At 40.3% G+C, this 144,179-nt stretch overlaps 1 protein-coding gene across 1 annotated transcript; it reads left to right on the top strand.

The window, feature by feature from the left end:
- The first annotated feature begins 26,460 nt into the window (after positions 1–26,460).
- On the top strand, positions 26,461–126,794 carry Vopp1 (VOPP1 WW domain binding protein). Its single transcript, XM_047562068.1, has 5 exons — positions 26,461–26,831; positions 77,291–77,349; positions 98,514–98,591; positions 104,415–104,551; positions 124,270–126,794. The coding sequence occupies exons 1-5, from the start codon at positions 26,778–26,780 to the stop codon at positions 124,458–124,460; spliced, it is 519 nt and encodes a 172-aa protein (XP_047418024.1). The 5' UTR covers positions 26,461–26,777; the 3' UTR covers positions 124,461–126,794.
- Positions 126,795–144,179: the final 17,385 nt, after the last annotated feature.

Here is a 144,179-nt window from a genome sequence, read left to right as displayed (position 1 = left end):
TGACTTCCCTCATATTGCCTTTGGGAGCTATGCGGTAAGTTGCTGCAAGGGAAGCTCCCAGGGTCAGGGATTTGGTCTGTTATTTCCCCAGGTGTCTTTTATGAAGGGGAATTTCAGGCATTAATGAATCAATGTGTTTCTAGGACTGTATCCCACTATTCTCCACAGGGCACTGTGGGAAGAGGGAGTAGGTCCTTTACTGGTTCTGCTTTATGGGTTTTTTGGTGGTTGTTGTAGTTGTTTGGGGTTTTTTGGTTTTGTCTTTGTGGTTTTTAGCTTCTCAAGAGGGATTTTTGAGCACTGAACTCAGTCGCTCTACCCCATTCAGTTTCTCCCTGCTGCTGGTTCTGTGCGCTGTTGGTTGCAGGTTCAGTGGAAGTGGAGAGAGGAGAGGGGGAGAGTTCTCTGGCCTCTCTGATCCATTTTACTTCCAGGTAAAGCTGTATGTAAGCACTGAGCTCTGTCTGTCTCTCTGCCCCATTCAGTTCCTCACCTGCTGGTCCTGCTTGCTGCTGATTCAGAGGAGTGGGGTAGTGGGTGCGCAGGCTTTCTCTGGCCTCTCTGATCTGTATTGCCCCCGGGTAAAATGGTCTCTGTGCCAGAAAATCTCCATGTCAGAGATTCTCTTGATTTGCTAGATTTACTTTACATCTGGAGGTTGGTGTCTGCTGGATTCCTGTGTTGGTTTCAGCCTGGAATTCTCAGACCTAAGCTCGCAGTCTGAGTTCACACCACTTTTTCATGGAGGTAGTTAAGTCTATGCTCCCTGTGAGCGGCTGGCAGACTGTGACTTTTGTGTACTAGTTTATTGGACCAAATAGACTCTGGGTCTGTCCAGGGCAGGCTGCCCTTCTGATCCTGGGGTTCCTCACACCAAGATATTCCAGCACTTACAGATCTTTTCAGACCTTGTATTTTCCTTCCTCAACCCCAGCTCCTGCCTGGACTTCAGCTGCAATTCTGCTCCTTAGCCTAGTCTGATGTACCCCAACTTTTCCAGTGTTCAAGGCTTTCTGTCCAATATTGGATATCAGTGGAGTGTTTTTTTCCATTTGCTCACCTCCCAGAGTCCCAAGTCACAGAGCTGTGAGGAGAACTCTGTCTCTTGAAACAGGCAATCTGAACTCTACATTGACTTATTAACAGTGTTAAACCACTGACTGGATATGTTTACTACACTAGAATGCATGTAAATATGTGCTTAAAGATGTTAACCTTTTTTTTTTAAGTTAAGATTTTCCTCATCAATTTTTATAGCCGTTCAATTCACAATAGCTAAGCTATGGAACCAACTTAGGTACCCTACAACAGATGAATGAATATATGTGGTATATCTACACAGTGGAATATTACTTAGCTGTAAAAAAAGAGTGACTTCATGACATTTGCTGGTAAATGGATGGATCTGGAGACTATCATGCTAAGTGAAATAAGCCAATCCCAGAAACCAAAAGCAGAGTGTTCTCTCTGATATGGGAATGTTAACACACAACAAGGTGGGGCAGGGTGGCATATAGAAATTTAGAGGATTAGACAAAGGGAAATGAAGGCAAGGAATGAATACACCACAGTGAATCTCCACATTATGTACAACCACAAGACTGGGATCCCAATTAGAATAAGATATACTCCACGTTTTTATAAAATGTCAAAATACTGTAATATATATTCAAAAAGTACAAATTTTTAAAAAGATTTTTCTGTTGCAACAATTTGTGAAAACTGGTATTTCAATTAATGAATCTTATACATGAATGTGTTTGTAGATGCACTTAAAAGATGTTTAATTGACTGTATTCTGTCTTTTTAACCACATTAATTTTGTAAGTAAAAATGTGTAGCACAGTGTGATTAATGTAAAGAAGCATTTAAAAATATATGATTAAAATGTTTCTTAGAATATTAGTTACACACTATGTTGCAAACTGTAATTTCAGAGATTAGATATTAGTATGATTTAAGAGTCTTAAACACGTTTAAAATATGTTTTTAAAAATGTTTCTCGGACATTGTCTTTTAACTCTGTTAATTCAATAAATCTAAGTGCTTACCATACTGGTATGCATTTAAAGAGGCAATTAAAGATATTTGTTTAAAAGTGGGTTCTTTTTTAGAGTGTTGTCTCAGTAATGTTTGTACTGTGTTTTGTGATGTATTTGTAGCACACATTAAAAGATGTTTCTAAAAATGTTAATTGTACACTGTTAAGAGTTGTAATTTAGTGGATAGAAATGCTTATTTCAGTAAAATGCATGCAAGATGTTGAAAGATACTAGCTTAAGAGTTATTTTTCTTGAATGCTAGTTTAAGAACAAAATTCAGTAAATGGATGTTATAATATGCAGTGAACTGTTTGTATATACATGTTTGAAAGATATCTAAGAATATTACTTTTACTCTGATTGTTAGTACACTTAATTCAGTGAAGCTGTTTACAACACTGGAATTCATGTGAATAAATATTCAAAGAACGTTTATTTATGTTCAGAACATATTTTCTTGGAAGCTATTTATAGTCTATGAAGTAAATGTATATTATGAATGTTATGTATGTAGTAAGGTATTTGTAGATACAAGCTAAGTGATATTTTAAGAATATTACTTTGCATAGTCTAGTTAACACTGTTATTTCATGAAAGGAAGTGATTACCACACAAGAATGAATGGAAAGAAATGTTTAAAGATACAAGGTTCTTGTAATTCTAGGAAAATACTATGTTGTGAATAGTGTTATTTAAATAAATGTATTTTGCATATATGTGTGTGCATAGCAAATTGCTTATGGACATGTTTAAGTGTCCTTCCTTAAGCTATTGCTTGTCTACTATCTTGAAAAGAGTTTTAACTCAGTAAATGGGAATGTTTACAATACCATAATTATTGTTGAGATCTGAGTAAAAATATTTATTGAAAAATGCTTGCTTCAATGCCTGTTACCTACTCTGTAGTAAACAGTTCTTGTTCAGTAAATGGGTGTTATACATGTAGTAAAAGGTTTGTAGACATCTAAAAGTGGTTTCTAAGCATGTTATTTGTACGCTGTGTTATTCACCATGTTAATAATACACAGAAGTGCTTACTACTCTGAAATGTATGTAGAAACTATGAAGCAGGTGGCCCCGGGCTGCAGCCCCAGCAACCATGCGTGTGAGGGAGGATGCGCCCGCCTGCTGGCGCGAGGCCTCCTCCCCTGCCCTTGCGGAGCAAGCGGCCGGAGAAACCTCTGCGTGAAGCTCCGGAGGAGGAAAACGTGGAAACGCCGGGCTCCTGGGGGCGCCCATGGGAGACCGGCACTTCACCCTGCACTTCAGCCCACAAGACCTGCAAAGAGAAGCATGCAAGAAAGCATCCCCCAAAAGTAGAATAAAGAAGTTGGTCATTCCCAGTCCCCCTCTGATTCTTTCCCGCAGTGTCATTGCTGCAGGCGGCAACAAATGGTGGCCCATATGGGGAATTCCGCTTGGTGGGTAAGTACTGAGGAACCTCGCAGGAGTCTCTGGCCAGAGTGGTTAAGGGCGAGGGAAATTAAGAGAAAAATAGGAAGGAAGGAGAAAAATAAAAAGTTTGTTCATTTCCAGTCCGCCTCCGTCATCGGCTCGCAGGTAGACTGAGGAACCTCTCGGGAGTCTGGCCAGAGCGGTATAGGGCGAGGGAAGGAAAAGAATTCATAATGGGGTCGGAAATCTCAAAGAATGAGATGACCAAAGTCATAAAAGATTTATTAATGAGTAATGGTACAGCTGTAAAAAAATCTACTGTAAAGTCATATGTTCAAATCTTAGCAACAGTGAGCCTGTGGTTTATAGAGGAAGGCTTACTTAATGTGTCACAAGGGGATCTTCATAAACAGGATTTAATAGTGACAGAAAAACAGGGGGCTCCTCTTCCTAAAGGCATGTTTCCTATGTGGCAATTAATTTGGGAATGTTTAACTTCATATAAACCTAGCGTCCAGAAAAGTGTCGCTCAAAGTGTGGAAGCCTTAGGAAACAAGGAGAACAAGGTGAGGAAGAATTGAGTGGTAGTGACTTAGAAAGTAATTACTCAGATAATTTAAGAAAAACAAAGGAAAAAGGTAGGGGAAAGCTAAATTCTATTCAGCCTTCTGCACCACCATGGGAAGATGATGAGGGACATCAAGGAGACTTCAGCCTTATGTTTTGTCTTGTTTGCCAGTTACCTTATGGGGAAGGGATGTATTATGTTTCTCCATTTCTTAATAGTTCCATTTCTGGATATAATTTTTGTTTTCAAAATCCTTTAATGGTAGATACAGCCAATTCTTTTGATGCCTGGTCATTGTGCAGAGATGGTCTCTAATGCCTCCTCCATTAATCATATGTTAGAGTGCACTCCCTCCTCATGTTTTTTTTAACTCAATGTTGGAATAGTACTAGTTTTCCTTTAATGATTGTTGCTGTAGTTCGTAGGTACCTCCCAATGCCAGTTTTAGCCAATGTGGAAGACCTGCCTGTGGTGTTGTCTCAACTCAACCAACGTGTTGATCTTCTCCAAGAACAAGTGGATATTTTGATGGACCTTGCTGCATCAGGATGTCTTGGACATTATTCAGGACTATGTCTTACAGGGGTTCAATACCATAATTATAGCAGGGCTGCCAGTTTATCAAGACTTAGTGCTGTGCTTAATGGATCTTGGAACTATCAGTTGATAATCTCACCAGATCACTACGAGCCCAAACAATCTTAGTAAGTTCTACTAAGGTCAATGTGCCTTCTGTTGCTGATGTAATTACGTTTTTTAAGGATATTGTATAATGGGGTCAAAATTGGGCAGGCATTATGGGGTTCTGCTTAATACTTCTGTTGTTCATTGTGTTAGCATTTTATTGTATGTGTAAGATGCGCCTACGCCAACAAAGGGATAAGATCATTGTAAAAAATGCACTTGCGCCTTAGAAGCCGGAACTTCTCCTCAGACTTGGCTGTCTCAAATAGATGGCGGTAGTGAAAGACAGGAAAGTCTTGTGTGACTGACATATCAACCTAAGACAGGAGCCCAGATGATATCAAGCTTCTTGGTAATCCGATGGCGGGTAAGAACGTCAGTAAGACATGTGGACACCTAAGATAGGCACAGTCAATCCAGATGTAGTGATAGCTTTCACGCATCCATTAAAGTTTTCTTCACCTTTTAAAACAAAAAGGGGGAGATGTAGGAGGCCTCACGCAAGCGCGCTGCCTCCTCCCCCAATGTGCGCAGGCGGCCTTGCGGCAGCCCCAGCAACCTCGTGCATGAGGTGGTGCAGCGGGGACTTTTCCAGGCGGTGGCAGTGGCAGCTGCCGGCTCTTCCCCGTCCTCCTGCCATGGGGCTGACTGGGGAGTAGGAACATGCCCGGTGCCCCTGAGTGGCCAGTGGCAGCGGTGCACCGCGGGGTGAATGACTGATTCACAGCCCGGCTGCGCTTGTGCATCGGCCTGAGAAACCTCGGGAGTGAGGCATCGGAGGAGAAAGATGCTGAAATGCCGGGCTCCTGGGGGCGCCGATGGGAGACCGGCACTTCACCCTGCACTTCAGCCCGTAAGACCTGCAAAGAGAAGCATGCAAGGAAGCATCCCCCAAAAGTAGAATAAAGAAGTTGGTCATTCCCAGTCCGCCTCCGATTCTTTCCCGCAGTGTCGTGGCTGCAGGCAGCGACAAATGGGTGTTATACGTGTAGTAAAAGATTTGTAGACATCTAAAAGTGGTTTCTAAGCATGTTATTTGTACGCTGTGTTATTTACCATGTTAATAATACACAGAAGTGCTTACTACTCTGAAATGGATGTAAAAAATATAAATATATATACACACATGTATGTATGTCCTACAATGCTAGATGTTATGTTGTAAACGGTGTTATTACAATGAGTGGATGTAATAAACTGAAGTATTTAGAGACACACATTTAACAAATGCTTCTAATAATGTTACTTGAAAAATACCTAATTAAGGCTTTGAATTCAGTGAATAGAAGTGCTTACAACTCTAGAATACATGTTAATAAGTGTTGAGAGAGACTTGTTTAAGGAGAAACCATCAGGAAGATGGCTGAATAGATTTTCTTCAGTTCCAGCGAGTTAGCAACCATCCAGACAAGAATACCTGAATGAATATCCCCAAGCACAAGCATGAAGTTGAGAAAGCCCCTTGGATGACGGCTTGAGAATAGCAAGTTGGAAGGGTCAGAAAAACAGTTCCTCTGTGACTGTGTCGCCCCTCCCTTCACCCCTGCAGGGTACACTTCTTCCTCTCCATTCTGCACAGACAATTCCCCAGAATAGATTTTTTTTCTACAGTGAGAGAAGAGAGCCCAGGTGGAATTCAGCTTTCCCATCTGGGACATCTTGTAGGAGGACCACTTCTAATTTCCTCATTGGACAAGCAAGCCTATACCACCTGGGGCTAGTTAGAAATAAAGAAGTGGGTTATGACTCACAGCACAGAGATCTATGGGGTGATTTTGCATTCCAACCAATGAAGATAATCCCCCAGAAAAGTTAAGCACCAGCATCGCTTGTAGGAAGCATAGCCAACAGGTCTACCAGGCTTGGGTCCCTAGTCTGCTTCCCACCCAGCTTGGGTGCTCTTCCTAAGGCTTCCCTAGGTTGAAAGGCAGGGGCATTTGTGGAGGGAAGCCTCTGACCCTGCCTGATCCTGATAACCAAGCCATCAACCCTCAGTGCTCTGCTTATGCTTCCCCTGTTTGGAATGCATGTGATGCCCATGAATATTTGCAGAGGGGAGTATCTGGCCCTGATTGATCACAGTAGAATAGCAGTGAATTTATCCAGATCTTGTGTTCTGCTTAAGAATTCCCCAAGCTAGGAGGCAAATCTGCACATGTCTGTGGAGGAGAATATTTGTCTTTGTCCAATCCCAGCATATTAACAGAGACTCCACCCAAGTTTGTGGCTCTGCATAAGACTTTTGCAGACCATGAGGAAATTGCCCATCTGCCTGTGTCTGTAGAGGAGAGCACATGGCCTCATTTGGCCTCGGGGATAAGCAGTGAATCCACCCAGTGTCATTATTCTGCATATTGCTTCACCAGGTTGAAAAGACATTCTGCATCACAGGTATCTGAAGAGCATCTCCTCAAGCCCTGTCCATCCTGAACTGCTAAGCAGTGATCCTAGAGGTCTCAACTAGCATCCAGCTTGGGAGTTCAACCTTTGACCCCACCATAGGCCCCTCCACTGTTAAGGCCTCCTGTTTCATGCAGTGATACTATGAATGCCCACCAGGGGGCAGGGTTCACATACACCTGAACTGGTACAGGCTCTCAAAAACAGGGCAAGGAGACATGGGAGAAGGTTTTCTTGCCCAGCCCTTTCTAGGACAATAGAGAGAAGAAATTGTCAGATCAGAAGGTGCTTCCTGAACTTGGAGCATCCAGCTTTGCTCCTGTGCGCATGGCAACCACCTGAGGGGCACACTTTGTCAAACTTGGCTAAACCCTCCTGCAGCTCTGCATTTAGGCAGCTGTATAACATCATCAGGTAGGAGGGAATGCTGCCCAAGCACAGAGGATGGGCCCTGAGGCTCTCACAAGTGCCGAGAGTCCAGAAGTCAGCAAGGAGCTATCTCCTCTTGGGCCTCAGAATCTGGACCCCCAATTCAAGTCTCCCACCCCTTATCCAAGTCCTGTGTTCACTCACATACAAATAGTTCTTCATGACAATATTTAATCTCAACAGGTCATTGAGGAGCATGCTCTTGTAGAGGAAACTGAGCTTGATGACACCCTGTGGCATTGGGTGGAGGTGATAAACCAGGCCCAGGACCCATTCCCTGGAGACTTCTCAGGTTAAGCCTAGCCCCACCTGGACTTCCCATTCTGAGAAACCTGGAGACACTTAGCTGCCTCTGTCCCAAGTTCTCTTCCTGCCACCCGTAGCCCCAAACTGACTCCTTTCACCCTCTGCCATTGGCAGATTCCAAAGTTAAGGAACCCCCACCTAAGAGTGCTGCCATGCTTTGATCTGGTGATGGTACCACATCCCCCAAAAGTGCTAACTGGTCGGGTGTGGCCCTGCCAGAGTCCAGAGGAAGCCACATCTAATGCATCATTTCAGGCAGAGGAATAATAGGATGCAAGGATTAGGGTAACCCCCACCCTTCTAGCTCCAGGCAGCCCCACCTTTCCCTGGGCTGGGTCTTGGTCACTCAATATCTCTTTCATTCGACTCTTGTCTCTCTTGGGGCTAATATTCAGGATAGCAAACTTGGAAGTTCCCTCCTGCCAGTGTTGAGGATGGAGATAGTGAGCTAATTCCATTCACCCCTGGTATGTGAGGTTTTTTTATGGGACACATAAACTGGATTCTCCAGCCCATGGATGAAACAGTGGGAAGGAATTCCTAAAATCAGCACATTTTGCTGACCAAAAACATTTCCTAAACCAAACCCTAACCCTATAAGGAGGGGGGCAAGAATGGAGGAAGGAAGGACTGTATAGAGGGAAAAGAGGGGTGGGACGGGTGGGGGGGAAGGGAAAAAAATAACAGAATGAATCAAACAACATCACCCTATGTAAATTTATGATTACACAAATGGTATGCCTTGACTCATGTACAAATAGAGAAACAACATGTATCCCATTTGTTTACAATAAAAAAATAAAATAAAATAAAATCATAGCAAAATTAAAATAAATAAATAAATAAATAAATAATATTTCCTAAGCATAGTGCCTGCTCCAGTCATCAGATGGGCCTCTATCAAAAATAAATGGACTGAATTTATCTTTGATCATGCTATTTGAGCTCATGCCTTTTTTTTCCTCTGGAGAATCCCCCTTTTGATTCTGCATGTATAAATTATCTACCTTTATTTTCTATATGTATCTGAATAATTTTCTCTGTCTCTGAAAAGGAAACTATCCAAGTTTTGCTAACCTTAGTCTTCAAAGTATTAATTTCTAACCTGGCCTCAAGTTTGGAAATGCAAATATAAGACTTAACAAACTCAGGTAAAAGTCTGGCTTTTGAATGATAATCTATGCTTTAATTTTTCTTTTATGCACCTATATGTTTATATGCTTATATATTGTCTGTTTGCATGGTACTAAATTGACTTATAATTATCCCAAATGCCTTTTTATTCACACCACGTTAGTTAATCTATAATAAGTAATTTTAATTGCTCATAATAAAAATACCTTTAAATTTTTTAGTAACTCATTTTTCTAACCTAATAATTGGACTATTTGTCTCTAGATATTTGAAATAAAAGTGTTCAATGTTTTATATACAGAAAACTCTTCAGACCATTTTGTTAAGAAAATAACAAAATGTTACGCTTGATTTCCATGAACAACCTAAAGCTAGCTATTAAAATAAATAAATCAAATCAATATATAGGACAGGCATTTTTGATTCTTAGAAATGTAGTTTTAAATCATTTTGTTTTTATGACAAATTAATTCAAAGCTAAAAATTTCAGGTTTAGGTTTCTGATTTCTGAATGACATCATTTTATAATGAGGTAAAAATTGTGAAGCTTTTTTTGATTTTGTTGTAGTTACTAATTGATCATAAATGTATCAATCATAAATCCTATCAGTATTTTCAAAAGTTAACTCTTAGTCTGTCTATATCTGAATGAAGATTTAGTGACCTAAATGTTGTTAAGATGTTAAATGGATTTTGCACTATATCTGATATCCAAAAGTCAGTAATGCTTAAATTTGCCAATGCTCAAATCTTAGAAAAATTAAAAGTGACTTTTAAAAAGCATTATTAAGCAGGTTACAACAGTCTGGCAATGATTGACCTGCTTTTAGCAAAGTTTACAAGAGAACTACCTTAAAGAACAAAGATTTTATGTTTAGTCAGATAATTTATGTTGTCTGCTGATTTTATTATTTTTAATTGCTTAGAAGAAATGAGTTAAGATTTATCCAAATCTTCATTTGTTCTAAAATCTTTTTTGTTTTGTGCCTCTAGTTAAATAAACTAATTTTACAATGATATTATATGATTCACTGATACAAATGCTCTAAAACTTTAATACTGACAGTCTAAATACAGCAGTGTTAATCATGATTGTGGTCTTTTACTTAGAGATAACAAAATCGTTTTGCTAAGATGCTAAGTTCTCTAAGTAATCATAATGCTTTTTATTTTGTTTGTAGCCATTTTTACATAACATAAGCTATGTTTCTGTAATACTGGTTATTTTAAAGGGGATTTTTTTCTATTGGACTTTTTACATTGTGTTGTGACTTATTTTGCAAGTACATTTCACTGTATATGTATGTTATTAATTGATGAAATCATATTCTTTTTTTATTTGTTTTTATTAGTTATACATGACATTAGAATATATTTTGACATAGTATACATATATGGAGTATAACTTCCCATTCTTCTGGTTGTACATGATATAGAATTACATTGGTCATGTATTCATATATGCATAAATGAAAGTAACGTCTGATTCATTCTACTATCTTCCCCATTCCCATTCCCTCTCCTTTCCCTTCATTTCTCTTTGTCTAATCCAAAGTACTTCTGTTTTTCCCTTACCCCCACCCCATTGAGTTAGCATCCACATTTTGGAGCGAGCATTTGGCTTTTGATTTTGGGGGATTGGCTTATTTCACTTAGCACATTCTCCAGCTCCATCCATTTACCTACAAATGCCATAATTTCATTTCTCTTTATGACTGAGTAGTATTCCAGTAGTCCATTGTGTATACACACTACATTTTTTTTTTTTATCCATTTATCTGTCGAAGGGCACCTAGTCTTGTTCCCTAATTTAGCTACTATAAATTGAGCTGCTGTGAACATTGATGTGGCTACAGCACTGTAGTATGTTGATTTTAAATCCTTTGGGTACAAACTGAGGAGTGGGATAGCTGGGTCAAACGGTGGTTCCATTCCACATTTTCTGAGAAATTTCCATACTGCTTTCCAGAGTGGTTGCACCAGTTTGAAGTCCCACTTGCAATGTATAAGCATACCTTTATCACCACATCCTTGCCAACATTTACTGTTACTTGTATTCTTGATAATTGCCATTCTGATTGGAGTGAAATAGAACCTCAGTGTAGTTTTAATTTTCATAGAATGACATTCTTATAATCTGCAATCAAAGTTTTTACAGTTCTGGAGAATGTACCTAAATTCTAAAGGCACTTTCTCCCATTTGGTGTTTAATCTTGCTTTATATAAAAAGAACTCTGTAATGCAGATCTGGCAGAAGTGTTTTCACAGACAAGTTGCTTTCTTTGGGTGTGTTTATTCATTCAAGTCTCTTACACAGGCTACATTCCTTTGCCTTTATTACTAGTCTTTATTTTTCTGCCCTAGCAGCTAATCTTCCAAAAATCTTCCATTGTTTAAAACTGGCTAAATAGGGGTCTTATGATACTGTCTCAAACTGCCTTGTAACTTCCCCTCCAAGATGGACAACTGAGATGAAAAATGGAGGCAAAATGCTTGTGATGTGGAGGCCAAGATGCTTTGGCAAACTCTCAGCAGTTTTCAGAGAAAATTATTCAGAGACAGGGGAAATTCATTCAGTCACTTGTCAAACTCCACCAGAGAGAAAAAAGCTGTGAGGTCATAGAAAGAGAGTTCTAATGTTGAAGTCCTTCCCCTAGGCAGAGCTTTTAAATATGTCAGAACTTACCTTCTTCACGAATTAGAATCTGATCTCTCATGTTCACATTCTGCACATCAACCAGTTCAACCATGGATTATCAGTCAGATGTCATGGAAGCCATAACTCCCTCAATATTGAAGGTATACACTAAACCAGGGGAATTTGAGACAGACTGAATTTTGGAGCACTCCCCAACTGAAATTAGAAATGATTTCCTCCAACTAAAAATGAAAACTAAAGGAGATGGAACCACCACCCTGTCAGGCACCAAAAACGATGGGAGCAGAGATTGCCCACTCAGGTCTGTCTAACAGGACAGCTAAATCTGCATATGTGCACTTCCTGACCTTTTGTGCCACCTCACCGCCTCTTCTTTAAAGCTTCTGCTCAACTTCAGGAATTTCAGAAATGGAATCTTTAAAACAACTAAGTTTCTTCTATCTTCCTTGAAAGTTGACTTAGAATAAAGCCTATTTTCCCTATCAATTTAACTTCATGTAGCTCTGGAGCAGAGAACATTGTAGTCTAGCCTCTTCTTCCCTAGGCAAATATTAGAGCAACTTAGTAACAATGTCATTTCTATAGTGAAATAGTCATAGAAACGCAATAAAAAATATGACTCCAAGGATCTTGTTTATACAGTATATTGTTAATAGTGTTGATTCATTGAATATAAGTGATTATGACACTTTAATACATGAAGTGTGTCAAGAGGATTTTCAAGTGATGTTTCTTAATATGTTATTAATCATGTTGTATATTGTGTCATTTCAGTAAATAGACATGGTGTATCTAGTGAAATGTGTGCAGACACATATTAAAAGACAATTCTAAGAATGTTACTTGGGTGTCGAGGCCATAGCTCAGTGGTAGAATTCTTGTCTATAATGTATGAGGCCCTGGATTCAACAACCAGCACTACCAAAAACAAAAAATGAAAAGCTTATACACTGTCCTGTTAACAATGTTAATCAAGTAAATTGAAGTGTTTACCATACTAGAATACATGTTTCTAAGTATTTAAATATACTTGCTTAGAGATGTTTCTTAGAATACCAGTTACAGCCTATGTTGTAAATAGTGTTATATCTGTGAATTAAGGTCATGGATAAATTTAATTCTTTGTAGACAGATTTTAAGAATGTTTCTTAGAATGTTATTATATAATGCAGTTTTTTAAAAAGTGTTCATTCAAGATACAGTGTTATCTACCTAGGAGTATGTTTAATAAATGTTTAAATTTATTTGAGATGTTTCTTACTTTATTAATCATTGTGTTGTTAACAGTGTTGTTTCAAGAGATTAGGTGTTATGTATGTAGTAGAGTACTGTAGACACATATTCAAAAGATGTTTCTAAGAAAGTTAACTTTGTTCATATAGTGAGGAAAATGTTTAATATACTGGAATGCACATAAAGTGGTATTTAAAGGTGTTAATTTAAAATATTTTTCTAGGGCTGGGCCCTATGGCATATGCCTATAATCCCAGTGGCTAGGGAAACTAAGACAGGAGGATTGTGAGTTCAAAGCAAGCCTCAGCAATTTAACGAGGCCTTAAGCAACTAAGCAAGATCCTGTCTCTAAATAAAATATAAAAAAGGACTGGGGATGTGACTCAGTGCTTAAGTGCCTCTGGGTTCAATCTCTGATACCAAAAAATAAATTAGTTAAATGAAATATGTTTCTAGGGATGGGGATACAACTCAGTGGTAAAGTGCTTACCCAGCATGCATGAATGAGGCCCCAGGTTTAATACCCAACACTGTAAAAAGTAAAAGTTAAAAAGTAAAATCAAATGTGTTTCTTAAAATATCACTTAATCACTTGTTGTGAACAGATTTCAGTAAATCGATATTACCATAATTCACTGCATAGACACCACAGATATTATGCCAAACTTGTTAACAAAAAAGTGGGATGTGACCATTATATGTGAGGCTTTTTAAAAAGTTGTGCCAGTATTACCCCAAAATTATTTATTACTGAAGAATCTTTGATGCAAGATTAGCATGCACAGAATACTAATGAATACACATTAAAATTAAATAGTACAGTCAATGCACATTGTTTTCTTGTGACAGATTAGCAAATAATTTTCCAGTCTGAGATAAAAAATGTAATGCATTAGTTGCTATTCATTTGTGCATTATAGACAAAATATTACACTTGGGAAAATTTACTATAGTATTGTGAAGTATGGTCTTACAAAATTTAATCTTCTGTATTCAAAGTTTCTCTGCCACTATCATTGGGTTTTGTTGTTTGTTCCACCATCCTGCACATTCACATATGTTTATTGTTAGAACTGCAATGCTCTACATAAACCATAAAAGTCAGCGTTTGGAAATATATGGATCATGTATGAGTACTGAGTATTCTAGTCTTATGGCTGGCACTGTACAAGAAGACAACTGCTCATCCATATGCCCCTGGTGAATTCATTGCTACTTTGTTTACATTTAAAGCAGCATGACAACCAGTATCACTCCGTGGGACGGGTACATAGTGAAAGGTTATAAACCAAATTTGGGACTGAAAAAACATGGCACAACAATTATGTGGTGGTGGCAATTATGTGGGGTAATATGGTAAATATACAGTAAAGTAATTATTATTTAAATATATTAAATAATATAGATTAATTAAATAATATAGTAATTAAATATATAAGTAATTAAATAATATAGTAGATATATTAAAGGATCTGGCATACACTTACTGGTGCATTGTATAGCTAACGTTTATTTAGTGATTGGAAGTATATAACACATGGAATGCATGCAGAGAAGTATTTAAAGATACTTTTTTCAGAGGATTTTTTCAAAAATATAACCTTGTGTTTTGTAAATAGTGTTATTCTGTGAATAGACATTATATATTTAGAAATGGGTTTGTATGTACATGTGAAAATATCTTTCAGTCTTAGTCTCTGCTAACATAATGAAATGCCACAGATGGACATATTATAAATTATAGAAATAAGAGACTTACATCAAGACATATCATTTTCAAATTATCAAAATTTTAAGCAAAGGAAAAGAAAATTGCCAAGCACAAGAAATTCTCCTAACATTATCAATAGATTTATTAGAAGGAACCTTGGGATTGAGATGATATATTCAAAATCCTGAAGGAAAAAAAATGTGCCAAACAAAGATACTATACCCAGAAAACCTGTCTTTCAAAAACAGGGATAGGCAACTGGCATAGCATGCACCTGTAATTCTGGTGATTTGGGAGACTGAGTCAAGATTACAGGATTTTCAACCCCTGTGTCAGCAAGATTCTCAGCAACATAGCAAGACTCTGTCTCAAAATAAACAAATTAAAAGGACAGGGGATGTAACTCAATGGTAAAATGTTCCTTGGGTTCAATCCACACTACAAAAAACAAACAAAAAGGTAGGAATGACTTTCTCAGACAAACAAAAACTAAGATACCACTAGATATGTCTTAAGAGAAATAGTAAAGGGATTTATTTAGGTTGAATGAAGAGTATGATACTTAGCAACATGAAAATGTTGAAAGTATAAAATGCATATTGTCACATTTAAAAACACTCCAATATTGTAATGGTGGTGAGTAAATCAATTATTTCTGTACAATAAATGGGTAAAAAGCAAAGCTATTAAAAATGGAGTTGTAATAATTTGGTAAATTATAAAAATATAATATAAATTATAAAAATATGAGGTGTGGCATCAAAAACAATGTGAGGGAAAAGGGAGTAAGACTGTAGAGTTTTTTATAATAAAAATAAAGTAGGAACATACCTCAACATCATAAAAGCCACGTATTTTAAACCCAAGATCAAAATAATTCTAAACAGAGAAAAATTGAAAGCATTCCCTCTAAAAACTGGAACATGACAAGGATGCCCTCTTTCACCACTTTTATTCAACATTGTCCTTGAAACTCTAGCCAGAACAATTAGAAGAAATTAAAGGTATACAAATAAATAAAGAAGAACTCAAACTTATCACTACTTGCTGATGATATGATTCTATAGGTACAAGGTCCAAAAAATTCCAAGTAAACTTCTAGAACTAATAAATGAATTCAGCAAAGTAGCAGGATATAAAATAAATACCCATATGTCAAACACATTCCTATACATCAGTAATGAATCCACTGAAAGAGAAATAAACAATACTACCCCATTCACAATAGCCTCAAAAAAAATGAAATACTTGGGAATCAATCTAACAAAAGAGGTGGAAGACCTCTACAATGAAAACTACAGAACACTAAAGAAAGAAATTGAAGAAGACCTTAGAAGATGGAAAGATCTCCCATGATCCTGGATAGGCACAATTAATATTGTCAAAATGGCCATACTACCAAAAGTGCTATACAGATTCAATGCAATTCCAATTAAAATCCCAATGACGTTTTTCATAGAACTAGAAAAAGCAATCATGAAATTCATTTGAAAAAATAAGAGAGCCAGAATAGCCAAAGCAATCCTTAGCAAGAAAAGTGAAGCAGGAGGCATCACAATACCAGACCTCAAACCATACTACAGAGCTATAGTAATAAAAATAGCATGGTATTGGCACCAAAGCAGACATGGAGACCAATGGTACTGAATAGAAGACACAGGGACAAACCCACATATATACAGGTATCTTATACTGGACAAGGGTGCCAAAAACATTCACTGGAGAAAAGATAGCTTATTTAACAAATGGTGCTGGGAAAAATGGAAAACCACATGTAACAAAATGAAATTCGGCCCTTATCTCTCACCCTGCATGAAACCCAACTCACTGTGGATCAAAGACTTAGGCACTAGAACAGAGATTCTGTGACTACTAGAAGAAAAAGTAGGCCCAAATCCACACCATGTCAGCCTATGTCCTAACTTCCTTAACAAGACCCCTGAAGTGCAACAAGTTAAATCGAGAATCAATAAATGGGATCGACTGAAACTAAAAAGCTTCTTTTTAGCAAAAGAAACAATGATGTGAAGAGAGAGTCTACAAATTGGGAGAAAATCTTTACCACATGCACCTCAGATAAAGCATTAACCTCTAAGATATATAAAGAACTCAAAAAACTTAACATCAAAAAAAAAACAAATAACCCAATCAATAAATGGGCTAAGGAACTGAACAGATACTTTGCAGAAAATACACAATTGATCAACAAATATATGACAAAAATGTTCAACATCTCTAGCAATTAAGAGAAATGCAAACCAAAACAACTCTATGATTTCATCTCACTCCAGTCAGAATGGCAATTATCACGAACACAACCAACAATAAATGTTCACAAGGATGTGGGGAAAAAGTTCCACTCATACATTGCTGGTGGGAATGCAAATTGGTACAACCATTATGGAAAGCAGTATGGAGATTTCTCAGAAAACTTGGAATGGAACCACCATTTGACCCAGCTATCCTACTCCTCAGTTTATACGCAAAGGACTTAAAATCAGCATACTACAGTGACACAGCCATATCAATGTTTATAGCAGAACAATTCACAATAGCTAAACTATGGAACCAACCTAGATGCCCTTCAACAGATGAATGGATAAAGAAAATGTGATACACACACACAGACACAGACACACACACACACACACACATACACACACACACATATGATGGAATATTATTCATCTTTAAAGAAGAATGAAATTCTGGCATTTGCTGGTAAATGGATGGAGTTAGAGAATATCATACTAAGTGAAATAAGCCAAACCCAAAAAACTAAAGGCCTAATGTTTTCTGTGATATCTGGAAGTTAATTCACAGTAAGTGGAGTGGGAGGAGATAGGGAAGAATAGAGTTACTTTATATTAGGTGGAGGGGAGTGAAGGGAGGGGAAGGGGATGGGGGAAAGAAAGATTGTAGAGAGAAACAGACATTATTACGTCATATACACGTAAGACTGCATGACCAATGGGATACTGCAATATGTATAATCAGAAAAATGAGAGATTACACTCTATTTATGTATGAGCTACCAAAATGTATAAATGCATTCTACTGTTATGTACAACTAATTAGAACAAATAAAATAAAATATTTTAAAAAAGAAGTGATAGCAGAGATAGAGTCAAAATTTTGTACACTATTGAAATTCAGTTGGTATTAATACAAACTAGTTTTTTAAAAATGCATTTATATTGTAAAGAAAACAAGGAAATTAAAATGGTAAATTAGAAAATATCTATGTAGAAAAAGAAGAAGAAGAAGAAGAAGAAGAAGAAGAAGAAGAAGAAGAAGAAGAAGACGACGACGACGACGACGACAGTAATGGAATAGAGAGAGGAACCAAAAAAGAATGATATCTAAGAAATAAAAAAGTAAAATATCTAATGTAAATTCTACCATGTCAGTAATCACATTATATGGGAAGAAATAAAATTCTCTGACTAAAAAGCAGATATTTTCTGGGTGTGGTAGCCCAAAATTCCAACCACTACAGAAGCTGAGGCAGGTGGATCACTTGAGCCCAAGAGTTCCAGGCAGCCTAGATAACATAGCAAGACACAGTGTCCAAAAAAAAGCAAAGATTTATAGAATGTATTAATAATTCTATCCAATTATATGCTGTCTAAAAGGCTTTAGATTCAGCATAAAATAGTCAAAAGTAAAAGGATAGGAAAAAAAACATTATGTAAGCTACAACCAAAAGAGAGCTAGAATGGCTATACTAATATTAGATAAAATGGACTTAAAGAAATTTTACTAGAAAATTTTATATAATTACTATAAATTTTACTGACAAATTTTACTAGAGACAAAACAGACATGATTATAAAAGGACTCTCCTTTCAGACTATATAACAGTTATAAACATGTGTAAACTCAACAACAGAGACTCAAACTGGGTTTGCAGATAATTATATGCAGTAATTATAAGTCTGTGAACAAGCAGATTTCAGAACATGCAATTAATGAGAATTTTTACAATTTTGGTTTTCCTTTGATGGTAACCTAAAAATTATTAGTTTTCACTCTAAAGACAGAGCTTAGGTTTTGTGATAATAATTCATAATTGGCCTTGAACTCCAGGGTTCCAGCAATCCTCCTTCCTCAGCTTCTGGAATAGCTAGGACTGCAGGCTACCACACTCAGCAAATTTCTGCCTTTTAGTCAGAGAGTTTAATTTCTTAACTTGATGTAAGGATAGGTTTGGCTTCAAGAAATGGAGACATAAAATGCCAGTGGGGTTTAAATAAGATGGGAGTTTCTCAATTAAATTACAAGTCACATGTAGGCAACAAAGGGCCAGGAAGCAGTTCTTTATCCACAAAATGAACGGGAATCCAGGCTCCTGCAGTTTTGCTGCTTCCATCTTTCCTAGAGTGAGAAACCTCATGTTTGTGGTCCCAGATGTCAGTGTCTGCACTCCAGGCTGCAGTTGAATGAAGAACACACAAAGAAAAAAATAGCATAAGCCATCTAGCTCTGTCTTGTTATTGTTGTTGTTGTTGTTGGTGGTGGTGGTGGTGGTGGTGGTTTTCTTGTTGTTCGCTTTATTCTGTAACTTTTTATGTTTCCTAACATTGTGCCACATAAAGCAAACCTCATGTATGCATGCCTCCAAAGTGATCACAACTTAGTTTTGAAGTTGTTTGTAATTTTTTATTACAAAAGACAAATATGGTTATAGTGTGTTAGATCTAAGATATGAAAGAGAGGAACCCACTAAATAGCAATGCATTTTGTCCTTTGAAACCTCTTAGAGGACCTCATCTGACTAGCCTTGACTGCAGCTGGCTATAGAAGCAAGAGCCCGCGACTGTGACACCTTAGTAGAATGCGGTCAGGGAGCACTCACAAGAAGCTGAGAAGGCAGCCATAAAGAATGATAAAATTATGGCATTTGCAGGCAAATGGATGAAATTGGAGAATATCATGCTAAGTGAGATAAGCCAATCTCAAAAAACCAAAGGACGAATGATATCGCTAATAAGTGGATGATGACACATAATGGGGAGTGGGAAGGGTTAGTGTTAGGGTTAGAGTTAGGGTTAGGGAGGGGGGCAAGAATGGAGGAAGGAAGGACTGTATAGAGGGAAAAGAGGGTGGGAGGGGTGGGGGGAAGGGAAAAATAACAGAATGAATCAAACAACATTACCCTATGTAAATTTATGATTACACAAATGGTACGCCTTTAGTCCATGTACAAACAGAGAAACAACATGTATCCCATTTGTTTACAATTAAAAAAAAAAAGAAGAAGAAGCTGAGATGGTGTTTCCTGGTGTAGAAATACAGCTCCTTCCATCATTAGAAAACACATCTGAGGCTCTTAGAGTCAAACGTGAATCCAAGGATATTCACCCATGAAGTACAGTGAAAGTCGTAATGAGCACCTTGGGTATAGTTTTCACTCAAGAGGAGTTTTGCAGAAAAGTTCCTAGAAGCAAACAAAGCCAGTGAAAAGTCTGGCCTTCATTCTCCTTTCTAGTTAGTTGGATGGAGGATATTTAAAATCATGGCCAACTAATGAAACACACTGAGGTATTAACCGGTCTAGTTACTTGGTTTTTCTTATCGAAAACCCAGTAGTATTACAGTGAACTCCTGAGAACTTCATTAGTATGGGAACGTTTTCCTAGTTACTGCTCTTAAGGGAATTTTTCCATTGGTGTGAGGAGGATGATTAAGCCTTGGAGACAGATCAAACCCAGTCTAGTCCCACCTCCCGCTAGTTGACAGATTTTTAAAGATTATTTTTTATCTGAGTGATAATACCTAATCTGTGAAAAATGCACCATGATATCTATTTCCAGTTTCTGAATGATTACATTCTATGTCATCTTATAAGGGTATTAGTAGCACAGTGTGTGACCTAATACTGAAAATTTTCTCACTTGCCACTAGTATTTAATAAATTATGTTGTTTTAATAAAAAATAATATAATGGGAAAAGGTACACTTTAGTCAGCTTAGTGAGATACATTAACTTAAAGAGAGGAAAGGGTTATTTTGATTCATTGTTTCCAAGGTTTCAGTTCATGGTCAGTTGTCTCTGTCACTTTGGGACCTGTGGTGAGGCTAAAGAATGTCAGGGTGGGATGACAGTGATGGAGAAAGCTACTCACATCATGGTGGCCAGGAAGCAGAGAGGAAGGCAGTGGGGTCCCAATATCCCCTCCAAGGGCACACCCCCAATGATCTAACTTCTTCCAATTAGGTCTCATCTCTTAAAACTTTTGCCACCTTCCACTAGTACAACGGGTTGGTGACCAAGTCTTTGGATTATCCAAACCAGCAAGGCATATTAAGTAGAATTGGGCTGGGGATGTGGCTCAGTGGTTAAGTGACCCTGAATTCAATCCCTTGTACAAAAAAGAAAGGAAAGAAAGGAAAGGAAAGGAAAGGAAAGAAGGAAGAAAGGAAGGAAGAAAGGAAGGGAGGGAGGGAGGGAAAAGAAAAGAAGAATTGTGACCTATTCACATATAGTGGAAGAAAAAAAAATTCAAAGACCTTAGTAGGGCTACCTTTACAAAGCCAATCTATGGAGCATCTAAACTGTCACCATCATTCTGATTATTAAAAGCTTAAAACGCATCATTGACTAAGTCAATATCTCAAAACTTCCCCATGCCTTACCCAATCTTGTCATTTTTCATTTTTTTCATTCACCAATTCCCTTTTATCAGTCTTGTCAGGACATAAAATGTTTTCCTCTAACTTTATGTGTTAGTAAGTTTTCCATTGCTGTGACAAAATGCTTGAGAAAACCAACGTAAAGGAGGAAAGATTTATTGTGGCTCACAGTTTCAGAGGTTTCAGTCTCAGGTCATCTGGGTCCGTTACTTTGGTCCTGAGGAAGTGGAAATGGCAGCAGAAGTGGAAGCCTGTGGTAGAAGATTCTGCTTACCTCATACCCAGCCAGGAAGCAAAGAGAGAGTGAACTAGGAAGGGGTTAGGGAACATGTAATATACTTTTCTGGAACATACCCCTAGTAACCTACTTCCTCCAACTAGGACCTACCTCCTACAGTTCCCACCATCATCCAAAAGTCTATTCAATTATGCGCCTATCAATGAATTAGTCCACTGATGAGATCTGAGCCCTCGGTGACCCAATCACTTCCCCAAAATCTCACCTCTGAATATTGCTGCCCTGGGGACAAAGCCTTCAACACATGAGCCTTTGGGAGATATTTCAGATCCAAACCATAACATTGTATGCTCAATACCAGGGGCTTGGAAATTAAACTAATAAATGACAGATTAAAAGGAAAAAGGTTTTATTTATATGTAAAGAACAACTAATAAAAGAATTAGCCAGTTCACTAAGTGGTCAAAGTTAGAGGCTTCTATTTCTAACTTGGTAAAGGAAAGGGGGAGGGAAAAAAGACTTCTGTTCAAAAAACAAATAGGTTTCTTTAAGAAAGATGTATAAATGCGGTTTGGGGAGAACAAAGGGAAGATTTAAAAAGTTTTCAATAATGCACATTTATGTCAAACCATGTGGTCTTTTCATCTTATTAACTGCCAAGAAACTACAACTGAGAGGGGAATTATGATAAATTTATTTTGCGTTTCTTCTTGGGAGTAGACCTGACTGAAAAGAAAATGTATGGCAAACTCATTTGCCAGAAGTTGCTGCTTTTAGTCAGGTGAGGAGACTTCTGAGAAGGCACCTTCTGCATGTGTTGAAGTTAGAAATAATGCCTGAATGCTTCCTTCCTGTCCTCATCCTTGACTACACATCTTTGGACGGCATTTAGGATGACCCTCACCAATCCTATTCAAGTGGTATTATTCATTTTTATTATTAAGGGATCTTCTGAGTTTGTAACTTTAGTTACCTAAATGGATCACACTTTTCTTACAATTCACCTAGAATGGGGCTTCTGAAATCTAATTCTTTTTCTTTTTGGTAGGGGTACCAGGGATTAAACCCAAGGGCACTCAATCACTGAGCCACATGCCCAGCCCTATTTTGTATTTCATTTAAAGACAGGGTCTCACCGTGTTGCTTAGCACCTTGCTTTTGCTGAGGTTGGCTTTGAACTTGGGATTCTCCGGCTTAGCCTCCCAAGCCCCTGGGATATAGGCGTTCACCACCACACCCGTCTTGAAATCTGATTCTTGATAACACTTTTGGGCAATATCCTGTAGTGGACACCTCACTGAACATTTTGTAGTTTTTTTTTTTTTTTTAACTGAAGACAGTCACGTGTCAGCCTTCAGATACAGTGTGGATAGAATCTAATCTCTTTTCCCAATCTTTATCTATTATAAATCCCTTCATCTCTTGTCTGGACTCTAGTTGGAGAGCTAGTCATTTAAACCACTATGATACAGGGTGATGAGGGCAGACACCAGAGGGTGTGAGAATGACCTTACATTAATCACATCAGTCTCCTCATTGCTCTTCCAGTCTCTGCCCTTCATTCAACCTTTCCTAACCCTCCTACATAATCAACAGAGTGATCCTTTTAAAGCTTAAACTAGCTCATGTTTCAGTTCAAAACACTCAAATTATATTCCAAAGTCCTTACAATGGGCTACAGATATGAGCTCCCACTTCATCTTTGAATAGGTCCCACTATCTTTATGGGAGAACAGGTATCCAGTCCCACTGATCCTTTCTGGGAAGCTTCCCAGGATCCCCTACCTCAGAGTCTTTGACTGACAGTCTTGTTAGGTCTCAATTCCTACCTGTAAGTCTCTGCTCCTGACAACTTTCCACAGGGGTCTGTCTTGACACCCCTATATTTAGTAATACTCTATCCTACTTCGTAAATGCTTTATTCCTTTTATTTTACTTCCTGGCACTTCACTTCCTTCTATCTGACATACACTTTTATTTACTTAGTCTATTATTTGTCATCCCTCTCTAGATTGATGTCTGTATGAGGGCAGTCACTTTGCCAGTTTTTCCCCACTCCTTTATCTATTTTGTTCACTAGTATATCAATATCTAGAAGAGTGTTCTCATCAAAGTAGATGTAGATAAATCTTTGCTATTTAAAATTAAATTAAATACTTGTTCATCATTCACATAGACCCCAGAGAGTTTTGCAGGGTGGCTGTAGGTCAAATTTAGTCTGTTATTCGCTTCTTCTGGAAACACAAATGCTTCAGTTTCTGGGTCCTGCCTTGCTAGAGGCAGCTCAGCTTACCTGGGGTGCATCCAGTCCTGCCCCAAACAACTGATCAAAGAATTTCATTCTCTGAAAGTTGTTCTAGTAAATACTGTTCTCTTATTTTGTTACTTTTTCAGTGATACTTGATGCCCTTATAATTTGTGCACAAGAAAAGAGTCTGGCTTTCCACACTCTCACGCCACTCTCCAACAATACCAAGCAATCACCATATCCTTTAGGACTAGACAGAAAACACATAAGGAAGGGTAGCAGAATGGGGGCAAAGCATAGTTGATATTCTAAATTTATACTCTGAATATTTTTATTCAAATTATTTTAAGTTGGGCTCACAAAACAATCTTAAGGTAGAGATAAAGAATGTTCTTGGTTTGTATCTGGCACACACCCCCACCCCCACCATCCAAAGTCTCATGTGTTCAGAGGTGGGGCTTTGGGAGAAGTGATTGGATTACGAGAGCTCTGACCTCATTCGGGTATTAATCCACTGATGCTTAATGGATTACTGGAAGGTGGCACCTACTTGGAGGAAGTAGGTCATTGGGGTCATGCCCTGAAAAGGTTTATCTCCTTCCAGCACTCTTTCTTTCTCCTGCCCCCTCTCTACTTCCGGGATACCTTGGGCTGGGCAGCTTTCATCCTTCATGCCCTGCCACCATGATGTTCTGCTCACCTCAGGCTAAAGCAGGGAAGCTGTCCAATCACGAACTGAGACCTCTGAAATCATGAACCAAAATAAATCTTTTGCTCCTCCAAGTTGATCTTGTGAGGTATTTTGGTCACAGTGAGGAAAAATTGACTTAACACACAGATGTAGGAAGAGGATTAGATCAGGTATTAGTATATTGTTCAAAATGTAATAGAAACATAATATGCATATAAACACCTGGTGAACACCCATCAAAGTTCCATCTGAACCCATTAATGAAGGAACCAGTGTTGCTGAAAGCTCAGTCCTTGTCCCCAGTGCCAATCCAATAATGAGGACATGGCCGGTTTTGAGAAAAATGCAAAAGATTTGTTGCTTTGCTAGCAAAGGAGAAACACAAGGAACTTCTGTCCCAGAGATTGATTCTGCCCATCCATAGTAACAGGGGACTTTTAAAGTGGTGATTCAAAGACTACATTCCACATGTTCTCTGTTGGAGTTGTAATTCACTTGTTAATTTGGGAGATAGTCATTTCTGACATCTTCTGGTACCAACCCCAAATTCTAGATGACTTCATTCCTATGGTGGGTATGTGCTCAAGGACAGATAAATCTACCTAAACTGGGGGAACAAAGGTGATCCTGTTTCCCCTGAGATTAGGGAAGTGGGGGAGATTAGGGAGGAGCAGGGAGAGAGGAAGAGAAAAACATGTTCATTTTAAAAATAAGTTGCAGTGGCAGAGTAGCCAGGGCTATGTTCAAAGCATAAAGTGGAACACTGTTTCACCACTAGGATTATAAAGTTCCTTCAGAGGAGAAAGCAGGTGATCACAATGCTCCTTAATATACAGCCAGTTTACATAAAGCTAATGAAAAGTGGTGGAAAGGAAATTCTTGGAATGAAAATGAGAAATTAGAAAATTAGTGTTCTAACCCCCCAGGGCTCACTGAATTTTTCCGGGACACTGATCATTTACATCACCATGGGATAGGTGGTAATATTTGGGTTTCTTTCATACAACACATTTCTGACTGTTTTCTGCAAATTAACTTCTGACCTTAAATTTTTTTTTTTTTTTTTTTTTTTTTTTATGTGGTGGTGGGGATCCAACCCAAAAGTTGTGCATGCCCAGACTGTGCTCCACCACTGAGGTACATCCCCAGTACTACTTCTTCCCTAATAAGAGTTGTAAATAAGTTAAGTCACTACAATACATTGACCCGTGGCAGCCTTGTGGGATGGTTCCCTAGCATGAATGCTACAAGCATCTTTTCTGCCTGACTTGCAAGTTCTTGGTATGGTCTGGTGATGCATTTTCTATAGAACATTAAATGACTGCAGGTATTGAAGACTGGAAGAGTGAGGTAATGGGTACTTGTCTCAGGAGACATTTATTTCCATGAATCCTCTTCCTTCCATCTCCAGTTATGGGTAGTAGTTCCTGACCTTTATGCTCCTCTATTATCCTAAATTCTGCACTCAGCAGCCTGAGAGTTAAGTGTTTCTCCCTCTGGACTACAGGAACGTTTTTTCTTGTCCACCTCTACATATTCTACCTCAAGCTCAGGATTTAATACATCTTACAAATTTCTACAAATGTTCATTGAATATCTTTACAAATAAAGTGGCAACAGAGTTGTGCTCTGAAAAAAATATAATGGCTTCAAAGGGTACTTCAAGATGGGGTCACCAGTGGCAGAGTCAGGACAAGAAGGTATGCTGGCAGAAAAAAAAAAAAAAATCATTTAAGTGAAAGGTGAGGTGCAGGGAGCCTTTATTCCATAGTCAACCTTCCTGGCCCTTTGTCCTCCCCATCACACTTGGGCGGGGTGCGCGGCCCCTGCCTTACGCAGGAAAAGAAGAGAGAGAGGAAAGGTAGAAACCAGGAGGTGGGGGGAAAAAAGAAAGAAAGAAAGAAAAGAAACCAGGAAGCGAGATTGGGGTCCTCTACAGCCACCTCCGCCCCTCCTCCATCCGCGGAGACTCTGCCACTTTTAAAAACCTTTCCGGTCTATCAGGCGGTGACACTATACGGTGTTCCCCAAAGAGAAGACATCTGGCAGCTCCTCTCACACTCGTCGGTCCGTGGGGCCCCTCATCCCACCCCTGGCTTACGCACTTCAGCGTCGCGGGGCCCCGCACCCCGCAGCCGCGCCCCACGCCCCACGCCGGCCTCCGATTCCCGGTACCCGCGGACGCGCGCCGTGCGGGCAGGTCGGGAGCGCGCGCCGGCCAGGGGCGGAGCGCTGCGAGAGCTGTGCCGAGCGTCCCACCTCCAGGCTAGCTTGCCGCGGGCCCAGCCAGCGCGCGCTGGCTCCGGGCAGGAGTCAGCCCATCTGCCCATCGTGCTGGGGACTTGCCCCTGACCCGCCTGCGACCCAGCAGCCGGGCGCTCCCGGAGAGGACGAAGAGGAGCCATGAGCCGCTTGCCCGGGAGGGTGGCGGCGCTGCTGTTGGGGCTGCTGGTGGAGGTAGGGGCCGAGCCGCTCCCGGTGCCTTCCGATGCGCTGCTGTGGCGCCGACAATGCTAGGACAGAGGGGGACGCAGTTCTGAGGCTTTGGTTCCCCGGGAGACTTCCTGGGGGAGTCGAATTGTCGAGCGGCTGAGAACTACAGCCCCACGGACCTGTATATGTCCGGGTGTTGGAAGGTGTAGGGACCCTGGTGACAGGGAAGCTTTCCTGTCCCTTTCCCTGCTCCTCCCTGTCCTTCCCCTCCTATCCTCGTCCCCTATCCCCAACTCCCTCGAGGAAAGCTTATGTCTTTCGCTTCTTGCCCCCGTTTGCAGCACTCGGGAGTGACCTTTGTGCCCTGTCCGCCCACCCTCCCTGCTGCGGAGGGCTGGAGATCAGTGGGAGTAGGGGAGGGGGTCCCCGCGAGCAGCGCAGGCGCGGAGAGTCCGGGACGCCAAGCGGTTTGGGGTTGTGGTGGGACTACAGGGGCGGGAGAGGGGGGAAGTAGGGAGGAAATGTCACCGGAATGCCAGAGAAATAGCCGAGATGAGTAGCAGGAGGAAACATCCGTGCTTTTGAAAGTGAAGCACAAAGTCTTCAGGTGCGAGAAGAAAATTCCACGGAGAGCCCGGGTGGTGGGTGTGCTGATCTGAAGCCCAAGGAACTTGTTGAACGGCTCGAGGTTGGAAGCGGCGCCCGATGACCACCACCCTCTTGGGGATCGCGGCTCTTTCTGCCTGAAAAGTTTCATTCTGTGACGGGGGCCACCCCTTCTAGCCTAAGCGGGTTCTTTTAAAATGGGCCACAGTGGAATTCCAGTGTGTAGGATCTGAATTAGGGCTTGCTTAACTCCCTGCTGAGCCTCTTTTGAAAGAAATTTGTGTTACATTATGAAGTCAATGTAAATGGGTAATGATTAACATATTTCTTTTTTTACGTCCTATTTTAGAAAGTTGTAAAACTCTCCTTTAATAGTTGAGTGATACTGGAAATGACGACTTAGTTTTTTCCGTGTATTAAAAAGTAATTGTTAGAATATGTTAGAGGGAAAGTCTTAGTTTTCTGGAAAGGAAGGTTGATGGAAAAGTTTTTCCTTGCTCCAGGCTCCGCCATAGCAAAACTTCCTGTTTTTGTTCCAAATATCCCCCTTGCTTAGTATTTAATGTTTTTTTGTGGATTGCCTCCCTGCTCGAAATCTTTCCATTTGTTCAGAATTTTAAAACCGTAGAAATCACATGTCCTTGGTGACTCAACATAGAGAACAACGGAGAAGTGAATCAGAGACCGCTATTTACATAAAAACAGACGTTTGTGTACCTTAATGCATGGGTGTCTACATTTGCAATCCTTTTTGTTTTTTTAATCGGTGCTTAATATAATTATCTGGTTTTCCCTTTCCTCTGCATGTGTGCCACCCGTGTCTCCCAGGCCTTTTTTTCTGTGTGGTTTTATGTCTGTGTGTATCCTAAAGGGCCTCGGAGACTTCGTTCTTTCCAAAACAGCTGTTTCGTTGCATAGGAATGTATCATCTTTATAAGGAGTTCTAACCCCTCTGAAAGGTTGAAACGACCTTAAAAACAGAACCGTGACATAAGACTAAAACCTAAATGACTAAGAGGATGTTTCATAAAGTTGTATATCTGGATGTTTGAGAATTTCTGTGTCTGTGTGATGGTGTGGGGTAGCCTATTTGCTCACAACGATTATTCTGGGAGGTGGAAGAATTAAGAGGATTTCTTTATAATTCATCACATGGAATTTAATATGAGACATATCTGCGATTTTTCATCTTAAATTGGTTGCTCTGAATGTGTTATTGGCATATTTTTGATGCTTTAAGGGGAAAAAGGATGCTTTTGAAGTCCTGAATTACATACATAAATGTGCAGTTGTGGAGTGTGTGGGGAGCAAAGGTTCTCTTCATGTTGAGTGTTTTAGAACAATTGAGAGAGATATTTGTTGGCTTCAGGTTTCTTTCTGACTGCTGGCTACAACCTGGGGCATTTGTCTTTGTTTCTTTGTTCTATTTGAGCTGGTTTCAATGTATAAACTTGTTGTGTGTCATAAACCACCTGGTAACAAGGGAGGCCTCTGGCAGTGGGTGTTCCATTTCCACCCTCTGGAACCCTGTCCCCAGCTGACTTCATCCAGGATCAGGCATGGGGGTTTTTATGTCAGTGAGGGGTCCCTAAGTAGGGAGGGGATCTAAGAAGTTTTGAAAAGAGCTTTCCTACCCTGCATCACTATTCCTTTGTATAAATTTATTTATCTCTTAGACAACTGCATACTTATTTTTACTTGGCAAATATTAATAGAATGATTACCCTCTGCCAGGCCCTGTTCTAAGCACTTTACAAATGTTAACTCATTAATCCTTTTTAGCAATTTCTTTCATCCTCATCCTTGTTTCAAATGGGAGATGTTAAATAACTAGACCCAAGTTTCACCTGCTGTTAAGTATGAGGGGTTTGAGCTGTAAACCCAGACATTGGGCTCCAGTCTGTGCCTTCACCAGGATTTTCTGCTTCTTCTGCATACTCTGGGCACATGGGGACATGTAGGAACTTGCACATTGTGTAACCCCAGGGCAGTGGTGGATTTGGAGAGGTCTGTGACCTAATTTATAGGTAAAGCAGCAAAATCCCTGCTGGAAACTCAGTTGTCCTTTCATAGAGGGACCCTATAATTTAGAATTCAAATTATGACACTTGGGAGAGTGAAATTGGATATTGACTGTTGATAATTGTGCCTGGATAGGGAGACATCAGCAGCACTGTCCCAGGGAACCCCGGCTGTGTGTTCATCCTGAGCATACATCCTGGGCAGAGTTCTAAGCAGAAACAGGCAGCTGATAGCACCACCCTCCCCCAGGGAGGTTTCTTGGAGCTCATTATTAGAGTGACCTTTTTTTCTCTTAACTCAGAATTTACTATGAATTACACAAATAGGTAGGGAGGGCTTTATTCCATCCCCTCACCTCCACCCCAGTTACTCTGCCAGCTGCTTAAATCCAGGACTAGGTCACAAATGTGGAAGATTCTATACATTGGCCACAGGCTGTGATTCCCACAAATAGGAAACCCAAAGCTCTTTTGAGTCATAAAATTCTAAGTTTAAATGTTTTTGTTCTGCTGATGAGATCTCCTACAAACAGTCCTTGTGTGAAAAGTGAGGATACTAAGTTATCTCCTACTACTCCTGGTGGAGTAATTCCTAGGGGCCTTCACTGGGCCACAACAGCACCTTAGAAACCGAATAAATAAATAAATAAATAAAAAGAAGAAGAAAGAAGAGGAGGAGGAGGAGAAAACCCTAATTGTACTTTGGTTGAAACTGGGGAATAATTAGGCCTCAAGCATATGTACCTCCCTGGGGCTTTTCAACAATGTATTGTTTTATAGACATTGTCACTGCAGAGTTTCTAGGGGTTAGCTTATTGATACTTTTGAAATACATTTAGTCTTTGTTAGAAGGGCTTTATCCCCAGAAATGTATATTATACTACTTTTATTTGCTTATTTATTTATTTGTGTATTTGTGTGTATTCATGGCATGTGTGTGTGTGTGTGTGTGTGTGTGTGTGTGTGTGTGGTGCTGGGGATCAAACCCAGGTGCTTATTTTACCACTGAGCTATACTCTACATCCCCCAGCATATTACTTGGTATAGCATTTACCCATGCAAGTGCTATAGGTTCATTATGTCCATTCACAGAAGGCATGAACTCATTTTATTGAAGGGACCAATATCAGCATCTTTCTGATCTTTCCTTGGAACCCAAAGCACTCGTTGTGTGTGTGTGTGTGTGTGTGTGTGTGTGTGTTACTAGGAATTAAACCCAGGGGTGCTTTAACCACTGAGCCACATCCAGCCCTTTTTTTAAAAAATAAATTTATTTTGAGACAGGGTATTGCTAAGTTGTTTAGAGCCTCACTAAATTGCTGAGGCTGGCTTTGAACTTGTGATCCTCCTGCCTCAGCCTGCTGAGCCACTGGAGTTCTAAGCATGTGCCACCACCCCTGGCAAAGCTGGACACTCTTAACTGAGGCTGCCTTGTGCTTCAAAGTTATTCTGCAAAAGAACAGCCCTTGAAAGGGTTGGATAGTGAACATTATCTTTGAAACTAGGAAAAATAAGAGGATTACTGAGTATTTTTCTACAGTCCTGTGTATTTTGATGCCTGGGAATCTCAAAATTAGAACCAAGTTATGTTTAAGGGTGTTTTTTTGCCTCTTGCCAAATGTTTTTTCATGCTCTGGAATTCCAACAAATGTGGCAGCCACTGGCTGCCAATTTTCTGAAATAAACCTTTCAGCCCTCCTACTCTTGGAGTTTTTAGAATATGAGCAACATGCAATTTGAATGAAAAAGAAGACTACAGGGATTTATCTCTGGAAATTTCAGGGGAGGCTGGGTGCTGATGGGTGAAAAAGAGGCAGCAATAAATGAACCAGTAAACCAGGTGGCAAGAACTTCCATTCTGAGTGGAACAAAGCTGGGGCCAGGTATTGGTGGTGGGAGGAGGTCTGGGAGACATCTCCCAGAGCTGGGCTCTACTTAGCCTTTGCTTTAATTTGACTGTTCAGACTATAAAGGCTAACCTGAGGAAAGTGGCTCCAGAAAGACATAACAAGGACAGGATCAGGGTAATGGCCCCTTGTTTATCTAGTCTCAGGATGCATGTTATTTTCCTAGAACTCACTTTTGTGGGGTGGTACCAGGGATTGGACTCAGGGGCACTTGACCACTCAGCCACGTCCCCAGCCCTATTTTGCATTTTATCTAGAGACAGGGTCTCATTGAGTTTCTTAGTGCCTTACTTTTGCTGAGGGTGTCTTTGAACTCACAATCCTCCTGCCTCAGCCTTTTGAGCCACTGGGATTATAGGTGTATGCCACCGCAACCAACTGTAACTCACTTTTGTCATGTCTTCTTGATGAAACCTCTCAGATATCACCCTCTAGATGAGGCCTAACTTGACCACCGTGCTTAAAATTCCATCCCATTTCCCCTCCAGTTCCACCTACTTACTCTGAACAGTTAATTCCTTCCCTTCCCAGTATCCATTACTTTCAAAATATGATGGAATTTACTTTCCACCAGGTAGGGGTGAGAATTTGTTCTCAGCTTGATTCTATTGGGAGGTGCTGGAACCTTGAAGAGGGCGGGCCTAGTGAAAGGAAGTCAGGTCACTGGGGTTATGACCTTGAATGTCAGTCTCCTCTTTTTGCTTCCCAGCCACTGTGAGGTACACAAGTCTTCTCTATCATGTGCTTCTGCCACATAGTATTATGCCGCCATATAAACAAACACGGCCAAGTGATCATGTACTAAAACCTCTGAAACCAGGAGCCCTAAAAAACCATTCTGCTTTTAAGCTGATTTATCTCAGGTGTTTGTTATAGTGACAGAAAGCTAACTTAATATCTTAGCCGTAAAATACTGCTAAAAATGCTAACAGTCACATGAACTGTTGAAAAACAAAAAGAATATCTACGAAGCACAGTAAAGCAAAGTACCATAAAACCAGGTATGCCTGTACTCCATATCTTATCTGTTTTTGAACACCTCTAGAGGGAAATTCATTCTTTCAAGATAAAGCATCAACTTTGGGGAAAGGCCAGCATCATTTCTACCTGATCCTACTTCTGTACTCTTGGCCTTTTCAAAAGGATCACAATGACAGCCCTTCAGCTTTTGAGCATAACTGTTATAGTCCCCAATAAGTATGCTCTTGTCCAGGATTCATTTCCTTCTGTCATTTCTCCCAAGATGTGATTTCAAATCATCTCACCATCCTCAAACCTGGAGTTTGAACATTCCGAACTGGGCAGTGAGTGAGGAATCCTCACTGTCTGAAAATAATTGGACCTAGAAAAAGTTGCCTCAAAGTGAATCCACTTGAACCAAGTTTCAAAATGTCCTGGTTAATAATGGGGAAAAACCTTTGATTGGGACTTAATTTTGAAAAAAAACAAAGCTCACATTATAAAAATAATTTATTTCATTCTGTGATCATTATAGTCAATGGGGGGGGGAACAGAGTGTCATTTTGCTGACAAAATTATGCATAATACAAGAGTCTTCAATTGACTTCCATGGCATTATCATGATATATCCTAAGTTATTTGCTCTAGTTGTCAATCTTCTATCCCACCCCAATCTTCATATTATCTTAGTCCTTTTTGTTTATATCAGTCTCCTTTGGACTACTATTGGGTCATTAATAAATGGCTTGTCTGTAATATTCTTTATCCCTTTCACTGACTTCATGATGAGGCTTTATCTTCATAAGACTGGAAGGTTATTTTGCTGTCCACCTGTGTGGTACTCTCCTATGACCCTGTGAGCAGAGATTGATCATATAGTTACTAGTGTTAAGTGGGGGTGTTGGTGATCTGTTTTAGAAGGAATGGTAAATGTACTTGGTTGGTAAGTTCATTTTGTCATGAAGACTTTGTCTCTCATTTCTTTCCCGCTGACATTTATTTGAACAGTAAGGACACTCTGTGCTTTAAATGTGGTCTGATCACATTGTCATAAGTCTTGTTTGTACCTAGTCATCATGCAGTTAAGATGGTATCTGTGTGTTGTCCCACCCCTCACCTACAGCCTGGTAGTCAAGAGATTCACATTGAGTTTTCTTGAGACTTCAGTCTTTTTAACATGAGTTATTACTTACAACAATTATGGAGCTATTTAAAAAAAAAAAAAAACTAAATTGAGGATTACACATTTATTCTGTTTCACAATACTTTATCCATCTTGTCTTCTTAAGTCTATCACAGTCTCTCTACATACTCTTTTCAAAATCCAGTATCCTTATTTTGTACCATATATAGATTTGATTTTCAGACCATTATTAGTTTTATCCAACTGATTAATAAAAATGTTGAGCAGGGCAGACTCAAATATAGAGACCTCCTTTTGAGACATTTGAGATTTTGACTTGAACAGTGATATCCTTAAGGAGTCAGAATTCAATTTTAGATCCTGGTTTTGAGGTGTTTGTGTGCTTTTGGTGAGAAGAGATCCAACAAATGGGAGTCAGAGTTTAGTAGTTTTCTAAAATAGGGAGTTGTTTCCATTCAGAAACTGAAAAAGTTGAAAAGGAGCCCTCCAGAGGTCCTTGTATTTGGTGATGGAGGAAATGATGACTTCCCTTGTTGGGTTTAAAGAGCCAAGGGCTTAGTGAAGACGCGGAGGCAGTGGGTACACACACACACAATTTCAGGAAGCACAATTATACACTTCAGTTTTTGACAAGAAAACAATGTCTTCTGACAAGAAGGAAGAGATAACATAAAATGAGGTTTGAAATTGACCAATGTCTTGCTGGAAGCACAGGGTATCTAGTTAGGTCTCATGTTTGTATGTCAACATGATCAAGTATTTACAAAATATCACTTCTTTGCATATTGGCAGGGAGTCTAAGACTCTCATTCAGTTGATTTACCTTTAGAAAGAGAAATACCTCAACATTGATGGAAACTCTTTACAAAATCACCCACTTTGAATTTAACTTTTGCCATAGTTTGGATTAAGAGATTGTGAGCATTGTCAGTCATTCCCAAGCAATATTCTGTGCCCCTGCAAGGATGGAGACCACACATCTACAAAAAGGGAGAGTTCTATTAATGCTTTTGTTTAAAAATTGTGCTTATGTTTTTTAGAATGCCAGTGATTAGATTAATAAACTTAGTCATAAATGCCCTTAGCAAGGGAAAGAAAGATTATGATTACCATCATCATTGGCTCTTAATTTCTGCCATGGATTAAGACAATAAAAGGGTAGAAACTAGTCTTCTCTCCCCTTAGGATTCCATTTGATAGCTGAGCAGAAGGCAGTAACATGTTGACATTTAATTAACTGGGAATAAAAAAGAGTAAAGCTCTTTAACTGGGCTCAATCTCTTGGTGTTTTGAGAAATGTTTAGTATCATCAGAAGAGTTATAATTCGTTGTTATAAAGAGAGGAAGAGCAGGCCTTAAGCCAGTGTGGTGAGTGGGGAGAGAGAGAGGGTGTGTGTGTGTGTGTTTTGAAGAGATTACCTTTGCAGAAAGTTCTAGTTCCTGGTTCCTCCTTCCTTTAGATGGACTGAAAAGAAAGGTGTGGGTCCTGATGGTCTAAGGGTTCTAAAACCACAGCATCCCTTAGATAAGAAAGAAAACCTCTGACTTTCCCTGTTACCCTCAAGATAAATTCCAAACACTTCCACGAACTTTAGAATCTTTTCAAAAATCTACCTTCTCTTTTTCTTCTTTTCTGCCCCTCCACCATCTTCCTCTCCCTTTCTTTTTTTTCTTCTTTGTTTTTTTTTTTTAACCTCTTTCCTTTGGAACCATTTTCTTTAGCTCAGAGATTATTAAAAATTTTTGTTTGTATGCTCTCTTGAGTTTTCAAAAATGACATTCTCACATAGTTTTAAGTCGAACATAAAAAGGTGCAATGATTTAATTCCTCATGTATGGTGAAAAAAAACTGTTTTAAATTAAAATATGGCATCACTCTTAAAGTATTCAGTGGAATCTAAATACCATTTGTAATTTGATTCTGTCACCAGAAGAGTTAGCAGAAAAGGGCACCTGGACTGAGGATAGGTGTGTGTGAGTGAGTGTGTGTGTGTGTGTGTGTGTGTGTGTGTGTTGAAGAGATTACCTTTGCAGAAAGTTCTAGAGGTTTAAGTCCTTGAGGTACCTGACAGAAGAACTTCAGCGCTTGTCAATAGCAGCACAGATATTAATTTAGGAAAGCAAAGAAAACACATTCAAGGGAGAATGTGTGCAATCTGGTGAATGAGAAATGCATTTGGGGGATCCCTTTTTTAAAAGGAAATTTGGTGAGAGTGTGGGAAGGTACATAGGGATGGATGATTTTAATCTTGTGATCTCAGGTGGTCTGGTAATTAGGATAGTTAGGCTGATGTGGTTTTCATTATCTTATCAATAGACACTGGAATGTTCTTCAAATTAAAGATTTGCAAAATATCTTCTCAATTTTTGTATTGGCACGCTAACAGCACACAGATAATTTTCATTTGTGGATGAATTTATGTCAACTTTAAAGATTTACAGATTTCCCAAAAATTGGGGAGCAACAGACGTGGGAGAGAATCTGGCTTAGAGTAACTGGTCTGGACAGGTATATGAGGCTCTCTCTCTCTCTCTCTCTTTTTTTTTTTTTTTTTTTTTTTTTTTTTGGTGGTGGTGCTGGGGAGTCGAACCCAGGGCCTTGTGCATGCTAGCAACTGGGCTATAACCTCAGCACCTTGGAAAGGTATATGAAACTTTGAATAAAATTATATTTCCCTGTCCTTCCTTTATGTCTGCTTTCTTTTTATTTTTTCATGCTATTTCAGATACTGATTATCATTCCTTTAAAAGTTATGTACATAATCTTCTGTAGTTGGAAATGTAATAGTATTCCCTTTAATTTTATCCTAATGAAATATATATTTATCTTTGAAAATCTATTTTTGATCATCATTTTTGTAACAAAATTTTCCGAGTTGATTTTGAAAACATTTCTTCAGATATACCTCTAAGAAGTTAAAAATGACTATAGAGTTGTAATTGTCATATATTTGAAACTATAAATATGTTATAGGTTGAATATTACTAAACATAAGCAGTGAAGTTTACTAGAAATAAATTTCTAAGTGAAGTGGATGGGGATATTTATTTTATTTAGGACTTATATCACTGATGGAAGAGAAAAAGTTTCATGCTGAATTTTTGAGTAATGTGATCACATAGTAATTTCTGATTAGGTCATCTTTCAATTTAAATTTGAAACTACTTTGAAACACCAGCTATGTCCTGCCAAACATTCTCTTCTTTACCAAACTTGACCTAGGATCTTCTGAGCCTTCTTCTCAGTTAGATTTCCACATTGGCCTTCTGTGTCTGTCTTTAGTGAACCCAGTTTTAGGAAGAATCCTAACTCATCTTCTTACCTTTGATATCTGGTCACCGTGGAAAAGACTCCCATCTCCCATTCTTGATGTTTATCTTAATCCTTTTCCATCTACTGGGTCCTCATTCTGCTCCTTGCCCTGTGGTTCTTGTATTTGGAGTTGAGTTCAGACTCTATCCCTTGTTACAGCAGAGTTGAATCCTATTACAGTAGTCTTGAATAAAGTCTTTCTTACCATTTTGACAAGTGTCAGAATAATTTCTCATTAATAGCATTGATACCAGTATTTATAGTGGATTTAGATTGGTACCCTGGACAGTTCTCAGTTCTGGACCAGCACACTTCCTGGGAAGGTTAGGAATGGCTGATAGATGTGCCTTTCTTTGTAAAGGAGAGTGATGATTGTGAAGGGGAGAATAGCGCTACTGCTTGACTAATACCTTGACAAGGGTCTTTGTTGTCAGGCCAGTTAGAAAAATGGACCCATGTGAATTAAAAATCTGAAAATTGATATATCAAAATGAATTCTGTCAGGTATAAGAAAAAATTTTTTTTAAAGTTATGAATTTTATTTAATCTCAATCCTTAATTACAGGCCACACTTTCATGTTTTGTACAGAGAATTGGGAAGCAAGCGTAAATTGAGTTCCTTCATGGAGGAGTGCCCCTTAGTAAGTCTTTGTTTCCTGGGGACCTTGGGCTACACATTAGAATGGCCTGGGAAGCTTTGAGCCTGATCCTGGGCCCCAGCCCAGCCTAATTGCATCACAGTCTCCAGGTGTGGGCAGACCCCAAGGCATCTTTATTTTTTAACAGATGCAAATTACTTCTGATGTGCAGATGAGAATAAAGAACCTTCACCCAGCCCCAGCCAGACTAAACTGCTTACTGTGGCTCTCTGAAGGCACCTTACTTTCTCTGTTTCCCCTTTCCTCTGACTTCACCATTTTAACTTGCATCATTCTAAAAGACCTCCAGGTGATGTCTGTGAAAGCTACTCTAGTTGGCCCCTCAGGTATGAGGTTCCTAATTTGGACAAGCTACTGCCAGGTCCTCTTAGCTTAGGTATTTTAATGACCTGTTGTCTGTCAGTGCTTTAGACCTTAAGCTCCTGGAGGGCCTGCTAGTCCAGCATGTTTTGGCAAATGTGGAGGGATGAGATTAAGAGCATGGATGTCGATGTCAGCTTCTGAAAAGAGGAAAAGAGTTAGAGGATAGAAATGAGGTGAAAGAGGGAAGATGCAGATATACTTGAGGTCTAGTGGAAAGAAATGGGGACGACACTGGTGTCCTAGGCCCTTTGGACAGTAAGCCCTGGAGGTCAACTGGGGACGATCTCAGTTTCCATGCTGAGACACTTGTGGTGAGGGGTGCTGGGAGGCCGTGTTTGTGCCTCTCAGAGCATCTGTGGTGAGGTTCAGAGCTCTTAGTGGCATAGGAACAGCGAAGTAGGAACCTGGAGACTGGTTGGTGGACGTGGCAGTGTGTCAGGAGTAAAAGAAATCTAGGGATTTATTAAGATGGATGATTTAGGGCCATTGATTTGAGTGTGTGAAATTAGAAGAGGGTTGATGGATTGGAAAATAAATAGGGCATGTTGGTTAAAAAAAAAAAAAAAAAAAAAGGAGGTCATATGGGAGTGAGGTGAGGCTATGGGCAGAATGAGTAGTTATAAACCTTTGGGAGAACAGACAGGGAGGATGCCGTGCTGAGAAAAGAACTTGTGTGAAGTCTATGTAAGTTTCCTATTGCTGCTATAAGCAATTACTACAAACTTAGTGGTTTAACTCAATACAAATTGCACTTCTATATTGGTCTTACTGGATTAAATTTAAGATATCAGAAAATCTGTGTTCCTTCTGGAAGCTCCAAGGGTTAATGCTTTTCCTTTCATTTTCCAGCATTTAGAGACTACCTACGTTCCCTGACTGGTAGTCCCTTCATTCCATCTTCAAAACCAACAATGTACCATCTTCAAATTTCTCTCACACTTTTATGGCCTTCTGTCACTTAAAAAGACTCTTGTGATTATATTTGGGCCTTATAATGAACCAGGATAATCTCCTCATCTCAGGATCCTTAATTGTGTCTGCAGAGTCCCTTTTAAAAGCCATGTAAGGTAATATTTTCACAAGTTCCTTGGATTAAGATATAGTCCTTTTTGCAGGGAGGAGAAGCATAGTCTGATAAGTTATTGCTCAAAGCAGATACTGTCACTAAGTTACTGTTGGTTAAGGTTTTTCCACTCTATTACAACATTGTGATTTTATTCCATGGGGCACTGTGCAGTCCAAAGCCTTTCGGAGATGGGCAGTGAGTGAATGAGTGAATGCTGTCACAATTCACTGCCCTTAATCCTGGGATAGAAGGCAGGGTGGAGAAAGATTAATTAACATAGTACATAGGTCTGTTCATACTTTGAATTTGTTTCTTTTTTTGCAGTGCTAAAGATGAAATCCAGGTCCTCACACATGCTAGGCAAGGTTTTACCGCTGAACTACATCCCCAGCTCTATTTTGTGCTCTGAGTTCTCAGTAGAAAGACAGTGTAAAGTCTGGTTCTTTTATTAATGGCTGGTCATTACAGCGGAAGTCTGAGATTCACCTTTTACTTTCTGAATTACACAAAAGATCCATTGCAAATGTATGCAGAGGCTTTGGCTCATAATGGGAACTTTGCACAAATTGAGACCACAGGTTAATTGATGCACTTTAGGTTTTGAACACTTGCTGGCATAAAAGAAACGAGTCTTCAAAATCAGAACAGCTGGGCTCTGATCACCATAGCCAGGAGTGCGAGTCCATCCACATGGCTTGTGGGTCTGCCAGTGGCACAGTCAGCACTGGGGACAGTGGTTGCTCTCCAAGGCTTGCTGGTGGACAAGTCATACTTCTCCCATAAGACAAGAAGGACAGGCTCTTGGTCCCTTTCCAAGTGTCAGCATAACGTAGTGATGTGTTGAGGGAAGCTGCCAAGAGTGGGGGTGGATTCATTTAGTCATAATTATCATGACGAGAATCAGAACCATTTTTGGCTCCAAATCTTTTGATTAGAATTCGGTTATGTGTATAGTTCTGTTTTTTTGGTAGTACTTCAGAAACTCATTGAAACTATTGTTGCAGAGGAGAAGGGACCCAGGTTAAAGAAATCCTTTAATATCCACCTGGCAATTATTTACCTGGCTAAGTTGTTTATGAAGTTTGAGTACAAATATAATTAATGTAGTTATGTTTCAGAGGAACCTTAAAAGAGCGTAACACTTTCATTGAGACTAGCTGTTTTGTATCTTGAACACTGTCTTTTCCTCTGTTTATTGTAGTGAGCCTGCATTATTATTGCTTAAAAGATCTCAACACTAAAATAGTTCTTTCTTGGTTAGCCAGCTTTACTAATGATTCCAGGGTTCAGTGTCATCCTCTTAGCTGAAATATATTTTAGGCTATACTCTGAAGTTCTTGCCCTGTCTTTGGGATTCTTTGGCCCCAGGAAGCTGAGGCATGAGTGTGGAAAGATGGATGGGTGAATACAATGGATGAAGGACTCCGCAGCACTGGCCTATTCATGCGGCCTTGTACCAGGGCTCTTGGGAGGCTGAACTGAGGTGGTTGAAAATTGCTATTACCAGAGCATTTCTGGTGGCAGGACCTCCTCACATATTATCACAATATCTGTCGTCTGTGCAGTGTTCACATGAAAGCAAGATAGCAGTTGTGAAACATACATGTTACTTATTTAAGCTTTCATTTAGTTGTCTGACTGAAGTTTAAAGTAAACAAAAAAATTGGAAAGATTTTCTTTTTCTAAAACTTTAACTTTCTTTTTTATAAAATTAAAAAATTTTTTTTAGTTGTAGTTGGACACAGTGTCTTTGATTTGTTTATTTTTATGTGTTGCTCAGGATCAAACCCAGTGCCTCACAACATGCAAAACCTCTACCACTGAGCCACAACCCCAGCCCCTTTATTCAATTTTTTGACATATAAAACATTTATGTAAATAATGTAATCAACTTGATGAGTTTGGTGATGACTGTGCACTCATGAAACCATCTATGCTGTAAATCTATTACAAAAATTTCTACCTTCCCTCTTATTTATTATTATTATTATTGTTTTGTGGTAGTGGGGTTTAAACCCAAGGCTTCACCCATGCTAGGCAAGTACTCTATCACTGAACTACATGCCCAGCCCCTTTTTAAAAATTTTATTTTGAGATAGGGTCTTGCTGATTTGCTGCAGCTGGCCTTGAATTTGTAGTCCTCAGCCTCCCGAGCAACTGGGATTACCGGCTTGTACACCGCACCTGGCCATTGTTATTGTTTTTGTGGCTTTTTAAGGAAATTTTGTAAGTCTACAAAATAGTATTGCTAACTGTAGGCACTTGGCTGTACAGTAGATCGCCACAACTCATTTGTCTCACATAACAAATTCTGTGCCTTTTAACTAAATCTCCCCATAACCCCTGGCAGCTACCATTCCATTCTCTTAGGGATGTTCTTGTGTGTCTCTGTTTACAATGCTTTGTGGAGTACTTATTAGGCTGTGTGCTATTTAAAATGCTTTTGGCCTCAAGTAACTGAAAACCCAATTCAAATGGTGTAATAAAGTTTGAGGATGATTATTGCCTGGTTTGATAAGAAGTGTGGAGTTACTCCAAGCTTGACTTGTTCAGTAGCTCAATGTCATCCTAGGTCCTTTTGGCTTTTCTGTTCTGCTATTCTTTGAAGCTTGGTCCTGTCCTTGTAGTCACATGGTAGGATGCAGTAGTTCCTTATGAAATGCAAAGAAGTCCACATTCAGAATGCCTCTCCTGGAACATGTATGTGGTTTTGTTTCTTTATGGCTGGGCAGTAGTCCTTGACTCTCATCTTTCCTCTCTACTGTTATTTCCCAATGGTACATTTGTTTTGGGTGGGGATGGTATTTGGATGGTTCCTGAAGGATCAGTATTTTCCAGTTGAAAATGAGGCCAATGATTCAGTTAGAACTAGACATAGAAACTTTTTTATTAGCATGTGGAGATTTTTGTTTGTTTGTTTTTTAAGTCCAGGCTGGCCTTGATCTTAGTTCAAGAGATCCTCCAGCTTCAGCTTCCTGAGTAACTAGGACCACAGGCTTGTACCTCCATACCTGGTTAATCATAGCATTTTCTTCTGTGAGGTTGCATCATGGTTTAGGCTGGGGAAAGTTCTTGCTGATGGCTCATGTGTTAGACATTGTTTGTTAGGCACTGAGAAATTCAATCATGTCACCCTAAGTGATGTGTCTTTACTGTAAATAGGATGTGGATTCAGAAGATGGGAATTTAGGCTCATGGAAACCAGATGTGGACGATTAGGTCTGTGAACTGGAAGATGGCTCAGGAACCAGCATCGCTCATTGTGGCCTTGGAGTGGTCTTTGTGGCCTTTGAAGCCTAATGCAAATTATCGTCTCCCACTGGACTGAGCACCAGCTGCTCACTGCCTCCCAGCTTGCTGATAGCCTGAAGTCAGGGGCCCACACTGGTCGTTCAGTCTTTTGTGTGTTCAAGGAAGATCTCAAAAGGGATTTAGGAGGACATCTGGGAGAGAACCTCTCCAGAAACAGCTTGCAGAGGCCATGGGTGAGCACAGTAGTTTTCTGATTCCTAAACTAAGTACTTGGTCCCCTGCAGAAGTGAGCAGAGTACTCCTGGTATGCAAATCCGTGTACAATATGAGGAAGGGACAATGTACCAGGTGACATCTGAGAATGAACATAAAAGAAAACAATTGAGTTCTTTTTTATAGTCTGTTTTGTGTTATTAATTTATATTTATTTACTCTGTTTTGGTTTATTAGTAGAGTTCATTGAAGTGAATCCAGTACAAGCAGTCTTTATAATATTTTAGTCCTTGAAAGTCCTTTGCAAACAGAATTTATGTGAGCAAATTTTGGTTTGCTTTAAAACTTAACCATGGGAATTGTGTTCTCAGCCAGGGGTATGCTGCTTGTGTAGAAAATAATTGACCACTACTGTTATATTAAAAAATAATGAGGCACAGAGCAGGGAAATGAGGAAGAGCCCATACTTAAGGTACTTTTTACACTTCATTTTTAGCAAAAGGACCTCTAGAACAACACCCTGGACCAAAATGGCATCACCACTACTAAGACCTGGATCTTATCTAGCACTAAAAATATATGGGACACTGTTCTAGGTGTTCACCTTACCTGTGTTCCTTATAATAACTCTAAAATAAATATGGTCACTCCTTTTGCAGATGGGCAAACTGAGGCTGAGAAGTTACTTGACTTACCACAGGTCATTTGTGCAGCAAGTAGAGGTGGCAGGAACTGTTCTCTCCAGTTTTTATGTGTTGGGGAAACTGAAGACAATGGAGGTTAATGACTGTCCTAAGTCATCATCTTAGCTTTGGAACTGTATCATTCCAGGGGCTAGAGCTTTTGCTGGCAAGTAGAACATGCAAGCCCAGCAGCAGTAGCCTGTTCAAAGCTCCCTTTCTTGTCCCCTCCTGCCTTCCATTCCCAGCTCCCGATTTTTTCTTCTTTAATTCCCTTTCTTTCTGTAACTTCTCCAAAGTCTGCGGGCAGATTGGTAATTTTATTTTAAGACTGTTTCTTTTTTTTGAAAATATATTTATCTATGTGACTTAAGACTCAGATGGATTTTTCTTTTGGTTTAGAGGCACATTCCAATGAAATGGTTGATTTTGGAAACAGCACCTCTTTAGGAAGCTCTCCTCAGGAAGGAGAGATAAAGGGGGAGAGAACTGGAGAACAAAAGGCCTTAACCTATAAAAGATGTAGGGTGCGCTCAGTTCTTGGGACTCTAGAATATCAGCCATGACCCCCTTCTTCCTCCTGGGAGAAGTCTGTTTTATTACCTTTAAATAAAACTTGCTTAATATGCTTGCCTTGGCGTGCTTCTCTAGTGTTCAAACTTTAACATTAGAGGGAGCAGAACTCGTCACCGGTAAACGGTGATATCGCTTTCACTTGACTTTCTCCTTTAGAAGATGTGACAGGATGCCCCCTCCTTCGTGCCTCTTCACTTGGTGCCTTCTTCTTTCTGCTCCCAGACCCTCATTTAAGCCTCAGATATGGCAGTCTTCTGTGCTCCGTTGAGGATTTCCTCCTCTTCCATTATGTTAAGGATCCTTAGGCATCTCATCCACCTCTAAATTTTAAAGGACAGTATTTATGCATTTCTATCCCAAGAATTCCCTGTTGGGCTCCAGCCGCTATGGATTCACTTGCCTCATAGGTATCTCCACCAGGGAGACCTAGCAGCCTCTCAGACACTGCTCCTTGGAACAGAACCCTTCTTCCCCCCAGGGATCCCCCTGGTGGTTTCTTTCTCAGCTAATGGTATTGCCTGCCACCCACCCAGGGTGCTATTCCAGAAACCAGGGACATTCCAGCCCCAACATCCCTGCCTTTGCTGCAGTTCCTGAGTCCTGCTGACCCTTTCTAATATTACAGTTTCTAGAAGGCTGGGGTTATCACATGCCTCTCCCAGGCCTTCCTTTTCTCCTTTACCTCAGTCCAGGCTGCTCTCCCTCTGCGTCTGTGAAACCCTTCTCCAATCCATTATTTGCCTAATCAAAATCCCTTAAGCAACCTGTCGGCCTAAGGAACGCATTCCAATAATGCTGAGTTCACCGTGCTCTTCAGAGCCCTAAAAGCCTGTCTGATGCCACAACCTTGCCCTCAACCAGGTGCTACCTTAGGGAGGTGCGGGATATCACCTATTTTTTAGAAATATATATAGTTTTTATTTTCAACAGACACATAATCATCATACATATTAATGGGGCACAATGTGATGTCTTAATACAAGTATTTTAATGATCAGATCAGGCTAACTGCCATACCTGTCACCTCAGAATTTATCATTTCTTTTTGTTGGGTGATAGTCAAAATCCTTCCTGCAAGACACTTCGAAGTATACAAGTAGTTGTTTCAACCACAGTTAACAACCTGTTGTTCTACAGAGCATTATTCCTCCTATCCAGTGCACCCATTAGTCCTCCTGTCTTTGTACTGCCCTCCTGCACACTTCCTAAGCTCTGATAATCACTGTTTCACTCTTCCGTTAGGTCACTTTTTTAGCATCCACATAAATGTGAGAAGATGACATTTGCCTTTCTCTGCGTGTTTTATTTCACTTAACAAAATGTCCTCCAGTTCCATCCATGTTGCTTCAAATTTACAAAATTTTGTGCTTTTTATGGCCAAATAATACTTCACTGGGATATATACCATATTCTTAATCTACTCATTCATTGATGAACACCTAGGTTGATTCCATCTCTTGGCTCTTGTGAACACTGTTGTGCTAAAACAAGCGACAGTGGATACTTCTTCTACATACTGGTTCCATTCATTTTTGATATGTACATACACAGCAGTGGAATTACTGGATTGTATGTCAGTTCTATTTCTAGTTTTTTGAAGTAACTTTGTATTTTTTTTTTTACATAAAAGATATACTAATTAAAAATTCTACTAACAACATTTGAGAGTATGTCTTCACATCCTTGTCAGCATTTGAGATTTCTTGTCTTTTCCAGGACATGCCTGTCATAGCATAGTCTGTGTAAATGACACTCCTGAATTGTGCAGTGCACAGCCTATTATACTGAACATGACAAATCTGAGAGTACTCTGGTTACTGTGCCCCAGGATCTGGAAGGAAATGATTCCCGGTTGTAGGCCTAGGAAGGGTATGAGTGAGTGAGTGTGTGTGCGTGCGTGCATGTGTGTGTGTGTGTGTGTGTGTGTTCAGAGTAGTGGAAAAAGGAGTCCAGCAATGGGGGCAGGGCTCCTTATGTCATTATGTATGAGGTTAGCAGTTGTGGTGTGTGTGGTAGTAGGTTGTTGGGGTTAAAGACAGAGTGGGGACTTCTGGTAGAGTTGAGAGTATTTACTTTTGACCCCCAGTTTGTCTCATTGGTTTCTTTCAGGTAAATATTTAAAACAAAACCAAATAGATCTGTACTCTAAATATAATTTGTTTTTCAGTCAATGAATTGGAGTTTCGAGCTTAATCTGGTCATCTCTGGATCTGTGTCATAGGAAAATAGCATGATTCTCTAGGACAGTTTTCTGTTTCCCTCACTTTGGGAAGCAGACCTCTTACAACAGTTTGTTTTTACTGGTAACTCCTCCCAGGAGCTGCAAAAGTAGAAATGAAAATGTAACCCCAGTAAAATTCTGCTATAACTGCACTGAAAAATGTACCCCAAATGCCTCATTTTTGAAAAACAAAATCCACGAATCCAAAATTTAAAAATAGCCTCTACAACAGATGAACTGCAGTTCCTTCCTAACAATGCCTCCTGCTAGGGTAACACATATATTGGGAATGAGGTTATGAGATATAATTAACTCATGTGCCTATACTTTTACTCCCTGCATGTTTCCAAGTGTAATTTATTTTAGGAAGATTGACACTTGCAATTATGTTGTCAAGCATTTGTCATTTTTGCTGTAGCAACATTGAAACCCAGACACAAAGCACCAACCCGACTTTGATTAGAAGAGTATGAGGGGTAGATTTTGCTCGTCTGCCTTCCTAAAGTATTTGAGCCTTATTTGTAATTTGGAACCAGCAGAGTGTATGATTTTTTTCCTGTGGGTTCAAGGGTATGGTCTAGGAAATCCTACCTCGTTTTCATGGTGCTCCATCACCTCTCTGGTTTTAATGACGAAGCCACTGACAGTTCTCTTGGGAGAGCAGCACTATATTTTCAGCCTTATCACTTACTTCTGTGAGTGCTTTGGACCAGAGACCTGGAGATCAGACTTTTGGGATGCATGCTTGCCCAGTGTTTGGAGGTGGTGTAATGTGGAAGGAAAAGGGCAACTTTAGAGCCACACAGACCTGGTTTCAGCAGTTTCTCTTTGGAGACGTTAGTCACCTAGCTTTTCTCTGGACTTCATTTGTAACACTGGAAAAATCATGTCTGTCTTGCAGAAGATATCCAAGTTTAGGGAGCCCATAAGTGTGTAGCTATGACAAAGAGTGCATGTGTAGTAAATGTTAACTGCTGTTTTTAATATGTGTCATCTGCTTTCTGATAAGAACAGCCATTTAATTTAAGATAGAAAAGGGGAAATATTTGCCACCCCATTCCTAGAGATCTTATGAGGAGAACAGCTTTTTAAGCAATTAAAAATTCTTGGGAGAAGAGATATTTTGTGCAGAGGTTTTAAAATCAGCTAACTTATCTTCTTTCCCTCATTGCCTTTCAGAATTCCAAAGGTGCTTACATTGGCCCATCTCGGTGGACTGTCGGTGGATTATCTTGTCCCTGTTATAGTTTGAATGTGAAGTGTCCCCCAAAGACTCAAGTATTGAAGGCTTAGTCCCCAGTGCAATAATGTTCAGAGGTGGGACTTTGGGGATGTGATTAAATCTTGAGGCTCTGACCTCATTAATGGATTAATCACCTAGGGATTCATATCTGAATGGACCACCAGGAAGTGGTGGAAACTGTAGGAAGTAGAACCTAGTTGGTACGAATAGGTCCCTGGGGAGATGCCGTAGGTACAAGTCTTAACTCTGTCAGGTCTACCAGGTTCTTTCCAATTGTTCCAGTGGTTGAAACCTCAACCTCAGCATCAATTTTGTATTCATTCTCCTGCTTCAGTTTTAACTTTCTCCTTCAGTGTGTTTGTTTGCCCTCGCTGCAACAGGTTTTTTTCTGCATCTGTCTTTGACCCCTTCCCAGTGTTTCTTTGCTTTAGGAGAAAGGAATAAGACCTCCCTTCTCCCTATTGTGAATTTGCTTCAAATGGGAGAATTGGCTTTTGAGATGTTCTTGAGTAGCATTTAGAATCTAATTTAGTACTGAGAGAATCGTGTGCTGTTTCTACCCAGTGAGTAATTTCCACTCACCTAGGTATACAGGAGGGTGTGCTCACTGTTGCCCATTTAGTCTGGAATTCTATGTCCTAATATCCCAGGGCATTACTTTGACCTAAATGAAAACTTCCATTGACTTTACAAGTGATCAAACTACAGAAGTCATGCAAGTAAATTTCATGTAAAATCCTGCTATTCTTATTGGCCTGGAGAGCTTTCTTGGAAAGGAGTCTGGAAGAATACAGTAGGTGATAGGGGAGTGCACTCTGGGTGAAGGGTGGCGCTTGCCTGCCGTGTGTTTTCCTTGTACTGTGGGTAGGTGATTTGTGAACCAAGTCAGAGCCCTCTGGGCTTCCATACTAAACGCTGCCCCTCTGGGCAGGTCTTTTCTCCCTATCTTTGATTTCTTATATCAGATGTAGCCTTCTCCTGGAAGCCTGTCCTAAGACCTTCAAGCCAATGTAATTTCTAACTTTAAAATTTCATAGTTAGATCATGGTTTACTTATTATGAAAGTAAACCCAAATCATTATAACTATGGAATAACTAGAAAGTAAAGAAGTAGACAAAGAAAAAAAAAAAGGTTGGCACTTGTACTTCACCACTCTTAAGATAGAAGCCTTTAGCGTTTTGGAATGTTTTCTTTCCAGCTATTTTCTTTGCCTTTTTCATATGGTGATCATAAAGTGTATCCAGTTTTGCATTTTTATGTCAGGAACACTTCCATTGCATTAAAAATTACCCAAAAACTTCTTTACTGTTTATATAATATTTCATGATATGGCTCCTGAATGACTTTCCTATACTTCTGATGTTGAATATTTGGCTTTTTTTTTTTTTTCAAATTTTCTTCTACTCTAAGAATTCTAAGATTAACATCTTTGTATATTTTGAAGTCTTTTAAATGATAGGCTTCTAGAGTGAACAGATTTAGAAACGTCTGATATGTCTTGACAGCGTGACTTTCAGAAAGTTTATTTTTCTAACCAAATTTATATTCCCTCCTATATAGGATATGAGACCACAGGATTGTTAGCTTTCCTTACTGTAAGAAATATTGGAGATGAATCAGTGTATAAGGGAAAAAAAACTTAGTTTGGTTCTTGTTTTAAAGGTTCTAGTCCAGGACTGGTTGACTTTGTGACTTTGGGCCTGTGGAGAGGCAGCACCTCATGACAGGAGTTGTAGTGAAACAGAACTGCTCACCTCATTAGTCAGGAGCTAAAAAGAGGAAGAGGAGGACACTGGAGTCCCACCATCCCTTTGAGGGCCTATCCCAGTGACCTAAGTTCCTCCCCACTAGGTTTTACTTCTGGAAAGTTCCACCACCTCCCAATAGTGCCACACATGGCTTGGGGACCACACTTTCAACACATAGGTTTTTAGGAGATTTTTCAGATCAGAATTATATAAGAGTTAAATATCATCTTTGCTTTTTGAGCAGAAGCTAATATTTCTGGTGTTAGGAGAGGTTTACAATCTTAGCACTTGTTTCCATGCAGTGGATTTAGTAGCTGGCCAGCGCAGCATCCAACCTATTCCCACACCTTATAGACTGGCTCTCTTGGGCTGACATTGCATCTTCAGTTCTTAAGGCTGAGTTATGCTATGCCAACAAGTGGATTTTTGCCAGGAGTTCTTGGATTGATGTACAAAAGGAAATGCTGTGCTTTTCCCCAAACAGGCATTTTGGGGCATCCTCCCTCATCTTAGGGAGAGGTGCCTGTACCATGGTTTTTTTGGTCCCCTTTACCCAGGCAACGCAACATCCAGGCCATATGCTCTGGGGAGTGATTCAGTTCTAGATGGCCCATGAATCATTTTCTTGGTCAGGACAGTCAGTCTCTGCAGTAACCATGACAGGGGTAGGGTAGAAACAAAACCTTTTCTGATTTGGGAACACTTCTCTTCAGGAAGGGAGTACAGCTTTTTAAGATGTTTTCTTTTCTTTTCTTTTCTTTTTTTTTTTTTTTTTTTTTTTAACAGGGAATTTGTTATAGAACAACACCCGGCTCTCCTGACTGGAAAGAAGTGTTCTTCATAGAGTTGGATGTGTGTCTGTTTGGAAAGTACTGTTGAGGTGTAGGAAGTAGATAAAAATCTTCTACTCATCAGCAGACATTTCCTCCTTTTGTTGCTGTTCCCAAGGTAACCGCACAGTATACTGGGTGCATGGTTGGCCTTGCTGTGAAGTGTTTAGCCAATGTGTCTTTTCTCCTAACAGTCACACTGGGGCAGATGCTTTTTCTGTAAGTAGAGGGAAGAGAAAAGGGGCTCTTTAGAATATCAAGCCCTGAGCAGGTGGCACACATCAGTAATCCCAGCAACTCTAGAGGCTGAGGCAGAAGTATCACAAGTTAAAGCCAGCCTCAGCAAGTTAAGGAGCGCCTAACCAACTTATCAAGATCTCGTCTCAAATAAAAAATGAAGAGGACTGAGAATGTGTCTCAGTGGTTAAGCACCCTGGGTGGTACCAAACCAAACCAAACCAAACAAAACAAAGTGAAAGGTCCCTTCCTTTCTTGGTTTTCGTCTAGACTAGCATCAGATTTGGATATTTTAGTGGAAATTAAGCCATAGGCCACATCTATCTACCTCTTCCAAGGAAGTGTGTATGCCTGACCTTGGTTGTCAGTTGCCCTAGGGGAAAGGCAAATGATTAAAAGGCTTGAACCCTTGCAGTTTTGTTTTGTTTTGTTTTGTGTGGTCCAGCGACTGTGTATGTGCTTAGGCCTTTGATTTAAGAGTTTGTATCTTTTTTAATGATTCAGAGTGGTTTATGATGATCTGGCACTGTCTCCCTTACCAAATTTTAGTAATTTATAGTCCATTCATAAAACCTGGTATCTAACTGCCTGGACTATCCATTATCTGTTGGCAGACCTGTTGGATGCAGTATTGTTCCTGATGTACAGGACCATACCTGTATTTCCCACAAGCTGAAGCCTCCCAACTCCTATGCCTCATAGGTGGTGTACCCCAGATCCTGTGTCTTCAGTTGCCCAGATGCACTATAGGCACCCCATGTTGTTGCTTGACACAAACAATAAAATAACATCCCTTCCCCAAGGCTGCAGGTTTTGTTGGTTATAGGAAATTCTAGATTTCATTATTTTGAAGTACAAATTGCAGAACACATAATGTATGCTGGCTTTCCTTCATCTTTTCTGTACATCCCTCTACTCCATGCCTACAGAGGTATGGTGATAATGGAATGTACTTCCAAGATTTCTTGGCCCAAGATGTGGTCTTGGGCCAAGAGGAAGGTGGCAAACCTGAACACAAGCTGGTAAAAGTAAAGATGTTTAGAGCCCGTTAGAGGGCACACACATGAGAGTTACCAAACTTGTTTACCCACATGCTGCATGTCTTCTTAGATGGTGTGCAGAGAGCAGCCTATCTGTTTAAGAGTGTGTAAGTCATCTGAGTGATAAATATTAGGTCTGCCCCTATTGGAATTAATGTAGGTTCCTCCAAGTGATGACCAGTATACATCCTGATGGTAATGTGAGAAAGTGAATAAGGAGGCCAGGCAGAGATTCTGCATGCAGAAAGTGGCAAGTGCAGTTGCCTTTGGGCTCAGGAGCTCTCACAAACATGCACATCCCGCCAAACCAAATCTAGTAGGCAGTGAAGGGACATCTAGTAAAATAGAAAGGTTTTACATGTGAACGGTATGGCAGGCAGGTGACAGAGATTTAGGCAGTTAATTGTTGGCAGGTTTTTGGATTTTTCACAATGAATCAGACTTCTAGATTTTTGCATAAAGTTTCCATATTATATTATAAAACTATTATTGGTTAGACAGAATACACCCATAGATGGCTAGTTGAAAAATCACCATTCTCACTTGATGTCCAGTAAGATCTGTCAGTATAGTAACAGATTAAATGATTGGCATGCTTAGTTTTGTGTGTACAGAAATCTATGTGAAGACATTTTCTTGAATTCACATGAAATTTCATAACTTCCCAGAACTTGGCACAGTTTATTGGTATGCAAAGGCTTAAGTTTAAATTATAGATCCCTATTCTTAAATGTCAGAGAAGTACAGGGTTTCTCTAAAATTAGCAAAAATGTCCTTCCTAGTCTCAGTGTCTATGTGGTTAATCATTTGAACCTTAGAGGCCACCTGGCCTGCTTCTCCTCACACTCATCTTTTCTTCTAGAGGAGAGGTCACCTTGGTCCTGCCAAGGTCCTGTTATCCCTGGCTTTCCCAGAGTCTTTTTAGTCTCTCTTCCTAGCCTCAGAGGTGGGACAGAGTTGGGACTAACTGTGAGCAGGCTCTAGGTGAAGACAGTAGAATTAATACCCAACCCACCAGTACTTCTCAGAGTCAGGTTTTCTCAAGTCTTTATAGCTCCTGTGGGCTGTTAAAATCCAGGTCAGAGGGTTTATAATGTGCCTGGCCCTCTGCCAGTCAGAGTAGTTGGCATAATGTGGGTCAAGGGATCTGACTGCTGAGTAATCTCAACTTCTGCTGTTTCATTCATCTGCAAACCCAAGGCTGCCTTTCTCTATGTCCCAGAGGTTCATTGGGCAGAATGCCTGAAGCTTATGTTTATGGAGGAACTTCCCATAGAATTGAGGATAAAGACCCAAATCCTTGTAGGACAGGACCTTCAAGGCCCTACATGACCTCAGCCCTCAGGTCTGCTGCAGCCTCTTCTCCATCATTCCCACCTTTGCTTTCTGCATTTCAAAGCCAAGGACCTTAATTCAAGTTCTTATTGGTATTTGTGTGGATGTGGGGGGTGGGCACAACATACTTGTATATTTTTAAATCAAATTTTAATTTTGGAATAATTTTAGATTTACAGAAGAGTTGCAGAGTGCATGACTCTTATACAGTTTCCACTAATTGAGCATCTCACATTGCCATGCCACATTTGCCTAAAAAGAAACCGACATTGGTTTATTATGTAGTTGAACCAATCCTAGGCTTTTTTTTTGAATTTCATCAGTCTTTCTACTAAAGCCCTTTTCTTTCTGTTCCAGGATACAATTCATCATATGATACTGAGTTTAAGCTTAATTCAGTACTTCCTATCACCTCCTGGTCTATAAGACAGACACTTAATCCTTTCCCTTTTCTTAAACATTCTCTTTGTACAACCATTTCCCAACTTAGTGAATTCCTTGGTTTATGGGTTAGATTCCATATGTATCTACTTCCTTGGGTACTGTGAACTCCGTGACGTAGTACCAGCAACTCCTGTCTGCTCACCCCTGTGTCCTCAGCTTCTAGGACTGAGTAGTACTCAATATCTATGAACCTGCTTCAACAGTTGGACTCAGTAAATCCACTTATTATTTATTTGTTTGTTTTTAAACTTTAAATACACTTATATTACACAAAACTTGTCACACAATTGAATATTTCTCTACTTTGTACATCATTCCTCTTCCTTTCTACAGGAAGGCTACTTCTGAGCTTCTCATCTGGTGATGGTAGCCCTAAAATCCTCATTTTAACAGAATGATAGTAAAAAATGTTTCAGTGATTTAAGTTGAAATCACTGCATTGGTATGTGACTGTTGCACCCAGTATTAGGAATGTACAATCCCTTTTTATTTTAAAACATGCAAAAAAAGTTATCTCTGGGCATGAACAATGATAGTGATAAACCATTACATATTGTCAACTGAAATGAGTAACTGATGATTGCAGTGATTTCCTCAAACATCAGCCAGCCTTTTCTCTGGTCATTTTTCTTCAGCTGACTTCTTTACACTTGTTGGTGAGGAACTCTGCTTGAGCTCCCTGTCACAGTTCATTAATAACTGAAAAGCTCTGCTCTAGGAATTAGAATGTGCCATCCCCCATGCCACCCACCCACCCATTCATTCATTCATTCATTCATTCCAAATCCTTCTGTTCTTTAGGAGTTTCTGTAACTATTGCTTCTGCTGTAGTTAACAGAGAGGATGCCCCAACAGCATTCGATAAAAGCTTCATTGTTAGAGCAATGTTTCTTTTTTTCAACCCATTTGCAAAATCTCGAAGGAGAGCGTCATCACCAACTTTTGAGGAGCTTTGCTGAATTTTCTCTTTCAAAGATCCTCAGCATCTGCATTCTTAGCAGCGGTCATTGCAGGAATTTTGAGTTTTAATAATTTCTGTACCATTTTTTTCTTTTGATCTTCATGTGCTGGAGTTAATAAGTCTAAAGCTGAAATGCACCAGAGCAGGACACAACTCCCTCTCAGAACAGTGCCTTCTTCAGCAGCATTCAGAGCTTCTGTAACTCTCTTTTCATTGATTTGGACAACCCTTGTCCCACCAACCCTCAGCACCACTACTCTTTTTAAACACAAGAGGTCCAACTCCCCCGTCAATAGTTCTGTCAGCTTTGAGGGCACACCACTGAAAACTAGTGCATGTATGATATTTGTCAGAGCAGGAGCCTTAGAAACAGAAAGGTCACGTGATGTTTAGGTACAGCTGATGCTTCCTTGAGCTCTGTCAGGTATGTGACCAGTGTGACCTAAAACTCCAACTCCAACTGCAGTCACATGGGTTTCATTTTTCCTGTCACATTAGGGTGTAGTCACATCTGTGTTTATCTTAAGGCAAATTCAGCTATGCATGCTGGGCCAGAAAGGGGAACAGTGGAAAATAACACTTCCTCTTTCAAGCTAGTCCACTTCTGGGTTTCTCAATCCTGACAGCTGTCAGAGGAGTGCGGCTCTGGGTTGAGGGTGGTGGGACACTAAAACCTGGAGACAGGGACTGACTGGCAGCAGCATATTCTCCCACCTTGGAGCACCAGGGTCTGCAGTGTCCAGCAGGATGACTCTCCTGGTGAAAGAGTATTTTTCTTCTAACAGGGCTCATCTGGTGCCCTATTAAAGAAATGGTAGTTATGGGTAATGTTGATCATAAGTGAATTTCTCTGTATGTAACAAGGTGATTTGATTTTTTAAAATTACCCTCAGGAAAATAAAACTTGTATAAATGTAGAAGATTTTAAAACAAAAAGTACCAGAGTTTAAAAGTAAAAATAATGACTTGCCTTTCTTGCCTTGCTATTTGTGTTCTGCTTCTCAGAGGCAGCTACATTCATTTCTTTTCTCTGATTCTTTTAACATTTATCTCTAGATTTTAAAATAGTGTACATTTACTTGTAAACATTAATTCAATAGTGTTAGGCATTATCCATTTAATCTCTCTTCCTCTATCCTCTCAGTGTATTTGGTTATTCCATAATATATACAATAAAATACTATATATGTTCGTATGTATAATGTATACATAATATTTTGTTAGATTCGTACTCAGTATCCTTATTATCATCACTATTTAAATTTTGTTGATCATCAAGGTATATAGAATACTAACGTTTCAATTCTTTTAATGTACAACTTTTTTGTTTTTCCTTGAGTTCAAAGTGACCTTATGTTTTCATGAGCTTAGTTTATCTCACAGGTATGGGTGAGTTCCCAAGGTCTGCACCAACAGTACAAATCCTTCAACATAATTTTTCAGAGTTCAATGTCAGATTATATCTGCCAGTTCCACTTCCCACTCTGGTGAGATCTTTCCTGGAATCCTCCACTCTTCCATGCCATTTGGGACTGTGTTCTCATTGGGAAGACCCAAAGAAAAATTTCCATCAGTTTCAGTGTCACAAAAACTATTTGCTTCTTCTCTCTCTCTTTTTTTTTTTTTTTTTTTTGATGTGATGGATACTTATACTGTGATGTTGTGACTGAAGGTGTTTCCTGTTTTGCCTTGGTCCCCAACAACCTTGGAGCCAAGAATAGGGCCATCTCCTTCCTCCACCAACCCTATGGGCCAAACCACCAGACTTGCCATTTTATGTATTCAAATGTTTCCGCTTTCATAGTATTTCCCTCTCCTTTTTCCCTTTTGGTCAGCTGTCATCTTTTGACAAATATGTTTTATCAATTAATATAAAAGAATACTTGCTGGGTTTTTTTATATTTTAAAAATGCTTTTATTGAGATATACTTCACCTGCCAACATCAAACCCATTTGATTCAATATTTTTTAGTGTATTCACAAGCCCATGTAACTATCACCACAGATTTATTTTAGAACATTTTGTTCCTCATAATGGGAACTCTGTTCCTATTAGCATTCACTCCTTTGCCCACTTTTGATGAGTTGTATTTTTATTGAGTGGTGAAATTTCTTTAAACAGGTTTCTGATTAGCTATAAGATTGACAAATAATTTTTTCCATTTATGGTTATCTTTTTAAAATTCTTCTCTCTTCTTCTCTTTCCTGGAATCCAGGATCTCATGTGTGTTGAGCAGCTGTTCTACCCCTGAGTTATACTCCAAGCACTGTTTTATTTTCTCGATGATACTGTTTGCAGCCTGAAAGTTTTATATTTTTATTTTGTCAGTGGATCTGTTTTTGTCTTTTGTTACTTTTGTATTTGGTGTCATGTTTTTTCCTTGAATTTTAAAAATATTTCCTTTTTTTATTCATTCTTTTTAGTTATACATGACAATAGAATTCATTTAGACATAATTATGAAAGCACAGAATATAATTTGTTCTAATTCAGTCCCCGATACTTCCTCTTTCCCTCCTTCCTCCCCCTGTTCCCTTCCCTCTGATCTACTGATCTTTCTGCTATTTACTTATAGTTTTTTTTTTTTTTTTTTTAATTAGTGTCTTGTGGCTGTACACATTGGTGAGATTCACACTGGTATATTTGTACATGTACATCAGAAAGTTAGATCAGAGTCATTATTAAACTCTTTCCCTATCCCACTCCTCCTCCCTTCCCTTCATTCCCTTTTTCTGTTAATATTTTCATATCAAAGACAAATTGGTATTTATTTCTGTAAATGTCCTCAGACCCTTTTTGGATTATAAGACGAACTTACAAATCAAACATAACAATGCCATCAGTTGTCCTAATGCTGTGTTGGCAGTGAATTCAGTAAATTCCTTGTGTGGATGTCTTGGTAGGGTGAAGATGTAACAATGCTGCAAAGCAGCCTTTAGTCCAGCAAGCTTTTACAGTGTCCAGTGACTGCAGGACAGCATTCATGGTGTCTGGATAGAGAAGGGGCTACAGGTAGAACCTGCAATTTTGTTAATCCTTAATGAAGTACAGAACCAAGCCCAGGTTTCTTGTGTTGACCAGGTGACCTCCCAGAAGCCATGGTTATTTCTCTTCTGCTTAGAAGTGGGTGGTAGGAGTAGTGGAGACACAAGATCTCCTTAGCAAACAGTTCTGGGCCAAAATGGGAGTTATTTTATAAGCTAAACAGGATCTGTTGGCTACTCAGAAATTTATACCGTCATTTCTGTGAGAAAATGAGCACTAAATTCTATATAATCAGTAAGTTGGGAATGTATTTGTGTTAATTCAGTAGTATTCTTTTCAATAGCTATTCCATTTTATGGGGGACATATGTGTGCATGTGTGTACATATACATAATACACATATAATGTGTATTACATATAATATAATGTAATTATCCATTTGTCCCAGTTATTGTCTGTTTTGTTGGCTCAGCAGCCAGTTATGGAACCTGTCTGTGGCCGTCATTGTTCCAGGTCCATGGCGGGAGGTGCACTACTCCAGGGCCTCTGTCCTCCCTCAAGACCTCAAGGTCTGTCAGGGGTGAACATGAGCTCCATCCAAGTCAGGGTCTATGTCAGGCTGTCAGCTCACTCATGCACTCATGGTAGAGCTGATTATCCAGTTGTGAATTATTCAGGTCCTTTGTTTCTCTTCCTTTCAGGCTTACATTTGGCTGTTTCACAGCCCATTAGTTTTGTTTTAAGGACAGGCAGAGAGAGAGAAAGAGAGAGAAAGAAATAGGGAGAAACTGGATTTGGTTTGTTTGAACCTTTGTTGTAAAGGGGTGAATTCAAATTGAAATGGCCCTCTTAAATCATCTGGTGATTTCATTTATATTGATCTTATTCCGTATTTTCATAATTGATTTGATGGTTTAAATTTTTAAACAAAATGAATGTATGTACGTGGTTTAAAGAAAGGAATCACAAAATTTGTAGGCTTGCTTCCTCCCCAGTTTGTTCTCAAGCATAGATCCTCTCTGCAAAGTTGGATGCTGTTAAGTGTCTTTTGCAACCCTCTGAATTTCTTAATTTGTGTACTCAAATATTTTGTTAAAAGTGCACAGATGGGATCATTTTTTGCACAATGTTCTGCATCTTGTTTCTTCTTTTTATTCCTAGAGATATTGCTTGAAGATATTTCCATATCAGCAGAACAAACCCACTGCATCCCCCTTGGAATGATAAAATGTTTTGTTCTTTTATATGAATGATCATCACTCATGATCAGTTTAAATCAGTTCTCTCTTGATGGACAGTTCTATAGTTTCTAGGTTCTTGCTGTTACACACAAAGTTCTTATGAAACTCTTAGGTAAGTATCTACATTGTTCTCTCTTACAAGTGTAACTGGTTGATTGTGTTTGTCTTGAAGCCATGAAGGGTTGCAGTTTATGATGATTCTTAGCCATGCTGTGGGATAGTGAGGTTTTGGATGGTTGGGTACTTTATTGTGTGTGGTTTGGATTCAGCATGGCAGGAAAGGCTTCTGTTCAGATTTTGAGAACACATTTGAGTATTAAGTTAAACATATTTTCCAGTTTAGAAATAGTTCCAAATAAGGTATTGTATTTGCTCTATATTGATTTGCAATGCTTTGGAGGCTGAAGAAACCTTGGTTAAATCCTTACTTGGGCTTCAAGAGCAATCAGTGGTAGTAACTTGGTTGGAGAAGAAATTTCCAAGTAGGAAACAAGTAGCTTTCCAAAGTGCAGAAAACATAAATGATAGTATTTGTGAATAACTGCCCATTCTGTTTTGTTGTGAAATCGACTTTGCAGTATTCGTGTTCTGGAAACATTTTTACAGTGAGATGGGCCTGGAGACATGGTCTCTAGAGTGAGTTAGCTGTTATGAGTTCTTTTCACTTCAACTGTGGAAGAGTCTTTTTTTTTTTTTTTTTTTTTGGTGGCGACTGGGGAGTGGGTGGTAGTCTTGAAGCCCTCGCAACAGAAGACATGACTGAGAAAGGCAGTGTGTTTGGGTCTGGCTGTGACAGCAATGTCAGGCTCTTCCCTGCTTGGAGTATGGAACTGCCATTCTACGCTGGCTGGTGGAGAGGAATAAGGGATGTGGGTAGAGCTTATCAGCTCTGATTCTTCTCGGCCTCCACCTCGGTGGTGTAACATTTGGTACTTATTAGTACTCAGTAAGTGGTAAAACTTTGTTGAGAATGAACTTCTGTGGGTGGTTTGAGATATGGATTTTTGTCTCAATGGTTTGGAGTAGTTGAAGTGGGAGGAAAAAGTGGGACTGTCAGAAGGTGATTATTTCTGGGCTTGGAAAGGGAAAATAGACCCATGCTTTTACACACATTGTCTCCTCAGTAGATGAGGATATTAGCAGGCTCTAAAATTGAAGTCAATCAGAGGTTTTATTATGCTTATGCTATAATTGTTTTCCTTTCCCTAAGTCAGTAGGTAACTGGGGAGTGAGCCACTGATTGTGCTTCTTTGCTTGTATTGTTCTTAGCTCAGGTGATGCTGAAATGAACACAGGATATTCTCACATGCATAGGTGATTGATTGGCTGATGAAGCCTAGCCCAAAGTCTGGGCAACAGTTCTCAGGTAGAAGAACCTTGTTGGGAATTATACATAATCTTTCAGAAAAATGGAATATAGTTACCTTATGTACTTTTTTTTTTGCCTCTGTTGTCCAAGTGGCCTGAGAGCTATTATTTGATGCAATTGGCTCAGGCACATTTTCTCACAACTCAAGTGCCCAGGGGACCTGTTATAAAAATACTTCAATGAGATGTTCTATTCAGTCTTTCATGACATGGCTGAGTGCTCTGGGTGCTCGGGGACAAAATATATGTGTTCAGCCCAAGGAAACCAGCAAAAGTCATACAGGGCAGAGGGCACAGTGTCAGTGCCAACTAAGAGGGAGGAAGCAGAGGCCAAGAGTAGAAGTTCACCTGTAGCCTCTGGGACAACCTTTCCCCACCGGTATACATCAGGAAAGATGTGTTAGCTCTTCATTGCTATAACAAAATACCAGAGATAAACAACTCTAAGAAGGAAAGATTTATTTTGGCTCATATTTTTAGAGATTTCAGTCCATGTTCAGTTGACCCTATTGCTTTGGGGCCTGTGATCAAGCAGCATGTTATTGCAGGGAATATGAGGTAGAGCAAACTGTTTACCTCATGGTGACTGAAGCATAGAGAGACCTCCAAAAACCTAACTTCCACTAGGCCCCACCTGCTAAAAGTTCCACCATGTCATGATGGTAATCAAGCCTTTAGCATGTGGGCTTTTGGGGGACACTTAAGAGACAAACTATTACAAAGAGATTTCTTACAGTCCAGTGTTAGGGAATTAGATGGAGTCAGGTTGGGAGGTTTAGAGTCACCATCAGTACTACTGCCAGAAAATGACTGGCCCCTTCCCTCCAGAAGCTTCTTAGAATTTCTGTGAAATCCTTCAGACTTCTTTGATATAACTTCAAATCACAGTGTTTGCTTCCAGGCAATACTTCCAGCCCCAAATTCTGCTGCAGGAGCTCTGGATTTCACAAAACTGTCTGAATTCCATTCCGTTCACTCTCTGTTATAATTCTGGGCAGTGAATGGTGAGTGAGGTTGGGTGCTTGTTCAACTGAAATGGGTGCAACCTGCCTTTTCCTGCAGCTGACACTCTCCCTGAGTGATGACCAACCTCTGCCCCAGTCACTCTCCCCTGTGCCATGGTCAGTGTTCCTCAAGACAACAGCATTGTGTCTGCATTAGCTTTATGGCTGAATCCTGTTTCCTGCCACACACTTGGTCATCATTCTCTCTCCTCCTTCCCCCCACTCTACAAAAACATTTGGAGAGACATGACCATCATTGGAGTGTGTCTTTCATTGTCTGCCTTAGCACATTGTGCTCCTGAATTCTCTGTCCCTTCTGTGCTAAATCTTGCCTTCTTAGGTTGTAGTCACCCCAAGTAAAGCAATCAGGGCCAGTCTCCAGGGTTTCTGGTTAAATCAAATCAGTATTTCTGATTAGGCAGAAGAGGAAGGGGAGGAGTGAGCATTTTTTAATTTTTAATTTTATTTTGCAATTTTTTACTGGTGTGTTATGGCTATACATATTGATGGGATTGGTTATGTATTTGTACATGCACAATATATATAACAATATAATGTGGCCATTATCACTCGCCCAACACTTTTCCCCTCCCTCCCTCCCTACCTTCTCCCTTTCCTCTACTGATCTCCCTTTGACTTTCAGGAGATCTATACCTACTTTTCCTTTTTCCTCCCTAGTTTTCGCATATGAGAGAAAACATCTGACCCTTAACCTTCTGAGTTTGACTTATTTCACTTAACATAATGGTCTCTAGCTTCATCCATTTTCCAGAAAATGCCATGATTTTATTTTTAGTTATGGTCGAATAAAACTCCATTGTGCATATATACCACATTTTCTTTATCCATTCATCTGTTAATGGGCACATAGGCTGGTTCCATAGTTTGGCTATTGTGAATTATGCTGCTATAAACATGGGGATCACGAGCATTTTTACAGCAACGTTTCTTGCACGCCCAGCTAGGTTCAGACACTGGGTTTAAGTAGATGATTGAGGCAGGGCCCTCAAACTTGAGAGGTTCCTGAAAATGCAGCCCTGTAGGAGGAGGCTAGGCCCTGCATGCGTGATCATAGCACAGTAGCACAGCACACAAGGTTGTCACCAGGGGAAGAACATAGCCTTTGGAGGCAGCTGCAGGCCAGCTATGTGATGGAAACCACATGCTGTGCTTCTGTACAGAGAGGACAGTTCCTCCCCAGTTGGTTATGCACTGAGCACACCTCCTGGCTGATAGTAGGCTCTTTCACATAGCATGGCTAGAAACCAATAAGTTAATGTAACTGAAAATCCATTGTATGCTGAAGTGCTAGTTGTTACTATAAAATTCAGAGCCTCAAGGAGAAAACAAACAGCTGACAGTGTGGAAATTGGGGAAATTTATCTCAGTGTGGCTAAGCCTAAGCCTGCATGGTGGAAACTGTGAGGGAGGGCAATCTGAGTGGAGGTGGCTAGACCTAGACTTTATGGGGCAGGTGGGTGGAGGATGGCTATAATGGTGGGGGTTGGGAGAGAAGTGGGTAAGAGACGGAGACAGGAAGTACTCAGTGGAGTGGGAGTGCAACCGTGCCAACGAGTCTGGAATCTGACCTCTCAGTGAGGCATCAGGGTTTTAAGAGAAAGCTAAGAACATCCCAGGTTATCATTTGTTTATGTAATGGAACCTCAATAAGACAATGAGAGAGGTTGGTCAATGATCCACTATTACTGTCAGATAGGAGGAATAAGGTCAGGTATTCGAGGGCACAGAAGGGTGACTGTCATTAACATTAATGTGTTGTATATCTCAAAAAAATTTTAATGTACTCACCATAAAAAATCATTAAGGTTTAAGGTGATGGATCTGTTAACTACCCTAAGTTCATCATTACCTAGTATAAATATGAATAAAACATCAAATTGTACCTTGTAATAGTATGTGTCAATAAAAAAAAACCGATTTTTTCAAAAAAGAAGAAAGGGTTTTGTGACCTCAGCAGGTAGGAAGTCATAATTAATGGGGAACCCCTGGAGATTTCATACTGGGAGTTGTTGTACTATGCTAGGTCCTTTCTGGGATCTTTGATAGAGCCCTACGTAGCCCCCTATGCTTTGTAACATCTTATGAGAAGTTAAGGGGGCAGGCTTAGGGTCAGCAGCTGCCCAGACAGGATACCAGGTGCTAGAGGTCATGGGCCTTGTCTAGGATGCCATAGTGATTCTGGGACTTGCTTAGCTCTTCCTTCTCCCTTAGTCTTCACCTGTATCTTCCTTTTGTCCCATCAGCAAGCTCACCTCCTGGCCCCTGTTACCAGCAAGGATGGTAGCTTTGATGGCAAGATAGGAAAGTGCTGGGGAGAGACAGGTCTTGATGGCCATGTGGATGGAGCAGGAAGAAGAGGAGCTGGGAATGACATTTGGCTGGTGTGGAGGTGGAGTGCTGTTCCTTGAAATTGAGAGCACTGGGTGGGCAGAGGCTCTCAGCTTTGGAGATTTCTGGTATGAAGTTCCTGTGGGAAGATTTTCTCACTTCTGGTCAAGATTTCTTGCAGCAGCTAGACAAATGTCTTCCTGGCTTAGGAGAGACCTGCTCTCCTGATGAGCTACAGCATCGTATTCTGGTGTTCTTTCATGAGCAGGACACTTGCAAGAAGGCTGTAGCTAGAGAAATGTGTGGGCCCAGCCAGAATGGGATCAGAATCGTAGGAGTGAGCACAAAAGCAGAAACCCAGTTCTGGGAAAATATGGAGATTGGGACCCTGAATGACAGATGCTAAGATTATATCATTGAGTTTGCCTTGAATCAGAGTGAGACTTTCAGCAGCCCCAACTTCCTGACACAGCTGCTCACCAGAGGAAGTGAGAGTTGGCCCAAGTCATTGGTGAACATCACCACACTGTGCACTGGCCAAAACTGAAGGATTTATAAAATTATATGAGAAATGAAGGCACAGATGATCGTCTTTTGATAGCCGAGTCTGCCAATGGAATCCAGGTATTTGAACTAGGAAACCCAGTGAAAATCTATCTGGTTGTGTTTGCAGAAATTTTTGTCATCTGCTTTCATTTGCTATTTTTTACTTTTGTACTACATTATCTTCCTTTTCTCTCTCCATTCCTATTCTCTCTCTCTTTTTTTTTTTTTTTTTTTTTTTTTTGCGGTGCTGGGGATTGAACCCAGGACCTTGTGCTTAGGAGGCCCCTAGTCTCTTAATTAAAAAAAAAAAGCCTCATGAAACAATTTCCAATACATATTTTAACAAGAATAACACAAAGGTAGCTGACAGAGATGGGAGACAGTCATAAAAAGTTTGCTTGATATTATTCCAGAAATGAGTTTGTTCAAGGCAGAAAAGGCCATTGCTTCTTAACAACACTTAAAAGAGTTGTTTTGCTTTTAGATCTGAATTCTGTCATCTTCCTTCCTATGATATTTTTCATTCACCTCCCTACCCACCAATGCACACACCAGTGGGAGAAAAAGAAAGAAGGAAGGCTGGGGTTGTAGCTCAGTTATAGAGTGCTTGCCTCTCATGTGTGAGACACTGAGTTCAGTCCTCAACACCACATTAAAGAAATAAATAAGTAAATAAGATATTGTGTATAAAATATATTGTGTACAAAAAATATTTTAAAAAAGAAAGAAGGAAAAAATGAGGAGGGTCAGAGGAAACCAATCAGAACTCAATATAGTGTTAATTAGAAATAATCATGAGCTGAACCCATGAAATATGTTGAATGTAACTGTAAGTCAGAGGTGGGTAAAGAAAGTTTCTCAGATCATGTGTCCAGCATGTTTTGGGTATATATTTCCTTTAATTTTGTAAACATATGGTATGTCCTTGATTTCTGGTTTATGAGAATGAGGGGAAGTGAGTAGAAATTAATGCTGGTGTTAATACATTTTCTTTTATTGTAGCAAAGTACCCGAGACTGGGTACTTTGTGAAGAAAAGAGTTTTTTTAGCTCATGGTTTTGGGGGCTGAAAGTTCAAAATCAATCAGGCTGTTTAGCTTCTAAGAGCCTCCCAGGCTGTTTCACAGCATGGAGGAGGAGCAGAAAGCAACATAGCTATATGCAGAAGGGACCACAGAGTGAGACCGGAAGCAAGAGGGTTTCAGGGTTCACACTTGCTCTTTTTATGACAGCCTGTCTTCTCATGAACTAACCAGGTCTTGTAAGAACTATATCCATCTCTTTCAAGGGTGATGATTCAGTAACTTAATTAATTACCTCCCAGCTCTTAAAAGTTCCACCACCTCTCATATCACCAAACTGTAGAAATCATTGTAATTGTGTGAAGCTCTCAAAGGAATATAGTACTTAGAGTGGGAGTGTCTGGCTCTCTAGGGGAAGGAGGGTGGGCATCAAGGTCCTTTGGTAGATTCATGTTTAGGAACTGATTCATATTTCAGTTGAATAGCAGTTAGGTGGTATTGAGGTAGGGTGCCATGGGTTTGGAATGGGGATGCACTGGTATATTGAGGTCCCAGGAAATAGTCTAGGAATTTGCAGAGACAGAGATGGGTCAGGAGGTGCTTGTCCTGAGAGAGGCATTTGAGGTGGACACACGGGCCCAGATTGGGCCCAGGTTGGGGTATGGCCTTGTGTCCTAGGAACTCTGGGAGGGGATTGAGGCACCTGACCCAGCAGTGTTAAATTCAGGTGTGTGATTTTAAAACAGTTTGTAGATGATTGTGGTCTAAGGTGTTTGAATTAATTTGCATAACACCACATTGATGACTGAGAAGGGAGGGCCAGGTAGGATTTAGGACTAAAAATGAGCACCCTTTGATATGTCCACATGGCAAATATGTTCCTGTTTTTGTTTATTCCTCTTTTCCATTTTCCCTTTTGGGGAATTTTCTTGGGTGGATAATAAGAGGGTTTCTTTGACTCAGTAGTGTCCCTACCCTCTGCAGAAGCTGAGAGTTGGGAATTTCCAGGCCTCAGACTGGTCTGGAAGCTTTCCTAGTATCTTACCTCACAATGCTACCACTTCCTCTTTGGTGACTAGAAGCAAAAGGTAGACAACACATGATCAATAATCCTGATACCTACAGTTGACTCGAGAGGGAGTTTTCTTTTGTGGTACAGGGAATTATAAATCAGGAAATTATAAATTGTAAGCAACAGCTCTGTGGATATCCTAGATGGGAGCTTCCCTAGGTTGAAGCTACCTGAGGGGTAGACAGTGGTGACCTTCCTGAGAGGGAATTTGTATCCTGCCTGGTCCCTTTGGGTGCTGCCTTATGGGAGCACCGTGTGGGCTCTCTCCCACCCTCTGAATAAGACACAGAAATAAGCCTCCAGTCTCCCTGTCTGTCCTGGAGGTAGTTGATTGAACCAGCTTTAGAAATCACTCTTGTGAGTTGGTGTTAAACAGAAAATGATCAAGTCAGTGGTGTTCAGGAGTGAGACAGAACTGGCACTTAATGTTCTCAGCCTCAAAATTTTAGCTTATACATGTACAACTTCTGAGTACAGCCATCCTGTTATCCTCAGTTTCACTTCCACGGTTCAGTTACATGTGGTCAACCACAGCCTTAAAGTACAGGAAAGTACAATAAGGTATTTTGAGACAGCAAAAGAGAAACTACATATAACTCTCATTACAATTACAGTCATATTCTATTTTATTATTGTTATTGTGCCTAATTTATAAATTAAAATTTATCATAGATAAGTATGTATAGGACCATCATAGTATATGTAGCTATGGTTTCAAACATGCACTGGGAGTCTAATCCCCCCAGATAAGAGAGAGGTGTGTACACGTTCTAATAATATTGTATCAGGCCAACACAGAACGGCTTCTCTGTTTCCCCCCAAGATTTGTCTGTGAAAACTTAGCCCCTTAACATTTAAAATTAAATCAGTTCAAAAGAAGAAACAGAAAGTCTCTTAGACCCTTGGAAATAGCTTTTTAACTTTATTAGTACAGATAATATTATTGGAGTCCCAGGCCAGAGGCCTGACTCAAGGGGTCCTGTCAAACCAGGTCTAGTTCTAAACTTTTAGTTTGTTCTAATTCACTATGGTTGAATTCATAGATTCTATGTTCCCACTATCCATAAAGACACTAGTGAATTTTAACTGCATTTTTGGTTGAGTTTTATGTGATTATGGTTCTCAAGACTAAGCCCTCCCAGTACTGGATAGGACAGCTTGCCAGGAGATGCATGCAGTAGTTATACATGTGCAGGGCACTTCGTATGCCTTATTTCATTTAAACCTCAAGGCAAGATGGGAATACATTCTCTCCTTTTTATAGAAGAAGCCAGCTAGATGGCATCTGGTGATCTGACCAAGGCACAGAAGCAGGTGTTGGGCCAGGAGTGTGACATACTTATTTTAGTAATTTGTATTGCCTTTAACTGTGGGTGACCCAACATTGATTCAGCCTGAAGGTGTGTTTTTGTCACATCTCAACTTGTTTCAATGTCTAGTACTTCTTTAAGTGAGAATGTAGACATTCAGGAATTTATGTCATCGAAGAATCTAACATGCATTCCTTCTGAAATGTAATTCAAATGGGAGGGAGGTACACAGCCTGTTAGAAAATTCTTAGCCACTTTTCTTGACATTTTGTTCTTAGACCTATAGTACTTAATTTTTCTAGGCATCTCTGTCCAAAAATGGTGAAAAGTTGATATTATTCCTTCATCTGATGATTAAGTTTTGGATTTACTAGCAAAGATTTAGGGCCGACTGGAGAAGAGTATGTACTTCAGTCATCCCATTCTGGGGCACAGTCATTGGAAACAACCAACCTTTCACTGTTCTCAGTCACTTCCTATGATATCATTCGAAGCAGATGCCCAAGTTGCAGATCAGGTGGTTGTAGAGTTGATCTGCAGACTTTTTTCTATACCACAGCCCTTGCGTTTTGTGCAATTACATTAGAAAGGGTGGGTTGTCTGGATTAAGCCCGTAGGGAGAGCATCCAAAAGTTTGGTCTCAGTTCAGTGCTTTTGTTGGAATAGGGCCCATAATTAAGATTGATTATATTCATTTGTTGCCAGCAAATAACGGTTGCACTGTTATTTCTATCTGTTATCACTGATTTCAGACCATTCTAATTAAATCTCCCAGTCATCAGTTTTTGAATGAAAGATGTTTTGTGGCATTTGGAAAATTTGTCACATAAACCTTTTTGGCTGAAGCCCATACATTCATTTCATATTGTTCTGTGTCCCAAAGTTGTACCTCTAAGTATTTTTAGCAGCTAAAAACTCTTCTGAACTCAAGATAATTTCTTCATGGGTCATCCCCCGGATGAACTTTGGGCTTCTTTCCTTTATGATTTATTTGTGATAGGTTAGCCATTTTAAGCACAGAGGCACAAATCTCCTTAACAAAACTGATAAGGAGTTTTGTGCCTTATTTTGCTCTGAGGTGAGGAATCATGAAAGTGTTAGTAAGTCATAAAACCTCATTTTGGGGATATAGGTTTAGGGTCTTTCATATGAATTCAGTTTTGTTCTAATTTTCTTTTAGATAGTAAAACAATGCCTAAAATAAATCTTGGGCCAGTTCCCTGTGCAAGAGAATCCCTCCTAAAGACAGGATTATGGATTTTGATGACACAGGAAACTGTAACATCTATACACCATCAGAGAAAATATGAAGACATGGTAGACCGGCAGACCTTAAGTGAAATTGCAACTTTCCGCTTGTTTCCTGTGCTCTTTTAAGTTAATTCACATCTGGGAGAGCTTTGTTTGACCATTTGTAAATGGATGTGCCACCTAACAAAACAAAATAATAAAAAACAAAACAACAACAAAAAATTCCAGTTATATGTGGAAGCCAGGTGCAGTGGTGCATGCTTGTGGTCTCAGCTACTCTTGAAGGCTAAGGCAGAAAGATTACTTGAACACAGGAGCTGGCGGCCAACCTGGGCAACAGAGTGAAACCCTGTTTTTTTTTTTTTTTTTTTTTTTTTGTTGTTTTTTTAAAGAAAGAAGAAAAGAAAAGATATGTAAGGAATTACTGTAAGGGCTGGTAGTTTCACTCCTAGGTACCTACCCAAGTAATCAAGATACTTGTCCCATACAGGGACATGCATGCAATGTTTGTAGCAGGATTATTCACAATAATGAAAACACAGAAACAACCCAGATGTCTTATCAACGGGTGAGTGGATAAATAAAAATGTAATATTACTATACAATGGAATACTGTTCAGCACTAGCAAAGAAGAAAGTGCTGATATGTGCAGTAGTATAGTATAGATGGACTGAATCCAGACATAAAGGACTATATAACTTGTATAATTTTATTTAATTGAACCTTGTAGAAAAGGCACAGCTATAAAGATGGAAAGCAGGAAAGTATTACGTTGGGTTGGAATAGCAGCTGGAGTTGACTACAGAATTACATGAGGGAAGTATCTAGGGAGAAAGAAATATTGAATTGGGGTGATGTAGGTACAACTATATACATTTCAAAAAGTTCACCAAACTATACATTGAAAATGAATGACTTTTTTTTGGTATTATTTTTTTTGTATTTTAGTTTTTAAATTTTATTTTATTTTACTTTTTACGATATAGAGTCACACCATTCGTGTAATCATACATGTACAAAGGGTGATGATGTTTGTCTCTTCTCACCATCTTTCCTTCCCCACCCCTACCCCTCCCCTCATTTCCCTCTACACAGTCCAACTTTCCTCCATTCTTCCCTTACCCCCACCCCCACCCCTGTTACGTATCAGCATCCACTTAGAAAATGAATGGTTTTTATGGTATATAAATGAAGCCTTAGCAAACTAAGCTGGAACTTGAGTCACCTGTCTCATGAATTATGCTTTTAAATGGATAATTGTTTTAAAAAATGGCATAATAGGTTTTCAGACCTATTATGCTACATGGGCGTGAGTAATACTTCTGAATGCCTAAGTATGTTTGTAGTTGTTCAGTAAAACTCATCTTTTGCATTAAGACTCTTATAGTTCCCTTGCTTTGGCCACAAAAATTTATAGCTATTGTTAGAAGAATTTAAATCTTAAACTGAGAGATATTTTTAAGGTAATCTTAAAGAAATTACCCTATCTAAAATAACTGTATAAATTTGGCTTAAGCTGTTATATTTTTTCTCCTATGAATATATATATATATATTTATATATTTATTATTGCATCAATGAAATTAAATATATGCAATTTTTTGGGGTGATCAGGTATTAATCCCAGGAGTGCTGAACCACTGAGCCACATCCCCAGCCATTTTTAATATTTATATATATATATATTTTTTTTTTTTTGAGACAAGGTCTCGCTAAGTTGCTGAGACTAGCTTTGAACTCATGATCCTCCTGCCTCAGCCTTCCAAGTTGCTGGAATTATAGGAGTGCACCATTGCACCTGGCTATGCAATGCATTTTAAATTAATTAAAGAAATGAACACTTTCCAGATGTTAAACTTTATTTATTTATTTATTTAGTACTAGGGGTTGAACCCGGGGTGCTTAACCACTAAGCCACATCCTCAGCCCTTTTTGAGGCAGAGTCTCGCTAAGTTACTTAGGGCCTTCCATGTTGCTGAGGCTGGCTTTAAACTTGTGATCCTCTTGCCTCAGCCTCCTGAGCCATTGGAATTACAGTCATGTGCTGCTGTGCCTGGCTAGATGTTAAATATTTATAAGGACAATTTTAATTGCTGCCCACATGAATATTTGTTTCAATACTCTTGTCTATTATATTTCATAAGTTTCACTCCTCTGTTAGTTTTTATTTAATTGCTAGTTGAATCGTTTTCTTTTTGTTGTTAACTAACATATTTCTGTATGTTAAATATCTCTTCATATCCACTTTCTATTTCCTTCTTGGGTACTAAGTGGTCTGCTTTTTAAAGTAAAATTTATTTGAGAGTTACAAACAAAATGTTATGAGTTCTATACAGAAAATTTGAAGACTTTTAAAATGTACAATGGAAAGAAATCATCTCTACCATCACCTAAAAGATAATTAACTGTTAGTATTTTGGTGCTTATCTTTCTGTTGTACTTTCTTCCTCCTATGATGCCTAACAAAAATCCATAATTCTAGATTACTATTTTTTTGGCCTTTTTAAGCAGTATATTTCCATATTAGTATATATTTCTCTACAATTTGAAATGCTGACTAATAGGTCTTTTGAATGTAAAGTAATTTTGTTAACCAAAATTATAATGGAAGTGTAATTTGAAATTTATATCTTAAAAATGTAAATTTCAAATTTTTATTTTGGCTATTTCTAGTTTTAATTTTTTATCAATGCTTATTCAATCATTAATACTGTTTCCATGGGTAAATATTATAACCTCACTGAAATTATATATATTTTTGGATTTTTTAATACATGTTGAAAAATTATCCTTCTGAGACATTACATTTATTTTCTCAGTAGTATTATGTGACATGGCTTTTGCCTCACACCCTCATCAACAGTGGATGCTCAGGGTTGTTTTCTTTTATCTATCAAGTTGATAGATAAAAACCACACCATTATGATTTACATTTATTTGATTATTAATGAGTACTGTCTCTTAAAATAGATTTATTGGACTTATTATGTTTCTTCTTTGAAAATTTCTAGTATCTATTATACTTTATTTTTTCCTGGAATTTTTGTCTTTTTCATAAGGAATTGTACAAGTTCTTTCTGAATTGTTTAAAGGTGTTAAGCTTATTATATTTTGATATTTTCTTCTGTTATTTACCTTTTAATTTTGGTTATTGATTAATTCTTATCTATAGGGAATGAAGATTTTTAGCTGCTTGAGTTAGGGACCTTGAAGAAACCTGCTCCCATACATATCTTCAGTTAAAAACTAAAGCAGAAAAATCAAAGAAAATTTATTCAGAGTAAGTCATGAGAGTTCACAGAATTTTCCCAGGGATATGTGGCTGGGGCTTATTTATGTCTTACACTCAAAATTTTCTGCAGAATCTTCAAGAGTAGGCAGTGCTAGAACTCTGATCATTACTTGTGGCAGTGTATGAATTGCTGATGTGGTTTCTTCTATAAGTGGAAGATGTTAAGAGTTTCACTGTGTTCTTTCCTTTTAATAAATGATGCTTGAGAGAAGCCTCATACTCTTATCTGTAAAAAATCAAGAAGGTGGTTTTTTTTTTTTTTTTCCATAAACCCAGGGATTAAGTAATTAGCACATAGGGAATCTATGAAAATTCCAGCATGGGAATTTAGTGTATGATCATTCCTATTTATTAATTGAAATTCAGAGACCTTTCGATAATTACTCTCAAGGGGTATGTCATCTCTGTATAATTTCCTGTCCCGACTTGAATGGGCCTCTCACAGCTGCCCTCTGCCTCTGTCTCAGGTCCTGAGCACCAGATCGACAACATCCTAGAGGCTCCCTTTGTTGTCAGTCTCTACAGAGTGTAAAGTGCCCACTCTAATTGGGCTGGAACTGAGAGCAGCCGGGATCTCATTGCGTGTGTCAAGTTCAGCTTTTGATGAATGTGAAAGCAGCATTGTGGCTTAGCGGGGGGCCTCTTGCCTTTGACAAAGACAGAATCCTGGGGCTATCCTCCTGGGCTGTCCCCATCATTTCAAAGCAAATCATGAACTTACTGGTTCAGGACTGTTTGAACTTGATATGTAAAATAAAGACCCATTCTTTCCAGGTGTCAGGGTGCCTAGTTCTATTAGTGAACCACTGGTTGCTAGTTTGTCTGTAACTCATCTGAAGATCCTACCTCAACTTCTACATTGAACAAAAGGAGAAAAGTTAGAATCCACATTGATTTGATTCTCTTAGACCCTGCTGTATACTTCTGGGTGTCCCAAAGTCACAAGCTTCAGTTCTTACAAATTCAACCATGTTTTAGTGTGGTACAACTATTTCTTTAATTTGGGAATGTATGTACCATTTAATTAGGAAATTGTGTTTTGGGGCCTCCCATATTCTGTACAGGTAGATGTGGAAGAGTTTATGTCAATATGGAGGATTACTCTTGGAGATTAGCAAGGATTTGTTCCTCTGGTCTTATTTGAATCCTGACTAAATATGGATAACTATTTTTAGGATGGCTTAACTACATCTGTAGGTATCCTGCTCCTTGAATCAGACTACCACATTTTTTTTTTTCTGAGCACAATTGTATTACAGACCTTTCCAACTGAAATCATAGATTCCCTCAGTTGAGATGTTCCTGACAATAGCATCTCCTCAGGATCCTGGATACTTTGTTAATAGTATGTTACTACTCTTCATGATCTCTTAAAGAAATAGATGGCTTATTGTTTCTGGTATGCATATGAAATAAATATTACATCATGAGTTCATGGAAGGCCTGTTGCTTCCCCAGAATCTAATACAGTGTCCTGACTACTGAGGATGCAAGAAAGCAGCTGGCCTCTCCTAACAAATGTTACAGATGTACATTCTGTTTTGGTAGATGATCAGTCCTTAGGAAACCAGGGTAGTATCTTGAAAAACAGGTAGAATTTAGGAATAGGTAAGAACTCCTAAAACTGACTTGTTTTTTTAGAGGGACTTTTCCTTTTTAAAGAGATTTTGGAAAGCCAAATCTTGCATAAATATAAGGTATTCCATATTTAGAACCTTTGTCCTCAAGAATTTTGGAAACATTGCTTTTCGCTTAAAGGATAATTGATTGTAATAAAACAAGCCTTGGAATCATTATCATTTAGCCGAGAGAATTAAGAAAGCTTGCTTCAAGATACACATTTAAGGACAGAGATGCTATCTAGTGTGGCATTCATTGAACTAGAAGTTCCCAATCTGATAGATTTAATTTCATTTTCTTCATAAAGGAATTTGAGGGATTAAGCAGGGAAAAGTGTATTCTCTTTTAGAAATAAGGCAATGTGGTTAGTAAATGGCAGTGAGAACCAGAACCTAATTTGTCCAGTTCTTTGGTTCATTTTTCCTTTGTGTCTTCTTCTTTGCTCCTCCACCTGGGTGCTTCTTGCAGTAAAACTGAACACAGTGCCTTCTTTTTGAGTTTCCCTTGTCCACCTCCACTGTTTGCCACTGGAACCCATCTCTGAGAGCCCACTAGTGTTTGGGAGTGCTCTGAAAATCCCCCTTTCTCATCCTTCACAAACTTCCCTTTAGACCACAGCTCCACAGTTCCAACTGCCTGGTTTTGCCCTGCGTACTGGCAATTATCCTAGATTTGGACCTGGTAGGGGAAACTGTCCTTGTTAGTAGACTTCAAGTTGACAGTAGCTGGCCCTCAACCCTGGGTTGTTTGCTGTAGGAATTTTCCTCTCTACCTCCTGCCCCAAGGAAACTACTGTGTGTTCTAACCACATGGCTGTGTTCTCTTGCATCCTCCTGCAGGCTGACCAACACCTAGTATTCAGTTAGCAAACATGTATTGAAGGAAAGGTTCAATGATACAAATAATCCAGACTTTATCCAGCCTCATTAATTAATTGAAATTTCAACTAATTAATGAAACCTTATAAATTTGTGGTCTTCATGGTATTCAGCTGTCAAGTAAAATAGTGCCACATATTAACTTTAGTGAGATATTATATATGTACCTAATTACAATCTTACCACTCCTTAGAAGAAAGCTGTTGTAAAAGTTCACAGACCAAAGCAGTGAAAAGATTTCCTATATATTAGCAAATTTCAAAACCTTACACTATTTTCAATAGCAACAAAAGTACGCTGTATTTTAATGCTAGGTAGCTCTGTAGAAGTGGTGTTTTCTGCTTTAGGAAATATAGCTCTCTATTTTCTTTCATTTATTTATTTATTTTTTTTTTATTTTTTGTGTTGTTGGGAATCCTAACAAACCCAGGGCCTTGTGCATGCCAGGCAGACACTTTATCACTGAGCCATATTTCTAGCCCGATAGCCATCCATTTTCTTTTATAAATGAACTGGGATTTGTACTTAGGTAAGAAATGGTAAAAAGTCACAAATAACTGTGAACAAGAATGACCAATAAGTAGGCACTGTGACGTTACAGAATATCCCAGCAAAAATGCCAGAAGGTTTTGGGAGGTATGAGTAAGAATGGAATGGAAATGATACCCTTCACAAGGGAGGGTCTCAAGAGTAAAGTATGTGACCCTTATGATTTTCTTGTGAGCACTCAAGTTACTGTGTCTGAACTGCTTGGTTGCTTCTAGCCAAGAAGTGACATGTGCAGTTGTGTCATGATAGCCTTAGTGTGTGTTTTCAGTCCCAGAAGAGTGGGTTTTATTGTTTTATGTATTTATTTTGGGGTGCTAGGGATCAAACCCAGGACTTTTTGCATGCTAAGCATGTACTCCACCACTGACTGATCAACACCTCCAGCCCGAGATTTTTTAAAAAAATTCTTTCGACTTTACTTTTTGTTTTAATGTGAAAAATACTCAATCCAAAAGTCAAACTGTATAAAATATATTTTCAGGGAAATCTTATTCTCATCCCTCTTTCCACCCCACCCCATCCTAGACACCCAGAGTAAGCCTTTTCATTAGTTTTTACTGTTCACTTCCTGATATTCTTTCCTGTAAAAAGCCAAATATACCATTTTCCTTTTTCATAGTGGATAGCACATGGGGTGCACACTTTTGCATACTGGAAATACCTGTGGGGACTGCGATTTTACTTAACCCTGCATCTTGGAAATACCTGTGGGGTCTCTGAGACCTTCATTCTGTTTTTAAAAATTTTTAATTTTATTTGTTCTAATTAGTTGTACATGATGGGCTTCATAGTATTGTGTAATTGTGGGTGAGCTGTCATTTATTATTCAACCTTCTCTGAATAGGCATGTGCCTCATTTCCCAGGACTTTGCCATTAGAAATAATACCACAATAAATAATCCTGTGCATATGGTGTTTCGTATTTGTGAAGAAAGCTCATAAGCAATTAAAGAGAAATGAGTTAGTAGTTTTCATGACATTTTTGTAAATGTCCTTACCAATAGCCATGTCTGAGAGTGCCTAACAGTTGTGCTGTGTATAACAGTTCAGTGCATTTATTGAACAGCCACATATGTAAATTCAAATACACACGTCTATACACACTAAGGGTTTTAAAATTTGTAACATGGTATATTCCTAACATTCACGTATCCGGAGACAATATAAATTCAGAAATGCAAAAGTACTTCAAAAGAAAAAAATCCTGGCTAAAGTCCAGTACATTAGTTCTACTTTTTTTGGTATTTTCCAAGATGTGGAGCTGGTCTATCAAAGTAGTGGCCATGTCAGTTTAGGGAACTCTTGAAAGAGAAATTCCAAAGCAGGCAACACTGGAAGCAGGAGTCTTTATTTCACCATGCTATTTCTGTCACCATTGACCCTTGTTCTTTAACTCAGTTCTTTACCTGAGTTCTCACTCAGCCTGTGGACTGTCTCTGCTGGGCTTCCCACAGTAGCAGCCAGGGCTACTGGAGGAAGGGGGTTTCAACTAGAGTTCTGATGTTCCCTGACCTTTGGGGCCAGTAGCCATCAGGAAAACCTGTTTCCTGACTGTGGCGAGCTTGAGTATCAAATTCCAAGAAAGTTTGCTTGTCTGTAGTGGTGATGGAGAATAAAGAAGACCCATTTAAAGTGCCACATGGAAGAAAGACCCGGTTTCCCAGTTTATCACAGAAGACTCTGGTGAAATGAATTGTAATTTGGGGCAGAGACCTGCAATTGCTCTTCACTGCCAAAATAAATTGATTTCTTCGGCTGTCTAAACTTCATTTCTTAAACTGGACAGGAGCTCACCTAAGCTAAATTAAACTCATTTTCCATTAATAAAACTGGGTCACTCTGGGCTGCCTATAGTATGCTTCTGAGTGTCTTAAAGCACATTCCAAAAAACCCAGTGTTTCATGCTATTTTCATAACTCACCTCATTTAGCTAGCATAACCTATAACATTTGCATACACCTCTCCCTTGGCGTCCTGCTACAGATTTGGGGTCTGCTTCTAACTTCGTTATAGCTGTCAGGCAGATTCTAGCAGAGGGCATCCTCATACACCTGTTGAGGCTGGAAAAAGGCCAAAGGGACTGACTACCTTGGGCCCCCTGCCTTGCCCAAAAAGTCTTGGTTTTCTCTGTGCATTTTTTCCAGTGTTCCTACTGCTGATCCCTTTGCACTATAGTGTTTTGAAAGTTTTATTTATCCATAGGGGCAACAGACTAGATCTTGGGTGTAGAAGTTGTACATTACAAAATAGATGTCATACATGGAGCAATCTTAGAAAAAAGGCTCATTCAGGGAGGTCAGAGCATTTCTGATTCAAGATCTCTGAGCAGTTGATGACACTGGCTTGTTCTCAGTCATTGGAGTTGGGTGTGAGCCACTAGGGTGACATCTGGTCTCCTGCTCCAAGGCTTGTGCATATTCAACTGCCCTCCCTTTTTGGTTTGGAATCCCACCTTCACAATGACAGGAGTTGAACCTACAAGGAAGGCCCATTGTTTTTTCCTGTTCCCCTCTCCCTCCCTTCTCTTCCTGCGACTGAGAGAGGACCTAGGGTGTGCCTTATGGGTGTTGCCCATGAATCCTGACTTACACCATCTGGCAGATAAATCCCAACTGTGGGATGAATGGTTTGAATCTGGCGTTTGGAATATTGCGCAACATAAAGATCTAGAAAAAGTAAAATAGTGGGAGATATCTTTCAAACAAAAAAATTGGAGGGAAATAAAAATCACTGTAGTGCTTCATTTCATGCATTTTTTACTAATCTGAAGAATCATACCATGTAAATTTTTAAAAATGGAACTCAGGTAGCTCAGTGGTAGAGTGCTTGCTAGCATCTATGAGGTTCTTGGTTAAATTACCAGCACCACAAAACAACAGCAACCAAATTTAACTTTCTACTGAAATGAACACAGTTTATTTAGAAATGTGGAAAACCAGATTAAATAATAGGAAAATAAGTGTTTACCTTTGTTTTCCATCCTTTTAGAAAATTTAAATGAACAGTCATGAGAAACAGGGGTGGACCTCCCTCTAACTTTTGGCCTGCCCTGATCCCCCAACTTTTCATGCTTTTAAGCTATAATTTCTCCTCCTTCTTTGTTGCTTGTGCGAGATCTTCTCAACAATATGCAAGTTACTCACCACTGACAAAGTTTCTTTTGCTTCTGTTTCTAGTGCGCAGAGGCCAAAAAACATTGCTGGTATTTTGAAGGACTGTATCCAACCTATTATATGTAAGTATTTGTCTCTGTTGATGTGGTTCTGTGGTCATCTCTTTTTCTGGAATTATTTCTTTAATAGGTGCGACTGGGTTATGGGATGGGGAAAGCCCCAGCATGGCCCAACCTCCACCCCAGAATTTAGACCTGCCTCTGCTTATGGACAGCAGGTGGCCTACCAGAGGGCCTTCAGCCTGCTCAGATCAGTCACTTTGAGGATATAAATACTATGGGTTGTGTTTGTGAGGCATCTGAGCTTCTCCTACATGATTGGTGAAAAGGAGCAAGGTGTCTTTGGAAGGCAAAACTTATGTCAGTTTATATAAATTTTTCTAAGTAAAGGGAGAAGGATAATAGGAATAGATTTATGAACTCGAGCAGGACAAGAAAGAGTTTCAGCTGAGCTCAAGTAGTATGTGAGCTTGTGTTGCAGGGGAGGGGCGTGAAAGAGAGAGAGACAGTGAGTGTGTGTGTGAGAGAAATCACAATGATTCTTCTCCCTGAAGCCCCTCCCTAGACAGGGGCAATCATAGCTCTGCTCTGCATAGCTCTCCACTCAGGAGGCAGGTTATGTTCCTTCCTGTGCCCTCCTGGGTGTCTGCTAGGTTTGCTCTTATTAAAGTGTTGCTGCACTTTCTCCCTGTTGTTATTATGTATTTTTAATATCTGCTGGGTTAGCCACTAACTATATACAGCCACCTGCCTTGGTAATTGAATTACCTCTCCAGGATACCAATTACTGTTTTTGATTGTGTTTTGAAGTTCCATAGGTTTTGTGTGGATTGTTCTAAATCAATTTTCCCCAAAAGCTCTGATATCTTTAGTATAATTTTGTAAAACATGAGATTTTTCAATAATACACATAAATTGTGTTATAGCAGAAACACTGTATATTCTAGTATATAGACTAATTGGATAGGAAATACATAACACAGCCAGCCAGCCATAGGATACCTCAAAATTGGGTCTGTACTAAACATGTATAGACTTCTTCCTCTGTCATTGTTCCCTAAACAGTACAGTATAACTACTATTTACATAGCATTTACATCATATTTGGTATTATAAGTAATACAGAGATGATTTGGAGGGGATATGCATAAACTTTGTAAAAGTACAAGGGTGTTTTATATGAGGGACTTGAGCATCTTTGGATTTTGGTATCTGCAGGGGTACTGGAACCAATCCCCTTAGACCCTTGGAGACAAGTGTGATAACTAAAAGTATTGTTTCTTAATTGTCCAGGATGTACATTTGTTTTTCTGTTATTCTTACCTGTCTAGGGAGACCAACCTGAGAGGAGGAAGGCTTATGCATATGTGAAGCACAGGGAAATTGGCAATGTCTTGTCTTGGTTTCATACCGACAAGCAGGAATCCTTAACACCCCACTTGCAGGGGTCCTGGCAGAGAGCCTTTGCAGCTGCAGAAAGACAAAACCCACTTGTAAAATGAAGCAAAAGCATAAGGACTTTGATTCTAATTCCAGAGCTGTCAGGTTGAAGACAAATAGTTATAACAGGGGAGATAAAATATTTTGGTTCTTCTCTCTTTAATGAATTTTTGTTAGTCTGCCTTCTTTCCTTGATTCAGCTTCTTTTGTAAAGGTGTGTCACCCACTTCTTCAAATGAGTTCTTCCTTGAAAACAGATATTTCTCCAATTGTTTTGTCGATCAATTTGTGAGAGTGAATGGCTATTCTTGTACTTGTTCATTTTTTTTCCTTCTTCATTTATTATATATTTTGAGATTGTTTCTGCATTGAGAGAAAACACAAAGACAAGTCCTGCTCTCATCACACATACCTGCTGGTTTGGTTTCCTTTCCTCTTTTCCAATGGTGAGAAGGATCCAGGCTCTAAGATTGTATTATCATGAAAGATGAAAAGTCACATCACTTTAATGATTAGGATACTGGCATTAGAATACTGACACTCAACATAGAAATAATAACAGGTAATACTTATTGTACCCAGTATAGGCTAGGCATACCCTGGACATGAATTAATGCCCTTAATCTCATAGCCATTGGAAAATCCCAGCCACAACCACTAGTTCCCTTGATTCTACCTCTGATCTTCCTGTTTCTCTCCTATATTTATAGTGCCCTCATCTGAACCCAGGCTTCTCTCAGTGCTCATCTGAACCAATGCAGAAGCTTTTGAATGCATCTTCTATCTCTTCTCTCATCCTGATCTCATATCTTATAAATTTTCATGTTACATTTTTTATTACAATCATTAGGGACAAAGTTCAGCTTTTTATCCATCTTTATTTTTTTATTTATTTTTAAAAATATTTTTTAGTTGTAGATGGACACAGTACTTTTATTTTACTTATTTTTTTGTGTGGTGCTGAGGAGTGAGCCCAGTGCCTCACATGTGCTAGGCAAGGGCATTACCACTGAGCCACAACCCCAGCCCCAGATTTTTTTCCATCTTTATAAACAGTAGGTTCCCAAGATATTTGTCTGGCTTGATCTTCTTTCTTTTTCTTTTTCTTTTTCTTTTTTTTTTAATATCTTCTCTATTTTGAATTCCATAAGAGCAATGACTTATACTTTTTGGAATTTCCTGTGCCTAGAATAGTGCCTGGCACATTCCTAAATGTTGAGGCAGTTCATGTCATGAGAAGTCTTGCATGATTCAGTTTTCCTTCCCCTGCATCAGGACTTCTTCCTCTTTCTCCATTTGGCTCTGATATAGTACCCTGAGTAGTCCTCACTAACACTAGTCTAACACATTGTGTGTCCCCTGAGTGCTTCCAGGAAGTGGCAATGGCTTGTAAACTTATTTTACATACATGACTTTGTCCAGTGCCTGGCACAAATCATTGTTTGTCTCTTGTTCGTGCAGCTTTCTATCCCTGATTTTTATTTCTCATATTTTCCCATATTCTGGTACCCTTTCCTTAAGCATAGATTTTAAGTAGGTAACAAAAGGTCAGGCCTCAAATATTTGCTCTGTTTTTTTCTTATTTGAGGTGAAACTCACATAGCAAAATTAACCATTTTAAGGTGAATTATGCAGTAGCACAGAGGATATTCCCAACATTGTGCAATCACCACCTCTATTCAGTTTTAAACAGCTTTATTACTTCACTCTATTATCTACCAGCTCTTTGACCTCATCCATTTCTTCCTCTCTAAAATGTTAAGACAAGTTTTGACCTTCTGGATCATGGTCAAAACTGAAATCACTTGTGAATATCTACATACCCAATGATAACAGACATCTCTGCTATATAGGTTCATGTGATTAATTCTTATACAGACTAAATATGCCACTTTTCTACACATTTGAGGGATGTCAGAGTCCTGATGCAACTATCGTGATGCCGAGGAGAAGAGCCACCTACTTCAGTCAACCAGCACTTGGGATACTTAACACTCAAAAACTGTTCTCCCTGATCTCTGACAAGATGGATAATGAAGCATTTTTATTCAAGGGGAATGAGGAGAAATTTTTTAGCTTCTGTATTCAAGCTGGTCTTGCTGCAGGTTATGTATTAGCCACAGTGCATACTAGAAGTGCTGGGGCCTGCAGAAGACATGACTGCCCAATCAAGCCAATTCCGTGGATTGGAACTAACAGTGGTACAGGTGATGGAAGACTCAGAGCCGGCCCTGGGCTTACCCTGTTGTTCAGCATCAGGACAGTATCAAGCGTTGGGCTAGTGATCTGTTCTTTTTACACTGCCCCTGACCTGGCCTCTCTAAATGTTTATGTGCAAGATGCTCTCCTGAGGCAGTGACAGCTGCACTTCATTCTCTCAGTCCCCAAGTATTTGTTGAGTGTCTGCCACATGTCATTTGTGTGTTGCTGTGCTATATAGGACACAGAAGGTACTTGGGCCTCAGAGGCATGGTGTAATATTGTGAGATTGGTTATTTCTGAAGCATCTATAACATTACATTAAAAAACCTACAAGTTACAATGGATCTCATTTTAAAAATATATTTCCAGTGTATTATACCTTTCATTTCTTCTGGGTAAAGTGCTTTATATAATATTCTCCAAAATGGATAATTCCTTAAAGATGTGTTGATTCAAGTTGGCATCCTTCTGTGCTGTTATAGATTGATTTTTTTCCCCATGCAGGAAATATATTTCAAATAACACCTTTATTTTGTAACTATAACTTTCCATGTAGAAGTCACTGGGGAGAGAACATCTAGGTTGCAAACTTGTCTTAGAAACTTTGCTTTTATATTTGAAAATCTAATTTATTTTTGTCTCACTAGAAATCCCATTTGACTTTCCTCCTCTTGCCTCTCTGCATGTCTCTGAATTTCATTTCAGTATTCTAAACTCATAGAGGCTAATTTTTTTATGATACTTAAGTTTCTATTGGAGGAACCTAGACATATAAAATCACTCTCACCTGTTCTGACTCATTATGCTAAATGTATCACTCTTTCTGCCCTCTCCTTCATCAAGTTTTATTTCCATTTCATACTTTACCAGAGTTGAGCTGGGAGACTACATATGTATATGCACAAAAACAATTTTTTTTTTAAGAAAAAACGTCCTTTGAGATCATAGAGAAACACGTATTTCGAGCCTTCCTCCTATTTTTTCTCTTTCCCTACCTTTTCACTTCACAACCTTTCTTTCCTGTTGCAGCTGCCCTTTAGAGTGTTCTTAATTAAAATGGGTCTTTTTTTGTACTTTGGTTCCGGGCTTACTAGGTGTCTCCTCTTAGCAACAGTGTGGTTTAAAAATAGCAAGTGGTCATGTGGTCTGCCCAAATCCAGTTCCTTTGCTCAAGTTCTCTACTTCAGTTTTCATTCCTCCCACGATTCCCTCACTCAACCCCTTGTGTGCAAGATTTGGAACACAGTGTGAGCTGCTGAGAAGCAAGAGATGAGAAGATAAGGAAAGGTCCTACCAAGGAGCACAGCCTAGGGCTCTGCAGGCGTGGATCCAAAGGAGTACTCTTGTCCCAGTCCAGAAAGTATAGCAGACAAAAGTGGCATTTATCAGAGAAGAGGCTAAATACAGTTTCATATCCGGGAACTCACTTTGACACCCACGTAGCTGCAGGAAGCACTATGACCTTCTCCTTCATCAGGCAATAGGGAGCTCCCACCCCTTGCAGGTTCTGCACCTGGTGCTTCTGCATGTGCAGAACAGAAGTCACATGGCACAGGGACTAGTAATCCCAACTCACCTTGCTCTCCCTGGCTGAGTGACTTGGCAGATTACTTAGTCTACAGAAGTTAGTTCTCTCTATAAGGTACTATGTGTCCATAGTACCTACTACCTCAGGTTGTTATGCAGTGTATCATCAAGTATGTGACATAAAGAGGAAGGACTCAGTAACAATGTGTAATATCTGTACTGTGTATAACACTTGTGATTTTCACATACTGAAGCTTGGAGAGGCTGGGTTTGTGGCCAAAGGTGAGAGGATGGAACCTTGACTATTAAGGCTCAGGGACTATTGCCCCGGAAGACAGAACTACATTATTGTAGGGCACTGATAATTCTGAGAGGGCCCTTCCCATGCCATCTATAGCATCTGCCAGAGGTTATCTGGAAGTCCCCTTGGTGCCTGAATGGACACCACATGGCAATAACTGACCCCTTCCAGACAGTGGATAGACCTCTTAGATAAAGAGCAGTATCTCTTGTCTACAAGAAATGTCACACTTTCTAAAAGCTGAAGTGTGTGGTCTCAACTCTGCAGAGGTGTCCTTCCCATAATTACATCCAGGGAAAGATCTGGTATCTGGAAGATGGCTTGGATACAGCAACAAGTGGAAGGTGATCCAGTACATGTCAGTATGTCAGGCACATGATATAATACAAAGCCCAGGAGTAAGAAGAGGTAATGTTTACAAAGCACCAACTCTGTGCAGTGTACTTTCCTACCAATGATAAATATGTAATGTCCTCTAGAAAGCCCTTGACTAGGGTCTTTCTCTCTTCCTTTCCCCCTGTTCCAGCTGAGGGTTTGTGTCTTCTTGGTGCCTCAGACTATGTTCCTTCACATGACTCACTGTTGCTGAAATAAATGTCTGTTGTCTCTTCTGTAGACCGAAAGTTCATCAAGGCACAGGTTTGGTCTAGCTGAGTTTTCTATCTTCTGTACGAACACAGGACCTGGTCCATAGAATATATTCAATGTGCATTTACTAACTGAAGCAAATGGTGTCCTAGAGGAGGGATGGAAAACGAAAGCGCTATTCGGACAGCAGTCTTTGTTGGTGGAGCATGTTTTAGAAACCGGAAGTCAAGAGACTTCTGTGGTTCAGCTCTGCCAGCAGATTGTTTGTGATCTTGGGCAAATCTCCTTACCTTCCTTAGCCCCAGTTCCCTCTGCTGAAGAGACCTCAAGGATTCATCATGACACTGTAGCTGTCTGCTTACAATAATTTATAGCCTAGAAAATAAAAGACAAATGATTTAAATGGTTCATGTGTTGTAACTGAGACAAGCAGCAAATGTGAGATGGATTTTAGCTCATCAAGGGTCCAACCGACTTGCCAAATACAAATCTAGCACCTCATATTTTCCAAAGCAGTGAGTCTTCTGCAGGTCTGCATACCGAAACAACAGTGGGAAAAGGTACGAATCCCACAGTCCAGCAGTTGGGTGAATCTGTGAGCTTGTGCCCACTCATTGGTCCAGATGTTGAAGTTCCTTAAACAGCATAATAGATGTTGAACTGGAGTTTTCAAACTGTCAGGTACACAAACATTAATTTGAACAATGACTTTTCTTCATGCCAGAGAATGCTGATGATTTAGTTGTACAAGTCTCTTGTTCTGTTTATGAAATAAAAAGGACTCTGGCATCCTCCAGAAAATCAAGGATAGGTTAGAAGTGGTTGAGTTTTCTGGACTGGACACCAGTGATTTAAGAGTGAATAAACTCCAATACCTTCTAGGGGGCTGGCAGGTGGAAAAGAGTTTACCCCAAAGATGGTACTTAACTTACCTTTATTCTCAGAATGCTGGGGACACCTTATGACCATCATAGTCTAGTTTTGCTAGCAAAATAAATGACACCAAGAGAGGCTCAGACTTTCCTCCAGGCTTACAGTATGATCAGAATTCTTATGTGATTGGGTCATTTCTTTGCCTGCCACATGGAGCAGCGATACAGGGCTCAAATGAATTCTTGGTGTTCTTTTAGGTCCCATATCTTAGTTGTTGGTTCAACTATAAGTGCCCTGAAGGAAAGAATGCAGAGAAACTTTTTTGAAGTTGGCTACACTGAGACTGTAGGAAATCCACATCCTCTGTTGTTGAAGGGAGAGAATGGAAGGGAACAAATGGACAGACAGCATTTTGGTAAAGATAACAGAAAGATAGGGTTGATGAAACAAGTAAGGAAAAGGTCCATCAAGGTCCTACATTTCTGAGGACCTGTTATTTCCAGATCACCACTAAAAGGGAGGGAGCCAGCATGCAGAGACAGTGAGGTGTCAAAGACCAGGAAGACAGGGCCTGCCCTTGAGGATCTCATGGTCCCTGGCTTATTCAGCAATGCTCAGTGGCTGTTCCTTCTAGTACTACTTTTCTCTGCCTATTAATTTTGACCAGACCTCTCTCGGACCCTATTCCTAAATCCCCTGTTGGAGTGCAAAGCTTCTTTTAAAGTACCCATGTTACCTTGTATGGTTGTCTCTCTCTGGATTCATTTCTCTGCTGTGAATAATTAATGCCATGAGTGGCTGAAGTGCTGTTCACAGGTATCAGATTAGGATCCCCAAACAAGCTTTGCAGAGCTGGGTCACTTTACCTAGGGTATGAGGTGCCAGGGTCAGATCCAGTGTCCCCAGATACAAGGCCACCATTGACCAGTAGGAAACATAGGTGTGAGCTCCCCTCATGGCCCCATAGTCAGACACTGGGACCTGATGGGTGCCCTCTGCCAGACTGTCCTTCTAGCACTGAGAAATCTGGGGATGTGCAGGGTGGAAAAGGTGGGTGGGGTAGGGGAGGAGTGCTTGCTTCACTGCATTTTGCCACACATCCCTTTCCAAACCTCTGCTGTTCTGTCCTGAGTGATGAAAGGGTTGAGCACTGTCTTTAGATAGCTATCTAGAAAGGCTGGGAAACAGATATTCTAAAGCAGGATTTCACTTCTCACCCTCAAGTTCTTGTTCAGCTTATCAATGAAGATTCTTGTATAAGTTAGAGGTATTATCTTCTCCATAACCAGGGAAAGATTGCACTTGTGATCTTCCACTCAAGAGCCCTAACTTGACCCCTAAAATGTGATCATTATATCTATCTATAATATATATTTGTAACTTGATTTTTAAATTAACTACACATTATAAAATTCTTCTAATTCTGTATGCAAAGCAACCTCATCCTTTTTGGTATATGATGGAGATGTACTATAATTCATTTTCACATTCCACTGTGGTTATTGACAATTCAGGAAGTAACAGCTTTTGAGGTTTTTGTTTGCTTGTTTGTTTTCTACTACTGAAGGTTCACAGTTCCTTAACTGTATTTTTAAAGTTTAAAGCAGTGCTCATAAGTGAATTTTCAATATTCACTTGGCAGCAAGAACAGATTTGAATAGATATGAAGCTATTTATAATCTTTTCAAAATTCTGTTTGGTATGATGTTTTCTATATTTCAAGGCAGATCCTGCTGGTGGTATTATACAATACATTTGTTTCATTTCTTATCATTTGTGAATCAGTTCTGAGTCCAAGAATTTGGGAAAGGATTACAGTACGCCTCAGTACTTAATAAAAGCAGCTTCCTACATACTGTCTTTATGCACTAGAACTTATTTTTGTCATGAGATAGATTGGCAGAAGTAGAATTGCTGAATCAAAGATTATGCTAATTTTATATTTGAATAAATACTGCCAGATTATTCTCCCTGAAGGTTGTCATGATGTAATGACCCATCCTTGTGTGAGAGCACCTGTTTCGAACCATCCTCACCAGCTTTGTGTATTAACATTGTAATCACAGTGTGCTTTATACTCTTCAGTTCATGTAAATTAATGAAGTGTTTCCATCTGTGGTGATTCTCTTTTCTGCTACAATATCACTTCTACTTAAGGCAAAGCAGTTAACTATGTGCCAGGAACCATGGTAGCCACCTGACTAGACAGAGAGGAGTGAGACAAGCTAGCTTTTCAGCTTGTGTCTGATGTGGACATGACAGTATCGTGCATGGTGAGAACTATATAAATTGGAATCCTGGAAAGGAAAAAAAAACATGATGAATGGGGGAGGACATGGGACTTGGGTTGGGAAAGACCTCACAGATCTGATTTAAAAAATTTTTTTTTTTGTAGTGCTGGGGATCAAACTCTGGGCAAGTTAGGCAAGCACTCTACCACTAAGCTAAACTCGCAGCAGAGCTGAACTTTGAAGGGTGAGGGGCAGTTTCAGAGCATATAAGAGCATGAAAGTATGAAGATGCAAGGTATATTTGGGAAACCATAAGGATAGAATGATCGCAGGGTGCCTGGAAGATGGCTAATGGCAGGAGAAAGGAAGGTGAGGCTTAACTAGAAAGGTCTTAAGTGGCCATCTGAGGAAACAGTACTTCCTTGTGCACAGAGCAAGGCAACGCCGTCAACTTGGTCTTTGAGAAGGTTGTTTGGAAACAGGGTAGTACTTAGATGGAAGGAGGACAAAATATGGAGAATCTGATCTTTCAGTGTAATGGAGCTAAGGAAGAGGGCTATGGGTTTGAAAAACATTTCTCAGAATAACTGATGTGGAGATGGGAGTCAAGTAACCCAGAGGTTCCTGGTGGGTAGGTGAGAGAGAAATCTTGAAAAGAACAGGTTGAGGGAAGGCTTTAGTAGAATAGGGAGTGGAGAATGTCATTTTTGCTTATGGTGAGTTTGAAGTTCTTGTAGAATATCTAGGAAGTAGAACCATCGGAGAATTTGCTTTTGCAGCTCAGGAGGGAGTCAAAGATAGGATATGAATTTAAGAGTTCTGGGCAGGTAAATAATAGCTAACTAACTGCTGTGCTCTGAGTATATGTCCCTCTAAATTACATGTTGGAACCTAATATTTAGTGTAATACTATCAAGAGTTGGGGCCTTTGGGAAGCGATGAGTGCCTTCATAAATGTTGGTTACCTTGTCTTCTGCCTTGTGAAGTCACAGCAACAAGACACCGTCTGTGAAGCAGGGATCCTCACCAGATAGGAATTTGCTAATGTCTCCATCTGAGGCTTCCCAGCCGCCAGAACTGTCAGTAATAAATTTCTGTCACTTGTAGATTACTGAGTCTGTGCTGTTTTGTTGCAACAGCCTGAAAGGACTAAGATATGCACTCCAGCAAAAGTAGAGCCAAGAAAGAATCAGGTGTTTACCTGATTCTAAATTCCCAGATTTGGGGGTACTATAATCTGCCTCCCTTCCAGATCTCATTGCTAAACTCATATTATTCTGTTCATATTTATCATGCCTGTGTGATTTTTTGAAATCTTTGGATAGGAATGTTATGATCAAATTAAAATATTATAAGATCATAAGATGAATGGTTTTATTTTTTGACCATATTATCTTACTATTCTGGCCAGGTTTTTTGTTTGTTTGTTTGTTTGTTTGTTTTTTGTTTTTGTTTTTTTTTAATCTTATAGAGAATCAGTCAAAAACTAGAAGGATTTTTTTTCCAGGGTAGAGTTAAATAGAACTGATTTTTACATGAAAACTACAATTTACTGAAAAGACAAAAAAGAAGAAAACCCATACCCCAGAAACACTAGGGTAGAGTTTCAAAAATTCTGGAGTTAGCAAAGTTCAGCCATAGTTTAAAAGCATCTCAATGCATCTTATCTCATCTCCTCACCTTGACTCTGGCTGCAACTGGGTTAAAATGGCAAGAAAATGAGCACTTTCTACTCCATTTGGTTTGTTAATTACAGGGTTTCTAATAACCTTTAAAATACTTTCTTCCATCATAGAAATAAAAATAAAATTTCCCTAGATAAATCCCATATGCTACCCTAAATACAGGCAGTTTGGGTTTATGAGTTTGAGAAGGTGTCTTCTGGTAATAAGTATGTCTCCAAAGGAAGGACTGGCAGGGAAGCCTTTTCTGCCCTCAGAGTTACGGTCAGGTCTCATTAGAGCCACTGTTGTCCCCTTCTAGAGCTCAGAGGTGTTTGACTTTTCCGTGGGACGTATTGACCCAAATCAAAATTAAAGGATCATCAAAATATGCCTGTGTATCTAAATAAAAAAGCACACTTTTGCCAGTTAGGGAAACAATATCAAACTGGGAAGGAGGATTCTAACGTATGCATTGTCAAAGTTGAGAGAACAAAAGAACTGTCAGTTCATCCTTAATCTGTGAAGCTTTTGACTAATAGATAAAAAGTCTAAAACTTTGTGTTTTTCAATACGAAAGTCTTTTTAAAATGTACATGTTAAATATGCACAAAGGTATAATAATACCTATCAAAATATCAGCCTTAATTGTGGCTATGGTTTTATGGGCATTTGCCTATGTCCAAATTCATAAAATTGTACACATTAAACGTGTAGCTCTTTGTATACTAATTATATCTCAATAAAGCTTAAAAAAAAAAGCCACAAAAGAAAAAAACAACATTTTCCACTGCAAACTCCACATATACCTGCTGGGTGCCCAGAAAAGAATAATAGGCAAGAAACCTCCAAACTTAGGTAATTGTTTTTCAGTCCTGGCTGTGTACTAGAATTGAGGAATGATTCCCGACCAACAGGAACCAGGTTTATTTGGGGTTTTGTTGTTTTTTTTTTTTTTTTTTACTGTGGTATCAGGATTAAATGAAGGGCTTCACATACGCTGGGCAAGTGCTGTATCACTAAGCAATATCCTTAGCCCTTTTCATCTTTTATTTTGAGACAGTTTTGCTGAGTTTCCCAAGCTGACCTTGAACTTGTGGTCATCTCCCTCAGCCTCCCTAGTAGCTGGGATGACAGGCATGTGCCACTGTGCCTGCCTAGGCACAGGTACTTTGAAAGCTTCCTGGTGATTCTAATGTGAACCAATGCAGAGAACCACCACTAGCCAAAGTGTTCATCTCAGAGCAAGAGCACCTGAAGCTGCTGAGGTCCCACCTGACCTCCTTCTCCCTACTTGAGTTATGTCCACATATAAAGGGTTCTGCAGTGGTGGGATTTACTAATAACCTCATCCAAATGGAGACAACCTTCCCATGGCAGGTTGGAGTCCTAAAGGAAACTCTGGAGATGTAATCTACCAGGTTATGCCCTAATAAGACTGGGAGTAATTACATATTAGTATAATAAAAAAAACTTGTAATAGGTTAGAACTGATGGTGAGTGGTAGATTTTTGAGTGACAGACTCAGTGTTAGGAAAGATTTGGGTATGATTCTTTGACATGCATCTGAAAGGAAAGTGCTTAAGCTAATTAGTGGGAAAAAAACATCACAATGCTCACAAATGACCTTTTCTGCCTAGGAGGAAAAAGGCAGGAATACCCAGGACACGAGTATGCTCAGGAAGCAAGCAGCACACCATGCTGACATTTTAGAAGGATGTGTGTGAAAGATGGAATACAAGCTCTTTGCCGTGGGCGTTCACCAGAGCGGTGGGGACCACTATGAAAGCTTCAGGCAATCATTGAAAGAATGCTTTGTGATCTTTTGGAACTAATTGGAGTTTGCCCTTCTATTGTTAAATCAAGTTGGTCTTGTTTTTTTTTTTCCCCAGTGAAACCATGAGACCATGACATCTCTGACTTGGCATGGAGTTACTTGATAGTGTTTTACTCAAATCTTAGCTGATAGATGGGGAATTCTAGTCTAAACAACTAGGCCAGTTAGGTGGATTTGTAACTATTGTACAAAGAGTTGCATCTATAAAATTATGTAAGTAAAATCCCAATATGGAAAGAAGGTCTCTAATGGAATTCACCATTGGTTCGATCATCCACATTTTATCATTGATATGAACGAAAATATGAAGGCATGCTATGGCAGTCATATTTACAAATCATCAGAATAGGTCTTGTCTATCTTTCCCTCCCTCTCCCTCCTTCCCTCCCTTATTTCCTTTTTTCTTTCTTCCTTCCTAAATTGAGATATAATTCACATACCGTAAAGTTCACTTCCCCATTCTTTTTATCAAGGTGGTGAAACGGATTTGCTCCACTTGCTGAGATGACATCTAGCTGTGGGCTAGGCCTTGTTTGTGAACTCACCTTCCTCTTCCTGCCTCATTGCCTTGCCACATGCTCTCCTGGTCTCTTCCTCTCTCTGACACTCCTTACAGCTATGTGAACTCACTCTGTTGTATGGCATCTATCTTTCTTTGATTTTCTTATTCCAGGTAGCCTGTTGGACTTTAGGAAGATCTCCTGGTTTGGACCCCAGCTTTAAGTCAGGGGAAGATACCACTTTATTTTTAGAACCAAGTCTCATCTCCATTTGATTTGACTGTGGAGTCATCAGACATTGTGCTAAGGCATCTGCCATGGGATCACTGCTGAAGGAGGAACAGAATTGACTGGGTAGCATTTGAAATTCCTGGGTCCCAACAAAACCTTAACTCTTATCCTTAAATGACAGAAAACTGTAAGGAATAGTGAATGCTTGAGTGACAGAATGAGCTCTTGACAGGTGAAAATAATTGGCTAGATTTAATACATGAAAAAAAACTATGGATAAATATAAAATACTGAACCTTTATTGGATCAGTACAGGTTGGGAAGATAGAACTTATGGAGAAAATCTTGGCTATTTTAGCTGATAGAAGGCTCATTACAATTCACCTTATGTCATGGTTGCTAAAAAAGGTTAATACTATCTGAGGCTGCAGTAAGTGTGGAAATGGGAGCAAACTGGTATTCTTCCTCCTGACATTGTACCCAAATTTGACATAGTTTCTTAGGGGAGAAAAGACTCAGGAAATCATGGGAGTCCCTTCAGACACTAAGAGGACCGAGTGAGTGTGAGTTGGGAACCAGACCAAGAGGTAACTTCTCTTGGACTCTGAACAAGGAGGAATGCCCATTGACACAAGGCCTTGGGGATCCTGTATCAGGCGGTAGAGAGTCTCTGTGTGGAGAAGTTGAAAGTTCCTTCACTGAATGTGATTGGAATGGATTCCTTGTTATAAGGATGGTGCAGAGCTCTTCGGGTCTCATTATTTTGCCCAGGCTGAAGAGATTTTCCAAGTATGTTAGGTGAGCTAAGGATCAACCCTTCTCCCAACTATTGCTTCACCCTTGGAATTTTCTACTAAAACATTGTAGGACTCTGTGTTTCATTTTCCCAGAACACTCAGTTTCTTACTGGTATTTAAACGATAAGCCTTTAGTAAACCTCAGTGTATTTCCTGTTCCTAACTCAGGAAGTGTTGAAGCATCTGACATAGGCCTACTTCTGGGAAAATACAGATGTTATTAAGAGTAGAGTAGATGGTGGGCCCAGATATCAAACTAAAAAACTTGATTTAAACAGGAAAAAGAAAGTATTGTCCTGGCAGAAACAGAAAGGAAGACATAGTCTACTTAGACTTAATCCTGCAGACAGGGAAAGGATTGGAGTTTTGCTATTGTTTGTTTGTTTAAACTGGGTCTCATTATTTTGCCCAGGCTGTCCTATACCTGGGCTTAAATTAATCTCCTGCCTCATCTTCCTAAGAAACAGAGGCTACAGGTACATGCCACCATTCTGGCTCAGGATTAGATATTAAATGGAATGATGTTGGAAGGAATTCACTCAATTCTAAATTTTTCCTTTTAGCCATACCCTCTTAACAATAATAGTATTAATGATTATAATCATAATGATTATAATTATTATTATTATTATTTACAATCCCCACACACGTTATCTCTAGATATGCACCTTGAATACCTATATCGTAGTTGTTCCATTAGATGCAGAGATAATTGTCTACTGATCAGTTTAAATATAATTAATTACCATTTAACATTGTCTTAGTCTGGGCTGCCATAAGAACAATACCAGAGAATGGGTAGCTTAAATACCACTCATTTATTTCTCACCATTCTGGAGGTTGGAAGTCCACAATCCAGATGCTGGCAGATTGGGGTCCTGGGTTGCAGATACTGTGTCTTCACTTGGTGAAGAGCAGAGAGAGAAGCAAGCCCTCTTCTGCCTCTTCTTGTAAAGCACTAATTCCATTCATGAGAGCTCCACCCTCATGACCTTATTTCCTCCCAAGGCTCTGCCTCTTTTTACCATTCCAGTGGGGATTAGTGTTTTAACACATGAATCGGGTAGAAGGTGGGGGAACAATGTTCAGTCCACAGTGACATCACATGAAAATGTTTACATAGCAACATTTGACTCTTTAAAATAAAAATATTTTGTGACTTTATTAACATTGAAATTCCTTGACCTAATGTCATCCTTTTCTACTCTTGAGATACACGTGACCTAGAGACTAAGAATAAATGTGCTAGTGGCCAGACACTGCTCACTTCTGGGCAGTGCTAAGAATGACATGCTTATTTCTCAGGCTCCAGAATTTCCCAAAGGACCATCCAGTTATATCTGCATTTAACCACTGCTATGACACATTTCTAACTTGTAGCTCATGTACTTCCAGACAGGTGTCTCCTTGTACGGTGTGCATCGTAAGGATTGCCTTACGATCATTTACCAGGGGAGATGGGCTAGACACCCTGATTTTATCTTTGTAATATACTGAGTTACAAATTAATACTTAATCACAGTGGACTGACCCATTCTCTGACCTTACCGGTAATCTACATTTGGATCCTGGCATACAGTCAGGAGCACTTGGCTAACAGCAGTTCCAGAGACCTATTTCCACAGAAGTACATGCTCTTTCTACTCTTTTTAAGGATCATGTGCATTTCAGAGTTCCAGACCTATAATTAGATGTGCTGAAGGTTGGATTTGGTTATGAGTGATGTTTGTTCTTTTCTATTGTGAGCCTGTGAATTTTTACATCTGGCACATAGTAGAACGAGAAGGAGAATCCCAGTCTGTTGTCTCCATCCTGATCTGTTCTACATCCAGGTTAGCCTTGCAGAAGTCCATCGAAATTCAAGTGCCCTTTGGAGGCTTATGGCACTAGGAGCACTGTACTTGAAGTATTGAGCGATGGGCTTATTTAGTGTGCTAGACTGCCTGTAAATGTTTACTACTTTTAATTAAGCTCAATGTTGCCATTAACATTTTGTTCATAATTTCAGCTAGTTAGAATGTCAGCAGGTGTGTGCTTAGGGCCCCAATTTACCAGCAGCTTCATTGGAAGAAAGCAGCAGAGGGAAAAAGGGTAAGAATGTCACCCCATGAGTAACTGTGTGCTCCTTCGAGTGCCTGGCACTTGCCAACATCCACACTGGGAGCTAGGCCAAAACTGCAGATGAGCCTCAAGGATACTTAGAGTAAACGGGTCTTCAGCTGAACAAGGGAGCATAAAGCATGCTCTGTGTTTTGAGAGAAGAGAGCAGATAATCAGTTGACAATATGTATTTGCTGCTGGTGTTTCAAAATTGGATCCTAAAATGTGAGCTCAAGCATTTAGGTATTGAATCTTGCCAACAAGGAGGAGTTTCAGTTAGGAACTCACCATCTGTTATACTTCTAGTACTGTCAGGCTGAAAGGTGAGTGTGTGTGTGTGCGTGTGCACACGCATCCCAGAATCCTAGACAAGGGGCTCTAAATGTGTCTAAAAGCTGGTAGATTTGGTCTGCTTCTTCTCATATGGGAAATAGGATGCTGCAGAGCTTGGGTCTCAAAGCAGTAAATGCTTTTATATTAGTGTAACTCTGAAAGTGAAATAGTTTAGCAAATTCAGCTCTTGAAAGATGATTCAGTCACTAAATTTAGTACTTTGTACCTGCTGTCCTTTTTTATACCAGGTTATGGTTATCAGTATTGGATGTACTCCAAGCCCTGACTGTGTCCTAAGCTTGGGTGTCTCTCTTTAGTCGGTTATTAATGGGAGAGAGAGAGAGAGAATATATCAAGGAATGTCAGGGTACCATAGCAACAGGAGAGAAAGGGCCCTGGGTCCTCCAAACCACCATGTCTGTCACCCTTGTTCTCCACCTGTCGTCAGCCCCCTTTGCTCCTTCAGCGACTGCAGCAGAGGCTGTTCAGAAGTAGTGTGTGAGTAGGGCATATTTTGAGAGCATCTTTATGAGAGTCATGCCTTATAGAATTTATCACTATTGGGTAGATTGGTAGAACTGTGAGCAAAAATGCCCTTAGCTTTTTGACTAATCAGGCAGAAAACATGGGGGAACAGAAAATGATCTATCCCATTACTACTAACTATAGAATGTGATCTCATAGTGGATTTGGACCTGAGGCCTCCAAGAAGCTCCCAGGAGAATGAAAGAAGCTGATTCTGCACACAGCAGCCTATATCCACTTTTGACTTGGGGCTTCCTCAATAGCTTTGAAGAAATGCGATTTATGATGCAACCTAGTGCACACATAGCTTTGTACGTGTTTGTGTGATGAAAAGTGAGTTTCATAAAACAATTTTTATACGTGATGCCCTCTGATATTTTTAACTGATTTTCACATTCTTAAGATACAACCAAATGACTTGATTTCACAATCTACCAGTGAGATCACAGCCACTGGGAAACACTGTTCTGGCCTATAATATTGTAGGCTCACTGTTCACTTCAAACCAACACCACCACTGTCGCATCTCCGTGTATCATTGTAGTCCTTTAACAATTGTTCTCTGCTGAGAGGATTCTTATCATAGAATGATGTAGGCTTCTCTGGGAAACTTTCTGGTCGGTATGAAGTTCCATGTTCCACTAAGTATCCCTGTAGGTATCTGTCAAAATGGTTGCTGATTCCTATCTGTGGACTCTATTTTAGGCACCTCCTGCCATTTGCCTAAGGGTTACTATGCTTTCTTCACATTGTCTCTTATGGTATTTCCAATTTGTACAGCAGCTTATAGAAGCAGGACCAAGGAAGAAGAGGGAAATCAAGTGGGGACAGAGAAGGAGGCCCTTTGCTGTTGACAGACTCAGTATTGCCAGAGAGGCATTGTCTGTGTAAAAACAGTTTCCTGAAATGCTGGCCAAGTCCATTCTTGGTGTCAGCAGGCAGTGAACTAGGTCAAGAGGTACAACATCCCCAGTGTCTTGTTTTCTAAATTTATTTAAAACACAGCACTAATAATGTTTACCTTGCATATGGATTCCCGACATTTGTGAAGCACTTAACCCGGTGTCTGTTATGTAAGAAGTGCTCATAACTTCTCATCTTTATTTATTCTCTTGCTGTCTAATAAATTACAAAAAGATTAGCAGACTGAAATAGCATTCATAATTATCTCACAGATTTTGTAAGTTACAAATGTGGACGTAGCATAGATGGGTTCTCTACTCAGAATCTCAAAAGTCAGAAATCAAGGGATTGGTGCAGTTGTGTTCTCATCTGACCCTTGGAGTCTTCTTTCAAGTTCCTTCAGTACCTTCAGTTTATTGGCAGGGTTCAGTTCATAATGGTTTTAGGACAGCTGGGGTTATTCACAGCTTCTAGAAATCACATTCAGTTCTAGCCACATGGTCTCCTAAAACATGGCAGCTACTCCTCAAACCAACGGGATAATTTTCCTGTCTGCTAGATCAGGGTTTTCAATTATTATATACCTGTTTATTTGCCATTCCATAATCATGGAAGTGGCCCGATGTGTGTACAGGATAGGAGATTTACACTAAAAGGGAGGGGATTGTGCAGGGCATATGCAGTAAAGAGTGAGAATCTTGGTCTATCACACTATCACAGTCATCATGAATCTGACACTTGCTAATAACACTCATCTTTGCAAATTCATGATAAGGAGCAGTCTTAGTTTATAGTGAAGTATCTGAATACCACTGACCCTAATAGCAAGAGATCCTATATCTCCCTTGAATGTTCCCCCTCTTTCTCCACCCACGTATGCATACACACATAGACACAAGAGCAAGAAGATTTTGAGAAAGAAGAGCACCAAGCAATTGCAGATTGCTGTTTGTGTACTGCTGGGTCCTTGCTGGTGTCACAGAACCCTAGTCCAGGTTCTGTGACCTCCGCTTCCCGACTGGGTGTTTCATTCTCTCACCTTCTGTGCTTAAACAACCTTCTCCAGTGTGCAACTGCAGGACTCATGGAGCAGGGACTGAAGGGGCCCCCAACGCCCAAACACAGGCCCTTCTGTTAGCTCAGGTCATCTTGAAAGTGGACTTTTGTGTGGTTTCTGCTCAGATGTCACCTTCTCTGAGTCATCCCTGAACACGCTATTTAAAATCATGTTACCCATCACCCCGATTCCCTCAACCTGCCCTGATGGCACCCACTTCCTTTTTCACTGCAATAAAATTTATCACCATCTAAAACAGGTCCTGTTTTTCTTGTTTATTGTCTATCTCCCTCTTTTCGAAAGAAAGTTCCTCCTCCACAGGGGTTCCCGTCTAGGTTTGATTGCTCCACCCCAGGACCCAGCAGGGAGCGAGCTCCTAGCAGCAACTCAGTGGCTGCTTTTCTGATGCGTGGGCACTCTGTAGGTGACTCTGCTAGTATTAGTTGATGCAAGCCTCTGTCTTCTGGGAGCATCTCGTTGACATGATAACAGTTTGGGTTCTAGGTAGAGAAGTTCATGGGAAGATAGACTAGATGTGAAAACATCCATATTGTTTGTGGTTTTGTGTGTGTGTGTTTGTGTGTGTGTGTGTGTGTGTGTGTGTGTGTGTGTGTGTGTGGCTGTTGTTGGGGGTGTTTCTCAGCTCCTTGAAAGAATACAGGATTTAGCTGCAGTCCCTGCTGTGTGTTTACAAAGAGGCAGAACAAAACTTAAAATTCCTTGGTGACCCCTCCTGCATTGATTTTCCACATGCATGTGTTAAAATGTCACACAGCTTCTAGAAATTAATCCCATTAATATGTATAATTAATCCATGTTAAGAAAAATACATAAAAACTGCTAATAAATAAATATAAGAAATTTGAACTTTATTAAAAAGTGTGCGTGCACACACACACACACACACACATAAAATAAGCATAACCTTAGAGAAATAGCTTTGGAGATCTGATCTGCTGACTTCCAGGTCATTCTCCTTCTTAACTAATACTTTCTATGCTTTTTTTTTTTTTTTTTTTTAACATAAAACAAGCCTATCTTTACTGTAGTACTCTGCAAATTCAGTACCAAAAATCTTGGAATTGTATACTTCTTCCATCTACCTTTTTTAAAGAAAAAAAATTTTTTTCACAGTTAGGTTATCCTCACATAATTGAGAAATAATTCACTCCCACCTGGACACAGATTGCTCTCGGAAAAGCTTCTCTATAAGTACCAAAAGGCAGAATCAAAGGGTTTGAACTTTCATATCCTTTTCCCTTTCCAAAAAACAAAACAAAACAGAGGAAACGAGGAATTGTAGAAATAGAAGGAACTGAATGACTCATCAGAGGCCTGCAGTGGGTCCCTTCTCAGCCAGGGCCTTTCCCAGGTGGCTTTTCTGAGTGAGGATAACCCCTGAGCCCATGCCCTCCCAGAGGCCCTAAGACCTCAGACATGGTGAGGTATGTGGGGGAAAGAGGCAGTGTGAATGATCCTAAGCCTCATCAGCACTTTAAGTATGGATCATGTCCTAGAATCTTAAATTATCACTGCGAAGGGCCCCCACCATTCCACCTCTTTTGCTAATGAAGAAACTGAGCCTCATGAGATTAACTTGCTGGAAGTCCCACAGCTAGCAAGTGGCAAGATCTGGACTAAGCCTTCTAACTTTTTGGCTCCATAATCTCTGCTTTGGGCATTAGTGGACTTAGCGGGGTAGTTCGACCTTTTCTCCGCCATCGCGATTGAAGACTGAGCAGAGATCAATGCCTGTTGGTACCAGTCTGTGGCAGAACATCCTTCTGGGTGAAGATTTGGCAGGTTTAATGTCCATCTTGAGTCATCATGCCTCCCTAAAAGGATCCCATTGTGAGTTGGCACATGGAATACATAGTAAACACAGAACTTTGAATTACATGGGCTGCATCCATCTCATACTTCCTTTGGGCCACCAGACCAACAATAGGCAGCTCTGCTAGTTGTGTGGAATGCAGTGGTGGCAGCACTGTCCTTTCACCTGTCTATTTTTTCTTCTAATAATGCTTGCATTAAACCTGACCAGGACCATGTGACTGGTTTGGCTGTTCCTTCTGACCCAGAATGGTGACCAGTCTGTGCACCTCTCTCTCTCTCCTGCAGATGCCGCTCCTATGAGGACTGCTGTGGTTCCAGGTGCTGTGTGCGGGCCCTCTCCATACAGAGGCTGTGGTATTTTTGGTAGGTTACAATTCTTTCTTGTTCCCAAGTGCTGGTCTCCCCCATTGCCCCCAGCCCTCAAGAGCTCTGCCCACTGTCAGTATTGTCACTACCTTAGTTCTATCGCCTTCACCTTGGACTGTGGCCTTTGGGATGGCCTGAGTCAGGAAAACCAGTACATGAGTTGGCTTCCTGAGGGTGGTTATGTCACAGAGCTTGCAGAAAGCTTATTCCATCTCAACAGACTCCTGGTTGGGGAGAAAGAGTTACGCTTTTGGAGAGGTGGCTGGGTAACAGCCTCTCCCTTCATCAACTGTGGGATGAATGGAGCTTCATTTTAAAAATGGAGCTAAGACTGATTGTCCTAAGGAATCAGAATCAGCAAATTGAGACTTGTGATGAAGTTTCTGCTGTCTGAAAAGCAATTCTCTCCATTCACCATGTGTCAGCAGAATCTTAGCTTTCAGGATTGGCAGCCTGCATCCTTGTCCCTCTTCCAGCTCCTTGGAGGAAAGTTTAAAGCGTCATCTGAATTCTGTCAAATCATAGAGAGGATGATGGGATGCTGAGTTTCCACTATGGAGAGAAGCCTCAATTTGAATAACAATCCCCAGAGGATGCCCCTTTAGGGATCTCTGAGAATCCATTTGACACTAGATAATAGGTGTGTTCATAGCTATGACTAAAATACCTGACAAGGAAACTTAGAAGGGGAAGAATTTATTTAGAGCTTAGGATTTCCATGGTTGACTGACTTCATTGCTCTGGGTCTGAGGTGAGGAAAAACATCATGGCAGAAGGATGTGGGGGAGGAAAGCTGCTCAGCTCATAGCAAGAAGTGGAGGGTGGGGGAGCCAGGGACAAAGTATAATCCCCAGGGGCACATGCCCCATGACCTACTTCCTCCAGCCACCCTCTGCCTGCCGGCAGTTACCACCCAGTAATCTATTCAAATTTATAACTCCATCAAATGGATCAATCCACTTACTAGGTTATAGCTTTCTTAATCTAATTTTTTCACCTCTGAACATTCCTGTATTGCCTAACATCAGCTTTTCAGTCGCCATCTCATATCTAAACCATAACAATAGGTTTCGCTTCAGATGTCAGGTGTGGCACAGCATCATGGGGAAGGATTTCTTTAAGACCAAAAGAGCATTTCTTAGACCCACCCATTCCTCCGTTCCCATATGATGGTGATGTCCTCAGGTGAACTCCACTAAGTGTTAAGACTTCATGCTCTTCCTGACTTAAGCTCCTTTACATGACTTTAAGATTCTGACCTTATTGACATTTTAAGATTTTAAAACCTTGTTGAGAACGTTGCAGCAGCCACTTGAATTTTTGTGAGATTTTCTTTGACGATTCTTCCCAATGTTTGATCAGACAAGCCAGCAGGGAATAAGGCCTGCACTTGTCTTTAACAGCAACAGCTCCTTTCACCAGCTCCTTGATTGGACTTCAGACATTTGGGGCCTGGGTCTCATCTGTGTCCTCAGCACCTGGCCAGGCCTCCCTCAGGACCACCATGAGCAGCCTTGACTGGATGGCTGCACCCTAATGAATAAGAGAGTGTTAACGTCCTACTTCCCCCACCTCACAGTTGCTGGTGTTTAAAACTATATGGGACGATGGATTGTTTTAGCCCAAGACTTCACAAATGTAAACACCTTTGTGTACACCTTTGTGTAGAGGAACAGAACTAAAGTAGGGGAGGAGGACAGGTGGGAGGTGGCATTTTAGAGAGTGACCTAGTTTGAGGTCATGCTCTTACCCAGGAGTACCTTCCTGGGACCTCATGGCACAAGGAGGCAGGACTGTCAAGAGCATGAAACCCTGATCCCCAAAAGTTTTGGAGGTATTCAAGTCGTCTGAAGCAAAACATGAATGATGATGAGTTTGTGGGAATGCCCAGAAAACAGAAAAGAAGAAAAAAAAAAAAAAAAGAAGAAGAAAAAAAAAAAAAAACCAATGTCAAAGTTCATTATGTGATTAAAAAACAAAAAACAAAAATGAGAGTCCACAAGAACTGTTAGGGCTTCTCAGCTTCTGTTGGTCTTCCTGGGAAATTTTACCTGAACTGGCAACCAGGTACTGTGGAGCTGTTAACTAGGGTCATGTGTCATAGACAGGACCCCTCAATGAGATGGCACACAGAGAAGCTATTACAAGTCCCGTTGAATAGCATCAGGCTCTTGCAAGATCAGATCAGAGTGCCACCTGCCAGAAGGTTTGGTCAAGTTGCTAGAATTGAGATTCTGACACAAGGTTCAACTTGCCAGAGAACACCTTGCAATGTGAGTTTCAGGTGCCCCAGCTAAAATGCAAAGAATACTTTAACTCTGCCCCATATCTTCCTTCTCTCAATAAATATCAGGTGTCTAATGCACACCAGGTGTTTGGTGTGGGTTCTGTGGAGAGACCCTTATGGCAGTCAGGCTCCTGAAAGACACAGATGTCTGAGCAGATAATTTCAGGTAAATAATTTTAAACCAGCGCTCTGCAAATAACTCACAGATCCTCTGATGCCAGAAGTTTGGGAAAAGCTAGAAAACTTTTGAGTAGTTCTTCAGAGAGGGTGTCCTTATCAAAGAGACAGCACATTGGAGGGTTAGGAACATAAGAAAGGTACACATAGGAATAGAGCAACGGGAGGCTTCTGTCAGGGGATAGACATTTGGTGAAGATGATAAAGCTGACCAACTCTAAAATCGTGAATGATCTTTAACCAAGTAGACCTGAATGAAATTGTCAGGATTAGGAACGGTGGGCTGATAACACCTCTGATTACAATTGGAAAGCACACAGGGTCCAAATGATGACCAGCAGGTGTAGCCTGTGGGTGAGCCTACTGCTTGGGCTTCTCATGCTGGGTTCTGGAGTGGGTTCCAGGCAACAGGGTTTGCATAGCAGCTGCACCCTGGCCTCGGGGGCTCTCAAGAGTTGAGAATGGCTGTACTAAAGTCTAGGGGGAGCACAGCAAAGAGTTGCAAAAACAAACTAAAATTAAGAAACCAAGTTGTTTCTAATGATATAAAAGGAACAAGACTTCCTCCCTTAATCCCTGGAAAGTTTCCAGACCCTATCAAGCAACAAGAGATTATGCAGTGAACAAGCAACTTGTAGCTCCTAATACTTTAAGAACTACTATATATAAAATTATATAATATGCACCATATTTTTATATATGCACCATATATAAAATTATAGATTCATTACCTCATATTCTTACGTCTTTATTGGTGCATCTTGTATGCAGTTCATATATGCATATTAACTCATTTTGTATCACACCTTTCCCCCTTAACTGACCTGCTATGGCTTCCCTTTCCTTGTTCATAACATTCTTCTACCCCTTTGTCAGTTCCTCTCTTCTAAAATAAGTTCTCAGCCTAATAAATTCCAACAAGGAATGAGTCAAGTGGTGATTGATAACTAAACCAGGAGTTGGTCTCCTGCCATGTGACTCTGCTGTCCCTGCCTCATACTTGTTCTCTGTCACACGGTATGAGATACAAGGTCATTTTTCTTCTAGGAAAAATTAAAAACAAAAAAATCCATATGGCAGTGGAATCAACATTTTGTCTTTTTGACTTTTTTCACGGAGGAGACCAAGATCTCAGATGACTTCCGTATTTTGCTATCCAGGGAGCTGGTCTCTTAGCAGTCGTAGTATTTGAGAAAATAAACCCTTGAACACACTCAGCCTCTCTATGCTTTATATAGTACCACTTAGATATTTTCAGTTGAAGGTCAGGTTATCTCTGACTCCACCCAAGGGAAATTAGTTTTCCTTCTTTCTTTTCTTTTTTCTTTTTTATTTTTCCTGTACTGGGGATTGAACCCAAGGGTACTTAACCACTGAGCTACGTCCCCAGCCTTTTTTTGGAAACAGATTTTCACTAAGTTGCTGAGGCTGGCTTTGAACTTGCAATCCTCCTGCCTCAGCCCAGCCTCCGGAGCTACTGTGATTTCAGGTGTGTTCCATCTCAACCAGCAGGAAATTGGTTTTAAGAGACAAATCTCTTTCTCTCTGAGACCCCAGCATGTTGCTGAGGGTTGCCTTACTCATCAACACCCTGCAGTTTGGATCTTTCTGACTGCCGGGACTATACCTGTTGTCCCCGCTTCCAGCCACAGAGCCTTTTTTTCTGGGTCTCGTCCCTGAACTTCTCCTGCCATGGCACCTTTACCTGCACTGTTCTTTCTACTCAGAATGTTTCTTCCCTTCTCTCAGCTTGTCTCTTCTTATTACATAGGATCCAGCTCAGGTGTCACTGAAGGGCAGGGTGCTTTTTTGATCTTTACTACAACAGCTACCTTTGTGTAAACTTGTGGTGCTCTGAATTGGACATTGAAAAATGTTTAAAATGGTGAATTCTGTGTAATGTATATTTTATCACACACACACACTAGCACCTGCAAAACCTATTCTTTCATCCCTCATTTTTCTTTCTTTGTACTTAACAGAGTTATAAATAAATAATTGTGTATATTTTTTGTTTACTGTCTCCTTTCCCTGTTAGGAATTAAGTTCCGTTTTGAGGGGGAACCTCACCTGCTTTCCTCACTGTCATTTTGCAGCATGGTGCCAGGGGCATGCAGGTACTTAACAATTGCTTGTTGAATGAATAATGAATTAGGAAGCAACACAAAGGCAACACTTGCAGTCCTTTCCTCAATCATTTTTTTTTGTCTCCTCCCTTTGATTTTTCTCCCTGTTCCATGTTCCAAGGTTATCCAGTAAGTTCTTGTCATCTGACTGAGGACCTTGCTCTTAGCATCATGTTAAGTGAAAGGCCTTAACATCCACTCCTTTCTTAATTTTTTTTTTTTTTAATGTGCGGAACGGTGCTATTGCCCATGACCAGCTCTGCTGTGTGTTTATCCTGTGCAAAGGTAGGCTTTCCTCCATCAGTGTGGGTATGTTGTGTGAGGTTCTAGTAGATTCTGTGGGTTCCATCACAATGTAATTTAAGAGATGGGCAAGAGTTTCTCTGTTTTGTCTTTCAGTTTTGTCTATCATTTTTGACCCTTCTAAGAGTAACTATGTTCTTTTCAGGAAACAAAAGGTATAGGGAAATGGGGAAAAAAAATCATTCATTCACTCAATCATTCTATAATCATTTGCTGAATGCTGAAGATGTGAGCCAATGAGAATTCCTAGATGAAATGCACAAAGGTGCTATCCTTAAGGCACTTGGCACCACAATCAATTAGACTTTAGGGTCAAATGTGGAGAATGTTCACCCATATTTAGATCCTGAAGTTTTCTCAATTGTCAGCTTTTCTACTTATTATATTTTCTCCATTCCTGTAGTTTCTGTACAATTAATGTGTGCTCTAAGAAGCGTATTTTTGATTCATCATAGATCCTCATATAATAATGGAGACAGCTTTCGGAAAGGTTAAACATGTTCACCCTCATGGCTTTGACAGTGAAGTATGGAAAATGGGGGAAACGGTGAGGCAAAGACTGGATCTGCTGTGGTTTTGAGACAGAATCTAGGCAGCATCTTCTGTTCAGATTACAATATTGACCTGATGTCAGATCCTTGGACTTTAGGAAGTAATTACACCAGTGCTTTGAAACCAGTTAGCCATTTGGAGGTATTTGAGGCACAGGTTTCACAGAGCACCTCAGTCTTAGTGGCTTCTATCTAAGGGACATCCCAGGAGTCTGCAGGCCAAGAATCCACCTGGCCCCATCCCACCATGCCCTCTGCCCCATCCCTGGATTACCAGGGAGACCATGAAGCCTGTGAGTCACAGGACTGAGCCCTGGGGCTTCCTCTCAACCTCCTAAATGCTCTGAGCTCCAGCCTCACGTCTGGCTCTCCTCAGGTTCCTCCTGATGATGGGTGTGCTGTTCTGCTGCGGAGCTGGCTTCTTCATCCGGAGGCGCATGTATCCCCCACCGCTGATCGAGGAGCCCGCGTTCAACGTGTCCTACACCAGGCAGCCCCCAAACGCAGCTCCAGGTCAGCCCACCCCCTGTCCTTGTCTCTTCTCCCTATAGTTATTTTTTGTCTTCTATAAACATTTATAAAGGGTACTGACACTGAGTATGCCTTGAGAGAGAAAATTCAGGCCATTTTATTCATTTAAATGTTGATGACCAACTTTATTGTTCATTTGTGTTGGTAACAAATACACCATATATAAAATTATAGATTCATTACCTCATATTCTTACATCTTTATTGGTGCATCTTGTATGCAGTTCATATATGCATATTATATTGCTCTGCCTTTTTCCTTAAAAATTATTTCATGTGTAAGTTTCTGGGCAGGAACAGTAATTCCCCTGCCATTCTTAATGCTTCTGGACTTAATTTTGTGTTACTAAATAGTAACTTGCTTAGATATTCTATGATTGCTGATAATTCCTGGTTTTACCTTTTATTTATTCATCTATTCAATGTATTTATTGTGCACTTACTAGTATTACAAGTGCTAATGTAAACATTTTTGTTCAAGTTACATTGGTCTTTTTAAGGCATATCACCTAAAGCAATGTGTCATGGTCCAAGAGAATTAGCTATTTCTTAGTTTTTTAAAGACATTTTGCCTTAATTCAGAATCTCTCGTATACCATGGTGGGCCACATTGGCTCTAGACATTGGCTGGTGCACATTGTGTGTGAGGTCGTGCTTCCTTGGAAGGAGCTTTCTGAGAATGCAAGGGAGACCAGAGCTTCAGAGGGCTGGAAGGCTCTGCTCATTAGACCTCTGGGCGAGTGAACATGTGTGCATTGAGGCTAAGGGGTAGGTTTGTGGCTTGTGTTCATGCTACTCTGCTCCCAGTTTCTACTTGAGAGATGGGGGGTGATGTCTATGTAATTACACACTGCAGGTAGATGGTCAGAATTCCCAAAGCAGTTCTTGCCTTGGCTTTTACAAAGTTTTAATTAAATAAAATAAATCAGTCTTATAGTATCCAGGCTAGAATGAATAAAATTATGATGTAATAATTAAAAACTTAAGAGGGTAGGTCTTATATTAAGTGTTCTTATCATTCACAAAAAAATATTAATAGTAAATAAGAGGCTAGAGAAAACTTTTGGAGGAGATAGATATGTTTATGGTATACATTATAGTAACAATTTCATGGATATTGTTGGCAAACCCATGTTGTATACATTGAGTACAGCTTTGTGCTTATCAATCACACCTCAAGAAAGTGGTTTAAAATAAGAAAGAATTAGGGGGTTTGAATGTAAAAGGAAAAAAATAGTCTTCTCTCTTCTGTTCTCCTGATCATGCTGTCCTTAAGATGCAAAAAGAACACAGCTGGTCATTTGCAGATTGCTTTTTCATCGTTTTCTTCCACCAGATATTTTGCAAGATTTTCCTTTAAAAATTTTTTTCTTGGCTGGGCATGGTGTCACATGCCTGTAATCCCAGTGACTTGGGAGGCTGAGGCAGGAGGATAGCAATTTCAAAATCGGGCTCCACAACTTGTGAGATGCTGTCTCAAAACTGGAAAAAAAAAAAAAAGGACTGCAGATGTGGCTCAGTAGTAACCCAGTACCCCTGGGTTCAATCCCCAGTTCAACCCCTAACCCCCCCCAAATTTTTATTTATTACCTTTTAATATGTTACCCAGAAAGATATGAGTATATGTTTCCCATAAAAGTTTGTTGGGAAACGTACATTAAACTGCCACTCAGGGTTAGTACCATTTTGTAAACACACATAAATTTTATTCTTTCATGTTTTTTGTTTGTTTGGCTTTGGGTTTGGTTGTCTGTTTGTTGGCAATGCTGGATATTGAATCCTAGGCCTAGGGAAGCATTCTACCTTTGGTACATTGAGCTATACGCCAACCCTATTAGTGTTGAATTCATATTTGATCCCAGGGTGAAATGCACATTTTTCAGTTAAACTGGAAGGCCAAAACCATCATTCATTGGATTTCATCAGGATGAGGTAGAGAGTTTTTGGTACAGAGAAAGCAGCCCATGCCCCCATTGGTGCACATGACCACACTGGCCTACAGATGCAGGATGCCATGCTGAGTGTCAGGAGCTGTTGCTCCTCCATTTATCTGCGCTGGGGCAAATGTAAGCAGGTGATGTGATTAGATCCACATTTTTAGCTGTGTAGTTCCCCTGAATGTCCCATGGCATCTGGATATTAGCAGAAGAGAATGCATCCCTGTGTGCTCTCCTTCCTCCTGCCAGTCTTTTTTTTCTGTGTAGCCATGCACCCTGTCTACTGGTGAAATCTTTTGTTTCCCTTACCAACTGTATCCAATGAACAGGTCATCAGATTCTACCAAATTTTACTTCAGATCTTTATCTCACCCTGAGCAGCTCCTACTACAAGTTTTCCCAGCCATGGGTCTCCCCTAGCTCTTCTGTCTTCCACATGTTCACCAGAAAGTTCTAAGAAAAAAAAATCTTGTAAGTAGTTATTCTTCTGCCTCAAAGTCTGTGTTGGCTTACTCTGCTCACAGCTGCAAGTCCAGACTCCGTAGCCAACGACCCAGGCTACTTCACACCTCACTCAACTTCTCCCTGCACCTTTGCATCCATTCCTCTGTTCCCAGACTGAATGACCTCCTTCATCTAGTCCTGCTGTCCCACCAGCCCCACACCTGCCTGGGAAACACCCACTCTTCCTCCAAGATGTTGCTCTGTATTTCCTTTAGGATGAAATCATCCCTGGCCATTCCCTTTCTTTACTGCCTTCCCTGAGTGTTCTGCCTCCTCCTTTAACAACTTGTATTGTGGTGGGCTTTGGTCTTGGCCTGTTTAGAGCTGCTATAACAGAATACCAGAATCTGGATAATTCATAAAGAACCAATTTATTTCTCATGGTTCTGGAGACTGGGAAGTCCAAGATTGTGGGGCCAGCATCTGATGGGGGCCTCCTTGCTATTTCACAACATGGCATAAGCTATCACATGAGTGAGAGAGATTAAGAGCTTGAATTTATGGTCTCAAGCCCTTTTGTAATTTAGCATTTTGGCATTTAACTCATTCTTGAAAGTGGAAACCTCAGTAACCTAAATGTCTCCCATTAGGCCCACCTCCCAACACTGTTGTTTTAGGGATTAAGTTTCTAGAACTTGCTTTTACGGGGGACACATTCAAACCATAGCATTGTTAGTCCTTCGTGTATACAATAGGCTCCCCATTCAGTTGTGTGCAGTACTCAGGGTAACAGGCACCAAGGAGGCGCCTAGCCCCTATCTGTGAGCCAAGTGAACTGCAGTTGCTCCTGGGTTTATAGCCTGGTAAACTTAGGCTTAGAAGCCATAACTGGAACCTAGAGGACCCCAGACCTGTAAGAATTATTCTTTTGGCTCATATTTACTCTAAACCTAATAAGGAACCAGCAGGTATGCGGAATACCAGTGCACAGCCTGAATCCCAGCCCCGTGTGCATGGTGTAACTTGCACACTGGTGCGATATCACCCATAGCACACAAATAATTAGTCCACCCTCCATATCTGAATGTTCCACACCTGCAGATTCAACCAAGTCTTTATCAAACATATTTTAAAAAAAAAAAAAGCATCTGTACTGATCACATAGAGATTTCTTTTGTCATTTGTTCCTAAACAATAAAGTATAACAAATATTTATATATTGTTTACATGGTATTAGGTATTATAAATGATCTACAGATAATATAATGTATACAGGAGGATGTGTGGGGGTTACAAATAAATACTGTGCCATATGTAAATATTGTGCCATTTTGTGTAAGGGACTTGACTATCTACAGATTTGGGTATTCAAGAGGGATCCTGGAACCCAAGGATAACTATATATAGTTACTGACCATAATGAGAGTTACCCCACAAAGTTGAGGATGCTTGGAAACCATGTGAGTGGAAAACTCCATCTGGTACTCAGATCCCAAAGGATTCCCACAGAAAGGTCATTTGGACTAAAGAGGAAGTAGCAGTATTTAACCAGTACTGAAGTGGGGGAAGGGATAGGAAACTGAGGACTTGAAGGTGAGGTCCCATGGATATCCTGTCTCATCAGCTTTTTTAAAACACCCACAGAGACTTCTAAGCTACAGAGCTCCAAATAGCTGCTGTTAGTCCCAGCAACCACAGTGGTAACTATAGGATTCTGTAGAAGGGATAAATTTAATGATCTAAACCAGGACCCTGGCATGGTGGCACACACCTGTAATCCCAGTGGCTCAGGAGGATGGCAAATTCAAAGCCAGGCTCAGCAACTTAGTGAGGCCCTAAGCAACTTAGCAGAGTCTGTCTCAAAATAAAAAGGGCTGGGGATCTGGCTCAGTGGTTAAGCACCTCTGGGTTCAATCCCCAGTACCAAAAACAAAACAAAACAAAAAAAGCAAAACAACAAAAACTAAACCAAGAGAGATAACAGAAAATACCAAGTGCCTCTGTTAAATACCTCTGAAAGCATTTTACTTTTTTTTGTTTGTTTGTTTATATGTGTAGCGGTGGCCAAAATATAGCAAGAGAAAGTCAGAGATTCCTAAATGTTACAACTCCCACATCCTTCCCTGTCATACTGCTGACAGGGCCCCATCCATATGCCCTTCAGGTTAAAGAGAAAAAATAGACTTCATTCATTCATTCTTTCACTCATTCACTCAGGTAGCATTAACTAACTAACTCCAGGGGCCAGAGTGAGTGAAATATGCTCATTACCCTGTAGGAACTCAAACAGTGTAGAAACCAAACTTAGAAACCCAAGCTAAGGCAGAGCCATGACCTGTAGGGGTAGGAGGGATTGGGTTTCAGGAAAACCTGAGAGGTGGTCTCCACTGAACTCAATGCATTTGTGATTGAATGAGAGGAGGGGGTGTAGTTCAGGGGGCTACAAAGGAAAAGAAAATTAAATTATAGTCTATCTTCTTTATGAAATGTCATATAGCCACTGACGTTGATAATCAAGATCAAGGCTATAGCAGCTGGGTGCAGTGGTGTGTACCTATAATCTCAGCAGCTTAGGAGGCTGAGGCAGGAGAATGGGGAGTTCAAAGCCAGTCTCAGCAAAAGGAAGATGCTAAGCAACTTAGTGAGACCCTGTCTCTAAATAAAATACAAAATAAGGTTGGGGATGTAGCTCAGTGGTCCAGTGCCCATGAGTTCAATCCCCACTACCCCACTTCCAGTGGGGGGGAGATCAAGGCTACATAACTGTATGGCAAGAAAATAAAAAGACACATTTAGTGAAGAGAGAAGTGGGTAATATCTGGAGCAGAATGGGTGCACTGTCAACAGTGTGATCACAAAAATGTAGGTAGTGAGATTGGGGGTAATAGTAATGAAATCTTTGGTGTTATTTTGAGTTAAGTTTTTAAAAAATTATTTCCTTTGACTTTTTTTTTTTAATTAAGTAGTTAAAAGTACATGGAGGGTACCTAGGTTGGTGCCATAGCTTAGCTATTGTGAATTGAGCTGCTATAAACATTGACATGGCTGTGTCACTGTAGTATGTTGATTTTTAATTCAGATTCTGCTGTCATGTATAACTAACAAGAACCATTTTTTTTAAAAAGTGGCTGGAGCATTCTCATTGGGAGATAGTTTTATTTCTTTCAAACTGCACATTTATAATGATTTCATTGATGATTTGCCGACTGTTCCAGTGTCTCAATCCTATAATAAATCTATCAGCTCCCAGTGATGGTGGCCAGCTGGCTAATTGACACCAACTGTAAGAAAATGGAAATGGGGGGAGGGCGTTTTGACAGTTTAATTGCTCTCCAAATCATAACGGAAATAAAATTGGGACTGCTTCTGCAGTGAGCAGTCATCCTGTGGTACCTGTGGGGGGGTTCCAGGACACTGCCCACTCTTGTGGATCCAAGGATGCTCAAGTTCCTAATTAAAAATGGTGTAGTATTTGCATATAACCTATGCACATCTCTCCCTGTACTTTAAATCATCTCTAGATGATTTATAATCAAATGCAATTGCTCTGTAAATAATTATCCTGTATTGTTTAGGGGATAATTTCCATGGGAAAGAAGACTGTATATGCTCAATATAGATGTAGTGTTTGTTCTCTTGAATATTTCAGTCTGTAATTGGTTGAATCTGAAGATGCAGAGCTCAAGTACACAGGGAGGGCCTACTGCAATCATTTTTCTGCGTGATGATATTTTAGCTTTGCAGAGATGGTGGTGGAACAGCCTCTCCCCACCTCTAACCCCTGTGGCTCTGAAATTTCCAATTTTGTTTTCCCTTACCACCATGGAAGGAAGAGTGGAATCAGGGACCCTGGTTGGGTTTGGGGAGTCCTATTCTTCATGGGGGTCTCACTTTCATGGCTTTTCACTTAAACTGCTGCTAGTGGCCTTCTTGGGGGGGGGCACATTATTTTAGATTTTATGGTTTTGGTAAAAGAAATTAACTGGAAATATTTAAAGTTATTTGTTTAAAAAGCACAAGTAACAATCTACTAGTAATGCTGTCATGGCTACCAAATTATTTCTTAACAGTCACCTCTGATGGCAGAAGGTGACTGGTTGGCAAGGGAAATTAGGGTGAGAAATTTGTGGTTGCAACAGTGGCTTCATTTGGAGAAGCCCAAGGTCAATCACTGCTTCAACATGATGTGTCTCCTGCTACCCAAGAGTATTTCTCCTCAGAGTTCAGCACTGTCAGTTTGATTTTCTGTGTCTCTCCCTCTGTCATTCCAACTCTAGTCTTTCTTTTTCCAACCTGAACCTTCCCCTTCCCTTTCTCCAACAAGTCAATTACTGTTACAATTTATTTGCACTGTCCAGTTCACATAAAGTAGACACACATATAGAATGTTCTGCCGTACAAAAGCAAGAGGATTTTTGTTTGTTTGTTTTGGTTAAGAGTGACAGATAACACATTTCACAACGAGTCTGTTTCATAAAGGAAGGGATTTTGTTGTTGTTTTGATTTTCTGAAATGGGGGTCTTGCTATGTTGCCCAGGCTGACCTCAAACTCTGGGGCTCAAGCGATTCTTCTGCCTTAACTTCCTAAATAGCTGGGACACAGATGTGTGCTACAGAGGAGAGAATTTTTTAATCCATTATTAACATCAATCACAACAAAGAGATTTTAGACCTATAATCTCTGATCGGGGGAGCAGAAACTTATGTAAATGTACATCCCCCAATAATTGTTCTCTGTTTTGCCAATGATAGAGCAAAACAAAGTCTGAACCCCATTTAGAATGACCGTTATTGCCCTTCCACAAGTGGGGAAAGGGAAAACTTGGGCCAAACAATACAGAATGCTCCTGTATTGTCCTGAGGTCTTTGACTCCTCTAAGTGATGTCATATGTGAATATCCTTCAGTCACTTACCAGATGTTCTGTGAGCATATGTCCTGTGTGTTTAGCCACAGGAAATACAGTGGTGATAGAAATAGTAGCAGTTCCTGCCCCAAGGTTCTGATCTTTGCTTCTCATAGAAACTTAATTTCTAACCTTTGCTCTATTAGAAAAACGTAGACGCTATAAAACCCAAAACAAAAACTGAATTTTGAAACCCTTTTTATTTCATGTGTATATTCAGATTTTCTGTGCAACTAACAAAAATATGACATGTGTTCCATTTTAGCTTCCTTTTACCTTCTCGGTTGATAAACTATAGTTTCTTATGCTATATTTTTTCTCTTTTTAAAAAGACTTTTAGTGAATTGATAAGGTACTTCAAAAAGATGTGAAGTCATGTTTTCCTGTCTGCTGTTTGTTGTCTATTAATATTTTAGCCCTTGCTTCTCTGTGGTGGAAAAGCTGTCCAGGGGGAAACTGGCCTGGCCATTCGTATGAGACCTGTAAAGATTATTATTATCTTTGAAAACAAAGAGAGAGAGCTTTGAGCTGGAAATGTAGCTGACAGGGATGTTTTCTTAATTCCCTTTGATCTATCACAGACAGAAGGAAAAGAAAAAATATATAACATCACAGACTCTCAGGACTGGTCCTAAACAAACAAAAAGAAGCCCTACAAATTGTTTAAACTATTTCTGGTAACTGTATTTTCGTTAGCACTATTGGATTTTGACACTGCTACCTGTGCATGTTGTGGGCTTGTGTTGTAGGTAGTTGGGAGGAAGAAGATACATGCTGTGTTAGTTTCCTCACATTGCCCTAAAAATTACTACAAACATGGTGACTTAGAACAACAGAAATGTATTTTCTCACAGTTCTAACCAAAAGTCCAAAACCCGGGTGCCAATTGGGTTGATTGTTTGGGGACTCTGGGAAAATTAGTGTGTACTTTCTATAGTATTCTGTACATCTTTTAAAGATTCTCTTGTCTTTGTAGTTATTTCTCCCTTTTCTTTCTGTTTTGAGGTGCCTTTCCCCTCCCTTTTTCTTAGTTTTGCTATATGTTTATCTTGTTAAATATTTCAAAGAAAATTTTTGAAAAAATCTCAAGGCCGATGGGGCTCTGAAGGAGTCAGTAGGACTTACTAAAGGGTTGGGATGAAAGGGGAGATCTTCTTGTGATTCAGATTTCTTTTTGTAAGGAGTAATACTAATAATATTATGTCATGAGGATCAGTAGGCACTTTCGAAGTTTCTCTCTCTTGCTACTCAAAGTGTGAGATGCAGGCATACGTGGTCTCTGGGAGCTTGTTACACAGGCAGACTCTCTTGCAAAACCCCCAGCTCAGCCCAGACCTGCTGAGTCAGAATCTATATTTTAACATGATCCCCAATGATGCAGAGTAGTGCCTGCACAGAGAAGTTTTTTGATAAAGTACAAAAAAAAAAAAAAAAAGAGGAAGGATGAGCCTTGGTGGCAATAGTAACATATCTTACATGTTAAGCATTAAAACTAATGTGAGAACCTTTGAAACCCTCAGGATCAGTGTAGAATTTAGTCCTTATTTTCATTAAAGTAACATTGCTATAGCTTTATATTCTGGTATATCCTCCAGGATCTGTTCCATGAAATACCATGTAATTATTTTTATTAGCATAGTTATTTTTGCTTCTGTTTTAAGAATCATGAGTAGTTAACAAAACTAGAACTGTTTTGTATTCAACTTCGGATTTATACAACCAGGAAAGAAAAAGTTAAAACTCTTAGTGAGGGGATTTTACTTGCTACTTGCTTTGCTCACAGAATTGGTCTCTCTGCCTTTTCTTGTGGGACATTAGAAGGGCCCCGATATCTTAAAACAACATCCATATGTGTCTCAGCAGTATTTCAAATGTGTAACTTTTACGCACGTTGACGAGTCAGCCAGACAGGCCTACAGCCTAATACAGATATGCCTTTTCACCCCCTTCCTCTCCTCTTCCCCAAAAAGCAATGGAAGAAAGTCTTTTTCTTTAATGGATAATATATGCCACTCAAGAGCAAACATACAAAGTCTCCTTTTTCCAGTTTCTTTTCTCAGAATTCCACACTTTCCCCACTCAGTCTCCCCATCTCAGTCAAGGTACCTCTGCTCTTCCTAACTGGTCTTGTCTTTTTGTGTTCACCTTCCCCAACTTCCATCTATTTCCTACAAAGCAGCCAGAGTCAAAAACTGAAGTCAGAGATTCTGCTTCCATTTGTCCAGAGGTTACCCATTTCATTGACATCAGAAGTCCTTTCCATGGCCAACAACCTTCTCAGCTTCATGTCCTTCACAGCTACCTGGCAACCTTGGACCTCTCCCACTGCTCCCCACTTGGCCCATTCCACTCCTGCCACACACTGGCCTCTTATCTTCCTCAGATCTTCCAGGCTGCCATTTTGGTATCTTATGGACTGTGGTTCTTCTTCCGGAAAGGCTCTTTTTCCATCCACACATACGCCTGTGCTCATGGAAGTCTCCTCTATCACCCTCTCACTAGATACACATTTTCATTTTTACTACTTATGACCAACTAACATATTTTTCTTATTTACCTTGATTCTTATCTCTCTAAACTCCAAGAGCCATAAGAACTAGAAATTTTGTATTTTTTTTTATTGCTACATCCTAGTGCCCAAAACAGTGATGGCATTCAGCAAGAATTCAGTATCTTTTGAATATGCAAATGAATAGAGGATTCAACAAACATGTGAATACAAAAACAGATACAATATATGTGAGACTTACTTTTAGAAGTAGATTTGTAGCCTTATTCTTCCTTAAGTTTAAAATATGACAGCAAATGAGCTGAGCTGTCCTCAAGAGTTTCAAAAATTAGTAAAATAAATTTATAGAAAGTAGGAAAAAAACAAAATGAAAATTAAATTTAATTATATAAAACAAAAAATAAAATTGTAAATCTGAAAGTGCTAGTGTTTGGTAAAATGTAATAAAATAAATAATATTGTATTTTCCACATACAATATGTATTGTATGATAATTCTAATCAATAAAGGAGAAAAAAGCAAAAATATAAATATAAATTAAAAGATTACAGATCCAAAGGAATTTAAAAATTAGGAGACATTCATGAATTGAAAAATTTTGGTAAGATGAGAAAGTGTATATTACTAAAGATGAATTAAAGCCCTGAAATTTTCAATAATCTGAAAAGCAAGCAAAAATTTAAAGAAGTTTCTAAAGAATTATCTGCCTGAATGACTAAATTCATATGGGGTTTTTAAAAAACTTGTAAGAGAAGTTAGTGAATATATAGATTACTATAGAGCATGCAAAACTATGGAACTGTACTTACTCTTGTAAAACTAAAGTTGGAAACAAACACCAAAATAAAATATTAAATTATATTTAGATCAAAATCAGGAAGCATTATTAAATAATATTTTAAAAGGATAAATCATCAAAATTAGTCAGGATTTAAGAAAGAAAAGATAGTTTAATATTAGGCAGGCTATTAACATTGTAAGCTTTATCAAAAAATTAATTATTTCAATAGATGCTGAAATCTATCAATAAAATTCAGTATATATACCTTATCAAAAGTTTCAAAACTAGAAACATAAGGCTTTTTCTTTGTATTCATTTTTTTAATTGATACATAATTTTACGTATCTATGGGATGGAGTATGAAATACATGTATATAATGTGCCTTGATCAAATCAAGCTAATTAACATTTCCATCTCCTAAACAATGGTCATTACCTTATATTTGAAGTCTCCCAACTCTTCTAGTTCTTTATAAAATAAATAAGTTGTAATGAACTGTAGTCATTAGAACTTACTCTTCCTACTGTATTCCATACCCATCATCCGACCTCCCTTTTCCCTGATCCCCTACCTTTCCTAGACTCCAGTGACAGCTATTTTATTCACTACTTCTGTGGAATCAACTTTTTGGCTTCCATATATAAGTAAGAACATGTGATAGTTGTCTTTCCATGGCTGGCTTATTTCACTCAACATAACATCTTCTAGTTCCATTTATGTTGCTGCAAATGACAGATTTCTGTTCTCTCTTTTTTTTTTTTTCTCATTAAACTTCTGTTTTAATGGGTTTCAAAATTTTGTGGCAGATTTTTGGTCAAGTTGTTTCCATTAAAAAGTGCTGATTTTAAAAACTAATAACCTAAAACTGCCACACACAAAAAAACAAATGGTCCACAAAACATTCTCCTTTCCTTCTGATGTTTTTACCATACATTGTTATCATTAACCAGTCTTTTACTATTAAACTTAAATGACCAATTGAGACAAACAGTTCTTTTTTTTTAATATATTTATTTTTATTGTAAACAAATGGGATACATGTTGATTCTCTGTTTGTACATGGAGTCAAGGCCTACCATTTGTGTAATCATACATTTACATAGGGTAATGTTGTTTGATTCATTCTGTTATTTTTTTTCCCCCTACCCTCCCACCCCTCCCACCCGAGAGAAACAGTTCTGAGATCGTTCTTCCTCACTGATTAAGACCAGGGTGTTAGGGGTAATATTCATTAGCCTTCTGAGCTTTCTGGGCAAACTGGGTGACCTTGCCAGCTCCAGCAACCTTCTTGTCCACTGCTTTGATGACATCCACTGCAACTATCTGCCTCATATCACAAACAGCAAAATGACCCAGAGGAGGATAGTCAGAAAAGCTCTCAACACCCATAGGCTTTCTTGGAACCATATCAACTATGGCAGCATCGCCAGATTTCAAGAATTTAGGACCATCTTCCAGCTTCTTACCAGAACAGCCATCAATCTTGTCTTTCAGCTCAGCAAACTTGCAAGCAATGTAAGCTGTGTGACAATCCAGTACAGGGGCAAAACCAGCGCAGGTTTGGCCTTGATGGTTCAGGATAATCACCTGAGCAGTGAAACCAGCTGCTTCCATTGGTGGGTCATTTTTGCTGTCACCAGCAACATTGCTACAATGAACATCTTTGACAGACACATTCTTGACATTGAAACCCTCATTGTCTCCAGGAAGAGCTTCACTCAGAGCTTCATGTGCATTTTAATGGACTTTACTTCAGTTGTGACGTTGACTGGAGCAAAGATGACCACCATGCCAGGCTTGAGAACTCCAGTCTCCACTTTACCCACAGGGACAGTACCAATACCACCAATTTTGTAGACATCCTGGAGGGGCAGATGCAAAGGCTTGTCAGTTGGACAAGTTGGTGGCAGGATGCAATCTAAAGCGTCAAGCAGTGTGGTTCCACTGGCACTGACATCTTTATGGGTGACTTTCCATCCCTTGAACCAAGGCATATTAGTACTTGGCTCCAACGTGTTGTCATCATTCCAACCACAAATTGTCACAAATGCTACTGTGTCAGGGTTGTAGCCAATTTTCTTAATGTAGGTGCTGACTTCCTTAATGATTTCCTGGTATCTCTTCTGACTGTAGGGTGGCTCAGTGGAATTCACTTGGTTAACACCAACAATTACTTGTTTCACACCCAATGTGTAAGCCAGGAGAGCGTGCTCATGGGTCTGCCCATTCTGGGAGATACCAGCTTCAAATTCACCAACTCTAGCAGCAACAATGTTCTTTTTATGGTGAATAGTATTCCATTGTGTATATATAGCACATTCCCTTTATCCTTGCAAACACTAACAGACAGCTATACCTTTTGAATACAAATGTTCAATGAATAATTTTTAATAAATAATTTTTGAACAAACTAAATATGTACTTTAGACTCATTGTCAACATTACATCTAATGAAACCCTAAAAGAATTCCCCTGAAAATTAGGATGTTTAATATCAGTAATATTTAACATTTTTGCAGAATTTCTGACCTAAGTAGTAACATGAAAATAATTTTGAACCATTAGGAAGGAAAAATAAAACACTCCCTGGTTGGAAACAGTATTTCAGTACAGGTAAGAAAATCCTGATATTTGAATGAACCAAAAAGTATTATTAATAGCTGAGATAGCATTGTGAAATGAATAGACATAACATAAAACCAGATCAAACTACAAGTCTTAGAGGAAAGAAAGGGACCAGTCAGAAAGGGGGAAACTTGTCAACTGATGATGAAGATATTCTCCGAGAGAATTAGTTCAGGTACTTTTGGCTACAAGTAACAGATACCCCAACTCAGCTAGTTTGAGAAATAAGGAAGTTATTTCTTGTGATCAAAAGTTAAAAAAAAAAAGAGAGAGACTCCTAGTCTAACTTCATGACTTAGCAGCATCTTCAGGGACCCCAGCTCTTCCATCTGTCCATGCTGACTGCCCTGGCTCTTCACTCACTGGTTTTCCTCACTGGCTCTAGGATGACTGCCTCGGTTCTTACAGATCAACAATGCTCAGTGGAAGAAGACTTCCTTGGGCAAGTTGTGAAATTTATTTGTGCTTCAGCTTTTGTCTCTAAAATGGGAATAAGTAATAGGAATCTCCTATTACTATAGAGCTTAAATGACATGATACATGTGAGATGTTATTTGTCAAGAAAATGACCTTAGCAATAGGGCCTTCACTAAGTACTGGTTGTTGTCCTTCCCTCCTGCACTGAGAAGTACTTTTTTAGAGTTAAGGCAATCTGAATGCTGTTCCCCAAACCATTCAGTTCTTGGTTGTGCGAGTCTTTTATTTTCCCTCACCCATTTTCTCTACTTCAATTTGCAAACCATTCTCTTTGGCAGAAAATGAGATTTGGGGTCTTTCTCTTTGCCATTTGTTTTATTTATTTTCCAAGCAAAAGAAAGGACCCTTTTTCTGTCCAGTTTTTCTCCATGCTTCAGATCCCTGGGATTTGATTTTTATGGCAGATCTATTTGTTTCTGGCATTAACCTCACATTATAATTTTTTCCTCAGAATCAATCACCTGGGCTTCATTTGGAATTGTTCAAATTTTCATTCTCAACATGCATTTCTTATGATATGGGATTGAATAATTGTGATTTTTAAGGTACTTTTGATACCAGAGCTATGTACCACAAAACCATTTCTGTTCTGGGGAATGTCTTTGAAATGCACTCTCTGAAGCATCTACCTGGCCTCCCTGGCCCTATCTCCATGGGTTTTATACATGCGATGAAATTTACCCAACTTCACTTCCCTAAATGAATCTTTTTACCTAAGCAAGAATTAGGTCCTTCTTCTCTCTGCTGGAACTGAATGGTAAACTTGGCCAGTGTCTTGTCCAGAGTTCTACTTTTAGTCAAATGAGAAGAAACCTGGCCAATCCCCGGATCATGCACACCCTCTTTAAGAGCCACTGCCTCTGACTGAGCTGATTCTCTTCTTTTTGCCTCCATCTGGCTGAGGATCCCTCAGCGGCTCACCACAGGGGCCAGCATCTGTCCCTGCTGCCCTCCAGCTTCAACCGCAGGCTTTCCAGCATTTCAGCATGTTCCATCCCTATGATTGCCAAGTTCCTGTTCTTGACAAATACATAATTTTTCTACCTCCTATCTGTTCTGTTTCTTTTGTATTCCAAGTGTTTCTCCATCTCCATGTTCAAATATTTTAATCCCATCTTGCCAACTCCTGCAAAATCCATGAGTCATAACTCAGTATGAGTGAGTGGCAAGGAAGCTGCAGACACAGTCCAAGCCACATCTCTGGTACAAAGACCACGGTCTTTCCTACCCTCACCCATGATGAGGAGATGGGGTGACCCTTCAAACTCCTTCAGTCCTTGGAAGCAATAGGCTTAGTATAGATGGGAGCAAGTTCCTCGTGTCACAGCAGCAGGTGTGTCTCAAGAACTGCCAGATGTGCTCAGCGCAATACAGCAGAAACAAAGCCCAAATCCCAAATCCTTTCAGCCCTTTTTCAATCATTCATCTTCCATATTTATAGAACATCTGCCATATGCCAGGTGCTATTCCGGCTCTGAGGGAAAACAGGATATATCCTGTCCTATACTAATGAGTAAAAAGCTCAGAAATTCATACTAAACTGTGGTGGTGAGGTGGTATCAACATAAATAGGTTGTTCGAGATCTGCTGGGTACTTGCTCCAACCAGGAAGAGGGTAATAGACTAAGGGAGGTGCCTTCTTGGAGTTGGTGATTCTGAACCGAGACTTAAAAGGTAAATGGGAAATAACTAGATGGGAAGTTGGGGAGACGGAATGTGCAAGTGGGGACAGGCATTCTGGGAGGAGAAAATGTTTGGGAATTGAGAGCTCATGAGGTACTTTCTGGTAAGGCCTGGAGGGCAAACAAGATTCAGGCAATCTGATGAGTGTTGGGACATAAAAAATAAAGCAGGACCATGAAAAGTAAGACTCGATTCTGAAGTGGACAGGAATCTGACTGTGAAAGGTCTTTATCCCTCATGCAGCCCTGTAACTGGGTGAGTATGGTGTCACCTACCAAGAATGAGGCTGTATATAAGAAGATGATCTGGTGATGGGGGGAAATTTGCATTCAAGTGTCTCCTGTGATGTATTGAGGACCTGACTCAATCTTCAGGTGCAACCTGGGTGACAGGAGACAGATGCAGAAAGTCAGGAGGTTGACACTGATTCAAACTGAGAATGTGAGCAGTGTAGTGAGTAAGAAATCACAGAAACTGTGGCTGGGGTTGTGACTCAGTGGTAGAGCGCTTGCCTAGCATGTGTGAGGCCCTGGGTTTGATGTTCAGTACCACATAAAAAAATAAACAAATAAAATAAAGATATTATGTTCATCAATAACTAAAAAATACATTTAAAAAATTATAGAAACCCACCCATCCTAATTCAGGGTGGAGTTTTTGTAAAGACATGTGAAACCTAAAGGAATAGGAGCTCCATTGAGAATTGGGCAGCTTTGGGCTGGTAGCCTCTCCGTCACTCACATGCCCCATGCCCTCTCAGGCTGCCTCTCCCTTTTCCTGTTTCGTCTTCTGCTGCCACCCAGATTTTTCACATCCCAGGAGCAGATGAACCCACCTGCTCTGCCCCAGTGTCTGGGCAGTCAGCCATGGCCAAAAACAGCAGAGTCAATTCCAGAGTCAATTGCCAGGCTGCACTTTGGTAAGGCCAAGGGTGGGATAACCCCACTTAGGAAGGGCCATTTTTGTCAGTTAACATCTTTCACATATTCTTATCAGTCCTTGCTGAACCTGGAGTTCCCTCCCAAATCGTGAAAAACTCAAAACGAGGAATCAGATGCTAGCACTGAAGAACAAAGCAACTTGAGCATCTTCTGGAGGCATCATGGGCTGGGGATAAGCATGGACCCAGCCAGGAAGCTGGGGTAACACGGTCCCTAGTCAGCCCTAATCCTTTGACAGTCTGTAGTCTTCTCTGGTCCTTCACCCTCTCTCCCTCTCTGGCCTGGACTTCTTCCCTCACCTCACTGTCCCTTTATGAGAGATCCATGGGACAGTGGAAGAATCTGGTTTCTCATCCACTGCTGGGTTCAAATACTGGTGTGTGTGACCTTGGATGTCACTAAACCCCACCCCCATCTGCATCCTGCCTCTGCAATACTTATGCAGAACAGGTTAAGGTTATGCACACCTACTGTGTGAGGAACAGAAGGAGCTATGTGCACTGCCCTTGTCTCGCTTGCTGCTCCCAATCCTTTTCCCTTTGTCTCCCAGGGAAACAGTCTTCTGTAACTCCAACTTCCTCGTAGAATGCTCTATATAGTGTCTATAACTGAACCATCTGCCACAGACTTTAAAAACTGAAGCACTAGATCTTTTCTCCCAGGATACATGCCCTATAGGGAGGGTGTGGTGTTCCTTAGCCCCTGGCTATCACCCCTGTGCAGAATGTCCCCTTCTTGTCAAATCTCATACCAATTGACTGTTGCTCCTGATCTTTTTTTTTTTTTTGGTAAGCATTTGTGACAATTATGTACTCTTCCCTTCTTCTTTGAGGACTTTGGAATCCATCTGCACAAATCTGTTTATTCTTGGCCCTCTCATTGTCAACAAATGAATAATCTGGCACCTGGTTCCACTCCACATAGAGGCTGTCTGCTCTGAGCCCGCTGTTCTTCCTCCAGTACACTATTAACTACCCTGGGCCCACACCTGTGCTTCTTCCCCAGTCCACACCCTATGCAGATTCTCTCTCCATTTTGAAATGTATTCGGCATCTTCTAGTACATCAGGCTCTGGGCTCAGCAGTGGGGTCCAAACCAAATGCTTTGTGCAGATGAATTCCAATGCCATGCTCAAGACCTTATATTCTTTCTGAAAATGCTTTTTCTCTCTCTCCCCTGTATTGGTCCTATCCCTGTAAACATGCCCACACATTTCCCATCCTAACTGTGCATCTTCCTTGTTCTGCATTCCTTTTAACCACCACCTATCCTCTTATCTACTCATAACCCCTTATCCTGAATTGCTTTTCTTCTACTATGCTTAGTAGAGGTGTGGGGGTGGGGAGGAGCAGGTCTATGTCTGTGCTCGATTAAGTAAAGCACACAAGAATTCCCAAATAACCACATCTATTGCAAATTTTCAATTTTCAGTTCTCCTTTTACCCTTTCTCTGACCTTGAAGCATGCTGGTCACTTTTTCTGTTTTAAAAATTCCCCTTTCCTTTTCACAATGACACAATACCTAGTTTCCTACTTTTCACCATTTCTTCCTGGTTGCTTTTACATCCTTAAATATTTTATGCTCTTTTCCTGTCTTGAATGTTGATCTTTCCTACAACTTTCACCTCAGCTGTCATCTTTAATCCTTCCCTTCACACTTCTGTAGTGGTTTTATCCATACACATGTCTTTGTTTCCACCTTTATACAAAAAGCTCCAGTGATACTTTGACCTTGACAGACCCAATGTGGAATCTGTCATCTGTCTTACCCTTCTCTTGTATTGGTGGGCTGCCTCTTTGAGACCATAAATCAAGGCCCTTTCTTTTTAGATCATGTCTCCATCTTGTGGCATTCCACATTGAGTTAGGCCCAGGTTAAGTCCTTGGTTATCCCTTCCAGTTATCTTTCTTGTCCTCTCTTCTTCATTTCTTCTGTAAAATATTCAAAGGCCTTCATCCTGTCTTGTCTAGACTATTACAGTAGCCTCTTTTTTTAATCATTAACTTTTTAATGATACAACATCTAAAAGTATCCAGATATAAATAAATTATAGTCTCCGCCCTTGAAAAACTCGTGGGCATAGCTAGTAATACATCCAGTGGGATGTATGAGATACACCAGTGGGAACATGTGCTATCTGTGGGTTACACCAGTGCAGGATGAGGCAGTCCTTGATACAGAACCACAGAGCAGTCCTCTGTGGTTGCCTGCTGTCTTGCTGACACCTGAGATACATGTCTGGCCTGTGTTTCTATTCTACATTCTCTATTTCAGCACATTATAGATTTCTAAGGTCTGCAGAATGCCAGCTTTGGGACATCTTGCACACCTTGGGGAGCATTTTTCTAGGAATCAGCTCTTTAGTCAATTAAGTGATCAGGGATATTTGCCAATTTTTAAAAAACCCTACACAATATTCACACAGGGACAGCTTCTCTGATACTTGAGAATCTCCCTGCCTTAAACGAAGCCTCACTCAAAGAGACCAGACTCCACCTACAAAATTTCTAGTTTCATTTCTTGATTCTGTAATTATAGCTATAGTATTATCCACATGATCAAAGTAATCAGACCTAAAAAACCAGGCTCTTAAACTGAAGCTCTGAGTTAGGGACAGTTTAGGGCAGGGTGACCAACCTGTTTGCTGCTATTTCCTTCTCCAGACAGCCCATGTCCTGTAGCCTGGCCTATAGTTGGGGTGTCAGCCAGCATCTTAGATCCTCAGGATTGGAGAAGAAAATCTCAGCATCCAGGGGAAACAGAGATTCTATAGACTCAACAAGCCCTACTCTGCCATCAGCATGCCCTGTACGTTTTCTCCTATTTTTGAACCTGTTATCTTCTGGATAACAGGTAGGTACTCCCTGCTCCCATAAAATGCTAACGCAACAGGGAGTAAGGGAGATGTTACATCAGAAAGAGTCATTAGCTGCCTGTGTTAATCCTGGGCTGAGAGTTGGGAAACAAGATTGATGTTCCAGTTCTTCTTGCAGTTAGGGAGCATGTTGTATACCTTACTGTGACCCATGTACCTCCTAAAGTGTACATAGCCTCTCAATTTCGGATCTTTTAGCACATGCTTCACTAGCTCTTTGCAGATCAGCATTTAGGTTTTGGATTAGAGGAACCTGAGAGCCTTCACCAATATCGTCTCTTTCTGTAATCCTTCCTGTAACAGCCATGCTGTCAGAGTTTGTGTATTGCTTGTCAGTGGAGTTGAGGCCCATGAAGGCAGGGCCCCATGTGTTGCTCTTATTTATTACCATATACCAGGTGCCCACTGTCTCTGGGCATATTGAGTACTTGATGCACATCAGTTGAGTAAATGATACTGAACTATATACCCCTAGCCAAGGATTTTCTCTTTTGTACTCACATACGATTGTCTGTCTTTCAGGAGCCCAGCAGCCGGGGCCGCCATATTACACAGATCCTGGAGGACCAGGGATGAATCCTGTCGGGAATACCATGGCAATGGCTTTCCAGGTCCAACCTAATTCACCCCAGGGAGGCACAGCCTACCCACCCCCTCCTTCCTACTGCAACACGCCCCCACCCCCGTATGAACAGGTGGTGAAGGACAAGTAGCAAGATAACTGCTTGTGGGAGGTGGAGAGGTGGGACAGGGCTCTTCACCAGACCCTCCCCACCCCCGTGGATGTTTCCATCTCCATTGACGTTCGCTTCCAGGGACGGTCCAAGGGCAAACTCCTCTTTGATATCTTCAAAGCAAGCACAGCTCCCTTTCAAGTTTTCCGTGGAGGACAATATTTGAATTCACACTGTGTCTCCTCTGTTGCTTCTGTTTCTAATATAATCTGTGCTCTCTAGCAGTGTGGCAACAGCCCTGAGGGTTAAAATTCTTGGGTGGTGTGGCCAAATCTTCAGGAGAGAGACTAAAAGGAAGAGGAAGGCAGAGCCAGAGGGACTGATGGAGGAGCCAGCTGAGGCGAGTCCTGCAGGCAGCAGGCAGCACAGCCAGCCTATGAAGCAGCAGCCAGATGAGGATGAGCTCCAGCAGGGTGGCTGTTAGCCATCCCAGCCCATTATTCCTCTTCCAGCTGGTGGAGAAATGTGCAGGGGGGGACAAGCCTCCTGACACTTTTCTATCTCCTCTCACATCCTGAAGATGATAGGCTTCCTTCTGCATAAGACAAGGAAGAGCTGAGTGCTGCCGCTTCCACCTCAGGACGGATCTGAATCAAGCTCACGTTGGATGTCTGCAGTTATCTGAAAATCAACAAAGAAAGTTATTTAAATTTATGGGAAATTGATCCCTGCCCCAGACTGGGACATTTCATTTTATAAGCTCTTGTTCTGACTTGGGGAGAAAAATATTTCCCCTTTTTTAGTGCATTCATGGAAGTATGTGTGTAGTGTCCTGTCCTTTGAGATCAGATAAGGAGTATGTCCTCCCTGGATGCCACTGCCCAGAGGGCTCTTGCACCCTTCCCCAAGGCAGCGGTGGTGGTGGGTTTGACTGACACTTTCAAAGCAGGACACATCTGACAGGGAAATCACATCAGCCTTCAGAGGGCGAAAGAGCAGCCAAAATGCCCAGCAGAGCATAGCCAGCCTTGTTGAACCAGAGCGGGCAGCAGTTGTGTTTGATCTGAGCAGGAGTGTGCTGGGCTCTGAAGATAGGGAGCTTACTGAGAAAGGTGGGGAAAATATTGTCTTCATTAACTGACCATGTGATCAAAATTAGAATAAATAAGATGTTAGAAATGCAAATCCCCAGAGGAGAATCCTATCTTGTCCCAGGGTCTTATAGTAGTTGCAGGTTTTGTTGACAGAGAGCAGGGAGTTCTTTTCCTCTGCATAGTTAGCAGTGTTGATGTGTATTTAAACCCAGATCAGAGACCTGACCGTGTCATGTGTACTGAGCAAAGCAGTGTAGCAAAGATACCTAGATTACTCTGTGTGTAGTATTATGGGGAGTGGGGGGTTGCTTATTTTTTAATTGAACTAATCAAAGCCTCTTAAGAAATTGCTACTCATTGAACTTTGTGCATCAAAATGTCTCACGGGAGCAGATATGGGATGGTTTTCATTCCCCCAGATCAGGAAGCACAGTCTTTTCTCTGCTGGGGTATTTATATGGGATAAATGGTGAGGAGAAGTGATGGGGCCCAAATAACTGTGCAGACTTACTCTAAGGACAGAGAATGTGGGGACCTCCAGGGAACTCCACGGGAAGTGCCTGGGACCAAAACCAACACCCTGGAAACCAGTCTGTGGACACAGATGCTGCTGCTGCCTGTGTCTTTGATCTTTGCCACCCTTGTGTGACCTCTGACCTCCTGTCCTTGACTGCAATACCTCCCCATGCTCGGGTCCTCCATTTAAATGAAGCAACAAAGCACAATGTCTGCTGTTTACAACCGAGACAACTACATGGGTCCAAACAATTCCTCTTTCTCCAGGTCATTTGTTTTGCATTTTCGATTTCTCCCATTGCTTTTTTTAAAATGAAGAAGCACTCAGTGCTGTCCCTGGAATTGAATCAGGGTGCAGCTGAGTGAAGGCACCCAGTGTTCACAACTAAATTTTGTTTATCTTTTTTCAACAACTGGTAGGGCTCAACAATTTTATATTCCCATGTTTGTGTAAGATTTGTTTCCCGTTGAACCTGGGTTAGATTCCTGTGCACTGAGCACTGATACTGTCCATGGAAGTTCCACTTCTGGTGACATTTCCTGGCCACTCTCGTTTCCTTTGTGCTGCTGGTGGTTGGTGACCACTTCTTAGACTGATTCCAGTTCCTGGTGTGTTGAAGTCCTGTAGAGTGGGTGGTTAGGAGTAAACTTTAGGCAGATCTGTGCATGCTTTTCCTCTGCAACACTTGGCTCATGTCTGTTTTTTGTTCTCTTTTGATAGGGTCCTGTTTCCTATGTATGCACAATAAAAAATAAATTTGGACCTGTGCTGTGGTTCTTTGGCTGGGGAGTAGGAAAGAGTGTAGAGATGAAGTTTCTAATGAGAAAGGATGTACAGTGGGTTCGAGTTCAGCCATATGGGCTGGGGGTAAGGGTGAATGAGGAGCCTAATCAAGGAAGAACCAGAAATTAGGTATTATCAAGGAATATAAAGTACTTTTAATTCACCAACACATTTTCAAGATCGAGGTAAGGAAAAAAACTGTCCAAGGTGATAGGGAGACAGAAATATTAAACTTGGAGCTAATATTGGTATTAGTTAACTGGAACATAGATCCATTCTCCTTAGGTAGATCTGCCTTCATTTTAAAATTCCACTCTACATGGTCAGAAATTGTACTTCTCTCAAAGATCCTACCTAAAGATAAAGCTTCTATAGTTAAGCTTCAAGGCCACCACATTGTATTTTCAAAGGTCTACATAATTTTTCCTTATATTATTATACTGGTGTATTTATCTTTAAAAGGTGATTTGAAATGACCAGCCTCAGCAACTTGGTGAGGCCCAAGCAATTTATCAAGATCCTGTCTCAAATTTAAAAGAAGAAAAGAGCCGAAGATGTGAGTGAGTGATTAAGCACTCCTGGATTCAATTCCTAGTATCTGTCCCTGCCCCCCATCCCCCAAAAAAGCCTGTATGAACGTAAATGGGCACAGCAGCATTCTACTCAGGAAGCTACGGCAGGAGGATCAATTGAGCCCAGGAGTTCTAGACTAGATTCCACGACATATTGAGACCTCACTCTCAAAAAAGGAAAAAGAATGTCTATGAGGATTAACTGAAATGTCAGTTTCTAAACATGTTAGCCCCAGAGCACATGGGCTTAGTCTGAGAAGCCTGAACAGTGGCACCAGGGGTTCCTCAAATGCTTGACTACAAAATAAAATGTATGTTTCCATTTCTAGACATTTTGTCATGAAAATTTTAAAACATACAGAAAAGCTTAAAAAAATTTATAGTGAAAAACCCTAAACCAACTACCTAGGTTCTGCAACTATATTTATGATTAAAAATCATTTTTAATAACTAATATGCTTTCTCTGATATTTTATATATGGTATTTTAAAGCACTGATAATCATTTTGATCTTAGAGAAGGAAATAGTCCCTATTTGAGCTTAAAAATTAGTCCTCCACTGCTGATTCCCACCTCTCCATTTTCATTAGTCCTGGCGACAATTCAAGTCTAGTTTTTCCAAACACTGCCTTTATTACTCAGCTGTCACTGGAACAACATACTTGAGATAATCAACTTAAAAGGAGAAAAGATTTATTTTGCCCCAGTTTCCAAGGATTCAGTCTATGGTCACTTGGCCTTGTTGCTTTGTGCCTATGGCAGCACAGTACATCATGGCAAGAACACGTGGAGGGTATCTGTTCCCCTCAAGGTAGCTGGGGATCAAAAAAGAGGAAAGAGCCCAAATCTTAATATTCCCTTAAGGGCATGCAACCAGTGACCTGAGTTCCTTCAATGATGCCCCACCTCCTAAATGTTCCACTACCTCCCAATAATGCCACAGGCTGGGGACCAAACCTTCAACATGCATTCCTTTAGGGGACGATGCAGAGCCAAACTATAGCACTGCCTGAGTTCCCCGCCACCCACATTAGCAGGAAAGTATTATATTCCTCTCAGGCCCAATGTCCCACAGGACTCTGAGGTCTCACTCAGCCCTTAGAGCACAGATATGTCTCCAAGTTAGTCTGGTGCTGGTGCAGCCTCTCTTGTGCCTTCCCATTAATGCATACCTGCAGCTGTCCAGATACCGCTCTAGAGCTGTCCTGGATGGTTTGTGCTAGACCCATCCTTCAACCCAAAGTTCAGATCTGTCCACTAATGCACACACACTTTCCACTGAAGTTCCTCTGAGATGTTATCTGCAGCAGAACCCAGGTCTCTTCATCATCTGAGAGATTTCTTAAACATTCACCTCAGCTGGGAAGGGATTTACCCTCAGGCCTTCTTTAGAAACTTCTTGGCACCTCTGCAGACATGCCCACCTTATAACTCCACAGTTGGCACTGCACCCAACTGTGGGTGAAATAGGCTGTCTGGAAGGGAGAAATAGGCTCCCTAATATCCTTTCCTTGGGGCTTTCTATGGAAGAGGTTTTGTTGTTGCTGTTACTCTTCAGCACTTAGCTATTTATTTGAGGGGGGAAATTACTAGTTTAATTTGTTATATACATGGGAGTACTACCTTCCATTTTACTTGATAGGAGTATATTATAAGGACAGGTTTGATAAATACTAGTCTCAAAACTCTTATAGTGGAGACAAGAAGATGGAAGAGGTCCAGTCACTTGACAGGCATTACAGCCATGTTGCAGGGGTGGGGCCATCCCACCAGGTCAACTTCCCTCAGTAAAATGGGAGCAGGGGCCATTTGCAAATCAAAGGTCATGACTTGAGATGGTAGAGTGCTCACTTTTATCTGTCCTTCCCAAATCTCACTCAACTTCAAGAAATATGTAACAGCTGTCAAAGCAAAACAGTGCAAGAACAAAAATGTTGAGTAATTTCTGAAATAAAAGGTGGCCGTGAGATTGATGGGTGGAGAAAACAAATTGGAGAAGATGGAAACTGAGCCTGTGCACAGAAGGCAGCTGGGGAGGGAAGAATCATTCCTTAGAGGAATTCCACACCACAGCCAGCAAGCTCAGAGATCAGGACGGGCTGTGGGCAGATGGGAGTGTGTAATAAAGCTGCCGTCCTGGAGAAGAGCCCTGCCAGAGTCTCCACCCCAGCCCTGTCCCCTCATGGAGAGAGCTGGCTACAGGAACAGTGGCCCTGAATCTTGCTTCCCCTTAAAAAGGACACACTGGCCTGATAAGGTTCTTACCTGGGTGATAGGAAGTGGGCTGTTGGCATCACTACCTAATTTTAAGAAGTGGTTTAGACATTTTCTATTGTATTATTTAAAATGTTCGTCGTCTTGGGCTCCCATTGCTTTACCACAGCCCCTAGACCTCTACTGTAGTTTGGATCTGGAATGTCCCCAGAAGACATGTATTAAAAACTTATTTCCAGATTGGTGCTCTTGAAGGTGGTGGAACATGTAAGAGGCAGGGTCTAGAGGGAGCACTTCCAGTCTTTGGGGGTGTAATATTGAAAGGGGAGAGTGGGACCCTCATCCACTTGCTTCCTTTTCTTTCATTTCTGGTCATGAGATGAATGGCTTTGCTCTACCACACACTTCTGCCAGGATATACTCGCTCCTTTGCCACAGACCCAAAGCAACAAGGGCCAACCAATCTTAGACTGAAAACTGCAACACTATAAGCCAAAATAACGGTTTTCTCTTTATATAAGTTGGTTATTTCAGGTATTTGTTACAATAACAAAAAGCTGACTAGTATAATGTACATCTGAGGTCATAGGGAGATCTCATGTACAGAGGAACCTTGAGGACCTGGAGGAGAAAATGACCCAGTCAATCACCACAATGCCAGTCCCATTTTAATGTTTTCTCTGACATCAGAGGAAAGAAACTCAGCTCTGCTGGCTCTTCCTCCTTTGCCTCTGTCCACATGGTGACTACATCTTCTTCCACGGAGTGTCATCTGCTATTTAGAATAATACCTTGTAATTCCTCTCTTTCTGTCACTTAGTAGGGAGAGAGGGAGAGAAGTCCTTCCATTCTGAACTGAAGTATTCTCCTGATTTGTACTATGCTAGCCTTTCTACCTAATCACCCATTTCTTACTAAAATGATCCTTAGTAGTTTGAATTCTTGCCTCAGTCCATTTAGGCTATTTAAAAACAACAACAACAACAAAACACTCAGCACAGATTGCATGGCTCATAAACAACAGATATTTATTTCTCAGAGTTTTGGAGGATGGGAATTCCAAGATCAAGGTGCTTGGAAATTCCAAGAACAAGGTCAAGGGTCTGCTTCCTGGTTCAGTTCCTATCTTCTTGCTATAACCTCACTTGGCAGAGGGGTGCAAGATCTCTGGAACCACCAATCCCATTCACCATTCATAAAGGCTCCTGCCTCATAGCCTAATCACCTACCCAGTCCTCTACCACCTCTACCACCAGAAACAAAACCATTACTTGGGATAAGGTTTCAGCATAGGAATTTTGGAATATCAATCCATAGAAGTTCTCAACTTCTAATATTCTTTGCCAAAGATGACAGCATGAAGGAGATATGAGAGCAATCTGTATGCTCATGCTATAGGAAGACCAAGGGCAATGAAAATAGACAGCCTTGCTCAGTCCTGAGTCTTGCCCAAGCAAGAGAAACAAGAACAGCAGGAGAGGAGTAAACTCCAGCCCAACCCTTTGCTTATCTGTGAGGTATCTAGGTCCCTGGCGTAACCAGAAGACAATGAGGGGGATCTTCTTCGACATCTTCTCCAGGTGTGCTATTTTACAGACCATGATTATGCGGGGAAGGAAGCCAGGGACCTACCACCTCCAATGACCTAACTTACTTATGGGTACCTTGCTGTGCTCCTTTTCTGGGTAGGTTGGTATGTGTTGCCCAGACAGGGTGCTCAACCAATCAGAGCAAGGAGAAAACTTGGGCAACAATCTTTCCCCCACCATTTATCTAAGATGAGATCTGTGAGCATCCCAGAACAGGCCATAGATGGTAAACAATACGTTGTACGTTTATGTTGCTTTGGTATTTTTTTTTGCCCCCACCTAAAACTATAATGCTTCTGTCTCAGATGATGCTATAGTTTGGATATTCAGTTTCCTCCAAAGGCCTATGAGTAAAAAAGACTGGGCCACCAGCCTGAGGCACTACAGAAGGTGGTAGAACCTTTAGGAGGTGGAGCCTAGGGAGGAAGTTAGGTCACTGGGGGTGTGCCCTTAAGTAAATATTAGGACTCCACCCCTTCCCCACTCTCCTCACCCCCACCCCCTCTGGAATACTCAGCTGCCATGAAATGAGCAGCTTTGCCCCACAATGCACTTCCACAGTGATGTTCTCTCTTGCCACGGGCTCAAAGAGCAACAGAGACAACTGACTATAGGCTGAAACCATGAGCCAAAATAAATCTTTCCTCCTTATAAATTGATCATCTCAGGTACTTTATTCACAGCAATGGACAACTGACTTACAGATGGACTGTTCTGCCTGTAAGAGTGGATCCTGCTCCACACTAGTGGCAGTGTTGAAGGGGGACAATGTCCTACATGTGGCATGATGGATGCAGGAATGATTATCGAGGCCCTAACCTCCTCCATCCCCCGCCATGCAAGAGGAAGGTGACAGGGATATGAATTGGATCCTGTTGTATCCTACTAGGAGGTCTTCCTCTGAGTACAACCCTGGAGATCTGTGCTTTACTTTTATGAAAGGGCTTATGTTCTTGTGCAGTTTCCAAGAGTATAAGAGAGCAGCAAAAAAAACTTGGTCTGTTTTCAGCAGTATTTGGAATGCTGGAGAAGGCTACCTTTGTCTTCCTTTCTAGACTCCAGAAATTACAGATAGTCCTGATGTAATAAAGCCCGAGTCATGTGTCACAGATCCAGCATTCCATGTACATACATAGGAACAGAAAATTTATAACAAGCAAAGACGTGAAAATTGCCTGGGTGCAACACTTCACAGTAATCCCTCATGTTTTTGTGGAAGAAAGGTGCTATGATTTGGATGTGGTTTGTCTGCTAAGCATTCATGTGTTGGAAGCTGGTGCTCATTATGGAGATGTGACAAGTGGTGGCAGCCTTAAGAGGTGGGACCTGCTGGGTGTAATGGCATGTGCCTATAATCTCAACTTCTAGGGAGGATTGTAAGTTCAAAACCAGCCTCAGCAACTTAGCAAAGACTTAAGCAACTTAGTGAGATCCTGTCTCCAAAAAAAAAAAAAAAACAAAAACAAAACAGCTGGGATTGTGGCTCAACGATTAAATGTCCCTAGGTTCAGATCCTGATACCAAAAAAAAAAAAAAATGTGGGACTTACAAGAAGGTGGGTAGGTCATTGAGGGTGCTGCCCATAGAAGAGATTAGTATAGTTCTCATAGGACTCTGGTTAGTTCCTCCAAGAACTATCATGAAGGAAGTCATATAATCTCTCCCTATAGGACATGCTTCTACCATTGTGCCATCTACCATGAAGCCTTCACCAAAGGCCAAACAAATGAAGCTAACACTTCTTGATATTTCAGCCTCCAAAACTGTAAGCTAAATAAACCATTTTTCTTTATACATTATGCAGCCTCAGATATTTTGTTAAAACAACAGAAGGCAGACTAATGCAAAAAGAACTTTGCAACTTAAAGTTTATGAGAAATGTTTTTAGATATATGTTCTAAACCAGTTACTGTCCTTTAAAGATATAAAACAATATGTTTTAAATTTTCATTAGCTACTTTAGAAATAAAAAGGTGAAATTTATTTTGATAATGTATTCATCTGTATGTCAAAATATTATTTGAGCATGTAACAATATAAAATACATTAACAAAAAATGTTATTCTTTTCCCCATACTATCTTCAAAATCCAGGGTTTTGTTGTTGTTTTGTTTGTTCATTTTGTTTTGTTTGTAATATCAGGAATTGAACACAGTGCCTCACACATGCTAGGCAATTGCTATACCATGGAGACATATCCACAGCCCTTTTTATTTTGAGACAGGGTCTTACCAAATTGCCTAGGTTGACCTTGAACTTGCATCAGCCTCCTAAGTAATTAGTATTACAGGAATACATATGCTCATTAACACACAGTTTCACTTGGAGGAACACATTTCAAGTGCTCAATAACTAAGTGCAGAGTTAATGATTTTTTTTTTTCTTTAATTGCATACCGCAGGTCTGGAAAGCATAAGAAAATGTGCAGTTCCTATATTCTGGCTGGTTACTTATAACAAGATCCAGTGAAGTCAAAATCAAGTTATTTATAGACAGGTTGATTGAGGAGAAAATTCAAACTCCTGTGATGATATGTTTACAATTTTCTAGTGAACCAACACATTTCTCTCAATTAAGCTCCAATCATGCAGACTTCTGTAATACTTTTAAGGTCACAGATCAAGTCTTGGGCTTGATTAATAAAAGGTGAATGATGTCCCCAAGCTCTAGCTGGAAGTGAGGATTGCTGTGCCTCGTTGTAGCTCAGCATTTCATTCCAGCCTCCAAAGGTGCTGTGTGGTTGATCCTGAAATGGCATCCAGGTGCTCCTGGGGGAGAGATCCAGGACTTCAGAGAGCTCACAGGATTTGGTGCAACAGGTCTCAGAGATAATACTAGGTCCAGCCCTCAGGTCTCCTCCCCCGAATGTCTCCCCAGCCACAAATCTGTCACTCTTGGTCCCACCAACTTTTCCAAATCTCAGGTGTTCCTGGAAAGAGTGAGTTACACTCAGCAAACAGAAGGGAGTGGGCGAAGATACAATGATTCCTCTTTCTTTTTCATCACCATCACTGTCAGGAAGAACTTCCTCAGACTGACCAAGTGTGGGTGTACAAAGAGATTTAAGATATTGACAGGTTGCAGAAATCGTGTCATCTCATCAGCATCCCCAAAGACCTGCTGACCACACAGGTGTTTCAGAGAAGTTTTCCCCTCAAATGTGATAGGGTTGCCCTCAAAGATTTCTAAGACCTGACCACTTGCAGCGTCCAAGACCAGTCCTACAACCCAGATAGATAAATGTACAGTGACTGGAGGTCTCTCAAGAGTGTGAAAGCATCCACTGGGAGCAGAGCCCCCTCAGGGGACAGGCCAGGGGGATTCTCTGGCTCTCTGATGGCTCCCACAGACCAGGCCAGGCCCAGGACACCCTGTGTAAGACCCTTGCCTGAAAGTCTTTCTGCTCTCCAGGGCCCTTCTCTGAGTTGGTGGGGAGACAAAGGCCAAGGCCCTCCTTCCAGTGTGGCAGGCATCCTGGTTCACAGGGACTGGGAGACCAGCAGATATGCCTTCTTTATTCTTCAGGCACTGAAATGCTCCTGTGCCCTGGTGACAGCTCACTTCTGGGAAGTCCTGGGGAGCGCAAGTCCAACTCACAGCAGCTTTGGCTCTCCGTACCCCCTCTCTCAGGTGCCAGAAGTTGGGCCCACTGTATTAGCCCCAGAACTCGGGGAGAGAGGCAAATTGTGGAGCTCACCTCCTTCTCCCTGCTCAGCTTCCAGCTTTCCCTTCCATCTTCCCTGAAAAGGCCCATGTCTTCCTCACCTGGGCATGGAGGGCTTCGCATTCAAGTTGAGAAGCCAGAACATGGATACAGAAAGGCCCCACGGTGACAGCAGATATTTAGACTGACGTCCCCTCCGCGTGGGGCGCCCACAGCTGGCCCTAGGTACTGGACAGGCGGGACCCAGGCAGACCACAGCTGCACTGCGGCGCAGGGGCAAGGCTCAGTCCCTCCGCGCCAGATACGCGTTGTCATCCAATGCAGGGGGCGGGAAACCTCCTGGCACCTCCGTTTCCACATCTAGAAAGTGGACTCCGGGCCCCGCACGAATGGGACGCCTGAGTCTGCCCTACCCTGCGCTCTCAGGAGGCCTGGGCCTCCAGCACCCGCAGGGTCACAGTGAGTGGAGGGCCTGGGAGTCGGCCGCCTGGAGCCGGGAGTGCAGTGACAAGAGTGAGAGTGAGCCCAGGTGGCTTTAGGAGGGGGCATCTGCTACTATGAGGTATGAGACCTTTATTAGAAACCAAACCTATGTGTTTTTTTTTTTAATTTAATTACAAAAATAATGCATGCTCACTGTGAGATAAAGAAAAGAAAGACTGCAGAAAAGCACCTGAATCCCTAGTTAGCATGACAATTGGGTGTATTTCCATTGCTTTCTCCTTGTCTTGCTCCCAAAATAGACACCCAGGATCAAAATAGGACTTTTTTTTTTTTTTCAAGTCTGGTTTTCCGTGACCTTTCAGCATTGTTCTACCTCTTCCCTGATAATGATTAGTATCCTGCAATATTGTTGGGAGAAATCCTAGTTCTTGGCTCACAGCAGTGAATGTCTCAAGTGTGTAAAGGAAAACCTTCGCACATTCATGCCCTTCAGGAAAACCGGCCAGAGGAGCATTCCTCTCAGGCCACCTAGGAAAGTAAACAACTGCCCCAAATTGACCTAGTGTTACCAAGGGAACCTGTATAGGAGCCTGGTGGTCTGATGCACACACACACACACACACACACACACACACACACCCGTGGCACATTGTGATTGGGCAAGAAACCTATAAAATGTATGGCCATTTCCCCAATAAATGAGTTTGCAGGCTGCTCACCACGGTGTTGAGATCACACACTATAGGGGCTCTACCATCTATTTTATTTAACCCCCTTTATGATAGAACTTTTAGGTGCTTCCATTTTGCTTTTCATCTTGAAATAATGAAATATTTTATACACTGAGAATAACGAGTGTGACATGAGTAAGATATTGTGGCAGATGCTGGCTAGCCACTCAGGAGTGCCAGTTTCTCTATTTTGTGGGACTACATTTCCCAACCCCAGGCATCCAGATTGCGTAGGTGTCCTGTTTTGTTTGTTTCATTGACTATAAAGTTGCTGCTGAACCAAGCACTTCCAGGTCTGGCCCTGCAACACTGCCAGGTTCTAGAAATTATCCCTTCCCTTTCTGGAAGCTGGAAGGGAAGGTCCAGTGGAGGACTGGAGGTTGTGAGGTGGTGGGACCTGGATTCCTGGATGACTATGGAGCAGAGATATCTTGCCAACCCCAGGGTTATGGCTCCAGCAAATAATCAATCTTCACTGTGATGTCTGGGTTTGTTAGCATGGCTGTGCACGAAACAGACCAAGTATGATCTTAACATGAACATTGTCCCAACCCCATTAAGAAACAGAACCGAGATCCTGGTGGATCTCTTCCTCCTTTTTCCCACCATTATTTCACATTTTGTGTTTATAATTCCCTTGATTTTATTCATCACATTGTGTCTTGTTTTGTTTGTTTCATTTTGAACTTTATGATATTAATATATTGTCTCCAATTGCTTTTTTTTTTAGTTCAAGTTGTTGCTAATTTTTTTCCATGATGTATATTGCTGTGCTGAGCATGTGTGTCACTATTTTTATACACATCTATATTTATTTCTTCAGAATAAAATATTAGATCTCATTGCTGGATTGAAGCATATGTGCATGCTTTAGGGCTTTTGACAAATCATTTTCAAAAAGAGTATACTATTTATTTTGCCAGTCTTTTCAAACACCATATTATTGTCAATTATAAATGAAAAAAATCATAATAACTATAATGATTTTGAATGGATTAAAATGAATAATAATGATCTTGAATTAATTATAATGACTATTACAATTATAATGATATGTAATTATAATGATTTAGTCCATATATAATGGCTGATTTGAAGGGAGAAAAAGAAGCCCCATCTTTCATTCTTTTCTTACATTAATCCCTCTCCACTTGTGGAAATCACCCTTCTTGATAAGGTCTGTGGTTGATTAATCTGGCAAGATTAAGCTCTCCAAAAGAGAGAGAATTAGAAAACACAAGACATAGCATTAATTATATATTTATGAAACACGTGACATAGAGCACTGAATGTACATAGCATACACAGCATTGTATATATATGCTGTGTGTGAAGAAACAGAAATTCTCAAGGGTAAAGTATCTGTATCACAAACACACCATCAGACACTTCCTCTGGATTTGCCTTCTGTTCATTCCTCAGGTAGCTGAAGCACCGTCCAGGGTTGGCTTTTTCCTGTTCTTGGAGGACATGTAGACCCCGCTGGTTCTGTAAGTAACTGAACCAGCCCCAGACTAGTAACATCAGAGTCCTCCTCACAGATCTCCAGTTAATAAACCTTATTCATGAGCTTTGCCGTGAAAGCTGCTCTGCCACTTGCCATATTCGATCGCTCTGACCATCAGTTCCCTCTCTGTAATCATGAATATGGAAGAGCTCTACTGATGTTTGGTTTATCCAACCCTCATTCCTAATCCCATTTCTTGTCTGTCTCTTCTACAGAATCTGGAAAAGCTACACTTCATATTCATTTTCCTCGTCTCCCTTGTAAGTAGGGGTTCAGGGAGGTTATGTGACATAGTTTTGACTAATGAAATATGCAAAACTCAGGGACTTCTGAGAAAGATTTCCCTTTCCAAAAATAGAACTGAAGTTGTTGGTATTGTGACATGCCTGTTCACCTTGTTTTCATTATTGATGTGGTATTTGGAACTGCAGCAGCTATCCTGTGACCAAGAGGGAAAGGCCAAGATAATCATAGGAACACCAAGCTTTCATACTGTTGAACCTCTGAATGAATGAGCCAGTTCTAGGTTTCTTATTACCTAAAAAATAAATTCCTATTGATCAAATGTTCTGTTACTAACCTACCTCATAGAATGGTTTTGAGAATTACGTGATATGGTTTTCCTAAAGGCTAAGTACAATACCTAGCATTGTTAAAGATTCAACAAAACATATTTTTTGAATGTTATTTGTAGTAGATATAGCTGTACACTGATGTCTGTTGCCACAGGTATAAGATGGTTCAGGGGTAAGAAGATGATTGATTGTTGAAGATCATCCTCTGCTGCCAAACAGCTATCAGTGACCTTGCGCAAGTCTTGAACTTTAATTGATCTTGGTTTCCTCAGCTGCTTATAAAATATAAAAATTCCCATTCAGCTCTGAATTCTTTGATTCTATTTTCTTTTCCAAGAAATCTTTTTATGTCCCAGGATGTAGGAGCCAGAATGACATGGCCAGAGGAAGTCATCTAGACTGGGGAAGAGAGTACTATTTCTAATTTACATGTGTGCAGTTTAAAATAGTCCCCAAGAGCACCCTGTACCTTCCAGCCAGCTTCCTCATGTGATGTAATCTGCCATGCCAAATATCTACTAAAAGTAACAACATATATTTAACCTGGATGCCAGTTTAACTCGAAGGTCTTGAGAGAAGTGTTATCCAATAGCAGTTTCTATGATGATGGAAATACTTTAGGTCTGCATTGTTCAATAAGGTAGCTGCTAGCTACGTGTGACTATACCACACTTGAAATGAGGCTAGTGAGACTGAGGAACATTATTTAAAAATATAAGTCAGTCTTCATAAATTAAGTTTAAAAATACATACATGGCCAGTGATCACCATATTGGACAGCATAATTCTAGAATCCAGACCTAACTTCCAGTTAAAGGAAGTAAGAGGGAGTAGAACAAGTTATATGACACCAAAGGGACAGAATCATGAGTGGGACATAGTTCTATAAGACAACAGCCCTGGGGTTCGGAGAAAGACAATGCCATTTAAAACAAACCAAGTAACAACTTGAGGGAACTGTCCCAAGTTAGAAGAGATGAAAGAAAAAATAAAACATTTACCTAGATAAGAACCTAATTGATAAAATAATGCAGACTTAAGAGACATTATTGGGTCAGTTGTGGAACACAGAATATGGTTTGGCTGCAACATAATATTATAAACCTTTGTTTTTTTTTTTTTTCAGGTATGACATTGGCATTGTGATTATGTGAAAGATTATTTTTTGAAAATGCATATGAAGTGTTAAGAAATAAAGGGTCTTAATACCTGCAGAAGGTGTGTATGAGTATGTGTGTGTGTGTGTGTGTGTGTGTGTGTGTGTGTGAGTGTGAGAGAGAGAGAGAGAGAGAGAGAGAGAGAGAGAGAGAGAGAGAAGGAGAGAGAAAAGAGAGAGAGAATTGGAAGAAGGAGAAGAGGGAGATGGGGAGAGAGTATGAGAGTACACTGGACAGAGATAAGGTAGCAAAATGTTTTTATTTGTTTTTGTCCTATTCAGTTCTATCTTGTCTGATACTTATGATACTTCTGAGAGAGAAAGCAAAAAATACACCTAATAAGCCAAGTGCCATACAAAGAGATTTCCAGGCAAAATGTTAAAGATGCTGTCTGGTTTCTTGCTCTTTAAAGTAAAATGTGTAAGAAGAAGGAGACACTAAAGAGAAAACTATTAAATATAAGAGAATCAAGACTTGTTGATTTAAAATTCTCAGAACCTCAGATAGCCAACAAATAAAATTTAAAATATCCTCCAGGCAAAAAGAAACCCCAGGGTACTGTCAGGAGAATATGGTATAAAGTAAAAGGCGTAACTATAAAATCTTCGTTAACTAGTTTTGCTAAGAGAAAATTCAGCCAGGTGTGGTAGTGCAGGCCTTTAATTCCATCTACTGAAGATGCTGAAACAGGAGGATCTCAAGTTTGAGGCCAGTCTTGGCAGCTTAGTGAGGTCCTGTTTCAAAATAAAAAATAAAAAGGGGTGGGGATATAGCTTAGAGTAAAGCACCCCTGCAATCAATCCCCTATACTACAAAAAAAAAAAAAAAAAAAAAAAAAAAGAAAGAAAAAAAGAAAAAGAAAGGGAGGGGCAGAAAGAGAGAGAGAGAGAGAGGAGACATTCTGAGGTTATATCTCCAAGGCAACTGTTCAGATTTAAAAAAAAAAATGTTCAAAGGAGCTGAGAGGAATATACTGAACAGTTTAGCAGAGGCTGGTGTTGTAATGGGATAGGCATTGGGGTGGGGGCAGTGAAAGGGGTGAATATCTTTTCTAGGTGGAAGGATGTGAATCAGGTATCCAGCTTCCAAGAATACCTTCAAAATGATCCCCACCAGCTGATATTTGTGTGCTTATGTAGTCACTGAATGCACACCGTAGAGGTGACGGTATATAACTCCAATGTTTGGCCATAAAAGATTGTTGTTCTGCCTTGGGCTCTCTTACATTCTTGCTCTGGGGAATCCAGTTGCCATATCATATGGACATGGAAAAAGGCCATATTAAGAATGTATTAGATTGGACAGTGTCCCCACCCTCAAATTGACATGCTTCCTAGTTTCTCAGAATGAGATCATATTTGGAAATAGAGTCATTGCAGATGTCACTGGTTAAGATATCATGGTAGATGTCATGCTGGAGTAAGGTGGGCCCATCATCAATGAGTGGTTTCCTCATAAGAGGAAAAGAGACAGATGTTGGAGAATGTCTTCAGATGACAGAGGCAGAGATTGAAGTGATACATCTCTAAGGCAAGGAACACCAGGCATTGCTGGCAATACCTGAAGCTAGAAGAAAGTCACAGAACAGACCGTGCCCCTAGAGCATTCAGAGACAGCATGGCCCTGCTGACACCTTGATTTTAGATTGCTAGCTCTCAGTACTGTCATTTCAAGCCACCTCACATTGTGGTGCCTTGTTATGGCAGTCCTGGAAAACTAATGTAGAGAAAAATGAGACCTTCTACCATAGCAGCACCAAACTGCAAGCCCAGTGAGTGAACCCTCTTGGTAGGGGTCCTCAGCTCCAGTGACATCACAACCACAAACTCATGAGGGAGCCTGCATCAGAACTGCCCAACTAAACTGCTCTTAAATTTCTTTCACACAGAAGCAGAGATATGTTTATTGTTATTTTAACCCAACTAAATTCTGGGGTAATTTGTTACCTAGCAATAGATAACTAATACTGCAAGAATCTTAGGGGAAGGTCATACCTTGGAATGAATGAATATATTAACTTCTTTATTTAACAATTTATCTACTGAAGTCTAGAGCTTTGATGATGGTTTGCAGGCTTGTCCCGAGTCATCTACTGACAGTAGAGATACCTGGACTGGGACGGCAGGTAGTGCAAAGCAGCATGACCTTCGAAGTGCTTGGGAGACTGCTCTTCAGTCTGCACAGCATGAAACCCCAGCACTTCACACCTCTTGGCTTTTTCTTTTTCTTCCTGATCCTACCAAGATACAGCACCTTCCCCACCCCTCTTCACTGCCTGATCCCCAGGCCTACTGTCAGAGCACTGGTTTCATCCAAACTTTTCCAGGACATTAGAGTCCCACCCTCCCAATCTTGATTAGATTCCAACTAGAAGTATTTCAAAGAGTAGAGAAGAACAGAGATTAGGATAATGAACTCTTATGTGTTCGTCACAAACATCAACAATCAGAGTGCATAGCCAATCTTGTTCCACATATACTCCTCTGGCCTTTCCCTGGATTATTGGAAGTAAATCTCAGACATTTCCTCCAAAAATATTTCCACATGTGGCATATCACCACACTTAGTTAAAAAATCAACAATAATTCTTTAATATCTTTAAAGATCTGAATGGTATCTACATTTTTCTTCTCTCACAACTTTAAAAAAAATTGTATCAGGATCCAAATAAGGTACAAACCATGAAATTGATTTCTATATCTCTTGGAATATGTAGGTTTCTGTATTTCTTTTTTATCCTTTGCTTCCCCCCGCCCCACCACACACACACACACACTTGGAAAAGAAATCGGGTCATTTGTCTTGCAGATTTACTGACAGTCTGGAATTTGCATATTGCATCCATCTTTAAACAGTATTATTCAACATGGTTCTCTGCCCTGTGCTTCTGTATTTCTTGCAAACTAATAGAAAAAAAAAAGTGGTCATATTCAGGTTCTTTTTTGTTTTTCTTTCCTTCTTTTTCTTCTTTCTCCTCTTCCTTCTATTTCCTTTTAAAAATTATACAGAAGAGCAAGTATAATGCCGATTTGCAACACAAGTTCACATGTGAGATTTTTTTTTTTTTTCTTTTTAAAGGTCTACTTCAACAGTAGTGTGTGTTTCTGTAGAAGGCACACAATGTCTGTCAGAAGACACACAATGTCTACTGGACTCCAAAGAGCCATGGAAGATCACTGCATAATTAGGGGACAAAGCAGTTCCATTTCTCTTCTATTATTCCTTCAAATGTGTCATAGGATATAATTCTGAGACCCATACTTGTCTGAGTAAGGTACAAAACAAAAATATAAAGCTCATGTACATGATTTAATGCTTAGACTTGAGCACCTCTTTCAGTTACTACTTTCCTGTCCCTGTTCACTAATCTCTAGATGTTGTGATGTCACACTACTGCCCATTCTAATGGCTTATCTTCTTCCACTACCCTCATTCTTCAGTGAGAATAGAGATTAGTTTCATTTTTATCTTTGACCTTGAAACAGCTGAATGCTATTCTGGTAAACTTGTGTTTGATTGAACCTCTGCTCCACAACTCACTGGCTATATGACTTTGGGTAACTCTCCCAACCCTCCCAGCCTAATAGATAAAACTGTGGTAGAGAAGCCTATGCGGAAGCTTCAATAGGGCAAAATGGGGATAATTGAATGCAATGATGCTTATCAAGTTGCTTTGCACAGTGCCTGAGTCAGTAAATGGTCGATATTATTGTTATGCATTAGAAATGAAATGCACTCAAGCAGTTAAACCCATTAAATATAAGAAAGCCTAGAATAAAGAATGTGAAGAATTCCTGTTGCTATGTCCCTTGAGTAGGCCCTTGGGAACGTTACCAATGACTCAAAATGTGCTAATTTTAAATTAAATATCACATCTCTCTAAAAGAGCTAGCCATATGTCGGGTGTGTGTGTGCTGAAGCTGCAGTGTCTAAGTGGGAAGAGCTGTCCCCTGAAGGAAGTGATTGTTATTTCCAGAAGAAATAGGGAAATGGTATTGTATAGGCAGAAAAAAACAAAAAAATCTCATTTACTTGGGACTGAGCTGCTCTACTGCTCTCTGATGGGGTGCCAGCTGCAGAAGCAACCAATTCCATTATAAAAAACTTTTTCTCCTAGAAAATCATCTGATGTCTGTTAATCTCTAACTTAAAAATGGCATTTACTGAACATGTGCACTGTGCCAGGTGTGTTACTCAGATTATTTTGTTTAATCCTTCCAACAACCCTTTAAAGTAGCATTGAAAGTATCGAAATTCAGATTGAAACCCAGAGAATTTGAATGACAGTGATCATTCTTGTCATAGTCTCCATAAGTGTAGATTGGGTTACTGAATAAACCATACCTTTATCTCCCCAAGGCACTTTAATTTTACAACTTGTATCTGGATGAGGAATCAAGGAATTTCGGGCATCAGTATAATACATCTGTGAAGCTAATACTCCTCAAGCTGGGGGAAGGAGGGATGTTGGCGTTTCTTTTATAGTTGCACCACAGGCCATTACAAGTCCTGCTTCCTTTCTCTTCCCCCCTCCCACAGCCACCTCCTTCTGGTCTTGATGACCCCTGAGATGGATTCTCCCAGGGAGGACTAAGAAAAACACAGAACCATCTGTGGAGCACTGGGAGACTTGGGGTGACAAAACAATTGAGAAACTACAGTATCTTGCCAATGCTAAATGTTTAGTTCATGAATTTTCCCCTTTGACAAAAATTAGTAGGCTTCCATTATAAGACAAAATTTAAAAATTAAGATGTTAGCAAAATAATTCAAAGTGAGAGAATTTCAAAGAAACCAGGATAGTCTGGCAATGTTGAGTGCAGCCAATAGTTCCTCTCCTGACTAGTCTCTGAGTGTGGTTTCAACACATGGCCATGACGTCAAAAATAGTGACAAGGAGCAAAGGGGGGT

Source organism: Sciurus carolinensis, chromosome 8 (assembly GCF_902686445.1).
Source record: "Sciurus carolinensis chromosome 8, mSciCar1.2, whole genome shotgun sequence".
Lineage (NCBI taxonomy): Eukaryota > Metazoa > Chordata > Mammalia > Rodentia > Sciuridae > Sciurus > Sciurus carolinensis.
Note: the sequence above shows the minus strand (reverse complement) of the source record. Positions and strands in the feature narration are given on the sequence as shown.

What these genes read in the sequence shown, in the direction of transcription:
- Vopp1 (XM_047562068.1), top strand. Translation starts at nt 26,778, where the DNA reads ATGAGCCGCTTGCCCGGGAGGGTGGCGGCGCTGCTGTTGGGGCTGCTG. An exon ending in CAGAGGCTGTGGTATTTTTG is followed by an intron (nt 98,592 to 104,414) that starts GTAGGTTACAAT and finishes GGCTCTCCTCAG; the next exon opens with GTTCCTCCTGATGATGGGTG. An exon ending in GCCCCCAAACGCAGCTCCAG is followed by an intron (nt 104,552 to 124,269) that starts GTCAGCCCACCC and finishes TCTGTCTTTCAG; the next exon opens with GAGCCCAGCAGCCGGGGCCG.